This window comes from Amblyraja radiata, chromosome 1, assembly GCF_010909765.2.
Source record: "Amblyraja radiata isolate CabotCenter1 chromosome 1, sAmbRad1.1.pri, whole genome shotgun sequence".
Classification (NCBI taxonomy): domain Eukaryota; kingdom Metazoa; phylum Chordata; class Chondrichthyes; order Rajiformes; family Rajidae; genus Amblyraja; species Amblyraja radiata.
Genome location: NC_045956.1, coordinates 148,340,891 through 148,485,069, shown reverse-complemented (window position 1 = coordinate 148,485,069; position 144,179 = coordinate 148,340,891). Strand labels below are relative to the sequence as shown.

Sequence of the window (144,179 nt, the reverse complement as noted above, 5' to 3'; positions counted from 1 at the left end):
CTCGCCCTATCGAAGATACCCTCTAAGCCAGGCAGAATTTGAAATTTGCCTTTCAGCCAACAAATCCTCATTGAACCAACACCACATTTGCGGAAGTTTTGGTGATCCACTTCCTTCCTCTTTCAGGAATCTTGCTATTTGCAAATACTTGCCCACTCAGCAAGTGTTACTTCACAGCAACCAATCCAATGTAAATTGTTTTAACAAGATCAAGAAATGTGATAAACTGAAATTCTATTAACACAGCAATCCATTTATTTCTAACATTTGCACTTACCAGCCCCCCCCCCCCCCCCAAAGGAAGTACACTTACTCACCAACAAAGTCTTCTTTTAATGATGCTTTTAATTGATAATTTCTCTATGAGCTTTAAATAAAATACATTTTAAATGGTTTGCTTAATAATAGTGTTGGATACCAAACAAAACCAAATCATCTGCATTTTTGAAGAATCACACTGTAACGAAAGGTTCTTTGCACAAAATCAGTTAGTCAGTGCGGAGGTTAACCATGGCCTTTTTCCAATTTGGTTTCTTAACAACTTACCAAGAAAAATAATCAGCTGCAAAGCAAGGAGTTTCCTCATATTTTTATTTTCACCACCAGAGTGCATCAAATTAAGAACTGTAATATCAACTGATTCAATGCCATATTGTTTATTTTTCAACAATGCTCCTGGCAGTTTATCACTGAATTGCTGTGGAAAAATGTTCAATGGACTATCCAAATCTGCGCTATTAAAGAATAACTTAACAAACTCATGTTACCAATTGCCTCTCTTCAATCAGGAAATTAAAAAAAATAAGAATGTTTCTGCTTTTGAGCATAGAAATCTGTAAAACTCACAAAACCAATAAAATACTGGTGGGAAATTCAAATTAATAATCAATATTGATCTAAATTGATTAGAATTATGCCACTTTAATCTATAAATGAAAAATGTTAGTAAGCTCAAAATATTTATTTCTAAATGTTTAAAGACATTTTCTATCGTACAAACTGTGGCCCTTGCCACAAGAGTATGCAGTAACCTATTCATTAATAGGTTACTTTGATTTACTACGCTGATGACTAGGTTAGCTTTCCTCATTTTTCACTGTGTTATTGAGGTAACTATACAATTTAATTCTCCCTCTGGAGGTAGTGAGTCTCAGGAAATCTTGTATCCAGTCGTTGGCAGTGTGGTGGTGAGAGTGTGACAAACCCTTCTTCTTAGATTTATGTGAAAATCCTAAGTAAGCTGGAAGAAACACTTCTCTAAACAATGCCATGCCAAATTGCAATGGTGTCAGACTCAAAGACTCTTAGTTTCAAATGTACAAAATCCGCAATTAATAAAAACTTCAGAAATTCTGGATATCAGTGCAGTTGATTAATAGCCTAGGATTAGGCCAGGATAGACCACAGCGCTTTGGAAACAGTAGCATAGATAAATCAAGTTAATTGATACCAAATTTGGATTTAAAAATGTTACATATTGTGGGAAGAAAGAAAATCTGAGGGGGAAATAAGAGGCTAATTCCTGAAAAGGTCAAGAAAAGTACAACATATTCAGTGTAAAATGATGTAAAAAGCATCTTTGATGCAGACCCAAAGCTTCAAAGGAACGTAAGCAATATTCATTAGTAAAATAATCTTGATAACCTCAACAAAATAGAAAATGAGTTGCCATGGAGAAAAGATATAAAAGAAACATTGTATGACTGACTGCAAGAAGACATACTATACATAGAGTATTAATGAGCTGCCCCTTTTATAATCATCAATAGATCTACAGAAGCAAGCATTTGATAAACCCCTTAGTGATGAAGCAGCACTTGCAAGGCAGAGGTTAAATATATTATAGTACACTCACCTTCAATTAAGCCGAACCTTTCAGGAACTATACTCACTGTTATTTAATATAGATTGTCAAGACCAGAATGCAATGCATACATAATGTACATAATGTTTCACCTTTTTCCCCAGGGTGGAAATGTCCAACATTAGGGAGCAAAGCTATATGGTGAGAGGTGGAAAGCTGCATGGAGATATGCGGGGCAAGTTGTTTTTTACACAGAGAGTAGTGGGTGTCTGGAATGCATTGCCAGGGAGTGGTGGTGGAGGCAGATATGATAGTGCCGGTCTAGGCATGATTTTAGATAACCATATGGAAGTGCAGGGAATCGAGCGTTATAGATCATGTAAAGGCAGATGAGATCAGTTTAACTTGGCACCATGTTTGGTACAAACATTGTGGGCTAAAAGGCCCTTTCCTGTGTCAAGTCAAGTCAAGTTTATTCGTCACATACACATACGAGATGTGCAGTGAAATGAAAAGTGGCAATGCTCGCAGACTTTGTGCAAAAAGACAAACAAACTATAAACACAATCATAAACACACACATATTCTTTTACATATTAAATATTGGAAGGAAAAACGTTCTGTAAAGTTAGTCCCTGGTGAGATAGGAGTTTACAGTCCGAATGGCCTCTGGGAAGAAACTAATTCTCAACCTCTCCGTTCTTACAGCATGGCAATGGAGGCGTTTGCCTGACCGTAGCAGCTGGAACAGTCCGTTGCATGGGTGGAAGGGGTCTCCCATGATTTTATTGGCCCTGGAGTTGCACCTCCTGATGTATAGTTCCTGCAGGGGGGTGAGTGAAGTTCCCATAGTGCGTTCGGCTGAACGCACTACTCTCTGCAGAGCCTTCTTGTCCTGGGCAGAGCAATTCCCAAACCAGATGGTAATATTTCCGGACAAGATGCTTTCTACAGCCACTGAGTAGAAGCACTGGAGGATCCTCGGAGACACCCTGAATTTCCTCAATTGCCTGAGGTGGTAAAGGCGCTGCCTTGCCTTACTCACGAGTGCTGCGGCGTGTGATGTCCATGTCATATCCTCAGAGATGTGGACTCCTAGATATTTACTGTACTGTTCTATGTTCTACGCTCTGTGTTCTATGACGTCTGCCTGAATTACATGTGTAATTGATGCCTAAGATTTAAGTCAATTTATAAATTTATAGTTACACTGTTTTTATTGGTCTACCATTTGTGAGTGGCCTGATGGCACAATGGCTTCATGCAACATTGCATTTTGCAATGGAATAGTTGTTTGTGGATCTATACAAATGGTTCTCAGAATTTTCAGTTTATAATTGCACTTAGGTCACTGAAGAAATGATAAGTTGAGTCAAGATAGTTCCCTGCTGGCAACAATGTTGCATCCCTATCTTTGGTTCCTAATAATTACACACGGAGAGTTGTGAGTCTGTGGAATTCTCTGCCTCAGAGGGCAGTGGAGGCCGGTTCTCTGGATACTTTCAAGAGAGAGCTTGATAGGGCTCTTAAAGATAGCGGAGTCAGGGGATATGGGGAGAAGGCAGGGATGGGGTACTGATTGTGGGTGATCAGCCATGATCACATTGAATGGCGGTGCTGGCTCGAAGGGCCGAAAGGCCTACTCCTGCGCCTATTTTCTATTGCCTATGGTCAGTTAGTTAGTTAGCTCTATTAATAAGATCAATCACTATTTTTGCCACGATATGGTGAGAACAACAGAGTTACCAAAGGAGAAGGCATCAGAGATTGAAAATATTTACATTTCTTATTTTTCCAAACCATTAATAGTTTGCGCAGTATGATCATATCAAAGGTAACATTGAAAAAAATGTCTGGTAAGAAGTACCAATTGATAAAACTTCTTATTTAAAATTGGCTAATTATAAGCTAAGTTATGAGGCAATCTTTTAGAGAGCATTTAACTGATTTCTGCCCTGTGATGGAGACAGCGAGATCAAGAAAAGGGGAGAGAGGTATGGCAGGATGGGTTAGTGATAAAGTTGTCATTGTAGTGGGGAAAGAGTTGAAGAATGGTGCTAGAGTAGGTTTGGAACAAGCATAGTTTGACATAACTAACACAAAGGCAGGCATAGCTGGGGCCTACGTGAGTGCCCACGGCTACACCCTCAACTTGAAGAAAGTCAGGGGAGTCTACATCCAATTAATGTGGAATTCTTTGCCACTGAAGGCTGTGGAGGCCAAGTCAACAGATATTTTTAAGGCAGAGATAGATAGATCTCTAGCAGGGAGAGAAAGATCTGCCATGATTGAATGGCGGAGTAGATGTGATGGGTGGATTGGCCTAATTCTGCTCCTATCACTTATAAACATGAGTCAAAAGGTAAGTTGTTGGGGGTGAGGATCAGTTTGGCCGGGCGGAGGAGAGTGTTAGTAGAGGGAAATTGATTGGGTCTCTGTTTAAGGACGAACGGAGGACCTCGAGACCTTTCTGATGGGTGTAAAGGGACAGAACATCCATGGTAAAGATGGGGCCTACAAATTGAAAGTTATTGAAGATTTGACAGGCATGTGAGGCATCTTGGATGTAGGTGGGGACTGGACAAGGGGGGAATAGGATGGCATCAAGGTGTTTGGAGATGAGGTATATGGTATTTTGTATATTTGGAAGTTAGTGATAAAGTTAATGAAATTGATCAAGGTGTTGAGTATAAGAATCAGGATTCATGATGCAGCTTTATAGGACTTTGTTTAGGCGGCATTTGGAGTATTGTGTGAATTTTTGGTTGCCCCATTACAGGAACGATGTGGAAGCTTTGAAAAGGGTGAAGAGGAGATTTAACAGAATGATATCTGGATTAGGAAGTATCATTCTGTTGCGAGAGGTTGAACAGACTTGGATAATTTCTCTGGAATACCGGAGATTGGGGAGGAACCTGGTAGAAGTATATAAAGTGATATCTAGTTAGGGTGATAGTCCAAAATATTTTACCATAGCAGGAGATACTAGAGGTCATAACTTTAATGTGAGTGGGGCAATGTTTAAAGGAGATGGGCATGGGAAGTTATTTTACACAAATAGCGGTGAGTGCCCAGAAGGATAGGTTCTTTATTGTCATTATAATGGCCGGTTCTCACGGTGCGACCTGACGCAAGATGTCACAAGAGTGAAGTGGTCGTGGTCCAGCACGAGTTCCGCACGATATAACGGGGGGTAGATAAAGAGTTCCCACGGTACTCGGCAATTCTGTCATTTGTGCGAGTGACTTGTCAGTCTCCCGATCTTTCCCGTTAATCGTGAATGAACATCGTGGACTGTAGTGTAGTTAATCACGTGGCACAAATGATGTCACTTTTTTTCACACACTATATAAATATCCTCCGTTCGTAGAATTGGCTCATTTGCAGACATGCCTATACAAAGTTGGTTCGAGTACAGGCTGGTTGTTATTTTCATTGACGCGCTGTATGCATTAGCGCAACATGTGCATCGAAAACGCTTGCGTGAAGGCAGAAGGGTGAGATTAATTAAAAAGAGAATTAAGAGGAAGTCTCACTGGGTTAAGCCCATGTTTCAACGGAGACCTCAATTTGGACAATATGAGCAACTGCTTAATGTGCTGTGCGAAGAGGATAAAGGTGCATTCAAAAACTTTGTCAGAATTTCACCCGAGCTCTTTAATGAGTTAAATAATAATTTGGGACCTCTGCTGAAGAAGACTGACACTGTAATGAGAAAGGCACTGGAACCAGGGTTGCGCATAGCAATCACCCTCCGCTACTTGGCCTCAGGCGATTCTTATAAAAGTCTGTCTTACAACTTTCTTGTCGCCACCAACAGCATCTGTGGTATTGTCCGAGAAACCTGTGAGGCGATCATCCAATTTTATTCAGCTGAAGTGATGGAATGCCCCAGTACACCAGATGCGTGGAAGAGAATTGCACTGGGGTTTGAAAACAGGTGGAACTTTGCTCACACATGTGGGGCTTTGGATGGCAGGCATGTGGTAATTCGTAAACCACCCGGAGGTGGCTCAAATTATTTCAATTACAAGAAATTCCACTCAATTGTACTCATGGCGGTGGTTGATTATAACTACAACTTCCTGTATGTGGATGTGGGCACACCTGGAAGTGTTGGTGATGGCCGGATTTGGAAAGAAACCTGGCTTGGAAAGAAAATGGAAGGTGGAACAGCAGGCATGCCTGATCCAGAACCTCTGTCAGGAGAAGACAGCCCGGACATCCCATATGCGATGGTTGCTGATGAAGCCTTTGCACTACGGCCCTGGATTATGAAGCCATATCCACAGAGGAATCTAACTAGGGAACAGAGGATCTTTAATTACAGGCTGTCAAGGGCCAGGAGGGTAGTAGAAAATTATTTTGGCATCTTGGCAAACAGATTTAGATGCTTGCTCAAGACAATGGAGCAGAGGCCCAAGAATGTGGAGAGTATAGTATATGCAGCATGTGTTCTGCACAACCTGATCCGAATGAGAGGTGCAGCTGCTGGATCAGCAACATCCATCCAGGACGGTGACATAGTGGACAGTGACACAGGGGAAGTAACACTAGGTGCTTGGAGAAGTGGTGCGAACAAGTTGAAAATGGTCTCACTGCAGCGTTTGAAAGGTAACTCGGGCACATCCAGTGTGAAAGAGCAAAGAGACCATCTCTGCACTTACTACAATTCACAATTGGGGAGTGTGCCGTGGCAGGACAGCTATATTGATGGGTAGCCGACCACAGGAACACTACTGCATGTTATAAGCTGACTTCCTAGTGTTGTCCTCTGAAAAGTGCTTCCTATAAGATGTTCGTCCGCAAAACCTGCCGTTTAGAACATTGCATTGTCCCTTTAAATGCCTGAGTTCACGCTTGTAGCGGAGGTTGATGGATATAATGTGTTTTAAATAATCTCGCGTGCCTCATTTGTTGTATTTCGTGTTTGCGAGGCCCTTTTACAGACAAATGTTTTGTGTGATGCATATCCTCTCGATATGTTACAGAATTCGTCTTCTTATATTGTCAAATAGGAATAAAGACTTTGTATCACATTTACCGTGCTGATTGTCTTATTTCATTTTCTACCAAGAGGTGAAGAACACGTTTAAATAGCTGAACATTTCAGGGTCCTGCACACTCAAAAATGTAAATGAGTGAAAATGTGATTATATCACCTCCATTAAGGTATTTTGTGTTTCAGCATGAGAGGGATTATAACATTAGAGACATTCATCTTGTAGTGATGTATTAATGACGATTTGCAGACATCAAGCTGATAGTAAAAAATAAATTTATTTAGCTGTGAGGTAAACAAGCAATGACAATCAAAATGCTGAGGTAAAAGCTTTATCACACTTCAGGATATAATAAAATGTGGAGCCACCAACATGAGCATCACATCAACACTCACATGAGCACCCGGGATACTCCGCAGCCTTCGTCTCCAGCAGGTTGCGCTTTCTCTCCCTATTTCTATAATCCTCTCTGGATTTGTCATAGAGAATCTCATTGCATTGGTACCACTCCACCAGTTCCCCCTCTTGTTCCCTGTTGAAGTTATATGGCCTTACCTTCTGCCATCTTCCCTTTATGTTATCGTCTGCTGAGGCTATTGGGGAGGCAACAGCTACTGGGGAGGCAATCTCAAATCCACCTTGATCACCCTCTCCCTGCTCCAAGGAGCCCACAGGCAGTGGTATCTCTGGCATCTCCTCTTGCCTCTCCACCTGTCTCTCTTGCTGAGTCTCCTCCTCATTTACCTGCATGGCTAAAAACTTTCTGACTTTCTTTGACCCCTTTCTTTGCGCTTTTCTGAGAGGCATCTCTGCAAGTCTTACTGTGAAAAAGATTCTCAAACAATGACAATTAGGTGGGACGTCCTCGATGGACACATGGTCCATTGGCGATATTGAGACCACCTTTTTTACTCACCTTATGTCCCCTCTGTCAAGCTTCCGGGTTTACCGTTCGCAGGAGTTCCCACGGTACCCGCAAGAGTCAATTACGGATATCGCACGGATATCGCACTGGCATCTGCGTTCATACAATGTTGCAACGCTGCTCAAGTCACTCTTGGAGAAATTCAAAAATGTTTGTATTTTCTCCCGACCTTACAAAGTTACACGACTACCTGCCGTTAGCGCCACGGAGGTCCTCGGTGGTCCACGAATGCCATACTGCTATCGCAGAAGGTACCCACGATGTTAAACTCTTGTTAAGTCTTGCTTCAGGTCGCACCGTGAGAAAGCCCTTTAACATGCAAACATGTACAACAATATTAAAAATGCCAACCAGTCAGTGCACCATTCACACATTATCTAAAAGCTAACGATACGTAAAAGAGAATATCTGAAATAAACAACTAAAATAAATAACATGAAAAAACAAGCATAAACACACAACCATACATTCTTCTGTCGATTACACAATCCCTTTGGTATGTAGCGCACCTGCGCTCATTTGGTGGCTACATTAAGTGTAGTTATTGCTGTGGGATAAAAACTGTTTTTGAGTCTGTTTGTCCTTGTCCTCATTGATCTGTACCGTCTGCCTGACGGCAACAGTTCAAACAGGGAGTGTCCGGGATGGGAAATGTCCTTTATAATGTTCTGGGATTTCTTGAGACAGCGGGAACTGTGTAAGTCCTCCAAGGTGAGGAGAGGGCAGCCGACAATCCTCTGGGCATTGTCAATGGCCCTCTGGAGCGCTTTCCTCTGAGCCGCTGTGCAGCTGGTGTACCACATGCATACACAGTATGTTAGGATGCTCTCTATGGAGCACCGATAAAAGGACAGCAGCAGTCTCTGAGTGATGTTGTTCTTCCTGAGCACCCTCAGGAAGTGCAGTCTCTGCTGGACCTTTTTCAGCAGCGCAGAGGTGTTCACGCTCCATGTCAGGTCCTCCTCAATATGGATTCCCAGGAAGCGGAAATCCGCCACCCTCTCCACACAGTCCCCTCTGATGATTAATGGTGTAATGTCCGTTTTCTTCTTCCTGTAGTCTATTATGAGCTCCTTGGTCTTTAAGGTGTTGAGGAGCAGGTTATTTTCTCCACACCACACTGCCAGCTGTTCCACCTCATCCCTGTAGGCGTACTCATCCCCCCAGAGATGAGCCCCACCACCGTGGTGTCATCCGCGAATTTGACAATGGTGTTGCTGTGGTGGGCGGGGGTGCAGTCATGTGTGTAGATGGTGTAGAGCTGGGGGCTCAGCATGCAGCCCTGTGGAGAGCCGGTACTGAGGCTGAGGGCCGTGGATGTGTGATGGCCCACTCTGACTCTCTGGCTACGACCCGACAGGAAGCTATTTATCCACATGCAGGTGGAGTGTGGAAGTCCCAAGTCCCCCAGTTTGTCCACCAGTTTGTGGGGAAGGATGGTGTTAAAAGCAGAGCTGTAGTCCACAAAGAGCATCCGCACGTAGCTCCCCCGCTGCTCCAGGTGGGACAGTGCAGCATGGAGGGCTGTGGCTACAGCGTCCTCTGTAGATCTATTCGCTCTGTACACAAACTGGTGGGGGTCAAAGCTTCGGGGCAGGAGTGATGTGATGTGACCCCGGACCAGTTTTTCAAAACACTCCATCACTACTGGTGTGAGTGCGACTGGCCGGTAATCGTTGAGGCTGGAGATGTGGGTTTTTTTGGGCAAGGGGACTATGGTTGCGGACTTCAGACAGGGTGGAACAGTGGACTGGGCCAGAGACTGGTTAAAAATCCTCGTTCAGACTCCAGCCAGCTGGTCTGCGCAGTCCTTCAGCACGCGTCCAGAGACGCCGTCGGGTCCAGTAGCCTTCCTTGGATTGATGGCCCGCAGCGTGCGCCTCACCTCATGCTCCTCTATCTTGAGGGTTAGGCTGCTGTGGACCATGTGGTGTGATGTGGCTGTCTCTGGTGGCTCCACTTCAAAGCGAGCAAAGAAGAGGTTCAGCTCCTCTGCCAACGAGGCGTCACCTTCAGCAGCTCCAAGGTTGGTCTTGTAGTTGGTGAGATACTGGATCCCCTGCCACACCTGCCTGCTGTTATTATTGTCCAGGTGGTCCTCTATCCTCCTCCTGTAGTCTGATTTGGCCTCTCTGATGCCTCACTTCAGGCTAGATCGGGCCGTGCTGTATAAATCCCTATCGCCAGACCTAAAAGTGGTGTTCCTCTCTTTTAACAGCCGCTGGACCTCCCGGGTCATCCAGGGCTTCTGGTTGGGGTAGACCCGGATGCGTTTGTCCACTGTGACCGTGTCCATGCAGTTTTTAATGTAACATAGTACACTGTCTGTGAACACCTCCAGGTCCTGGTGTTCAAACACATCCCAGTTGGTCCTGTCGAAGCAGTCCTGCAGCTGCTGAGATGCACCATCAGGCAAAGTTGTGATGGTCTTTGTGATGGTAGGAGCAGTTTTCCTGAGGGGGGCATATACAGGAAACTAAAAGCAGGGACATATGGTCCGACTGACCCAGGTGTGGTAGTGGTCTAGCCCTGTAGCCCAGCTTGATGTTGGAGTAGACCTTGTCCAGTGTGTTAGCTCCTCTTGTAGCCCATTTAACATGCTGGTAGAATTTGGGGAGCATTTTCTTCAAGTCCGCGTGATTAAAGTCCCCTGCTATGATGTGAACACCGTCAGGATATATGATCTGTTGACTGCTAGTGCTACCATACAAATGTCCGATAGCCTAGTTAGCATTAGCATCCGGTGGTATGTACACAGCAGTTATCATGACAACAGTAAACTCCCTAGGGAGATAAATGGGCCTGCATTTAACATGCACATACTCCAGGTCCGGGGAGCAGTGACTGTCCACAATCACTGTGTTAGTACACCAGGTGTTGTTCACGTACACAGAGCCCTCCTCCTCTTCTCTTACCGGAGTCTCTTGTCCTATCATGACGCTGTGCGGTGTAACCTGCTAGCTCGATAGCAGAGTCCGGAATGAATGAATGAAGCCAGGTCTCCGTGATCAACAGAATGCGGCTGTCCTTCACGGCGTTGTTAGCTGCAGTCTGAACACAAGCAGATATGTGCAGGCAGATAAGAATTGATCTTGGCATCATGTTTGGCAGAGACATTGTGGGCTGAAGGGCCTGTTCATCTGCTGTACTGTTCTATGTCTTGTATTCCATTGCAGGAATTTGCCAGATACATATTTAAAAATGGAAGATGTTTAAGATTGTTGGCGATTGGTAAGAGAAGAGATAAATTTCCGGTGGCGCCATGGAGCAGTAAGAGGCGCTCCGCTCCGAAAAATGCGTTAAAACGCATTAAAATACCTGGAAAGAAAAACGGACTGACTGAAAAATACTTACCGGCAGATGCCTGACGTCGCGTAAGTGACGTCATCAGAAATTGACGTAAACCGACTGGATACCAGTATTTTTAAATGAGTAAACGGATTCTGCTGACTCGACCTCAGACCAGACAAAGAACCCGACTGCAGGTTCTTCAAGAGCAAGAAAAAGTAACTTCTGAGGAATCTGAGGGAGAATCTGAGGAAGAAGGGCTTATTTCTACCATGGAAGAACAAATACAAGAACCAGAACAATCTTTAAGACGGGCTATGGCAAAAGACTTTGGAGATATTCTGACTGATAAGCTGGGAAAGCTAGAAACAAGACTCGATGTCTGGAATAAAGAAATTAGCGGAAAAATTGACATTCTACAAGTTCGCATTGAAGAGGTAAACACCGTTTTGAAAGGAGAAATCAAACGGGTTGAAGGAGATCTTAGCAAAAAGTTGGAGCCCATTCTCCTCACTACAAAAAAAACAAAACAACGCTATCAGAGAACTCGAAGCTACTAGTACAGACATCTCTGACACAACGTAAAGACTGAAGGAAGATCTAGACCGTGTTTCTGGGCAACTGGCCAGAATGACCGACAAATGCCTAGATTTTGAAGCCTGGTCCAGACGCCAAAACTTAAGAATTGTTGGAGTGAAGGAAGGGAAGGAAAGTGGAAAAGACTCTCGGGTCTTCACTGCCAACTTACTTCAACAGGTATTTAATCTGCCTGAGAGACCTAAAATTGATCAAGCACATCGAGTCCAGAGAGCCCGATCAGGAGTTGGAGCCCCACCAAGACAAATTATTCTTAAACTACACGACATATCAGTTCTTGAAGATATCATGAAGAAAGTGACAACCGCAGGAACCCTGATGTTTGAAGGAGAAAATATAAAATTCTTTAAAGATTATCCAGCAGAGGTGGTCAAGAAGCGACCTCTCTTCACCAAGACATGTCTTATTCTCAGAGACATTCCAGGCCTGAGATATGGAATAATGTATCCTGCCAAATTAAGGGTCACATACGAAGGATCAGAACGTTTTTTTATCGATCCAGAAGATGCATTTAAATATGCGCAAGAGTTAAAAAATGACCTAAAGGGATAGGTAGACTGACATAGCTCTGTTCGATTAGCAGGGCTATGCCCAACTGAACTTTCACTGAACCTGTTTGCTAAATTGTGTGTTTAACGTACACCTTTTATATGTATTTATAAGGGGTAGAATGATATAATGTTTTTTCATATAAAAATATATGAAAACCTGCAAATAAGATGGCCGACAGGTTCACAGGCGTTCAAGTCTAGACATACTTATTAGAGATAGATTGGAATGTAAACTGGTAGATTGCTCAAGGTCCCCGTGTTTATGAGGAGAATGTTCAAGATCTTTGAATTACGCAGCATTGAAAACAATTTAAACGTATGGTAACGATATAACACACTAACAAATTATATAAATAAAGCTATTATTATCGCATAAAATACTAACAAACATACTAAACCATTTATTTTAACCTAATACCTAATACTAATCCGTTTATTTTAATCTAATACCTAATAGTTGCGAGATTTATGAATTCTAGGCAACGGTCAATGTATTGGTTTATATTTAAAATATGTTTAATATCTATCCGATGGGCGGGGGGGTTTGGAATTTCCAGCAACTACCAGGTCAGACGAGAGGGAATATGTGATGGCGGTTTGAGAGGGGAGGAGAGAGAGCGAGAGAGAGCGAGAGAGAGAGAGAGAGAGAGAGAGAGAGAGAGAGAGGGCTCTTGTTCGGCCGGTGAGACTACTGGAGATTCCAATTAACCCGTTCAAGCCTGACGGTTTTCAACCGGTTATGTATTTAACATACGAATATCAATAAGCAAGATTTTTGTTAATTTAAATAGGGTATTTAAATAGTAAATACCCACTTAGACCAAGCTATAAGAAATGTAACCCTCTTAGAGGAAATTATTTACAGTCTTTGTTCTGTTTATTTTCTGTTTACTGTTTAGTCCGGTTTTTATTTTTTGTAATATTACTTTGTAAGGGGCGGAGTTAATTACAATTAACATCCACGGAAGCTCACTCAAAATTTCCCATCAGGGGGTGGACACGTACAGTATATTTAAATGCTGTTTTTTTTGTATTATTTACATTATTTAGCACTTTTTTCGCTTTTTCTTCATGGCACTTTTTCTTGTGATATACCAGCAGGGTTTTGAAATTGGGATCACCCACCCAACATCCAGAAGGTTGATTTATTGTGTTGCCCCATCTGAAACAAGGAAATCCATGTAAGCTATAATGCAAGACGACCCTCTGAAGAAAACTTGGAGAAATTACTTTCTGTAGCTGGAATAATTGGGGGCGTTAACGAGCCAATTAAAAGGGGTAAGGTAAGGTTCTTGCCCAAATAAAATCAACTAATGCTGATATAATATTTTTACAGGAGACGCACCTCAAAGATCAAGCTCATATCAGGCTGAAGGCCAACTGGATTGGTCAAAATATCACTCCTCTTTTCTCTCCAAAACCAGAGGTACTGCAATTATAATCCATAAGGGTATACCATTTAAACATAAAACCACCATAGCAGGCAAAGATGGTAGGTATGTCATAGTATCTGGGGAGATGTATTCCACCCCACTTACTATGGTGAACGTCTACGCTCCCAACTTTGATAACCCACAATTTTTAAACAAAATTTTTAATATAATTTCAGATTCCACCCAGCAAAACCTGATAATCGGGGGAGATTTCAACTGTGTTCTGGATCAATACTTGGATAAATCCTCACAACAAAAGAGATATAACACAAAATCAAAATCCAGCGAACTTCTAAATACGTATATAAAAAATACAAATATAACAGACATATGGAGGATTGCAAACCCATCTGGAAGAGAATACTCCTTTTATTCATCCGTACATAAAACGTATACACGTATTGACTATTTTTTGGTGGACACAAAATTAATATATTTCACAACTAATCCCAAATACCATCATAATACTATTTCCGATAATTCCCTGCTAACCTTCTCCCTAAAACTAGAAGGAATGTACAATAAAAAATTGTTCTGGAGGTTTAATCCCCAAATACTAACCAACCCAGATTGCTGTATATATTTAAAACAACAGATGGAATTCTTTTTTGAGACCAACGATACTCCAGGTATTTCGCCCTCGTTATTATGGGAATCTTTTAAGGCTTTTATTAGAGGTTCTATCATTTCATATCAAGCATATCAAAATAAAAAGAATAGGATGGAACAATTGCAACTAGAAGAACAGATCAGACAGCTGGACTCAGAAAATGCGACAGATCCTTCTATATAAGATAGCAGTATTAATAAGCAGCATAATAAGATAGCAGTATTAAAATTCAAACTAAAATCAAATTCTGTCTGCAAGAGTTATCAGATTATTTCAAATTACTAAACAGGAAAATTTTGAATTCGGCGACAAACCGCACAAATTTCTAGCACGACAGTTGAGAAAAGTGGAAAAGGACCATACTATTCAAAAAATCAGATCAGGTAAAGGTGAACTGTTTACACTTCCAAAAGACATTAACGAAAGATTTGCCCAATTCTATCAAATTTTATATACATCCAAAACATCAACAGAAATGAGAAAAATTACAAACTTTCTTGATAACTGTAATCTTCCGACACTTAATGTGGTGGAACGAGATGAATTAGGAGCACAGATTTCAATTAAAGAAATAGAAGAGACTATCAATTAATTGAAGAACGGCAAAACACCAGGACCAGATGGGTTTAGTAATGAATTTTATAAAAGATTTTACGAGGTAATCTCCCCGCGTTTACATAACCTTTATATACACGCATTTAAAGAACAGACGCTACCACAAACCTTAGCCGAATCAACTATTACACTTATACCCAAAAAAGATAAAGATCTGGAAGATCCGGGATCATACAGAGCAATTGCCCTGAATGTTTCAGAAAATATTAGCTGAAACTCTGGCAAGAAGAATGTAATCTTCCAGATGAAGGAGGTTTTTAGCGACATCTTTAACCTCTCTCTTTCAGCATGCACTGTCCATAAATGCTTCAAGACTGCTACCATCGTGCCTGTTCCCAAAAAAACATCTATCACCAGCTTGAATGACTACCAACCTGTTGCTCTCACTTCAACTGTGATGAAGTGCTTTGAGAGGCTGGTCCTGGCCCACATTAAATACTCACTCCCACCCACCCTGGATCAGCATCGGTTTGCATATAGAGCTAATAGGTCAACAGAGGACGCCTTCAACATAGGTCTACATTCTGCACTGTCTCAGCTGGAGCGCCCTGGCTCATATGCGAGGATGTTGTTTGTAGATTTTAGTTCTGCATTTAATACCATCATCCCCAGCAGAATGCTGGACAAACTGTCTGACCTGGGTGTTAATGCCAACACATGCAGATGGATTAAGGATTTCTTAACAGATCATCCACAGACTGTCAGGATGGGGTCCAATCACTCCCCAGTCCTGACGCTCAGCTCTGGAGCGCCACAAGGTTGTGTGCTGAGTCCTATCTTATACACAATATATCCTCATGCCTGCACACCAATACACAGTACAAACCGGATCATCAAGTTTGCAGATGACACAACTGTGGTGGGGCTGATAAATAACAACGACGAGTCTGCCTACAGAGATGAAGTCCAAAAACTGACTGTCTGGTGCACTAAAATAACCTGGTACTCAACCAAATGAAAACAAAAGAACTGGTTATTGACTTCAGGAGGAGGAGAGAGGAACCTGCTCCTCTCTACAAAGGAGACATGGTGGAGAGAGTCACTGACTTTAAGTTCCTGGGAATTTACATCTCCCAGGACCTCAAATGGACAATGAACGCCGTCACTATCGTGAAGAAGTCACAGCAGCGGCTGTATTTCCTTAGGTCTCTGCGGAGAGCAAACGTTTCACAGCCGCTGCTGCTGTCCTTCTACCAGTGCGCAGTGGAAAGTATCCTCTCCTATGGCATCCTGGTGTGGTTTACTAGCTGCACTGTGGCTGAGAGGTGGGCGCTGCAGAGAGTTATTAAAACTGCACAGAGCATCACAAACGCTCAACTGCCCTCCCTGGATGCCATTTACAGGGCCCGATGCTTGCGCCGGGCCACAAACATCAAGTAGGACACATCCCACCCTGCCAACCACCTTTTCACTCTGCTGCCATCTGGGAGGCGATGCAGGTCTCTGAAGGCTCGGACTAAAAAATAGTCTGAAGGCTGTAGACTAAAAAATAGTTTCTACCCATGTGCGATAAAAGAACTTAACTCTAACAGAGAACACTGGGGGAAGCACAATATAATTTGGGGTGCAAGATAATGCGCAATATTCTTTTTAAATGTTTTTAATATCTATTTATTATTTTCGTGTTTTGTTCTTTTAAAAAAAAAATTATCCTGTGTCTTTTATGTACACACCGAAGGAGTTGCAATGGAATTTTGTTGCACAGATGTTTGTGCAATGAAAATAAACGTATTCTATTCTAAGTAAATACATTAATAAATTAATACACTCTGATCAAACTGGGTTTATACCTAAGAGACACTCGTTTAATAATTCGAGATGCCTGTTTAATATAATGTACTCACATAGAACGATAAAAGAAGACTTATCAATTATTTCATTAGACACAGAAAAAGCATTTGACCAAGTAGCATGGAAATATCTTTTTACAGTATTGCAAAAATTCCAGTTGGGAATTTTTTTTATTTCATAGATAAAACTGCTATATGACAAGCCGACTGCCAGAATACTGACTAACCATATACTCTCTCCTAAATGTAAGTTATCCAGGGGCAATAGACAGGGATGTGCATTATCACACCTGTTATTTGCCCTTGCGATTGAACATTTGGCGGAAAGTATAAGAGCACATCCGAATATTCACGGCTACAACACAAAATACTCAAATAATAAAATATCATTATATGCAGATGATGTATTACTCTATATCACCAATTCCCGAGTTAGTATTCCAAGTATATTAAATCTTATAGAGGAATTTGGTTCCTTTTCAGGATATAGAATAAATTGGAACAAAAGTGAAATTATGTCAATAAAACCTCAAGAGCGGACACACCTCCTAAAATTCCCTTTCAGAATTGCTACGGAAAAATGTAAATATCTTGGAGTTCACGTAACCAGAAAATACACTTCTCTATTTCAAGCAAACTTTCCTCCTTTAGTTACCAAACTAAATGCCCTTATTCAATTTTAGAAAACACTTCCGATGTCTCTCATACGCAGAATAAATGCCATAAAGATGATCTTCCTCCCACAAATCCTGTACTTATTTCAATCAATACCGATTTACCATCCTAATTTTTTTGTTTTTTTAAACTTGACTCTCTGATCACAAACTTTATTTGGGATTATGAAACACATAGAATCCATAAACGGCATCTATGTAAACCCAAAGAAATTGGTGGATTGGCTCTCCCCAATTTTTTATACTATTATTGGGCAACGAATATTAAAAATGTAATCTATTGGTTGGACAACACATGCCAACAGGTAAAATGGTTAATAATGGAGAGAGTGGATTGCTCACCTTTTAATATAGGCGCGATTCTTCTCTTTCCAATCAATTTGAAGAAAACACTATATGAGAAAAATCCGATCATCCACAGTACATTACGAATCTGGAGACAAGTGAAGTCAACCCTTAAACTGAGAAATGTATCTCTTCTCTCACCAATTGCCACCAATCCTTCGTTCAAGCCATCTATTTTAGACAAAACGTTCACACATTGGGAAAGATTAGGAATTTAAAAATTCAGAGATTTTTATGAGATTGGAACTCTTCTCTCATTTCAAGAATTACAGTCAAATAATCATCTGAACGGTAGTCAATATTTTAGATACCTTCAAATTCGAGACGATCTGAAATCATATACCCAAAACTATCAATCTTTGTTGCCAGACACACTAGACGAATGTATGAATAGAAACTCGGAGTCAAACAAGTTAATATCATATTGTAGTGGCCTGGTCAAGGTCAGGAAAAGGCCAGATGCCAGGCGGGTTCAAACAGTAGTCTTTAATCCCAACAGCGAGAGTACACCACACACACACACCTCGAGAGCACTAAACCCAGGGTCGTCTGGAAACCCCGAGGCAGACCAACGCCCCTGTCCCTCAATTGGCGAGGGGGATGATCCAAGGAGTGGCCTACCCCCCAGGGACCGCCACAGGACCCCCCCCCCCCCCAAGTACCATAGGCACGAAACGGACAGGAGGGCGTACATCGCGGCCAGCCCGGGTGCACACAATGCCCGGCCCCGGAACAGGCGACTGATCAACAGGTCTGTATAACACTCTTTTACATATGGAAATCCCATCGTCAGAGGTAATTAGAAGAGCTTGGGAAGATGAACTTGGCCTAAAAATTTTAAAAGACAGGTGGGAGGAAAACTATTTATATATACACAATTGTTCGATCAATGTTAGGCATTCGTTAATTCAATTTAAAATACTGCACAGACTCTACTATTCAAAGTCTAAACTGAATAAGATCTTTCCAAATGTATCTCCTATTTGTGATAAATGTATTCTTCAGGAAGCAACTATAACCCATTCCCTTGTCTCTTGTATAAAGTTACATAATTTCTGGAGAGGAATTTTTGAAATTTTTTCAAAAGCACTGAAAATAAAATTGGATCCCGACACGGAACTGATCACTAGGTACGTCTGAAGCCTGTTCTGAGCTATCACTATTTCTAAGACGTTTCCTTAATTATGGCCTGATAACGGCGAAAATACTAATACTTAAATTTTGGAAACATACATCTGTCCCTACTCTTAAAATGTGGATTATAAAGATGTCCGAGACGCTACATCTTGAAGATATTAGACTTGTCTTGGCAGAAAAACCAGATCATTTTTCGAAGACATGGACACCATTCATTGATTTATTACAAGGATAGTATGGCACAACACAACTTTTGATTTAAATCTAATTACGGGTTGGGTGAGGTGGGTGGGGAGGGATGTGAGGCAGGTATATCACCACATTTTTCTTTCTTTCTCTTTTTGTCCTTTTATTTTTTTTCCTATTCCTCTCTTCTTTTTTTCATTTATTCACTCTTTGGCTACACTTGGTTGTCTAGGGGTTCTATCTTTGCACATCTCACTTTTTCTCTTTCTTGCCTTTTCTCCTTTCTTTTCCACCAACTAAAGCTAAAAAGTTAAAATTGAAGCTGTGCAATAACTGTATAATTTTATATGCCGTTGGTTCTATTTTTGTATATTTGCTTCTAATAAATAAAAATATATATTTTTAATTTTTTTTAAAGATGTTTAAAGGCAAAATCCACATATTTTGCTATTTTATGCAGTAAATTATTGTGATTTCTACAATCACCCAAAACCACAGGACTCAACAATTACAACAGGCAAACCAAATCTTATTATTTTTGTCAATCCATGTCAATATAAATATATTATAAATTAAAGACAGCAATGTAGAAAGAATGTTGTACAGACAGTGGAACATCAACCACTGAGATGGAATTAATTATAGGTCAATTAAGGTTTTGTAATAATTATCTTCAATTAGTTTGATAATGATTACAGGGTCTATTTTAGCTTAAACATGAATAATTATACAATTTTAATTAAATCAACTGATCTTGCTATAATTGGGGAGGCGGGAGGAGTGACAGATGAGGGAGGCATGAAATAAATTGTCACTCTTTGGAAACCAATGGTGTGCAGCTGCAGTTGAATATATTACCTCTGGGATTATCTTTATTGTATCACATTTGTCCTAGAGAAAGATTTTCAGTTTGCTTGCTGGCTAAAGATGCCTATCTCTCACTAGTTTTACAGGGTAATTGTAACACCTCTGCCACAGGGCAATGTTTTTCCAATGCTGCCTGTTTTACGTCTTTATGATGCGGACGAGTGCACATGCACATTGACCCAGGCAATAAGTAAATCTCGCCTTTTTACTATTATATTCCTTAAAGCCAAGAAAGCGTTAAACACAGAATCACAAAATCATACAGCACAGACTTCATTCCTTGGAGTGCAGGAGGCTGAGGAAGTAATGTTATAGAGGTGTATAAAAATCATGAGGGGAATAGATAGGGTGAAAGCACAGAATCTTTTACCGAGGGCAGGGGATCAAGACCAGAGGACGTAGGTTTAAAGTGAGAGGGAAAAGATTTAATATGAACCCGAGAGGCATATTTTTTACTCATGGAAGGAAGCAGAGTGTGATGGTGGAAGGTTGCTTCTCGGACTGGAGGCCTGTGTCTAGTGGTGTGCCTCAGGGTTCGGTGCTGGGCCTGTTACTGTTTGTCATCTACATCAATGATTTGGATGAGAACATACACAGCAAGGTTATCAAGTTTGCTGATGATACAAACATGGGTGGTTTTGCAGATAGTGAAGATTGTTGCAAAAAATTGCAGCAGGATCTTGATCGATTGGCCAGGTGGGCTGAGGAATGGTTGATGGGATTTAATATAGAGAAATGTGTGGTGTTGCATTTTGGGAAGTCTAAAGGGCCTGTCCCACTTAGGCTATTTTTAGGCGACTGCCGGCGACTGTCATAGTCATTGCTGGTTGCCGAAAAAACGGCGATTGGACCTCCCATCGACATAAAATTTGAAATAGAATCATTACTTTAACAACAAAAATAAACGAAGTAGGTTGTCACACCGGAGACAACCTACGTCACCTGGCGATAACCTATGTTAACTTGTTGAAAACTAAGACAGCACCCACATCAGGAGAAGTCAAGCTACGCTCATTGGCATCAAACCCACTGTTGAAAATCCAGCGGCGAGTAGAAAGACGCTACGACTCTTTGGGCGACTGAGGAGATTACTCACGACCATACAGGCGACACCCCGGCAACCATGTGGCAACAGCCTACTTGCCTGTTGTCGCCTAAAAAATAGCCAAAGTGGGACAGGCCCTTAACATGGGTAGGGCCTACACTGTGAATGGTAGGCCTCTGGGAAGTGTTGAAGAGCAGAGGGATCTAGGAGTGCAGGTGCATGGATCCTAGAAGGTGGAGTCGCAGGCAGATAGGGTGGTCAAAAAGGCCTATGGCACATTGGCCTTCATCAGTCAGAGTATTGAGTAATAGAAATTGGGAGGTCATGTTGCAGTTGTATAAGATGTTGGTGAAGCTGCATTTAAATTCTTGGCACCATGTTTCAGAAAAGATGTTGTCAAGCTGGAAAGGGTACAAAGAAGATTTAGAAGGATGTTGCAAGGGCTAGAGGGTCTGAGCTATAGGAAGAGGTTGATTAGGCTAGGACTGTTCCTTGGAGCACGGGAGGATGAGTGATCTTGTTGAGGTATATAAAATTATGATAGGAATAGATCGGGTACATGTACAGAGTCTCTTGCCCAGAGTTGGTGAATCGAGGACCAGAGGACATAGGTTTAAGGTGAAGGGGAAAAGATTTAATAGGAATCTGAGGAGTAACTTTTTCACATAAAAGGTGGTGGGTGTATGGAACAAGCTGCCAGAAGAGGTAGTTGAGGCAGGGACTATCCAACCTGACTACAGGCCTGTTGCACTGACCTCTGTAGCCATGAAGACCCTTGAAAGACGTGCAGGCCAAGCTGAAAAATATCACAAACCCCCTGCTGGACCCTCTGCAGTTTGCATACCGGGCCAATAGATCAGTGGATGATGCAGTCAATCTAGGCCTGCACTACATCCTCCAGCACCTAGACCGCCAGGGGACCTATGTAAGGATCCTGTTTGTTGATTTTAGCTCTGTATTCAACACCATTGTGTCAGAGCTACTACACTCCAAACTCTCCAAGTTGACTTTGCCTGAACCCTTCTGTCAGTGAATCACCAACTTCCTGGCACACAGGAAACAGCATGTGAGGCTGGGAAAGCACATCTCGAACCCACAAACCCTTAGCATAGGAGCACCGCAAGTCTGCGTACTCTCTCCTCTCCTCTACTCTCTCTGCACCAACGACTGCACCTTCACTGACTCCTCTGTCAAGCTTCTCAAGTTTGCGGACGACACAACCCTGATTGGACTAATCCAGGATGGGATGGAATCTGCCTACAGACAGGAAGTGATACAGATGGCATCCTGGTGCCATCGCAACAATCTGGAGCTCAATGCTCTTAAGACAGTGGAATTGATTGTAGACTTTAGGAGAGCTCCCTCTCCCCTCACCCCACTCACCATCAACAACACCACATCACATCTGTGGAGTATTTTAAGTTCCTTGGAACCATCATCACCAAGGTCCTGAAATGGGGGGCCACCATCGACTCCACAGTCAAAAAGGCCCAACAGAGGATGTACTTCTTGCGGCAGCTGAGGAAGCACAATCTGCCACAGGCAATGATGGTCCAATTCTACAAGGCCATCATAGAGTCTGTCCGCACCTTCTCCATCATGCTCTGTTTAGGCTCAGCCACCAGGCACGACATTCGGAGGCTGCAGCGAATTGGCCGATCAGCTGAGAAGGTTGTTGGCTGCAACCTCCCCCCCCCCATTGACGAACTGCACACTGCAAGGGCCAGGAAGCGAGCTGGTAAGATTATTTCTGACCCCTCTCACCCTGACCACAAACTCTTTGAAGCACTTCCCTCTGGAAGGCGACTCCGGACTGCCAAAGCCACTATAGCCAGACATACAAACAGTTCTTTTTCACGAGGAGTAGCTCTACTCAACAACCAAGTCTGTAGCCTCCTTTTGTTCTGGTGTTATATTTTATTCACATATTTTAACTATAATATTTTATTATTAATGTGTCATGTTTTATGAGTCATTCTGAATTGTTACTGTAAGTCGTGTTGCTACTTGCGAGCTGAGCACCAAGTCAAATTCCTTGTATGTGTACATACTTGGCCAATAAACGTATTCATTCATTCACATTTAAGAAACATTTAGATATGGGCCAAACACAGGCAGGTGGAACTAGTGTAGCTGGGACACGTTGGCTGGTCTGGGCAAGTCGGGCCGAAGGGCCTGTTTCCACACTGTATCACTCTATGATTCTACATGGAATGAGCTGTCACAGGAGTTACGAAAGACACAAAATGCTGGAGTAACTTAGCAAGTCAGGCAGCATTCCTGGAGAACACGGATAGGTAAGCTTTCTACAGACAACTCCCAGAGTTATTTGAGGCAAAGCTATAATAACTTTTAAAAGACATTTGGACATGTACATGGATAAGAAAGGTTTAAAGGGATATGGGCCAAATGTGTGCAGGTGAGACTGGCGTAGATGAAGCATCTTTATTGGCATGAGCAAGTTGGGCCCAAAAGCCTATTTTAATGCTATATGACTATTTGTGATACTGTGGCTCCTTTTGAGCGAAGCAAATAATTGCCCCTCTCCTTTGTTCTTTCCCCATAAATATCCAATTATTTTCCCTTCTCCAATTCTACAAGGCCATCATAGAGTCCAGAAGTGGCAGCGCTGTTAACAGCTGCGGCTCGCCTGTAGTCCGTCTGTCTTTACTTTTTTCTGTTGTTTTTTTTGTCTTGTTTTGGTTAAGTTTTAGTTTGTTGGGTTGTGTTAGAGGGGGTGAAACATGTTCTCTGTCTCTTCCTTCGGAGGAATGCGACTTTTTCGTGTCGTATCCCCCTTCTCTGCCTCCGTCTGCTCTGAGGCCTAATGGCGGAGCTGGCGGCCTCCAACCTGCGACCAACCCCGAGGCTCCGGAGGCAGAGCCAGCCAGGACTTACCAACGAGAGGCTGGCTGTCTTTGGGGCTAAGGCAGCGGTGGCCCGACTTGCTGGTGCGGCGTTCTGGCTTTCGGCGGCGGCCTAGAGCTGATGCTACGGGGCTCGGAGCTGAGACTGCGGGACCCGGAGCTGGGGCGGCGGCCCGGAGCGGAGACTGCGGGACCTGGAACGGCGACTGCGGGACCCGGAGCTGGGGCGGCGGCCCGGAGTGGAGACTGCGGAACCAGGAGCTGGGGCGGCGGCCCGGAGCGGAGACTGCGGGACCTGGAGCTGGGGCGGCTGATGCTGTGGTGGGCAGTCTCGGAGCGCAGACGGCGTTCTGGCTTTCGGCGGCGGCGACATCACCACGGAGGTCCGTTGGACTGGAGGGCGGCATCTTCGGCCTGGATCGATCGCCTCAGCGCAGAGGGAGAACAAGAAGGGAAGAGACGGAGACTAAGACTTTGCCTCCATCACAGTGAGGATGTGCTTGGTGAACTCACTGTGGTGGATGTTTAATTTGTGTTTATTGTATGTTTTGTTATTATTGATTCTGTGTATGACTGCAGGCAACATAATTTCGTTCAGACCGAAAGGTCTGAATGACAATAAAGGATCTATCTATCTATTCAAATACAAATGGTATATATTCAATTCTCTTTTGAAAGTTGTTTTTTGAACCTGTTTTCCCCACCCCTTCATGCTGTAGATATTAAAACTACAACTGTTTGATATTTAGCTCAAAGTTATCATTCCTATATCTGAATAGCAGTTTTTGAGCAAGTGGGAATCATGCTCACAGAAGTGCATTAGAGAACTTTGCAAGGTCTTGCTTGAAATGCTGGACTGATGCAAGAGTAAGTGAATTTCTAATTAAGTTGACGTGTACAAGGCAAATGGAGCTGCTTCCAAGAAAATGTTGTTTTAAATATAGATACGTGGTTTCTTGCAAAAAATAAAGATCTGCAGATGCTGGACATCTGAAAAGAAAATGCAAGGAATGCTGTACTCAGATTTATGTTAGCATGGTAACAAGTCCTTCAGCACAATTTGTTCATGCTGACCAAGTGGCAATTCTGGGCTAATCAAATTTGCTTGCAATTGGCCAATATCCCTCTAAACCCTTTCTACCCATTTATCTGCCAAATGGCTGTTGAAAATTGTAATCGGAAGTGGTTCTACAGCTTCCTCCAGCAGCTCACTCCAGATTCGGTATTCACCAAGGAGAAGGATATTGAATTATGTGAGGTTTCACACAGAGAGTGGTGAATCTCTGGAATTCATATGAAGAAAGACTGGATAGACTCGGCTTGTACACCCCGACGGAAAACATCCTCAGCGGCCTGGACATCCAGATCAGCCACCTCCCACCGGAGTCCGCGGCTCCCGAAGTCCACAGGCCGAGCCAGGCGGAGTCGCAGGGCTCCGCGATGTTGGTCAGCTCCGCCCGCGATGGGAGCTCCGCGAACCACAGCTCCGCGATGTCGGTGCAACAGACATGGTGTGTTTCTGGCACAAGCCATAATTGGGAGAAGATACTGCTGTGCCCCAGCACTCTGGGGCTCCAAACGGCGATCCCCGGTAAGGCATCGCCCGCCCCGCGATGTATCCAACGCTGCACCGCTGCTGCTGGAGCTCTGGTCGGTCCCGACAGGAAAGGCTTCGCCAATCCAGAAGGTAGGCTACTGGGGGGGGGGGGGGGGGGGGGGGGGGGGGGCGAGCACGCGACTCGAATAATAGTCGCGTCCTCTCCAGGAAGCGACTGAAGGACGGTATCCCCCTTACCGTACCCTCTTCCCCCACATAAAGACATTAAAAAACCCACTGAAAATGCTCTTCAACATAACAAACAAAACAAAAAGATACCGGACTGAAGGCGGAGGCAGCTAGAAACAGCGCCACCGGATGTCCATGCCATTAAGAGATTTAAGTCCCTTTCAGTCCTGCTTTGGTATGGAATAAAATAAATGAACAATGGACAATAAGTATTCCTGGGATGGCAGGACTTTCATATGAAGAAAGACTGGATAGACTCGGCTTGTACACGCTAGAATTTAGAAGATTGAGGGGGGATCTTATAGAAACTTACAAAATTCTTAAGGGGTTGGACAGGCTAGATGCAGGAAGATTATTCCCGATGTTGGGGAAGTCCAGAACTAGTGGTCACAGTTTAAGGATAAGGGGCAAGTCTTTTAGGACCGAGATGAGAAAATCATTTTTTACACTGAGAGTGGTGAATCTGTGGAATTCTCTGCCACAGAAGGTAGTTGAGGCCAGTTCATTGTCTATATTTAAGAGGGAGTTAGATGTGGCCCTTGTGGCTAAAGGGATCAGGGGGTATGGAGAGAAGGCAGGTACAGGATACTGAGTTGGATGATCAGTCATGATTATATTGAATGGTGGTGCAGGCTCAAAGGGCCGAATGACCTACTCCTGCACCTATTTTCCATGTGTTTTATGTAAGGGAAACAAGTAGAGTAGCTATGGAGACTATGAGATTCAAAGAAGAAGTACTGACACTGAAAAATATAAAAGTGGATGTCTCCAGGACCTGACAGGATATTCCCTAGGACATTGAGGGAAGTTAGTGTGAAAATAGCAGGGGCTATGACAGGAATATTTCAAATGTCATTAGAAACGGGAATGGTGTCGGAGGATTGGCGTACTGCGCATGTTGTTTCATTGTTTAAAAAGGGTTCTAAGAGTAAACCTAGCAATTATAGACCTGGTAGTTTGGCGTCAGTGGTGGGCAAATTAATGGAATGGATACTTAGAGATAATACATATAAGCATCTGGATAAACAGGGTCTGATTAGCAACAGTCAACATGGATTTGTGCCTGGAAGGTCATGTTTGACTAATCTTCTTGAATTTTTTGAAGTGGTTACTAGGGAAATTGATGAAGGTAAAGCGGTGGATGTTGTCTATATGGACTTCAGTAAGGTCTTTGACAAGGTTCCACATGGAAGGTTTGTTAAGAAGGTTCAATTGTTGGGTATTAATGGTGGAGTAGCAAGATGGATTCAACAGTGGCTGAATGGAAGATGCCAGAGAGTAATGGTGGATGGCTGTTTGTCAGGTTGGACGCCAGTGACTAGTGGGGTGCCTCAGGGATCTGTGTTGGGTCCACTGTTGTTTGTCATATACATCAATGATCTGGATGATGGTGTGGTAAATTGGATTAGTAAGTATGCAGATGATACTAAGATAGGTGGTGTTGTGGATAATGAAGTAGATTTTCAAAGTCTACAGAGAGATTTAGGCCATTTGGAAGAGTGGGCTGAAAGATGGCAGATGGAGTTTAATGCTGATAAGTGTGAGGTGCTACATCTTGGCAGGACAAATCAAAATAGGACGTACATGGTAAATGGTAGCGAATTGAGGAATGCAGTTGAACAGAGGGATCTAGGAATAACTGTGCATAGTTCCCTGAAGGTGGAATCTCATGTAGATAGGGTGGTAAAGAAAGCTTTTGGTGTGCTGGCCTTTATAAATCAGAGCATTGAGTATAGAAGTTGGGATGTAATGTTAAAATTGTACAAGGCATTGGTGAGGCCAATTCTGGAGTATGGTGTGCAGTTTTGGTCGCCAAATCCTAGGAAGGATGTCAACAAAATAGAGAGAGTACAGAGATTTACTAGAATGTTGCCTGGGTTTCAGCAACTAAGTTACAGAGAAAGGTTGAACAAGTTAGGTCTTTAATCTTTGGAGCACAGAAGGTTAAGGGGGGACTTGATAGAGGTCATTAAAATTATGAGAGGGATAGACAGAATTGACGTGGATAAGCTTTTTCCATTGGGAGTAGGGAAGATTCAAACAAGAGTGGGACATGATTTGAGAATTAAGGGACAGAAGTTTAGTGGTAACATGAGGGGGAACTTCTTTACTCAGAGAGTGGTAGCTGTGTGGAATGAGCTTCCAGTGGAAGTGGTGGAGGCAGGTTCGATTTTATAATTTAGAAATAAATTGGATAGGTATATGGACGGGAAATGAATGGAGGGTTATGGTCTGAGTGCAGGTAGATGGGACTAGGAAGTAAGTAAGTAAACTTTATTTATATAGCGCATTTTAAGCCAATTTGCATTGACCCCAAAGCGCTTTACATAATTTAAATAATAATAAGTTCCAGAGAAGAATAAGTGTTCGGCGCGGACTTGATGGGCCGAGATGGCCTGTTTCCGTGCTGTATTGTTATATGGTTATATGGACTAGCGTCTGACTGAAAACGCTGGCCCCAAGGTCCCTCTTAAATCCCTCCCTTCTTATTTTAAGACAATGTCCTCAAGTATTTTGCCTCTACATTTGCTTCTGGGATTAATTAATTAATTCCATAAATTCCTTAGAGATAGACAGGGAATATCTCCCCTTTCCCCAAATCTATAAAGTTGAGGAAATGTATTAATTCCAGGATATGGAAGATCACAGACAAACTAGCTCAAGATGCTTGAACTAACCAGTTGTCAATTCCTCCCTCTGTTTTCCTTTTGGGAAAGGGAAGGTCTGGAATGGAGGTCACATGCAGCTATTTATTTAAAAAAATACAAATATTGATGGCGAGAATGGCCTTAACTCATATTTGTTAAGCTGCCAAACTGAACAGGAGGGAAATTCTTTAACTTGGCAGCCCGTAATACATGTGAATGGACATGCTGTTCCTGCTCTGTGAACATAAATCCCATATTTCACCCTTTCATTAATAAAGCCCCACAAAACCGCGTACACCACAGCTGAATGATGTCCAATCATTTAACTTAAAATGAGCTTTCCAAATCAGTGATTTGGTTACCACAAGTAAACTTCAAGAAGCCAGTAATGACAGCAAGGTTCACTGATCCATTACTGCATTTTCTTGCATTCCAGATGAATGAATCTTCATCTTTCATAAATATGCCATTGCTACCTTCACCTCACGGGCTGGGAAGCTGAATCACAACTTGCCCCCACACTTTCCAAGTCACATGAAGTTGATGTGGATCCACGGACTATTGCAGATGACAAACTGATAGGAAACAATGTTTTTATTCAGAAAATTAAGAATTGAATACAGTGCAGCTGGAACACACACAATATGTAACTTATTTTTTAGGGGTCAGTATTTAAAGAGTTGGTACATTATGAAAATATGAGCTTCCCAATGCTCACTGCTTGCCAAACACTGCTGCCAACTCATCCCATTATTATCTCCAGCAAGCTTGCCCCAAGGCAGCAGTAAACATGACCACAACAAAATCAGTGTTGAAGGTCTCCAGGGGTCTTCAGTCTGAAGAAGGGTTTCGGTCCGAAACGTTGCCTATTTCCTTCGCTCCATAGATGTTGGGAATGCAGGCACCCACTAAGTTTCTCCAGCACTTTTGTCTACCTTCCAGAGAGGCAAGGTCTTTTCAAACAGCATATCAGAGATAACGTAAAATTCCTTAACTATCTGTGCCCACAGAACATCCACAACTTTTACACTCCCCTAAGTCTGCTGCAATTTGCACTTGTGAAGGGACGCATGGCTTCATTAACAGGAAACACCAGCACTGCTTTGTTGGGAATGATCAGGAGATCCAGGAGATAATTAATCACAAATGCAAGGCAATCTTGGATTGGAAACTCCATCACACATCTGCAATTAGTCCCCTTGTTTGTTTCTCTATTACCTTGACTTTTGGGATGTTCTTTTGCAACTAATATTAATGTAAAACCAACATTAACTCCCCTCCCCATTCTGACTTTTCTGTCCTGAGCCTCCTCCTCTGTCAGAGTGAGGCCGCACACAAATTGAAGTAACAGCACCTCATATTTCACGGGCATCTTACAACCCAGTGGTATGAATACTGATTCCTCAATTTCAAATAACGCCTGCATTCCCTGCCACCCCCCCCTTATCTCCCCCACCTTTCCCCTAGTCGTCCCACTAGATCCATTGTTTTCATCCATGTATCGCTCTCCTTAGCACATCTTCCCCAGCCAACAATGGACCCCTCTTCCTGAAATCATCTGTTTCCTGTCCTGATTTGTTCTGGCTTTTTCTCGCCTCCAGTCCCCCCACCCCTCCCAATCCCACCCCCACTATCTTTCAGTCTGAAGAAGGGTCTCAACCTGAAATGTCACCTATTCCTTTTCTCCAGAGATGCTGCTTGATCCAGCATTTTGCCTCTATCTGCTGTTCCTTCCTACACTTAATATAAAACAAGGCTATTCATGTCTAGTTGAATCTCAATATGAACACTAACTCGAATGCAGAGGAAACAAGAACAGCCATGCTCAAAGAGGCATTGCAACATACTCTTCACTTACAAGGAAGTCTCCCCAAACATGCATCCATTGGGATGCACTACATAAGTGCCAGTGCGTTAAACTTCTGAAATGTAGTGCATTGTTTTCACCATCTCAGCTTTAATTTCACACCTCCCCACAGTATGTCAACACAATGCTTTCTAAAAAACAATTGATTGACGCTTGTTACTTTTTGTTTTTTGCCTTGACCTTCATTCTTACTGTGAAAGTGATTCTGATACTGGCTCAGCTTATCTTGCAATTCTGCTCAAATATTTCACATGTACCAAGGCACAGAAAAGCTTTGTGGTGTGCTATCCAGTCAGCGAAAAGACTGTGCATGATTACAAACAGGCTGTCCACCATGTGCAGATATAGGATAAAGGGTATAATTGTTAGTGCAAGATAAAGTCCGGTAAGGTCCGATTAAAGATAGTTCAAGGCATCCATTGAGGTGGGTGGAAGGTCAGGACCACTTTATTTGGTTTAGTTGTCTGATAATAGCTGGGAAGAAACTGTCCCTGAATGTGTATCTAAATATTTTCCCACCTTTGATATTAGTCAGCTTCGTGATGTAGGTCGGCTCATTGCTGCTTCACCATTGCAGCAACTGGGTTCAATCCTCAACACCGATGCTGTCTTTGTGAAGTGTGCACATCTTTCCTGTTACTATTGTACATGAGTTTCCTCCACATGCTTCTGTTACATCCCACATCCAAAAAAATTGTTGGTTAGTAACTTAATTGATTATTCTGAATTGTCTATTGTCAGGTGGGTGTTAGGAGAATCACGGGAGAGTTAAACATAAATGGGGAATGAGGGATGCTAGCAAAGATTCAATAGGTCAAATGGCTTCCTATATGGATGAAGATATTTCCAGCAAAACACAATTTTTGGTTTAATATCTTTCTTAGATATTATTCCACCACATGCACTGTTTTTGCACTTCTGGTTAGATGCTAAATGCATTTCGTTGTCTCTGTACTTGTACTCTGCACAATGACAACAAAGTTGAATCTAATCCAATATAATAGAACTGGCTATGGAATACAAGTCTTTGAAATTAACTCTTGTTCAAGCTTCTTTCACATGATCTTTTGTTATCAGGGAACAGACTGACAGACGATATGTGTAGGAAAGAACTGCAGATGCTGGTTTAAATTGAAGGTAGACACAAAATGCTGGAGTAACTCAGCGGGACAGGCAGCATTTCTGGAGAGAAGGAATGGGTGACGTTTCGGGTCGAGACCCTTCTTCAGACTGATGTCAGGGGAGTGGGCGGGACAGAGATAGAATGTAGTCGGAGACAGTAAGACTAGTGGGAGAACTGGGAAGGGGGAGGGGATGGAGAGAGCGAGAAAGAAAGCAAGGGCTATTCTCTATATGAAGTTAGAGAAGTCAATGGTCATACCATTGGGGCGTAAGCTACCCAAGCGAAATATGAGGTGTTGTTCCTCCAATTTGCGCTGGGCCTCACTCTGACAATGGAGGCAGCCCAGGATAAACGTTACATTGCTACAAGGATCCAAAGTGCAAATAAAGAAATTTGGAACAAAGTTTACTTGGAAATAAGCCAATAGAAAAAGTTCGTGAAATTTAATGTTTTATTTTGATGCTTATCCATAAAAAGTTCCCAAAAATTGTATTGCCATAATCAATTTAAACATCAAAATATGAGGTTGCATGGTTTTTAAGAATTAATCCATTCATTCATGAGGTCTGTTCATTATTCTGTCTGCTTCTGCTTGTAGTGAACTTCAGGTAGATTCCGCAGTCGTTCAGCAGCCTGCAGGTTAAAGGATAATTTAGTTACAGCAACTAACTGATGAATGAATGCAACAATTTAATTAAAGTACAATTCAGGCTTTGACAGGAGTGCAATGCAAATATTACTGCCACCATCTCCAATGGTGAACCAATATAGATTTTGTCAGAAAGGCTAACCAATCTGACACTGCAACCTTTTCAAATCAACAACTTCACAAAGTAGCCGTTCATGTAGATAAGAATAGAAGAGGCCATGTGCAGCATTTGCTAGGTTAACACAACATGTGATTTTAAATCTATCGGACTGTGGCAAAGGGAAATACAGATGAGCTCTATTAATAATTTTGTAATTTAGTTTGAGAGACATAGCATGGAAACAGGCCCTTTGGCCCACTGAGTCCATGCCGACCATCCATCACCTATTCACATTAGTTCTGTTATCTCACTTTTTCATCCAATCCCTACACATTAGGAGCAATTGACTCTGCCCCCCCTGCACATCTTTGGGGGGGAAGGGAGGGGGGGGGGGGGGGAGACTGGGGACCAGAGGGGGAGCTGGAGCGGCAGGAGAAAATCATGTGGTCACAGGGAGAATGTGAAAACTCCATACAGTTGGCACCGAAGGTCATGATCAAACGCGGGTCTCTGGCACTGAGGCAGCAGCTCCTTCTAACCTTCTGCCTCTACTTCAACCGCAAAGGTCCAAAATTATCTGCTAAATTTGATCGATTTGCATTTGGGCTTAAGGGTTGGCATTAATCTTTACAGTTTACTCTATTAATTAAATTAATTTAAAATGAAATACTCTGCAGGTCAGGCCATATCTGGGGCAAGTAAAATAGTGTTAACATTTCAGATGCTTCCTGACCTGCTGAGTATTTCTGGCATTTTTCATTTCTATTTCAGCTTTTCAGCATCTACATTTTATTTTGCTTTTACAAAGTCACTTCTTTCAATTTCATTAAAATTCCTTTAACATTTGTACAAAAAAAATCCTATTTATGGTTTCATAGCTCCGACTAACTATCAATTTAATTCCAGATGCTCGTCCTCACCTGTTCGGGTGTCAGATCTCTTTGGGCCTGAGCGAGCAACTCGTAGCCCACCATGAATTTTCTAATTGTTGCAGAGCGTAACAATGGTGGGTAGTAGTGTGCATGAAGCTGCCAATGACGGTTGTCATCAAGCAATGACTGCCCCGTGGGGGCTCCTGTTAAGACACAATTATTGTGTTATAATACAACAATGGCAATCATAGAATTGTAAGTAAGCATATTGGTATAAGTAACCATTTTGACTTAAGGCAACAGTTGTAGTGCCCCACGATTGGCAAGGCTAGTGACTTGAGAGGAATAAAAATAAAATACAGTTTCGCCGCCAATTATCTGGTACCCTTGGTTCCAGAGCTTTTCTGGATTATCCGTTTTGCCAGACCAACAGATATGATGGCCTCTGTGAGGAATCCAACGGTACCAGATGGCCTGCCTAGGCACCGAGATACCAGAACAAATCTCTGAAACTGGACCGGAGTTTCAGAGCATTGACCAGAGGGAGCAAATTCAATCTACCGATTGTCCGCGGAAATCGGCTACGAGAACATATCTGCCAGCTTTGGCCAGGCAAGAGCTCCAGAGGCCCGGCCGGAAGGGGCAAATTCGATCTGCCCACAGGCCACGGAAATTATCTATGAGAGTGGATCTGCTGGCTTCGGCTGGGCTGGAATTACAGAGCCCTGGCTGCAGGCAGCAAAGTAGACCTGCTGATCGGCCATAGACATCCTAATGAGGTTGTGATCAGGCACCATAACCAACCTAGGTGCCACATTTTCAGGGGGACTTCCTGCAGGGGATTTCAAGTGCGCTATCAAGTACGATTTTGTCTGGATTGAAGGAGATGCCAGACCATCAGTTGTCGGAAAATCGGCAGTGGACCTGTATTGTTTTTCTGACACTCTTGAAACTTTCTATTTCTAGTAATACAAATGCAGTTAATTTCGTAGTTGCAAATGTGTAAACAATTGAGGGATAGAATATTTTAAATATTTCACTGACTACCTGGAATTGTATGAAGATTGGTTAAATACAATTCACACCATAACCTTAGCCCACGTCCTTCTGCCTTAGTTCCAATTTCAGAAGACTACCCTGAATCACTTCAATACTCTGAACCACCAAGAAATGGACTGAATGTAATTATTAAATAACTTAAACATTTTATGCTGTGTGTACAAGCAGAGTGTATTCTTTTAAATTGGTAAAGTATACAAGTTCTCAGTGACAGAAAATATTCTAACATATGACAATCTGTTTGTTCTTGCACTATAAACCAAGCAATTCAACTCTACGTTCTCAGATAGAAGTACACACACACTAAGGATCTGGTCAACACCATTTATTGCCCATGAGATTGTGGTGGTAAACAAAAGGACAGGTGATACATTTCCACACGACTTGGAGGGGAACCTAGTGGTGTTGGAGTTCACATGCACCTGTTGTCCTTGCAATTCTTAACATGGAACATGGGACAATACAGCACAAGATCAGGCACATCGGCCAACAGATCTGTGCCAAACATGATGCCAAGACCATCACTTATCGACCTACATACAACTCTTTTCCCTCCATCCCTTGCATATCCATATCCCTATCTAAAAATCTTAAATACTGCTGCTGTGTCTGCGTCACCACCGCCCCCAGGCAAAAAACACCACTTTAAAACTATGCCCTTTAGACAATAGACAATAGGTGCAGGAGGAGGCCATTCGGCCCTTCGAGCCAGCTCCACCATTCACTGTGATCATGGCTGATCATCCACAATCAGTACCCCGTTCCTGCCTTCTCCCCATATCCCCTGACTCCGCTATCTTTATCTAACTCTCTCTTGAAGGCATCCAGAGAATCGGCCTCCACTGCCTTCTGAGGCAGAGAATTCCACAGATTCACAACCCTCTGTGTGAAAAGTTTTTTCCTCATCTCCGTTCTAATGGCTTATCCCTTATTCTTTAAATTGTGGCCCCTGGTTCTGGACTCCCCGCAACATTGGAAACACGTTTCCTGCCTCCAGCAGGAAACATTTAGTATTTCATTTTATTTCTCGGAGGTAGAGATTGCGGATTTGGGGACCGGTGTCGGAAGAGCCTTAGTGAGTAACTATAATGGTGGTCGAGGGCATGAATCTTAAGGGGGTGGAAGTTGTTGATGGAGTGCTAGTGAAGACTGCTTTGTTTTTATGGCATGCGGATTCTTCATCGTTATTGTTTATCCCTCAAAACCTGGCACAATATCCAATGTCTGTGATCCTTCAGGATTCAACCAGCTCAGTGCTTTTTGGATCCAATTACAGCTGATATCCCATATACATAATATTGTGCAATATGTGCATCACAGATTTAGAAATGTGGCAGTATTTCTAACGAGACATCTTGCCCATCTCACTTGATGCATGTAAATAGATTTATTTATTGAAATCATATTCTATGTCGCTCTTCCAGGGAGATGCTAACTGCATTTCGTTGTCTTTGTACTGTACACTGACAATGACAATTAAAGTTGAATCTGAATTTGAATCTTGAGGTGAACATTTCACCATTTTGCCAGTGTTATTTTCTGGGAAGTGGGCAACTGTGCAGTGCAAACAAGGAATGAAGTAATCTGCTCCTATTTTAACCGTATTCATACTCCAGTTTTGTCAAGAGCAGGGTGTTAAGATTGAAGGGTTATTATAACATTATAGTCCAGAAAAAAAAATGTTTAGACTAATTCACGTTAGCCCTGGTGGAATTTAATAGCCATTGGCCAAATTAACTGATGAACCTTATGATAAATTATAAGAAGAAATGCTTATTTAAACATTCAGCTCATTGATCTACAAAGCCAATTGTATTAATTGAAGCCGTTAATATATTTTTTCACTTAATGACCATGTAATCCATTTTCAATTCTGACTTGAAGCGCATTTCCTAAATTAACCCTCAGATATTAAATAGTTGCCATGTATCACCAGCCAACTCCAACAGAAAGAAAGAATGCAGTCCTAGCACTACCATCTGCAAAATTCAAAACATTTTAATTAGAATGTAGAATGATACAGTAGGCCCTTTGGCCCACAATGTCAGTGCCAAACATGATGTCAAGATAAATTACCTGGCGGGGGCACCAAGAACAGTGGGGGGACATGGGCGGGGGGGGGGGGGGGAGAAGGGGGGCCGCCTGCTGCGGCAGGCAGAAGACAGGACTGTCCGGTGAACTTTTGTAACTTTGTCGGCACCAGGAATGTGGCGACACTTGTGTACTGCCTAGATGAAGTCTGCTATATGATTGTATATGCAAAACAAATAACTTCACTGTACCTAGGTACATGTGACAATAAAGTATCATTGAATCGTAGAACTAATTGCATCTGCCTGCACACAATCCATGTCCCTCCATTCCCTGCATATCCACATCACTCTCCAAAAGCCTCGTATCTGCCTTCACCATTACACTTCTCCATGTCTCTCCCGATGTCCAAGCCCCAGGCGGGCGATGATAAGTCCCACGGCCATTTTAGGCCGTGCCGGGCGATTTACGGCCCCGCTCCCGGTCTAAAAGTCTCGAAGTTGTAGCCCCCGGCGGGCGCTGGAATGTCCCACGGCCATGAAGCCATGCCGGGCGATGTATGACCCCGCTCCGGGTCGTTCCAACCCCGCGACACGGGCTGGAGAAGTCGCGTTGCGGGAGCTCCGGGAAGCGGTCTCTCTCTCCCACCGGACCCGCGAGCTCCCGATGTCCCAGTCCACTGGACCTGCGGCTGCGTTGCTGGAGCCTCCGTGCCCCAGGAGTCGAGTTGCAGCAGCGAGTCACCACCGCTCCCCACGCTCCGAGGCCGGCCAGCCCCACGATGGTGAGTAGTCCGCAGCTCCGCAGTCTCCCGAGCCCCCGGGTCGTTCAGGCTGGAGACCGCTCCACGGTGCTAGGCCCCAACGACAACGGAGACCCGACAGGGGTGTTCCAGCCACCAATTACACTCTGTGTGTAAAACACTTGCCCCTTGCATCCCCTCTAGTCTTTGACATGTCCACCCTGGGGAAAAAGATTCTGACTGTCTGAAATAGGAAATCTTAGTTAATGACTGGAAAACAACTCTAAATTAATAATATTACAGCTAAAGCTTGCTCTATTCCAGTAATTCCCCCCCATTCTCCTCCCATGCTGTCGTGTAACTTTAGATCTGGATATTGAGATTCTCTTCTTATCTAGTACAAATCAGACATATCAATTCACTTATGAGATAGTCCGGAAGATGGTTTGCCTTTGATTAGAAAATAGACATCTTTAAACATTCTTGGATCACAGATTTAATCAGCTAATGTAGTACTTAAGGCATCTGCTTCAGCACAAATAGTAGCATGATTGTAGTCTGCTCTCGCACATTGTTGATGTCAAAAATTCATTTAACTTTACCATGCCATCCCATAGAGTAGGGAAAAGAGACTTCAAATAGATTGTCATATTTTGTCAGGAGTCTTTTCATAATCGAAGCGAGGCCTAGAATGTAGAAGCAAATAAAATAAAATTATTTCGGGCAATACAGTCCTTGTTGAACCGTTTGAACATACACTACACCGGCTCCAAATCAGGTAACATATCATTTTACAAAAATGTAAATCATTCTAAAATCCCTCATTGTGTCACCTCTTCCTCCAAAATTCCAGAATCACACCATACCTATGAGTTTAATTACTTTATGAATGGCCCTTTTGCCTTCACCGTGCAAGTCCCAAGGTCTGATTTTTTCCCCCTTAAATCACCCCATCTTACTAATTTCAAAATATACTTTAACAACCTTGAAAAAAAATCCACAGATGCTGGAATGTAGAGCAACTGTCTGCCTGTAAAACTCAGCAGATTGTGTAGCATCTGTGGGTGGAAAGCAACGGTTGACCATTCGAATCAAAACCCTGCAACAGGACCAATAACCATCACTTTTGTCATGAATTTTCTTGTGGGGCTTTATTAAATTTCATTTGATAACATTTCTGTGGAACATTTTGGAATGTTTCAAGACACCAAAGCTGCTATTTAAATGCAACTTCTTGTTTTGGTAAAATAGAAAAAAATCCATGTTATAATAATCTTTGATGGTAATATTAACTTAAAATATATTCACTCTTTTTTATAAATAATATTTACAAAAGATACAGAATTGTATTTAATGAATTGATGTTTCTTGCTCCTCGTTTTACAGACAAATGGTAAATTATCTGTGCTTTTGTTTTCCATATTTCCAACTTCTACTTATTCAATCCAAATACACTTGGGCTGAAAACGTCACAAGAATTTAACATGCTTTAAATTCTCTCCGCTCTTGCGTGGGAAATTCATATTTAACGGTGGTGATATTTTATAAGTGTCACACTCAATGAAATAAGTTTTCTTACTTTCCCTTTCTTCATCAGACAAGTCTTGTAAACGAAGGACGTGTCTTTTTGGAAGAAGTAAAGTTTGAAAAGGCCAAGTTGCCCAATGTGGCACGATGACCAACCACTCTTCGTTTTCAACCACTATTCGTTCCTTCAAAAACAAAAAGCTATTAAATACTGTTGCTTGAATTCAAAGTATGTAATTATATTTGGGCCTGCAATAGCCTTTCATGGTATAACAACTTTCACTAGGGACATTATAGTGGTAGAATTATATCCATGCGAGTTATCCAAGGTTCACAGTTTATTGCCATTCCATTGACCCCATATCATATAACCATATAACAATTACAGCACGGAAACAGGCCATCTCGAGCCTTCTAGTCCGTGCCGAACACGTATGCTCCCCTAGTCCCATATACCTGCGCTCAGACCATAACCCTCCATTCCTTTCCCGTCCATATAACTATCCAATTTATTTTTAAATGATAAAAACGAACCTGCCTCCACCACCTTCCCTGGAAGCTCATTCCACACAGCCACCACTCTCCGAGTAAAGATGTTCCTCCCTCATGTTACCCCTCCCTTAATTCTCAAGCCATGTCCTCTTGTTTGAATCTTCCCTACTCTCTGTGGGAAAAGCTTATCCACGTCAACTCTGTCTATCCCTCTCATCATTTTAAAGACCTCTATCAAGTCCCCCCTTAACCTTCTGCGCTCCAAAGAATAAAGCCCTAACTTGTTCAACCTAGTTAGGTTTAGTCTGCTTAGTTGTCGAGATTTTACAGTAGTAATGAAGACAACTAACCAGGTGTTTGCCACTGTTACTCATTCAAATTGATGGCAACCTTAGAAGTTTACTGCGTCTGAGTTCAAGTACTGGATTTATTGTGAGGAATTTGATGTCAATAGAGTCATTCAGCATGGAAACAGGCCATTTGACTCAACCTGCCCATGCCCACTAAGATGCTGGAAGCTGCATTTTGATATGAAAACCAATGTGGGATTCAATGAGGGAGCAGGCACTGTGGTCTAATGGCCTTGTGGTCATGGATGCAACCCAGCTTGGTATTCTGCACTCGGTCCAAGGAGGATTTTTATGCAGCTGGAAATAATTTTACTGGAAGAAAACAACAGCAAAAGGTAGGAGACTTTAAATAGATTCAACTTAAAAAAACTCTTCCATGGTATGGATTTCCACCAACTGCTCCAGTTTCCGCCGTACCCCAAACACGTGGGGCTCTGTAAGTTAAGTGGCCACTGCACATTTCCCCCATGTCTGGGTGAATGGTGCAATTTGGGGCAAGGTGATCTTCTTCTTGCGTATGACGTTCACAGCCTAAAGTTGTAGGACAACTTGTTCTATGTGATTTTATTTGATTGTGCACGCCAGGTTGATTGCATTAGTCAAAACAGGCAGACCACGTGAAGGTTGCAATAACCCACCCCACTGAGGTGATCAATTGTAGGAAACATAGAAAATAGGTGCAGGATGAGGCTATTCGGCCCTTTGAGCCCACACCGCCATTCATTGTGAGCATGGCTGATCATCCACAATCAGTAACCCGTGCCTGTCTTCTCCCCATACCCCTTAATTCCACTAGCCCCAAAAGCTCTATCCAGCTCTTTTAAATGCATCCAGTGAATTGGCCTGTGAATCAGTGAATTCTGTGGCAGAGAATTCCACAGATTCACAACTCTGGATGAAAAAGTTTTTCCTCATTTCAATTCTAAATGGTCTCCCCATTAATCTCAAACTGTGGCCCCTGTTTCTGGATCCCCCCAACATAGGGAACATATTTCCTGCATCTAGCTTGTCCAGTCCTTTTATAATTGTATATGTTTCTATAAGATATCCCCTCATCCTTCTAAAGTCCAGTGAATACAAGCCCAGTCTTTCCTCATATGACAGTCCTCATTGGAAGAATCAGATTAAAATTGGATTTGTTAAATTAGTGGTTGACGATCAGTACAGAGTTATGGGCCAAAGGGATTGTTTCTGCACTGTATCCCTCCATGACAGGAACAAAGTCACCACTGGTGATGTAATTTAGCTGTTGATCAGTTGATGCAGCTGGATAAAATGTAGGAAGGAAAGAATTAGCAGAACTTTACTTAAATTGCAAGTAATTTGGCACCAAATTTCACAAGTCACTCTGAAGTATTGAAATTGATCAGTTGACAGGGTCCAAACTCAACTAATTCAAGGGAACATAGTTGGCTTTGCTGAAGTAGCATTTGTGAGAAATGCAGTGATTTTAAATACCTAACGGATGAAGAGCACTAACTCATACTCAGAGAAAAAAGAAACTGCAGATGCTAGAATCTTCAGATAAAAAACAAAGTGCTAGAGGAATGCAGCAAGCCAGGCAGCATCTGTGCAGGGAAATGGACAGACATCTTTGAGACAGGACTCTTCTTCAGACTCTGACTTCCTTCAATATTTGAGTCTTTTAACTTACACTTGAATGCAATATATATGCTTTAAATTGGATTGGAGCGTTTTTGAAAGGGGGGAGGCTGTGCGATCACTGATCACTGGCCTTGGGGGTACCCGGTGAGGGAGTGGAGCAACCAAGTGGGGAGAGGGTGTGGAGGAAGGGTGTCCACCCTCCCAGGGTAGGAACGTTTTGAAATTTGATGTATTAAAATCATGTTTTCGTGCACTGTAGAAGTATGATTTCAATGTTTTTTGTATGAAGTATTTTTAAGAGGTAACTTTTTAAGGGGTAACTTTATCCACACAAAGGGTGATGGGTGTATGGAACAAGCTGCCAGAGGAGGTAGTTAAGGCAGGGACCATCCCAACATTTAAGAAAAAATTAGACTGATACATGGATAGGACAGGTTTGGAGGTATGGACCAAAAGCAGGTGGCGTAGCTGGGACATGTTGGCGGGTGTGGGCAAGTTGCACCGAAGGGCCTGTTTTCACACTGTATCACTCTATGACTACATTATACCTCCACCATGTATGAATGCTTCAAAATCAAGTGATCGAGTTTTATTGCCATATACTCAAGCATAGAAACATAGAAAATAGGTGCAGGAGTAGGTCATCGGCCATTCGAGCCAGCCATTCAATATGATCATGACTATTCATCTAAAATCAGTACCTCTTTCCTGTTTTGTCCCCATATCCCTTGATGTCGTTAGCCCCAAGAACTAAATGTAACTCTCTCTTGAAAACATCCAGTGAATTGGCCTGCACTGCCTTCTGTGGCAGAGGATTCCACAGATTCACAACTCTCTGCGTGAAGAAAGTTTGTTCTCATCTCAGTCCTAACTGGCCCCCCCTTTATTCTTAAACTGTGACACATGGTTCTGAACGCCCCCAACGTCGAGAACATTTTTCCTGCAGTTACAGTAAGTGAAAATCTAGCAGGCAAGCAGGATGCTTTCTCCAACCACCCCCATTTGAAGCCCACTATCTTCCACAGTTTCTACCCAGTCCAGCAGCCACTGGTTGTCCTCCAGGATGCACCGAGCCGCAGCCTGATCCATGCCGGTCACCTGGGCGAATTCGGCACAGAGACTTTCACGGCAGCGGCGCAACGCTTCGACACCTCCGACGGCCAGGGACTCTTGCACTGAGGCTGCTCCATGGCCGGAGCTGCAGTGAGCGACTCGCCAGCCCGGCAAACACTCGCCAGCGTCCACATCTGTCCCCGCCGCTGCTTCTGCTTCCAACACCCATGCAGTTGATATGAGTTTATCATATGCAGTTGATATGAGTTTTGAAATTTTCGTTGATCACAGAATTTCTCACAACAGAGCGAGAGAAATTTGTGATCAGCGTGAGAATTTGGTGAAATGCGTGATTCTCACGCTCAATGCATGGGAGTTGGCAACCCTGCCTCTCTATCCCCCTCTCCCCCCTCTCTCTTCCATCTCTCTCTTCCACCTCACTCGCCCCCTCTCTCCCCCCCCTCTCCCCCTCCCTCCCTTCTTTCCCCTAACTCTCTCTCCCCTCTCTTTCTCCTAACTCTCTCTCCCCTCTTTCCCCCAACTCTCTCCCCTCACTCTCTCCCCCTCTCTTTCCCCCCTCTCTCTCCCTCCCTCTTTCTTCTCTCTCCCCTTCTTCCCCCCTCCCTCCCCCCCCTCTCTCTCTCCCTCTCTAGTACACTCTCCCCTCTCTCTCTCCTCTCACCTCTCTCTTCCCCCCCTCTCTCTCATCTCTCTCCTCCATTTCTCCCTCCCACCTCACTCTTCCCCTGGCTCTCTCCCCTCTCTCTTTCTCCTCTGTCTCTCTCCTCTTTCTCTTTGCCCCCCCCCCATCTCTCTCTTTCCCCCTCTCTCCCTCTCTTTTACCACCCCTCTCTCATCCCCCTCTCTCTCCCATTTTCCCCTCCCTCTCCACCCCCTCTCTCTTCCCTCTCACCCCTCTCTCTCTCTTTCCCTCTCCCACCTCACTCTCCCCTACCTCTCTCTCCCTCTTCTCTCTCTCCATTCACGCTCCCTCTGTCTCTCCCCTCTTTCTCCTCTCCCCCCCCACTGTCTCCCTGTCTCCTTCCCCTCTCCACCTCCCTTCGAGAGTATGTCCCTTCGGCACAGAGACTCTCGTGGCAGCGGCAGCGGTGCAACGCCTCCGACGTCCCCGACGGCCCGGGACACTCGCACTGTCCGGAGTGCTCCATGGCCAGAGCTGCAGCGAGCGACACGCCAGCGCCGCAAACACTCGACAGCGCCACAAACACTCGACAGTCCCGGCTCCCCGCATCTGTTCCCGCCGCTGGTTCTGCTCCCATCCCTCCCTCAGCCCCGGTGCTCCAACACCCGCGGACCATGCAGTTTATCCGAGTTTTGACATTTTTGTTGATCACAAAATTTCTCACCACAGAGCGTGATAAATTTCTGATCAGCGTGAGGGCGTGAGAGTTTGCTTGATGGCGTGAGTCTCATGCTCAAAGCGTGAGTTGGCAGCCCTGCTAAATATCACATTATACCCAATTCATCTTTTCCATTGCAGCCAAATTTCAGCCCAAGAGCCAGAATTCAATTGTGCAGAAAGTTCCAATTAAATATTCAATGCAGAGAAATAACCATTCCCTAGAAACAGATTCAATCCCCTCCCTAGCTATAAGCTACATCATGCCTCAGATCAAATGACCTGGAAAGACTGTCAGCATTCCAAACAGGAAGAGGAGAGCAACCAGGTCTCCAGCATCAGATCCCATCTCCACAATACCCCAAGGACCTTTTGATGGCTTGTGGCTGTCAAAATAATTTAAACTTTTTACGTGTCTGATTAGAATCGTAGAATCATACAGCATGGCAATAGGCCCTTCCCCCAAACTTACCTCTGCCGACCAAGATGCCCCATCCACACTAGTCCCACCTGCCCATATCCTTCTAAACATTTCTTATCCATGTACCTGTCCAAATAGCTTTTAAATGGTGTTATAGTCGTTATCAAACAGATTTAAACAATTACTACAACATTAATAACAATTATAACATGTACATTTTCCTAAGATATTCACTACACAAATAAATTAATTAACAGGTAATGGTAAAATAGAGAAAAAGCAGATATGCTTGCATTATCTTTTTACTCAAGGTCAAGAAAGCCTGATCTAATGAATAAGACTAAGCATCTGGCCTCCCAGTTACTGTCATACGGAGACACAAGAGACTGCAGATGCCAGAATCCAGAGCAAAAAAAACAAACTGATGGAAGAACTCAGCAACATCTGGGAAGGCAAAGGGATAATTAAACCCCCCCCCCCCCCCCCCCCCCCCCCCCGGACCAGGACCATAATGCAGGGTCTCGACCCCAAACAGTGGTGATTTGCAAAAAAAAAAAAAAGGACAGGTCAAGAGTGAAAGGTTGGGTACACTAATATTTGAACTGCTGCTTGCCTAGCTTCCGAGTTTAATACAAATGTCCATCATTTTGAGACAAGCTGACTTGAGAAGCAGAAAATCGCTGGTGGTGCATTTTCCGAACTGCTAGCCAGAGTTGTGCACAGTTCAACCCACTGAGATAGAGATGAGACAGTTCATAAATTCTGCTTTATCTGGCGGTCACGGTGGTGCAGCGGTAGAGTTGCTGCCTTACAGCGAATGCAGCATCGGAGACCTGGTTCGATCCAGACTACGGGTGCTGTCTGTACGGTGTTTGTACGTTCTCCCCGTGTCCTGCTTGGGTTTTCTCCGAGATCTTCGTTTCCTCCCACACTCCAAAGACGTACATGTTTGTAGGTTAATTGGCTAGGTAAATGTAAAAATTGTCCCTAGTGGGTATAGGATAATGTTAATGTGCAGGGATCACTGGTCAGCATGGACCCGGTGGGCCGAAGGGCCTGTTTCCGCACTGTATCTCTGAACTGAACTAAACTGATGCTCAGCTGAGCTTACCAATCGACACTCACTCCATCTTTAGTATGACCTAATTGAGCCACTAATATTACTTGTCTATGCCTGTGCCCAAGTCCACCTGCTACAAAACAGTCTTTTTTTTAATTTTTTTTAAATTATTTTTATTAGAAGTACGGTAAATTACAATAACACACAACACATATATCTTAATACATTTTTTGTACCGCTTCATTTTTTTTTAAGCTTTATGAAAAAGATAGAAGTAAGGAAAGTAAAGAAGGTGCGCAAGAGTCGTGAAGTGCAAGAGAGTGTTGGGAAAAGAAAGCCCTTAGAAAAGAAGTTAGAGAAGGAAGTGAAGTAAGAAAGTAGACCCTAGAAAAGAAAGAAAAAGAAAGTAAGGACAATCGCTCTATTATAACATTAAACTCCGCAGAAAGACTACCAACCAAGTCTGTTTTTGTTGTTTTACCTCCCATTGCCAGGTCCTGATACCATTTATTTATTTATTTATTTTTAAAATTACTGTTGCACCTCATGCTTGTAATAGGTCCATAAACGTAGACCACGTCTTTTGGAATTGGTTTGCTTTACCTGCTAAGAGGAATCTCATCTCTTCCAGATGTAATGTTTCAAACATATTTGATGTCCACATTTTTATTGTTGGTGTGGGCGCATTTTTCCAGAATTTAAGTATGAGATTTTTTCCCATTATTAGCCCGTAATTGAGTAAATTCTTCTGATACACGTTTAATTCAGGGATACCTTCCGATATCCCAAAAATGATCCATTCTGGTTTTGGTACCAGTTTTATTTTCATTAATTTTGAAAAAATATCAAATATTCCATGCCAGAATTTTGGGATTTTTGTACAAAAAACAAAAGAATGCGCTATGGTAGCTTCTTGACACAGACATTTATCACAGATTGGTGAAACATTAGGAAAGATTTTATTTAATTTAGTCTACAAAACATAGTCATCCATACTTTTAACACCTCCCAAAAATTCAACTTCCCCAACAATCGTCTGGCTAAATTCCACATAATTTGAAAGATCTATTGTCCTAATCAAAAACAGCACCATACCTTTATTATGTGACAATAAAGTATCATTAAAAGACCTTTCATACATCACGTTTAGTGCTCATGAACCAAAATTTATTTTCAGAACCAAAAAGTGTAAAATGTCCATCCTTCCATCACCTTTTCATATTTTTTCTGACCTTCAACAAGGCATAGAAAATGTCATATCCCCAAAATAGTATCTGCCATGTCCATTACCTCTCCATCAAAGGCACAACTTGAGCGGTTGAATGTCTATGATTCCCCCTAATCCAGGGACCATTCTGGTAAACTTCTTCTGCAACCTTTCCAAAGCCTCCGCAAGCTTCCTGCAATGGCGTGACTGCACACAATACTCCAAATAAATTAAGTTTACAACAAATGCCAATAGACGGTTTGCACTTTTGATCCCATATCTTTCCAAGTTCCTTGATTTTGAGCTTTGGGAACCACAGTCAATGACTTTGTTTGAAATAGTACAACTTTCCCCATTTTAATGATATTGACTCATCGATTTGCTTCAAGCACGATCATAAAGGTGCCTATTTGCATCCTCCTAGTCTTCTTAAGGATGATTAACTATTTATTTCCTTCTCATTATTATTATTTAATTGACAAATCTTCAAACTAAATTATTTTCAATGGCTTCCCTGATAAGTGGTAAGCATTTGGTGGAGATTTATTGTGACATCTCTAAAACTTGTAATTTAATACATTAGCTCTTTGAACCATCCTTAAAATCAGCAGACTGAGTTACTGCACAATTCAGATGTACAATTCGAGGAGAGGTTTGCAGTTGGTAAAAGTAAGAAAAATTCACATGGTCTTTATTCGGTTATGCCTGCTTTGCCAGTGGAAGGATATAATCCTCCCTGTCTATATCCGATGAGCCAGCACCTAGGGTTACGAAGACTAAACGTAAATGAACCTTCCTGAAAATGAATCCATCGACAGCAACTGACCCAGTTGGAGTCCATAAATCTAAACAGTAGGAAATACTTGTATCTGGGATCGACAACACAGGCAGTCTTCAAACTGCTTGTTCCAAACTAGATTGAATGCTGGATTTCAGGAAAATCATTTTTTCTTTTACAAAACCCCGTGGAAATCATTAAATTTAACCAATTATAGGACAAAAGCACATGTAATGGTGCATGCACCAAGAGATTTAAAGAGCCAATATATTAGAATGGGATTGAGAGGGAAAGATAGATCAGCCATGATTCATTGGTATCATGGTATCATCATCCGAGGACGTACACACCATTGAGGATAAATGGGGATACTGTGGATAGGGTGAGCTGTTTTAAATATCTGGGAGTCCACATCTCTGAGGATATGACATGGACATCACACGCCGCAGCACTCGTGAGTAAGGCAAGGCAGCGCCTTTACCACCTCAGGCAATTGAGGAAATTCAGGGTGTCTCCGAGGATCCTCCAGTGCTTCTACGCAGCGGCTGTGGAAAGCATCTTGTCCGGGAACATTACCATCTGGTTTGGGAATTGCACTGCCCAGGACAAGAAGGCTCTACAGAGAGTAGTGCGTTCGGCCGAACTTCACTCACCCCCCTGCAGGAACTATACATCAGGAGGTGCAACTCCAGAGCCAATAAAATCATGGGAGACCCATTCCACCCCTGCAACGGACTGTTCCAGCTGCTACAGTCAGGCAAACGCCTCCGTTGCCATGCTGTGAGAACGGAGAGGTTGAGAAGGAGTTTCTTCCCAGAGGCCATTCGGACTGTAAACTCCTATCTCACCAGGGACTAACTTTACTGAATGTTTTTCCTTCCAATATTTAATATGTAAAAGAATATGTGCGTGTTTATGATTGTGTTTATAGTTTGTTTGGTTGTTTGTTTGTTTGTCTTTTTGCACAAAGTCCGCGAACATTGGCACTTTTCATTTCACTGCACATCTCGTATGTGTATGTGACGAATAAACTTGACTTGACTTGGTAGAGTGGACTTGATGGGACAAATAGCCTAATTCTGTTCCTGTGACATATAAATGGATTTATACAATAGTGGCATTTAAGAGCGGTGGCACAGTGCTGCAGCAGTATAGTTGCTGCATCACAGTGCCAGAGATTCGTGTTCCATTCTGCACTGCAGGTGCCGACTGTACGGAGTTTGCATGTTCTTCCTGTGACCACGTGGGTTTTCTCTGGATGCTTCGGTTTCCTCCCACACTCCAAATCCATACAATAGGTTAATTGGCTTTGGTAAAAATTGTAAATTGTCCCCAGTGTGTAGAACATTGCTTTTATATGGGGGTGGTCACTGGTCAGCATGGACTCAGTGGGCCGAAGGACTCGTTTCCATGCTGTATCTCTGAAGTCTAGTAAAGAGGCTTTTGGGCAGGCATGTGGATATGCAGGGATTATGGATAATATACAGGCAGATAAGCGCATTATGCTCAGCACAGACAATGTGGGCAGAAGAGCTTGGTCTAGTGCTATACTGTTCGATTTATGTTCTATGTTAATTTGGTATTGTCCAGCATCTTAGGGTCAAACAGGTTGCAAGTTCCAACTGGTGACACAAGAAACTGCAAGTGCTGGAATCTTGCTTAGAACATAAAGTGCAGGGGCAACTCAAGACAGGGCAGGCAGCATCGCTGGAGGACACAGACAGAAATTGAATAGGGAACAGAGATGGCATCTGACCTGCTGAGTACCAAACCAGCACTTGGCATTCTATGCAAGTTCTAACTAGTAATGGCTTTTATTTATTTTCTCCATGTACATTTGTTGGTGGCTTCTGACAGGTTAAAGACCACCACGCTACTCATTGAAATAGAATACAACTTCTGCTCACAAGATGAACTTTGCTCTTTGTTAGTGTTGAGCAAGGTGGGGGATACCCAGAGTAAACAATCAATAAATTCTGAAGCTTACAATGGCCCACCAAGGCTTAGTATACCATGTAATGTACCATGTAATTACTTTGGTCTTTGACTTTCCAAATAACCAGATTCAGTTGGTTTGTCCAACCTTTCAACAAGGCAGTGTCATACTACCTGTTTTCAGCATTACCTCACCACTCAAATCAGAAAATCACTTCACTACCCAAATATCCTTAAGCTATCTCAGAAATACTGCCAAAAGAATCAAAATAGAAAATGCTAGAAATGCAAATTTGGTCCATCAGCATCAATCATTATCTGCACTTAACAAATTATTTTTATGTCAAATTACATTAAAGTGATTTACACATTTAATTACTTATCGAAATATGATTGGCATTAAGCCAACTGAAGCTTTACCTTATGGTTCACAACCAAAACCCCTCCGGTTATTGAACAAACTGATTTTCACAGTTTCAGCAAGAAATATAATTTACAAATTGCCTGTAATTCAGTGTACTAAATGAAATCTGTATCCTCACACTATTCTATATAAATACTTGTTAAATGTTTTTAAAAAAACTTCTGTCTGAAGAAGGGTCCTGACCGAAACATCAACTGTCCATTCACTCCTCAGCTGCTGCCTGAGCAGGTGTGTTCATCCAGCACTTCGGACACAAGAAACTGGGGTTGAGAGATGAGTGTATGTAGGAAGGCAAAAGATCAGGGTGACTGAGGGGAGGGAGGGGGAGAGACTGGGAGATGGTGGGAATACACCAGGGCGGGAATGGGATCATGATGGAAAGGATAGAGGGGATAAAGGAAGTATTACTTGAAGTTGGGGAATTAAATGTGAATACTGTTAGGTTGTATGTAAACTACCCAAGCAGAATGAGGTGCTGTTTCTCCAGTTTGTGTGTGGTCTCACTCGAACGGTCAGTCAGGGAATGTGAAGGGACGTTAAAATGATTCGGAACCAGAAGACCCAGTGGGCCTCAGCGAACAGACTGGCAATGTTGAGCGTAACAGTCGCCTGGTCCATGCTTGGACTCAATGTAAAGGAGGAGGCCACAACGGGAGAACCAAACTCAGTCAACAATGTTTGGAAAGGTACCATGAACCTCGATCTCACATAGAAAGGCTGCTGGGGTCCGGGATGGAAACGAGAGGGGAGGTGCAAGGACAGGACAACTACATCTCCTGCAGCTGTAGAGGAAAGAACCTGGGGAGAGTATTTTTTTCCCTTAAGAAATGTAGAGCTCATTTCTTAATTGGACAATGGTCTTCTCTCCAAAGCAACTGGCATGATTGTCATGTATTCATCACACCCACTTTAAAAGCAGAAATAAAATAACACCTCAATGTAGTTTGTTCATTGTAATAGCACGATTCATACGCATGGGTGAAGAAACAAAGAAAACCTTGGATTTGTTCACACATCTACGACTGAAAGAAGGTAAAGGCATACATTCTATCAGCAAATCTTTTGAATATTTAGTTTCCAATACAAAAGTGTTCTTGTATTTCAGCAGCAAAGTCAAACAGCGAGTAAGGTTACAATGTAGCCAATTACAGAAGTAACCCGTCTGTTCCAATTAGTTAGCAATTTCTGACTGAGCGCAGAACCATAATAGGCCAGCACTTCGGGAACTAAATCTGGACTTCATATCACAGATTAAAGTGCACACCATAATTAGTGTGTAAATCATCCAGCAATTTATAGCAAGAAAGTGATACCCCATCCTAAATTACTGGACAATTTGCATTGCTTTAACCCCGCGCAAATGGGTGATCATCATAAACCTTCCCATAAGTTTCAACATATAGAGTCTTCTGCATATTGATTATTCATTAATGGACATGGAAGAAGTACAGGTGCTGAACAAAGTAGGGATCCTGTCAACCTCTCAATCAATTTTTATCTTAGCTCCAAATTTAGTTAGGGGACAATATGAATGTGTACACACAGATTTACCAGTGCACAAAATGACTGGCCAGGAATCTTTAACAGGAAATTAGCGAGTGCCTGAGTACATTTATGGAGCGACACCTTGCATAAGTGAGAGGTTATTAAAATACTGTCCGATGCATTGTGAAACTATGCAAAAAAATTCAGGTTATATGCATGTAATGTTGTGAACACATGTAATTTACGCCTAATTTTTCATGTAGAAGCAAGGAATTGCAAATGCTGGTTTACAAAAAAAAGGTACCAGACCCACTGAGTTACTCCAGCACTTTGTGTCCTAATTTTCCTTGATTAATTGCACAAACCCCTAATTAATGTCTGGCTATAGCCACACCATCACAACATGACCTTGGGTGACAGGTTTATAAATTTCATGAACCGAGTTGAGAATTACCCACATGTTCGAAAAAGGGAACTAATTTCTTGATTTTTTTTAAAGCTTGAAACCGGCAATGGGTCTCAGACCAAATGTTTACTGTTTCTCTTTTCACCTATGCTGCTTGACCCGAGTGTTTTAAGCAAGACCTATTTTTAGTTTGATTGATTAGGTGCATGGGATACATCGTTTGAACATAAACCTTTATTTTTCCCAGCTGTATCATCCTTTGAACAGTAATAGTTGGGTGAAATAAATTGTCTGAATCTATTTGAATGGCAGATATCTAGGAGCAGTATACACTTCCAGAAGATCATTCAAAAACTAATATCTTCACACAATTCAATCTTCTTTAATAAATTGTAACCCTGCTCCGTGCTCAACACTGCAGCTGAAATTCTGAAGAGTATTTTAATATGAAATAAAATGTCCCGTGGTTGAAATATGTGACTTTGGTTTCCTGCAATCAACTGAGAATGTGATGGTAAATGAATCTAAAGTATTCTTCATGCATTTTTCATTCTGTCCATTAAAACTGGGCCCCTGCCGTGAACAACATGCAGCAAGTCTCTATCGTGTTATCATAACTATGTTATTTCTACTGTGAAAATTGAGCTAAATGAGTGGATCAGATGACCACATTACGTTGTTGCTAGCTTGTTCAGAGAGAAAACCATTATCCAATTATAGAAGTGATCAGTCCATTCTAATTAGTGGTTCATTTCTGATTGAACACAGGATAGTATGCAGCCAGCATTTCGGGTGCTAAATAATGACCACGTCTGTTAATAGCTAGTTTATGTTGGGAAAAAAAGTTAGAAGCAAGTTAATTAAGTTATAAATGTGGTGATAGTATAGCAGCAGTTTCTCTCTTTCAAAGAAAATATTGATTTGTACTGATCCGAGATTCGCATAGGCTTAAAGCAGCATTAAAGTTAGCATCACCCAGAGGTGGGGAAGCAAAGAAAAATACAGCATTGCCTTAGAATCTCCAAATGCATTGCATCAATGGTGACGGATAGCCGAAAGAGTATGTTTAATAAGGAACTGCAGATGTTGGAAAAATCGAAAGTAGACAAAAAATGCTGGAGAAACTCAGCGGGCGAGTGTAGACAAAAAATGCTGGAGAAACTCAGCGGGCGAGTGTAGACAAAAAATGCTGGAGAAACTCAGCGGGTGAAAGTAGACAAAAAATGCTGGAGAAACTCAGCGGGTGAAAGTGTATTGTAGCTTTCACAGAATAGGATGTGGAAACTGGGCCCATGCAATATAGGGGTATCCTCTAGTACCCATTTATTTTGCAAGAATACCCAAGAAAAAACCACTCACCCAGTAATTCAATTTGGGTTTTTTTGGTGTCAACTAAACGATTTTTATAAATTTAAAAAAACAGTGGAAATAGAAAGAGGTGTAAATCAAAAGCCCAGTTCAGAAGATTACATCATCTCCTGTTTGGTCTGGACAAACATATGCAGTGCAGTAACATGCCTGCAAAGACTAATGACAAACAATACAACAATTTACAAGCATCGTTAAATCACCAGACACTGAAAGTTAACATGCAGGTACAGCAGGCAGTGAAGAAAGCTAATGGCATGTTGGCCTTCAGAACAAGAGGATTTGAGTAAAGAAATCCTTCTGCAGTTGTACAGGGCCCTGGTGAGACCACATCTGGAGTATTGTACTCAGTTTTGGTCTCCTAATTTGAGAAAGGACATTCTTGCAATTGAGGCAGTGCAGCATAGGTTCACGAGGTTATTCCCCAAGATGGCCGGACTGTCATATGAGGAAAGATTGGAAAGACTGGGCTTGCATTCACTGGAATTTAGAACGATGAGAGGGGATCTTATAGAAACATATAACATTATAAAAGAACTGGACAAGCTAGATGCAGGAAAAATGTTCCCAATGTTAGGGGAGTCCAGAACCAGGGACCACCGTCTAAGAAATAGAGGGAAGCCATTTAAAACTGAGATGAGAAAAAAACTTTACCCAGAGAGTTGTGAATTTGTGGAATTCTCTGCCACAGAAGGCAGCAGAGGCCAATTCACTGAATGAATTTAAAAGTGAGTTAGATAGAGCTCAAGGGGCTAGTGGAATCAATGGACATGGTGAGAAGGCAAGCACAGATTACTGATTGTGGATGATCAGCCATGATCACAATGATTGGCGCTACTGGCTCGAAGGGCTAAATGGCCTACTCCTGCACCTACCCTATTTTCTATGTTTCTACAACATAATGGTTTAATAAGCGATGGAAGCTGCCATTTTACCAGAGCTTTTGACTCGTTCTCTCAATGTTGTTACAATGTAGGATCCTTTGGACTTAACATGAAGGGAAAGCACATACAAAGTCACTTCTAAAGACAAATGCGATTCATAGGTAGAATCCAATTGAGCAGCAAACCTTTTTTTGAGACTCTAACTTTGCATATTCCACTAGCATCGGCACTCCGTGGCTGCTGTAATAGTCTCGTTGTGTCCGATCAGCTATTCTTGGTTCATTTGGAAGATAATTACTAGCCCACACCTAAATCAGGATAAAAAGGAGAGAAAAAAAAAAAATCACCCTTGAGAAAAATTAACACAAATTAAACAAGAAACTTCATAGTAGAGTTGTTAGTTTTACACCTCAGAAGGTAGACATTTGGTTCACTGTTTCTGCATGGAACAGTAAGAGACCCTGTAGCCCAGTGCCATTTTCCTGCGTTTGGCCCAAGGCATTGCACCTTACCACTCTCATACCCATTCTAGCAGCTTTTTAAAAAAAATGAGGGCTTTTGCCTCTGCCAGTCTTTCAGGCATTGCGATCCAGATCTCACTATCCTCAGGGCAAAAAAAGATTTCCTCAATTCCCTTATAATCCTTCTACCAATTGCTTTAAATCTATGCCCTTGATTATTAACCTCTCTGTAACTGAATAGGTTCGTTTGTAGTGAGGAGATTTGAAAACCTAATATAACTAAGGAGAATTATTGGCAACATCTTGATCGTAAATAAAAGTCTACTACTGGAAAGCAGCTACGTTTTTCCATTCAGGTACTTGAACAGGAGTCAAACACTGAATTGAAAGAAGCACTGAACAGCAATTGTAATAATCTGAAGTTATACTGCAAACATGTTCAGACATAGAAACAAGGAACTGCACATGTTGGTTTACACAAGAGTATGAAATATGGGCGGCATGGTGGTGACCCAAAACGTCACCTACCCATGTTATCCAGAGATGCTTCCCAACCCACCAAGTTACTCCAGCACTTTGTGTCTAAACATGTTCAGACTCTGGCTCATGAAGGGGATGTTACTTTGTGGGAGTCATCACAATCTGATTTGGTCAGAGCTCAATAATTTACTGTCTCGCTCTTGCCAACTAGTTATAGTGGCTGAGAAGGACCAAGTGGTTATTTTGGGGAAATGGCATCAGCGACCAGCTGAACATCCTGCTCCATGGTCAACATCACTTTCTGAGCAATTGTTTAATTCCACTCACTAACATCAGAAAATATCCTGTTTTCTCTCCTTATGATGGGGAAAACTGCCTAAGTGGACGGCACCATGGCACAGCTGGTAGAGCTGCTCCCTCACAGTGCCAGAAACCAATGTTCAATACTGATCTCTGGTGCTGTCTGTGCAGACACAGCATACTTTCCTCTGACTGCATGGGTTTTCTCTGGGTGCTCCCGTTTCTTCCCACATCCCCAAAGACGTACAGACTTGTAGTATAATTGGCCTTTGGATGAGGATGTAATATAACATAGAACTAGTGTGAGCAGGTGAGCGATGGTCAGCATGGATTCAGTGGGCCGAAGGGTCTATATCCATGCTGTATCTCTACACTAAATTCTGGAAAGTTAGAGATGGGATGGAAAGATTGATGACTTAAGCATTTTTTTTAAAAGATAAATTAAAATGGCAAGGGATATCTTTTTTTTTTTTTTTTAATTAGCATGATTAGAATGTGCCTTTAAAGAAATTTATTTATAGGAAATCAAAATCTTTTAGTAAATTTTTCCATTTCATATCTTCTTCCATTATTACGATTGTGAATAGGTTCCTTTGATAAATTCAGTGCCTGTTCTGTACCTCCTATTCTCGGAAACTTAACACTAACCCAAAGAAAGTTACACGTGGAACTGCTAAATTAAATTAGAGTCTTTGAAGTAAGTAATTTCCCATGTATGATGATATCCAGGTGCACTTGAAGGCTGTGTTGACATGAAGACATCCAGGTGCATCACACATACATGCAAACAGAAAGGGTCTGGATCTTATTTCAGAAGACAGAATGCATGTCACTTCACATTCCAGCAATCAAGTTACCTGAGCAGAAATAGCCAAATTATTTATGTTCCTTGTGTGGAAAGAACAAGCACACTATTGCAGTGAAAGATGAGCCTGTATATTAGGAAGCTTTAGATAAGACACAAAATGCTGGAGTAACGCAGTGGGACAGGCAGCATCTCTGGATAGAAGGAATGGTGATGTTTCAGGTCAAGACCCTTCTTCAGATCTTATTTTGTTTTCTGTTCATGTGCGTAGAACATAGAACAGTACACCATAAGAACAGCCCCTTTGGCCCACAATGTCAGAGCCAAAAACGATGCCAAGACCATCGCTTACCTACTACACATAATCCATATGGCTATCCAAAAGCCTTGCAAATGCTACTGTCGCGTCTGCCACCACCACCACCCCCAGCAGCATATTCCTGGCACTCATCACCATCGAAGTAAAAAAAAAAAATGTTAAAGCTAAACCCTCCATCCTCCTAAACCTTGCATGCACTTCCTTGTTCCTTTTCACCAAATTTACCATCAATTTGGTCATCCAATGTTCCTTTACTTTGCTATACTTTATCTGTCGTCCTTACTGGTCCTGAACTTTGCTCAGCTGGCCTTTAAACTACTCCCACATGTCAGATGTGGACTTACTCAAAGACAATTGCACCCAGTGTATCCTCCCAAACTCCTTTTGTATAATGTTTTCCAAAAAAAAACGTGAAAGCATTATTTTCACCCTGCCAACAGTAACGTAGTTGACAGTGTGAAAAGTAAACACTAAGTTTCCTGTATTAATGTTAACAGAGTTGGCTTTATGGACTAGTCCAAAAACCAATCTAGACAGTACGTGTGTCAGAGGTTATGGGGAGTAGGCAGGAGAATGGGGTTAGGAGGGAGAGATAGATCAGCCATAATTGAATGGCAGAGTAGACTTGATGGTTCGAATGACCTAATTCTACTCCTATTCCTTATGACTTTATGAGCCATCCTAAAAAAAAACTCTTCATTTTAAAAAAGTGACCAGCAGAGTGTTCCTGCCGCTCAGCTGGCATTGAAGAATTTGAAGGAGTTTAGTCTATTTAGACAAGACTGAATTCCCTCCAATGAAACACTGTTAAATCATCTTTTGCACATGCTACAAACATTTGTTCCTTTGTCCTCTTTTTCAACCCGTCAACAACTGAAGCAGATTTATGCAGCTTCAGCATCCCATATACTCCCACCTCGGTAACACTACCCATCTTCACTTTACCTCAGCCCATTAAAAGCTGAACCCATCATACTTGTACTTGCTAACTAGAGCATCGATTACTCAATGTTCCTATTGCTTCTCATTGTCCTCTGCTGTCTGTCTGTTTTGATCAATTTATTGCATTTCCGCTTTACTAGTCTGCAGTACCCAAGAATAGAAACTCAACTCCCTGGAACACCTCATATCAGTATTCAGCTACAACGACATGGGAATTCCAAAAGAAATTGGGGTGCACATTTGTATTCACAAATGTGGGGGAATTTCCAAAGAGGTGTCTTTTGCAGCAAACAATTAATAGAAAGCTCACAGACTCCCTCTGGTGTTTGAACCAACTACTGCATGTTATAAGTAAAAAGACATTAACACCATCAGCATTATTTAAAACAAACAAATTCTAAAACTATTGGAAGTGTCACAATTATTCTCTATTCTTTGTTATTACAACATTAAAATGTCATGCAAACAAATTTTGAGAGCAAATAAAATGATATTCCAATGCAAATTGCTGTCATATTTAATCAAAAAAAAGTTTAGGAATAAACGGTATACAAGTTATTTTCTTTTATTTCTTTGAATTGCTGTGAATACTTCTGGCAAATAATTTGAAATGGTCAAATTACTTTAAAGTTACTTTGCTTAGTTATTTTGCTCCCATGTTGTAACAAATGCTTTGCTTCATGTGTAAAGGTTCAACTAAATATGGCCATGGGGAAATATAGGCACAAGTTTCAGCTGCGTTTCATGTTATTTTAATTACAATATCTTGGTCATTCTACTAGTTAATACTTTTATAAAAAAAAGGGCATTTGTTTTTATTAAAAAGTCATTTACTTTGAATAATAACTTACTGAAGTATTCCCTTGTATGCCCATCAACAATGGGCCTATACTGCCATCTGGTGTTAAATCAATGAACTACAAGGGGTATTAGTTTAGTGAAAATGTTAATGTTATGGGCATAATGGTAGAGCTACTGCATTACAGCAACAGAGACCTAGGTTTGATTCTGACTACAGTGCTCGGCTGTACGGAGTTTTATACGTTCTCCCTGTGACCAGCATGTGTTTTTTATGAGGTCTTCTGTTTCCTCACACACTCCAAAGGCTTGTAGATTAATTGGCTTGATTTAAATGTAAAATTATCCCTAAAATGTGTAGGTTAGTGTTTATGTGCGGGGATCGCTCATCGGTGCGGACTTGGTGGGCCAAAGTGCCTGTTTCTGCACTGTATCTCTAAACTAAATTATTGTGTGAAGACCACTAACGTGAAGATTGCGGCAGCTCGAGGAGAAAGTCCATCACCTCACCTTCTCAATATCCACCTCAATATCCAAAGCATAGAGAAAAACCCAAACTGCTGCAGGTTTGCAATGTTTGGGTAAATTTATTCCAATTCCACCTCTGAATTCCAACAAAAATAATTTCTCTACTTTTGAAAGAAAAGCAGATTTCAGTTCAAATTTCCCATACTGAAATGGAACGGTTAATGTGTTTTTCTTCCAATAACATTCATTAGATGAGCATTAGCTCACTTCATGCTTATAACGTACGGTACCCATCACAATTTGCCTCCTTCACAAAGTCATTTTGTGCAATATTCTTACCTGGCAGTGTGGATGTGGGTTTGAACATCCCATCATAGCACCTTTATTTTCAAAAATCTGAAATGATAGAATAAACCAACTGTGTAAAAAAAAAAAACTCCAACAATAAACTATCGGCAAATTGTATCGGCAATGAATAGAAACATTCCCTTTTAGCTGGATTACACTTCAAAGAATTCACATTCAGTTTCAAAAACTGGGAGTAGAAGGACATTTGCAAATGTTTTTACTGTTTCTAATACCTGACCTGATGTGTGTATCAATGTCATGAATATTATCAAGATTATAAAATCATAAAGAATAGAATAGTAGAATAGAATAGTTTCTTTATTGTCATTGTAACATGAACCATGTACAACGAAATTGTAAAATGTCAGCCAGTCAGTGCACCATTCAAACATTTCTAAAAGCTAACGATACATACAAGGTAAAATATTTAAAAAGATAAACAACTAAAATAAATATCATAAAAATAGCACGCATAAACACCCAGCCCTACATCCTTCTGTCGATTTCATGTATGTATGTATCGCCCCTGCGTTCCTTGGCGGCTACATTTAGTGCCTTTATAGCAGTGGGGTAAAAACTGTTTTTAAGTCTGTTTGTCCTTGTCCTTGTAGATCTGTACCGTCTGCCTGACGGTAACAGTTCAAACAGGGAGTGTCCGGGGTGGGAAATGTCCTTTATAATACTCTGGGATTTTTTGATGCAGCGGGAACTGTGTAAGTCCTCCAAGGTAAGGAGAGGGCAGAGATATGGTGAATATCCACAGAATATCTTTTCCCCAGAATAGGGGGTATAAAACTAGAAGCCATGGGTTTAAGGTGAGAGGGGAAAGATTTAAAGGGGACTCAAGCAACATTTTTTTTTCCACACAGAGGGTGTGCATAATTGGAGGCTGTGCCAGAGGAAGTGGTGAAGGTGGGTACAAAATGGAATGTTTCCAAGACATTTTAATGGGTATGTGGATAGAAAGCACTTGGACAGGTACAGGAAAGGTTTGGAGGGACATGGCCATGCGCAGGCAAATGTGACTTGCTTAGTCGACATTGATGAGTTGGACCAGAGGGCCTGTTTCCATGCTGTATACCTCTTGGAATCTATGTCCATCTGCATCACAAACTCAGAAGATGAAAAGCCTCAACACAAAGACGTCGCCGAATTATAGCTCTCCATAGATCCTGTATATCCAGCTTATATAATAAAAAAATGTTTATCAACACTTTAAAACTTCCTGGTGTTTTACTCAATTTGATAATGTCTTCAATTCTGGAAACAGTAAACACTTTAAAAAAAAAGCAGCATTTTTAATGTACAAACTGCCTCAAGTGCTTCAAATGAGTATTAGTGGGGTTTAGTTTAGAGATACAGCGCAGTAACAGACCCTTCGGCCCAACGAGTCTGCATCGACCAGCAACCTGTACACTGGTTCTATGCTACAGACTAGGAACAATTTACAGAAGCCAATTAGTGCAATGTGGGAGGAAACCGAAGCACCCGGAGAAAAGCCACGCCGTCACAGGGAGAATGTACAAACTCCGCACAGACAGCACCTGTAGTCATGATCAATCCCCAGGTGTCTAGCGCTGTAAGGCAGCAACTCTACGGTGGCACCTATTGTTTAACTACATGTTACATTGAGCGGTATAAAGAGATACAATCGAACTTTGTCAGATAATGGACAAACATTAAATTAAAGAGGTTTCAAAGATGCATCTTAATGGAAATAATGACCTTAGTAAAGGATTTCCTGAGCCTAGATGTGCAAGTATTCTGCTTCTTAATGCAAATCAGGGATTAGGAATTGGCAATTTGGAGGAAAGTTGATAGGAATACAGCTTAAACTTTACTTAAGAGATAAACAAATGGCTTTCAACTTTTGTTACCTGCACCCATTGATACACTGGTCCCAGTTCTTTCATGAGTTCCACCCATTTATCAATCACGGTTGTAATTTCTGAAATGGACATCAATGGCAAGGTGATGTCAGAGTGAGGATGGAAGCACATGACTTTGCTGAAAGAAAATATAAAATAAGACAATTTAAAAATCTCATAAGATGTTAATTACAAAAGATAGACACAAAAAGCTGGAGTAACTCAGCGGGACAGGCAGCATCTCTGGAGAGAAGGAATGGGTGCCGTTTCGGGTCCAGACCCTTCTTCCAACCCGAAACGTCACCCATTCCTTCTCCCCAGAGATGCTGCCTGTCTCGCTGAGTTGCTCCAACTTTGTGTCTATCTTCGGTTTAAACCAGCATCTGCAGTTCCTTCCTACATTATTAATTACAAATTTGTTATTGCAATCATTTATTAATGCACCAAAAGGTGGACACTGCCAGCTGTACAGTTTTAATCAAAACAATTCAAGGACATTGCTACAATAAGCAAGAAAACCAAAAGGCAAAGGCACCATCTTAAGTTTACTGCACAGATATTTTCCAACAGGAATCAATGGAAAGAACTGAAATATTTCATCCAAATTACCACAAGCTTGATTCTTCACAATTGAATTATTCTGAAAAATTACTAACTGTGATTCCAATCCTATTACAAGAATCACCATCAAGCATTAGCAAATCTCTAATTTGTAGATTGGGAACAATGGGTGCCACAAAACCTACATGCAATGCCCAACTGACATGGCTGCTACCAAAATTGATTCACATATATGAACACTTTGGACCTTGTAAGAAAGGCGAGCCCAATGAGCAAGGACAAGCTCATCAGTTGTACTATGAAGAGAGTGACAGCTAATTTCTTGGAGGTTAATTGGTTGTTTGTAGTGAAGCTCTTAAAATGAGCAAAGTTGAAGACTGGTGATGGTCTTACTTGCTGCAAACATAGTTCCCAACTGCTTATTTTGTGAAACTAATGCAAGATCTGAAAGTTCAAGTCAGGGATGCAAAGGAAGTTCTTTGCAGTCTTAAATAAAGATATCAACATTTTATTTAATACAGCAGGACAAGAAATTGCAGAGAGTAGTAAATACAGCTAGTCCATTACACAAACCAGACTCCCCATCATTGACTTTTTACACCATTTACACTTTGCACTGCATCAGAAAGCAGCCAACATAATCAAAGACTTGTCCCACCCATGTCATTCTTTCTTCTCCCTGCTCCTGTTGGGCAGAAAGTACAGAAGCTTGAAAGCCTTGCACCACCAGACACAGGAACAGCTTCTTTCTCTCCGTTATATGTCTGTGTTTGGGCGGCGCGACAGACGTTGCAGCGGCCTCTGCAGTCCGTCTGTCTTTTTTTAATTTTTGTCCCGTTGAATGTATAGTTTGTTGTGGTTTTTATATTGATTTTAGCTGTGTATATGTGGGCGGGGGGGGAAACTTTTAATCTCTTCCATGTACGGGTGACTCGACCTTTTCCCTGTCGGGTCTCCGTTATCATTGGGGACTAGCACCGTGGAGCGGCCTCCAACTGGAGCGGGGCCTTACATCGCCTGCTGCGGGATTTGCCATCGCCCGCCGGGGACTCCAACATTAAGACCCGGAGCGGGGCCTGACATCGCCCGGCGCGGCCTTAATGGCCGCAGGAATTACCATCGCCCACCGGGGGCTTTAACATCGGGAGAAGAATGGAACACAGGGGAGAGACAAGACTTTGCCTTCCATCACAGTGAGGAGGAGATTCACTGTGATGGATGTTTGTATAAATTGTGTTGGTTGTGTCTTGGTTCTTTCCTTGTTGTATGACTGCAGAAACGAAATTTCATTTGAGGTTCAAATGACAATAGATAATTGTATTGTATTCTATTGTATTGATATCAGGCTTCTGAACAGGTATTTCCAAAAGTAGGGGCATGGTCCAATTTACCTCAACCCCTTTGCAAACACTGGGCGTTATCAATGGAACTGGTGCACTACAATGCTGAGGAGTATATTCTGCACTCCGTATCATCTCCTAAACTCCAATTATTGTACTCACGACTGACGTGCTTGTATTTATGTATAGTATTATACGATTGGATTAGTCCTGCCTTCCCATTGACCTCATTGGTGACCTTCGAGCTATCTTGAATTGGTCTCCATCTTACAATAAAAGTTGTGCCCTTTATCCTTTCACTGTGGACGGCTTGACTGTAATCGTGTATAGTTTTTTCGATGGTGGGATAGCACCCAACAAAAAGCTTTTCATTGTACCAAGGTAAATGTGATAATAATAAAATTAAACCTAAAAAACGTTTCCTGCATAAACATTCCACTAAAAATGCCAATGGAGAATGATAGGCACATTTTTGGTCTTAAACTTCTAAACCCAGAAATTCCTTGGAAATTCTGAAACAATCCCAATTAAACATTATACTAATTGAAACATTGCACACTTAAGTTGTTCTACTTAAGTTTAAATTACAACATTCATCTTGCCCATTCAACTAGTTATTACTTTTAGAAAAAGGGACATTTATTATTTTAATAAAAAGGGCGTTTATATTAAAGAATAACTTATTGGAGTTTTCTTCTGGTATGCCCATCAACAATGGGTCCATACTGCCACCTGGTGTTTAATCTACGAACTACAACATATTACTTTAGTGAAAATGTTAATAATGATCCAGATTCCTGCATGCAAGTCACAAAGCTGCTATTGGCACTTGGTAATATTTGTCACAAATACAATCCAACCCTCGTCCCTGCAAGATGGCCAAGGCTGATGTGCGAACATAGAACACAGAAATACACAAGAGGATAGAAGGCCCTTTGGCCCATGTCTGCGCCGAAAATGATGCCAAGAAAAACTAATCTCATCTGCTTGCAAATTCCATATTTTAATGTTATCTGATCTATTTGGAGAGCATGTAAAGCAAATCTTTTCACTGTACCTTGATACAGTGACAATAATAAACTTAAAGCCATACTCATGAAGCACACTGATATTTCATTCAGGTGCCACATTAAAATCATGTAATTGTTCTAATCTTTTTCATTGACTGGGTTAGGGGACAGGGGTTGAACTGCAAGAGGAAAGGGAGCTGGAATAGAGTGATTACTGGGGGAGACTCTACAGGTTACTGCACTTCTGGAGTGATAGAATCATCCAGCACAGAAAGAGATCCTCAGCACCGCATGCCTCTGGAAATTGGGAAGAAACCCATGCAGTCACAGGGAGAGCATGCAAACTCCACATAGACAGCACTGGAGGCCAGACTAGAATGTGAACGGCCGGGGATATGAGGCAGCAGCTCTATTTGTCGCTCCTACCTCTTAAAAAAAAGGAAATCGAGTTAATAAAGTAGAGTTCTTTAAAATAATGTAGAGATTGGCTAAAATAATCAGATATTGCTTCTTGTGAAGAGGTCATAACCAGGTCACCAATAAATCTATTAAGAAATCTTTGGTAAAGGTTTGTTATTCAGAAAGTAAAACTCACTGCCATATGAAACAGCACAGGAGCATGCAAGAGAAAATTAGCATGAGGGAGGATGGAATAGAAGGCTAGATTCTTGACAGATTCTTGATTCAGGTTATGGGTAGAAGGCAGGAGAATGGGGTTGAGAGGGAAATATAGGTCAGCCATGATTGAATGGAGTAGACTTTATGGGCCAAAAGCCTAATTCTGCTCCTATAAGTAATTAACGTGATAGGTTCATAGATGAAGTGAAGAGAGTGTATAGGGTGATTTCACGAAAGGTCACTGGAGCGTAAATCCCCACTCACGTGACCGAAAATTTTAACTGGGGGACAAGCGTCACTTCCGGTACATGTTAGCGGATGGGAAAACACGCACTTTCACACCCGTTAAAAACATAGAAAACGGCCCGTTTTTGAGCTGCAATTAAGTGAGCCGGTCGGGGTGACCGTGAGGAACAGCTACCTAAATTTACAGTAAAAAAAAAAGATTGAAACTAAGGTAAATACAAGAGGGAGCTGAAGGGGCAAAAAAGGCGGAAGTTGATTACGGACATTTTTCGTGGAGATTTAAAGATCCAAAATATCGGGAATTATCGCGTTTGCTCGCTGCATTTCATCAAAAGTGGCATTATTGACTTTGTTATCTTTATTCATTTGTTAGATGAAAAGTATTAAAAGTTAGAAATCCGTCAGTAAAATTGCAAAATCGCCCATGGTTCTCGGGTGGGTTTTAACATGCAAAATGAAAACGCTTCTGAAGCTCCATTTACCATTTAAATAATCGTAAACTCTCAATGCGTTTGGAAATCAATTTTACTCAGATGCAAGCTAAGGAATGGGATAATTCTCAGCTGTTGGGAAATATATTCTGGCAAATAATAAAATCTCCTGATTTTGTCCAACAGCTGAGAATTAGCCCATTCCTTAGCTTGCATCTGAGTAAAATTGATTTACAAACGCATTGATAGTTTACGATTATTTAAATGGTAAATGGAGCTTCAGAAGCGTTTTCATTTTGCATGTTAAAACCCACCCGAGAACCATGGGCGATTTTGCAATTTTACTGACGGATTTCTAACTTTTAATACTTTTCATCTAACAAATGAATAAAGATAACAAAGTCAATAATGCCACTTTTGATGAAATGCAGCGAGCAAACGCGATAATTCCCGATATTTTGGATCTTTAAATCTCCACGAAAAATGTCCGTAATCAACTTCCGCCTTTTTTGCCCCTTCAGCTCCCTCTTGTATTTACCTTAGTTTCTATCTTTTTTTTTTACTGTAAATTTAGGTAGCTGTTCCTCACGGTCACCCCGACTGGCTCAATTGCAGCTCAAAAACGGGCCGTTTTCGATGTTTTTAACGGGTGTGAAAGTGCGTGTTTTCCCCATCCACTAACATGTACCGGAAGTGACGCTTGCCCCCCAGTTAAAATTTTCGGTCACGTGAGTGGGGATTTACGCTCCAGTGACCTTTCGTGAAATCACCCTATAAAAAGATTAATGTGAAGCTTCAGCACTGGCATAGATCAAATATGGGATCTGCAACAGACCGGATCCACCAAGATGCAGGACAGAATGCCACAGGAGATCCTTCTTACCTGTGGTTGCACAACTTGCCCATACAAACCAATCTGCTCCATCTATGCTAATCGCACCTGCACGTGTTTGACCCATACTTCTCTAAACCTTTCCTGTCCTTGTACCTGACCAAATGTATTTTAAATGTTGTTATAGTACCTGCCTCAACTACCTCCTCTGGCAGCTTGTTCCTCTGTGTCCCTTAGATTCTTATAAAGTTTTCCCCCTCTCGTGTTAAACCTATGTACTCTGGTTCTTGATTCTTATTTTACGGCCATTAGCCCATAATGTCGGTGCCGAAAATGATGCCATTATGGGAAAGAAGCAAATCCTAAATGAGCGCTAAATTAATGGTATGAATATTAACCTTCAGTATAGTAAGACCAATAATGTTCTACAATTAAAGTGACAAAATAGTTTAAAATGTGGATTATTCTCTCAAATGTAATCAGTCAGATCCTCGTCCACATGATGTACCGAGGGAACCTTGTGTTCTTCTTTGCAGTCAAATTATGTTTCATGCATTTATTGTTGTATGTAATTAAAACCTATTGTCACTACCAGAACACAGATGTTACAGTAGATTCAAGATAAAACCGCTTTGCAGATTCAAGGCATGCCCAATTTCTAACTATTCACCAAATAAATATTTACCAAATTCCTTTGGCAGCTTTTGCTTGAAACAGTGGATGTTCACCAATACCTGAGGGTTTAAAAGGAATAGTATTTCAAAAATAGAATCCAAGGGAAGCAATTTTACTTCTTAGTTAGATCACTTTTTTAAATGTTACTTTTCCACCGGGTGGCGCCGTCAGCGATGGCAGCCTCGCCAACAGTCTGTCTGTCTTTTTGTCTATTTTGTTATTTTTAGTGTGTTTTAAAAAGTATGTGTTAATGTTCTCTGGTTTGTTTTATGTGGGGGCCTGGGGGAAGGGGTCACGGGGAAACTTTTTTCAATCTCTTACCTTGTCGGAGATGTAATTGTTTTCCGGATCGTATCTCCGGCCGTTCTGCAGCCTAACATCATGGAGCTGGTGTTCTTGCTTGAGACTGACTTTTAGCCCCATCACGGGGCCATGGACTTATCATCGGAGCCTGCGATCCCTTGCCTGGGATCGACGATCCAACCGCGGCCTGCATATGTCAACATCGAGGAGCTTGCAGTCTCGGGTAGAGGCTGATGTCAGGAAGCTCCAAGCCAAATGAGGTTCGACTAGCCCCGACCTGGGGTCCGATTGCCCGGTGCGGGGGAGCTGATCCACCCGATGCGGTAGCTTGATTGCCCCGATGCGGAGGGCTGGACCGCCGACTGCGGGAGCAAAGATCGCCCCGACAACGGAAGAGCAAAGAAATGAAGAAAATATAATTTTTTTTACCCTCCATCACAGTGATGAATGTGGTGGAGTCGCTGTGGTGGACGTTCATGTTAAAACATTATGTGGGTGTCTTGTTGGTCTTTATTGGTATGACTGTATGGCAAATGAAATTCCTCTTATGTTGCAAAACATACTTGACTAATAAAGTACAATTATGATATAATTATTATTATGATTATAACAAATCAGAAGGAGGAGGAGCCATCTTGGGGAATGGCTGCTAACCAGCAGCCGTCCGTTTAATTCACTTTTTTCTTTGTAGTTTTAGTGAGTCCTGTGCTTTGTTTGTTGGAGAAATAGACTTTTAATTGTGGAGGGAAGGGGGTAATTATATTTCTAGGTCCCTACCTGGTCGGTGAGGCAGCTTTTTCTCCGGCTGCCCCGTCGACCCGTCCTCGCGGCCTACCAGCGGGCGTGGAGCACCTCGGCTTCGGTGGCGGCACAGCGCTGGAGCGCTATCGCGCACCGGGTCGCCGCGCTGGATCGACGAGCTGGAGCTCCGGTGAGCTGTGACCGCCGAGTTCATCACCTCCGGGCTGCGGGTCTACGGAGCGGGCGGCGCCGACTTCATCATCGGGAGCCTGGGAGCTCCAAACCGGCGCGGCTTTGTCGGCTTCGGAAGCCGCGGTCTCCAGTTAGGAAGCGGCTGTTCCAGGTGGCCCAGCCGCTGTGAGGACTCTCCCGACGCCGGGGCAACACCACCCGGCCAGAACGGCCAGGAACATCGGGCCTCCGTAGAGGCAATAGCAGAGGCCTCAATAGGCCTGACTTTGGGAGAACTGGGGATGGGGACTGGACATTGTGCCTTCCCCTACAGTGGGGGGATGATTTTTTGTGTGTAAGTGAATATTTTAGTTTGTGTCCCAGATGGCTGTCGGAAGGGAGAGTGGACGCTGGCGCAGTTTAGCTGCCGCTGCTCTCTCTTCATATTGTGTTTTTTGATTTTATTTTGTCTTTGGATCGAATTCTGTCTTTAATTTGTATATTGGTGATGCCTTTATTATTTATTTTATTCCGATTATGTTTTTTTACTCTTGTTAATTTCTGTAAGGTGTCCTTGAGACTTTTGAAAGGCGCCCACAAATAAAATGTATTATTATTATTATTATTATTATTATTATTAATAATTGTTCCTTCTTTTTAGTGCATTTGTTCAAAATAGATTGTTTGCAGGAGGATAACAAATCTTGAATTACATGTTAACTTGGAAGTGTACATTCTAACTCAACTACACAACTACTTGATCAAACAAAATGTACATTCACACAACTGTATCAATCCAAACTAGTTGGTTGTTACGGTATAAATGAGGCATCATTCTGAGACACTAGGAACCAAACACCTGCACAATCTTATGTCAAACGTCAAAATATTAGCATTGATTTCCCACATTTGAAACAATATATTCAAACAAAAAAATTCATAACTCAAATTAATATTGAAATCCAAGTGAAAAATTGGCCAAATCTTTCAGCAAAGTTTCGTGCAATATTTAAATCTTGTTATGCTTTTGGCACTGGTTATAGACTAATGTTGTGTTTTATCATTTTAATGTTTCAATGTTTCATCATAGTCTAGGTGAAGAAATGTCTTCTTAATGTTCTGACTGACAGAGCCCTTATTTAGTGGCAGCAATCACTATCTTTGGACACCACAAGGAGAAACATTAACTCCCCATCGCACCTGTCACCCCCCACCCTCCTCTTCTGAGTGCTCCACCTGAACTTGCATCTATTTCTCACCTCACTCTTGCCTCCCTTCCACCTACATTCCTTCCTCTAGCTTCACAATACACAACTCAATCATTGTGTTCACATCTTCTGGCTTTGGCCTTTGTCTTAACAAATAACCTTCCTCACCTGAGAGTCTATTACCCGCCAAACTTTTTTCCTACCCCTCATATCTTCCAGCTTTCTTCCCCGCACCCAACCCTCTCTACAATCTGAAGAAGGCCCATGACCCGAAACATCACCTGTCCATGTTCTCCTGAGATGCTGTCTGACCCACTGAGCTACTCCAGACTTTTGTCTTCCCAAACCTTGTTCACTGCCTCTACCTTTTTAAACGTGTGTTAGATTCTATCCACATCTTTCCTACTTTATCTTCTTTGCCAGTTACTTTCAAAATCTCTGCAAATCCATTTCTAGTAGTTATTCATCTCCTTGCCTAGAGCCATGGAGGTCACAGAGTGATACAGTGTGGAAACAGGCCCTTCAGCCCAACTTGCCCACACCGGCCAACATATCCCAGCTATACTAGTCCCACCTACCTGCATTTGGTCCATATTCCTCCAAACCTGCCCCATCCATGTACCTGTCTGTTTCTAAAATGTCAACTACCTCCTCTGGCAGCTTGTTCCATACACCCACCATCCTTTGTGTGAAGAAGTTATGCCTCAGATTCCTATTAAATCTTTTCACCTTAAACCTATGTCCTCCGGTCCTCGATTCACCTACGGGCAAGAGGCTCTGTGCATCTACCCGATCTATTCCGCTCATTATTTTATACACCTCTATAAGGTCACCCCTCATCCTCCAGCGCTCCAAGGAATAGAGTCCCAGACAACTCAACCTCTCCATATAGCTAGTCCTGGCAACATCCTCATAAATCTTCTCTGTACCTTTTCCATCTTGACAACATTTTTCCTATAACATGGTGCCCAGAACTGAACATGATACTCTAAATGTGCGTGTCTGATAACTCTCCATTCATCAGATTTCCCAGACAGTCACCCCCACTTCCAGACACCACCTGTTCAGTATTCCTTTTATTCAGCTTTGGCTCTGTGGTACCAACCTTGCTTTCAGTCGTGAAGTCATAGAGCACTTAATCTAGGCCAACATGCTGGCGCCGCATTTTATATTCTACCAATTGGTTGTTAATTAATAGCCCACCTACTCCTTCAACAAGCGAGTTCGGTATTCCGAAAAACACAAGGAATCATGGGACTTGTCAAAGGTCATTCGCGATAAACATTCTCAGCAGCTGTGCTGCTGCATGAATACAGACCTGCGTTTCATCCAGTCAGGATTGTACCCGGGTTAACCGACACCACTGGACTGACGGGACACCGGCCCATTGCAGTAACGGCCCAGGCTTACAGCTAGCGCGGAGAAGAAGCGCTAACGCCACTGCTCTGGGCCGGTCAGTCCAGGGCTGTCGGTTAACCCAGCAGGATCAGCCATGATCACATTGAATGGCGGTGCTGGCTAGAGGGGCTGAATGGCCTACTCCTGCACCTATTGTCTATTGTCAGGCAGAGTTGAGCTGGAGTTAGCGCTTCTTCTCCGCACAGGCTGTAAGCCTGGGCCAGCACTGTTCCGGGCCGGTGTCCCGTCAGTCCAGGGTCACCCTGGACATCTCCAGCCATCCCCGGACAGGGATGGGACACTCAGGAGGGGACGGGGATAGTCCAGTAGCAATTCAACAGCGCTTTTCAGTGCCAGAGACCCGGGTTTGATCCTGATTACAGATGAAATGCAGGTCTGTATACCTGCACCAGCATACTGAACTCTCTAATTGAATGTAAATAAATACAGCAAAACCCTTGTTATAACAGACCATGCTCCTTTATTGCAGCTTGCCCACTATAACCAACTAAGGTATTACCGAGAAATAGAATATCATTGCACGTAGAAAGAAAGAACTGCAGGTGCTGGTTAATACACAAAATGAAACAACCTGCCAGAATAACTCAGTAGGTCAGGCAGTATCTCTGGAGAATATGGATAGGAAACGATTCAGGCAGAGACCCTTCTTTAGACTCTCGGTCGGGAATCCAAGTGAGTTGACAACCCCAGCTGGATGGTGGCCGGGGGAGAGCGAGGATTGGTGGAGTCATTGGTCAATGATAGCGGGGCGGCCAGGGTGCAGGCAAGGGTCGGCAGTGGTGGCAGCAGGCACGGCCTGAAAGTGGCTGAGGAAGCTGTGTGGGCCGGCAGTGGTTGGTATGGCCTGGAAGTAGCTGTGGAGGCAACGCAGGGCAGCATCGACAGCCTGGTCTGGTGGCGAAGAAAGGCAGGTGGAGGCCAGCAGCAGCTTTGGTGGACCCAGCCTGTGGGTTGAGGTTGGTAGGTCCAGCCTTGTAATGGCCGGGGAGGAGGTGCGAGCTGGGGGTGATGTCGGCAAACTGGCCAGGTGGAAAAAGTCGGTAGGTCGGACCAGGAAGCCGAGGGGGAAGACGGTGCGGGCCTGGGGTACTGTCTGTATCCCGGCCTGGCGCTGAAGGTTACCAAATTTGGCCTGGAAGTGGCTGGGGAGGCGATGTGGGTCGAGGCTGACATCGGCAGCCCGACCTGGTAGTGAAGGTCGATAGGACCCGTCTGGAAGCAGCTCAGGTGGTAGTAGGGGCCAGCGGCTGCTTCTGTGATCCCAGCCTCGGAGACACTGGGAAGGTGGTGAACGTTGGCGCTGTGTCGCCCGGCACCACTGAGGGTATCAACCTCTTGGAGGTCGGCTGAGCAGCGCGATCCATCGATGAGTCTCGACCCGAAACATCACCTGCCCATGAGATGCTGCCTGACCTGCAGAGTTATTCCAGCACTTTGGGTCCTTCATCATTACACAAATGTTGTTTGAAGCAATAACTTGTCCATTTCAATCACGTGGTCCACCCTGTTTTGACTAATGCAATCAACCCGACGTACACAAACAATCGACAACTTTAGGCTGTACTCGCCATACGCAAGAAGAAGCCCATTTCAATGACCCCCTGCGGTGTAACTAGCAGCCTGTGTTCTTAATCAGAATCAGAATCACACTTTATTCGCTAAGTATGTTTTGCAACATACGAGGAATTTCATTGGCCAGGTCAGTCATACAATTAAAAGTACCAGATCAGTCAAAAACACATTTTAACATGAACATCCCCACAGTGACTCCTACACATTCCTCACTGTGATGGAAGGCGAGATAAAGTTCAAGTCCTTCCCTTAGTTCTTCCTCGGTCGTGGGCCTCGAGCCTCCCTTGATGGGAAGATCTTGACTCCCATAGCCAGCGGCGTTCGGGCCCTCCACGTCGAGGCGATCAGTTCCCACATCGGGGGGGATGTCAGCTCCCTCGTGCCGGGCGATCGAACCTCGCGTCGGGGCTGGTTGAACCTTCCGCGACATTGGAGCTTCCCGACTAGCCTCTCCCGACTGCGAGCTTGATCGTATTATCCACGATATCCGCGGTGGGAGCGATCCCAGGCAAGGAATCAGCTCCCATGTTAAGTCCGCACACGCGATAGGGCTCAAAGTCAGTCCGAGGAGGTTTCCAGCTCTATCGATGGAAGGCCGCAGAGCGCCCGTAGAATGTGATCTGAAAATTTATCACATCTCCGGCAAGGTAACAACTTGAAAAAAAGTTTCCCCCGATCCCCTCCCACCACATAAAACAAACCGAAGAATATTAAAACAAACTTTTAACACACTAAAAATAACAAAAAGAATGAAAAAACTAACAGACTGCCGGAAGGGCAGCCATCGCCCCGGCGCCCCTGGTGGTCTTAAAGAAACAGTTGTGTCCGATTACTGTGGGGCACTCCGTCCGCTAAAACCAAAATCCAAGGTCTGTAAAAACAAGGTTTACCATATTTAGATCCTAACCAATGCTTGAGAATGAATTGAATTAATATGTGGTTTTGTAATCTGTATGCAAGTTGACTGCCGAACTTTCTCTAAAGCACTACATTTCAGAGAGTGGAAAAATAATGGACATTATTCAAATGTAAACGCCTTCTTTCTTTAAGTCTCTTCCTTTCCTGGAGCTAAAGCCAGATTTGAAGCTCTGAAGAACAGAACTCATCCATTATTGATCCTTAAAGACTGAGGTTGTCAAGATAAACCATTAAGATAATAATCTTGGAGGAAGCTAGAAACTAGTATCCAATGATTGAACTGGGATGTCTGAATTATCCTCTGGTCACTTTCACTTTGAACACGAAGCTGCAATTCCTGACTGCACTGGTACTCGGGGAACTACTTCAAAGGATGGAGAACAGAGCTGTGAGAGTGAGTGACTAGGATTAGGAAATAGGGCAGCAGCTAAAACAAGTCTGTAGCTGTACATGTGTCCTGGGGATTGGCATGTTTCCTCAGCTACCACCAGGCTGACATTAGAAAGCTGAAATTATGGCTGTAGTGAGACATATGGAGCTTAATTAATAATGCAACAGAGAGAAAAAAAATTAGTCGAATAATAAAAAGGAAACACAGAAAGAGTTTAGACAGGCTTTGTTCATGAATGAGAATATTGGATAACACAATATTCAAAGTACCTGGGTCTGGAGCATCTGGTTGAAGACTCGGGAAGTCATTATCAAAAACATACGTGCTGTCATACACAGGGTTCACCTTTGCAAAATGAAACAAGAAACAGTGTACAGATGTTCCAGGACAGGCATCTTTCAAATAATCAACTTTGTAACAAACTTATTTTAATAGATCAAATGCAAAATAACCTCCTGCTATGATTTAATACTGTGATATCCACATGCAATACAAAAGGCAATTAAGGCAGAGGTAGATAGATTCTTGATTAGTACAGGTGTCAGTGGGTCTGGGGAGAAGGCAGGTGAATGAGATTAGGAGGGAGAGATAGATCAGCCACAATTGAATGACGTACACTTGATGGGCCGAATGGCCTAATTCTGCTTCTGTCACTTATGACCTTAATATATAAGGTTATGGAATCAGGGAGATTTCTATAACTGCAAAACATTAAGTAGGTGCTAAATATTTGTAATACTATCAAAACAAATTACAACAAAAGTACTAATTTCTCAGCTACAGAAACCTTCAGACTGCAGAATGGTCCCAACCTAAAACATCACCACTCCAGAGATGCTACCTGACCCAATGAATTACTCCAGTATATTATGTCTATCTTTGGTGTAAACCAGCATCTGCAATTCCTTTTTATTACCTATACAATACATGCAACATTTCAATCATTTGTGATGTTTGTTGTGCAATGATCTCTCACTCTCTCCACTACACAACTTTATCCAAACTGTTAGCAGCAGAAAATTAATAGGTTTATATGGTCAGATGGAAAGATTTCTATATTATGCATATAATCAGGAAAAGTTTGATGCATACGAGACCTACTATCTATAGTATTTTTCAGAAGCAGGTTTTATTATATGCCAAATTTCGCCAAATGTTATCGAGAATTTTTTTTATTTTGTTGCAATGATTCAAAGATTAATTCTCTGATGTCTCTTCGACAAGGGCATCTGTAAACCTATTCCATCAAGCTGGCAAACAATGCCACTTCTACCAGCCTAGCTTGAGGAAGTCTCTGCCTAACTACAATCAATACATCACCTTCAACATCATAAGTCCCAACACACTCCACCTCTGCCCTACCACCATCGGATAAGCCCCACCTCTACTGCCTCATCCCTCGCACACATTTCAGAAAATTCTACCTGTTGTCTGAACGTCTTCCTACGCAAGGCAGAGACTGAACTGTGCAGCATCAGTGAAGAGGACTACAAAGAGTTGGTGAGGAGAGGCAGAGGTGAAGTAAGGGGGCTGTTTCTATTCAATGTTCAAGGATTTATCAGTGGACTTGAACATACTGCAGGAAGCCTCACAGGTTAGGCGACTTTTTTTAAATGCATCTACTTCAACCATAATAACATGTATCCATATTTCAGCTTTGTTGACTCATACCTCAAAGTTTTTAATTCAGAGAATATTGGAAATATTGTTCTTCCAGCATACTGTAAGGATATTTTAGCTACACTCAAGTAAAATCAGTATCACGTGCAAACACCAGAAACTGCAGTTTTACTAATGCTACAGATCTGTCTACTGAGCAGCAGCACTACATTACAGCCAACGAAGCTACTACATCACTGATCAACCTTTACAGGAACTACTACAGATTCCGTGTGGTTTAGTCTACCTACTGTGGCTATTTCATGAACTTTTTTTTTTTAAACTGCACCTGTATCTGCATCACACTTGGCATTAGGATATTTTAAGAATTAGCTTCAATTAGCCAAAATCTAGTTCATCTACATACCAATGACATTTCTTCCATGAGAGTCTCTACTATCCATCTGTTCTCTTGCCCAAAGCAATTTCTGCATGCACTGATTGGACAGTCTCAAATGGTACCATGTCATGTCATTACAATAGCAGGTTTTAACACCAGACAACTGACTTAATTGTATGAAAGAAATAACTGAACTACCTTCTATATTCTGCTCAATGCTCTTATTTCCTCCCACATCCCAATGCATGAAGGTTTCTGGATTAATTGGCTTCTATAAATTTGCCACTAATGTGTAGGGACTGGAGAAAGAGGGATCACAGGGAACTAGTATGAATGGGTGATCGATGGTTTGCATGAAGGCCCTGTTTCCATGCTGTATCTCTAAATTACAGAATAGTGAAAGGCTTGCAGTGGATGTGGAGAGGATGTTTCCATTAGTGGGAGAGTCTAGAACTCAAAGTCATAGCCATGATTGAATGGCAGGGTATTGATGGGCCGAATGGTCTAATTTACTCATATTCCTTGTGACCTTATGAACTAAATAGATCTGTGTTCATTAATTGTAGACGGGTAGAATTAGTTGTCAAAGACCAATCTTTTCAACATTCCACAACTAGAACCTCAATATGTTAAAACTGTTCCGTATTTATGTTCAAATTAAAGACGTTTGTCATTACCAGTTTAATGATTTGTGTGTTTGTCACTGCAAATCTATGCATTACCTCTCCATTTGACCTTGTTGCTCCAGGACATAGAGGATTGGATGGATCGTGACGTGCAATGTTCACCTCTGCCGGTTTCTCAACCTGCCCGCTCCAAGGACGTTTCATCCGGTGTGCAGAGACCAGAACCCACTCGTCACGGAGAGGGTTGTAGCGGATATGCTGGTGTTCTGGTTTTAAACAAAAATTAAAATAGTTGTAAGAACAGCAGCAACTGAACTCAATTTATACCCATCTCCTCTGAAATGCTGACAATACAAAACGTAATGGTTGTCAACAAAAAAAAATTGATCCAAATATTCTCATCATTTTGTGGTAAATTTCTAAATGATGAATTCACTTCTTGCTCTCCAGATTCTTCATTTCCGTTTCACCCCAAGTGTTCTAACTTTACTTATTTCTCATGCTGCGCATGAGGTCTTAAGACACTTGGAAACAATAATCTATTGTTTGAATCATAATTGTATTATCTGAACTTTTCAACCTCTGAACCAAAACTCGCGACTTTTTATTTTAAACTTTCATTTCCAAAATTAATTTTAGCATTAGCATAAATTAAATTTACCTACAAACTTTTTTAGAGCTTTAATGGTGTACTTATTCCTCCGATCTTCCTTTCAGGAGCATAACTTAAAGCAGCAGTGTGATAGGAGATTTTCATTGGAACAAGGACAATTTGACAACATAATCATAATAATAATAATAATAATAATAATAATATCTTTTATTGTCATTGCACATAAGCGCAACGAGATTTGGTATGCAGCTTCCATCCGATGTCATAACATAAATAACTAATAAGATTTAGATTTAGATACCCCGAGAACATGGATTGTAACAAGAACAGTAAAATAGTCAAGACAGTTCAAACAGACTAAAGTGCAGATGTGTCTGTGCGACGTGACCATCCGAGGGAGACAGTCCAGGGGGGGTGGAGGGAACTCAGCAGGGCCGGTTCAGAGCCGCTATAGCTCTGGGAATGAAGCTGTTCCTGAGTCTGGAGGTTCGGGCGTAGAAGGCCTTGTAACGTCTGCCGGAGGAAAGTAGTTTGAACAGTCTGTTACAAGGGTGTGGGGAGTCTTTATGGATGCTGACGGCCTTCCTGAGGCACCGTGTGTGGTAGATGCCCTCCAAGGCTGGTAGCTGTGTCCCAATAATCTTCTGCGCACTGTGGACGACACGCTGAAGAGCTCTCCTCTCCGCCTCCGTGCAGCTGAGATACCACACAGAGATGTAATATGCAGTAGAAGGTTGTCAGCAGCTGTTGGGGCAGACCAGTATTCTGTGGCCTTAGAGATTTAGAACAAGAATTAAATTTTTGATGCATTTGTTAACTAAAATCTGGTTCTAATTCAGATGCGTTAATTGAAAAGGAAATCAGCAGATGTGTCCAGTAATGTATTTTAAATGTTGTCGTAGCCTATTCCATATACCCACCACCCTTTGTATGAAAACATTGTCCCTCAGGTTCCTGTTAAATTTTTCCACTCTTACCTTAAACCTATACCCTCTAGTTTTTGATTTTCCTACCCTGGAAAACAGACTACATGCATTCATCTTACCTATTCCCCTCATGATCTTACACACATCAATAAGATCTCCCCTCTTCCACCTGCATTCCAAGGAAAAGTCCTAGCCTGCTGAAGCTCTTGCCCACGAGATCTGGCAACATCCTCGTAAATCTTTTCTGCAGCTGCTGGGGGTGACAATGTAAAGCAGCTGTTCTTAAACTATGGCATGTGCCACCAGGCAAATAAAGCTTCTGCAAGGTTTTTCTCCGGGAAACGAGGCCAAAGGTCTCTTGTGGCATGGCACTGGGTGATGCGGAGAAGCACAAGTGACAATCAGGGACAGGCATCATTCCAGAAGGGAGCAAGTGTCAAAAGGAACAAAATGTTGAATGTTCCTGGCAGAACAGTGAAGCAGCCCAGATTCGTCCAAAAGGCACTGAAGCTGTTCTGCTTTAAAAAAAAATTGAGACCCAAGGCATCACATGCACTCCCTGTCCTTAAATGTCCTTGAAATGAGTGGCTTACTGGCGTTGACTGAGTTTTATCATATTGGGAAGTCCAGGAGAGGGTCTCGAGTAAGTTTCCAATAATGATCACAGGAATGAGTAGGTTAACATATGATAAGCGTTTGTCGGCACTGGGCCTGTACTCACTGGAGTTTAGAAGAATGAGGGGGGGGACCTCGTTGAAACATACAGAATAGTGAGAGGCTTGGATAGAGTAGATGTGGAGAGGTTGTTTCCACTGGTGGGAGAATCTAGGACTAGAAGTCAAAGCCTCAGAATTAAAGGACGTTCTTTTAGGAAGGAGACAAGATGGAATTTCTTTAGACAGAGGGTGGTGAATGTGGAATCATAGCCACAGAAGGCTGTGGAGGTCAGGTGAGTGGATATATTTAAGGCAGAGATAGTTTATTGATTAGTACAAGTGTCAGTATTATGGGGAGAAGGCAGGAGAATGGGGTTATAAGGGAGATAGATCAGCCATGATTGAATGGCAGAGTAGACTTGATTGTCTGAATGGCCTAATTCTGCTTCTATAACTTATGAACTTAGAAGTCATTTACAGGTAGCTCTGTTAATAACGTGATAGTTGCATTCCTAAGAAACGCCATGTTACAGAAAAGCATGTTGTAAAGCCTATTGTGTCGATGCGGGATAGGGCGAGGGGCTAGCAAGATTCAGACTCATAATAACTTTTTTGTTTACTGAGGATTTTCAAAAATAAAATGGCCTTTTCAATCGTGGTAAGTTTATTATTGTTATTTCAAGCTATTAAATACTAAAGGCTGTATGTTACAATGTTTTAGTTGCACAAGTATCAATGGAAGTGAATTCTTGTCAATTTCTATAGCCTCTCAGTTATAGTAGCAACAGTGTTCTTAAGGGGCAATGGTATCCAAATACTGAAGGGGGGGAGGGGGGGGAGAAGAGTTAATTTTTGCTCTTTTACTGTTGAAATCAAATTCTGCTTTATTTTGCCAATTTCCAAAGTAGCCTTTAACTGTGTCAGAAGGAACTGTAGATACTGGTTTACACAAAAGATAGATACAAAGTGCTGGAGTAACTCAGCAGGTCAGACAGCACCTCTGATGAAAAGGAATATGTGACATTTCGGGTCTAGACCCTTCTTCAGATCAAGGACCTTTACCTGGTTCTCCAGTTCCCAATTTGAATTACATTATAACGAGTTCAGCCCACTTAATGTAAATAGTATTTCCTAATTCATCACTTACTTCATATCCAATTTGTGTTATGAAAACTCACGTTATGGTAGAACTACCTGTATAGGAAGAGCAGGTAAGAAAGACTGAAGGGCATAAGGGGTAGGCCATTTAGAACTGAGATGAGGAAAAACTATTTCATATGTAGAGTTGTAAATTTGTGGAATTCTCTGCCTGTGGAGGCCGAATCACTGGATGCATTTAAAAGAGAGTTAGATAGAGCTCACGGGGCTAGCGGAATCAAGGGGTATGGGGAGAAGGCAGGAACTGGGTCCTGATTGTGGATGATCAGCCATGATCAAAATTGAATGGCGGAGCTGGCTCGAAGGGCCGAATGGCCTACTCCTGCACCGATTAGTGGGCAAAATTAGAGCACATGGTTTTGGGGGTAGAATGCTGACATGGATTTTTTTTTTTAATTGGTTGGTAGACAGGAAACAAAAGGTAGGAATTAACGGGTCCCTTTCAGAATGGCAGGCAGTGACTGCAGGGGTACCTCAAGGCTCGGTGCTGGGACCGCAGCTATTTACAATATATATTAATGATTTGGATGAAGGGATTAAAAGTAACATTAGCAAATTTGCAGATAACACAAAGCTGGGTGGCAGTGTGAACTATGAGGAGGATGTAATGAGGATGCAGGGTGACTTGGACAGGTTGAGTGAGTGGGCAGATGCATGGCAGATGCAGTTTAATGTGGATAATTGTGAGGTTATCCACTTTGGTGACAAAAACAGGAAGGCAGATTATTATCTAAATGGTGTCAAGTTGGTAAAAGGGTAAGTACAACGGGATTGAGTGGTCCTCCTGCAGTTGTACAGGGCCCTAGTGAGACCACACCTGGAGTATTGTGTGCAGTTTTGGTCTACAAACTTCAGGAAGGACATTCTTGCGATTGAGGGAGTGCAACATAGGTCCACGAGGTTAATTCCCAGGATGGCGGGACTGTCATATATTGATAGATTGGAATGGCTGGGCTTGTATACTCTGGAATTTAGAAGGATGAGGGGGCATCTTATTGACACATATAAGATTATTAAGTGTTTGGACACGCTAGAGGCAGGAAATATGTTCCCAACGTTGGGGGAGTCCAGAACCCGGGGCCCTAGTTTAAGAATAAGTGGTAAGCCATTTAGAATGGAGATGAGGAGAAACTTTTTCACACAGAGAGTTGTAAGTGTGTGGAATTCTCTGCCTCATGGATGCTGGTTCACTGGATGCTTTCAAGAGAGAGTTAAATAGTGCTCTTATGGATAACGGAGTTATGGGATATGGAGAGGAGGCAGGAACGGGGTATTAATTATGGATGATAAGCCATGATCTCATTGAATGACACTGCTGGCTCGAAGGCCCGAATGGCCTACTCCTGCACCTATTGTCTATGTATCTATGTACAAGAGAAACAGATGAGTTTTAAAATACAGTAGAAACAAGGAACTGCAGTTGGTGGTTTACACAAAAGGACACAAACGGCTGGAGTAACTCAGGGGCTTAGGCAGCATCTCTGGAGAACATGGATAGGTAATGTTTTGGGTCAGGACCCTTCAGATTAAATATAGTTCCTTTATTTTAAATTCCAGATGAAAGACAGAAGCAAGGATTTGAGAAAGCTGGGGTAAAGGGGAAGGGGAAGAATGGTGGCACTGGGGAATGGAGGAAGACTGTGAAGGGAGAAGGAATGAAAGAGGGAGGAAGATTAGAGAAGAGGACAGATGATAGCGATGGTGAAGCAGTATGGACAAGGACATGCAAGTAGGCTCTGAAGGCCTCTGCATGTAGGAACACCCACACTAACACCCTGCAGCAGAAATGTATAGCCCTAAAGGCCCAGCTCCAGTCTTTTCCACATTTATTATGTTCAGTTAGTCATAGTCACACAATATGGAAACAGGCCGTTCAGCCGAACGTTCCCATGCCAAGCATACTGCCCCATCTACACAAGTCCCACCTGCCCACATTTGTCCCATATCTCGCTAAACTTTCCCTGTCCATGTACCTGTCCAAATTTCTTTAAAATGCTTTTATAGTATCTGCCTCAACTACCTTTTTGGCAGCTTATTCAATATATGTTATTCTATATACACATATATTATTCCATATGTGTGAAAAGGTTGCCCAACAGATTTCTAATAAATGTTTCCCCAGTTATTTCCATTTTGGTATAATAGATCACCAGAAGGAGAAAAATAAAAAATAATCACAGCCAGACATGTAATAGGTGTAGAGAGGAGTATGCCATTGTATTTTGGCAGTGGGTGGGGATGGGACATTATTGGCATTCCTGAACCAAACTGAGTAACACGATTGCATACAACAGTCTTGCAAAATCTTCCCGCAGAGGAATCCATTGCAAAGATTTACATACACATAGTAAAATTCTTGTCATTACAATCATGATGACCAACATTATCCATGGCTTAGTTTTCCCTTTTAAAAGAAAATATTAATGCAAACTGACTTTTTTTTTTTAAAGCAAGCAAACAACAAAATGCAAAATGTAATTAATTTAGAGTCAACTACTTTTGAATTTTAACCAGTTAGCCTTCTTGTTAAGTGAATGAAAAGATGAGTTACATGTATTGGGTAAGGTGAACACAAATTCTGTAAATTGTTTCAATCGATTCAAATGTTCGGTACTTTAAATACTATCCACCACTTAGATTAGAGATACAATAAAACAAGTGTAATTCTGCACAAATCCTGGTCGCATACTAACTACCACACCAATCTTGATGTTTAAATTGATTGATAGAAAACTATATTAATCTCTTCTGAAGTGGAAACATTTCCTGCCTGTACATTTGGAAATAATGTATCCTTTATACTTACTTAAAATATTATTTTGCTGACTTGCTATTTTGTGACATTAAACATGTGTATCAAAAATATCAGTGTTTAGCTCGGTTTTTGCAAGGTTACGTGGAAATGCAAGTGCGCTTGTGAAAAGGATAAAAGGAACAGGGTACATGCTCAAATAAGATAATCCCAAATTCGGTGCCTCATATTCCATAGAATGGCATTTCTTTGTCCGCCTCAGCACTGAAATGTGATGAGAAACGTGAAGGTCCTGCATGGTCTTGGTCGATGCGAAAAGTTAAATCACATACATTTCAGTCAAAGTATTCCAAGCTTTGATGCTATAGAACGAATAAGTGATGAATGCACGTTGCTAATGTCCAACGACAAAACGTGGAGTCTCTTTACTTTAAATTTTAACAACCATTGCACATTTATCTTCCACAAATCTTCCTTCTTTGCCATTTTAGTTCCTGCTTAGCACGAATTCAACCCCTTTTAATTTACACTTCCTTCCCAGCCCTTGCATTATCGCATAATATGGAAGTCTCGCCAAACCATATTATTGATTTCGATCCTAAATTCCCCCTCGCTTCAACGTTAAATTTGCACTTGTAGCAATTTGTTATAAAAGGACGGCGTAGACGATCAGTGGAAGATTATGGACCAATCAACAGAAACAAACTCCCACAAGAATGGAAGTGGGTTGAAAACACCATTGAACACAAGACAAGCAAACGTCACATGTCTCATCATTAATCAGATCGACTTCCACATCTATAGCAAAAAAATAGCGATTATTTGTGTAAAATTACCACTGGGGTTGAAAGTCGCTTTTGCAGTGACCCGCGGGTCCATGCCAGAGTTGCATTCACTCCCTTCCATTAGTTGTCTCCCACTGCTCTCCAGGGTCAGTTCCCCTGCAAGGTTAAAGACAATGCACAGCTGAGGGGGGAGAGGCGTGTACAGCTTGACCCCTGTACTTAAAAATAACTTGCCCTTAAAATGCAAATAACGCCAATGATCATGTTTTTAAAAGCATTGCATCAAACTAGTCTCCGGTGTGCGCTGTTTCGCCTCTTTAAATTCACTTTGCAGGATTTACAGGCCAACCATAACTTAACCCGAGAACACAAGTAAATGTTCCTGACTTCGCCGTCGTTTCATCCAGTTTTCACGTTCCGAGATCATTGTGATATAGTAGTCTGGAACAACAATAAACTAATATAATGCTGCCCTTGATAATTAGGGAAAGCATAACACGAAAGGATAACTTTTTGTACCCCCAAAATATACTTTATTTATAATATATATTGTAAGATGTCTTTATCTACAAAATATCCAGTTCAGTTTAGTTTATTGTCACGTGTACCGAGGTACAGTGACCAGCCAGCGGAAAGACAATACATGATTACAATCAAACCATTCATAGTATACAGATACATGATAAAGGAATAACATTTAGTGCAAGGTAAAGCCAGTAAAGTCCGATCAAAGATAGTCCGAGGGTCCCCAATGAGGTAGATAGTAGTTCAGGACTGCTCTCCATTTGCAGTAGGGTGTTTCATCAGTTGCCTGATAACAGCTGGGTAGAAACTGTCCCTGAATCTGGAAATGTGCGTTTTCATACTTCTATACCTTTTGTCTGATGGGAGAGGAAAGAAGTGGGAGAGGCCAGGTTGCAACTGTGGTCCAAAGATCTTATAGCAGAGCTCCGCTCCGCTATAGTTCCGCTATAGGATCTATGCTGTGGTCTATTCAAAATATCCTTAACAATGTGTGAACATCACTCATGTTTCCTCAAAAGTCGAATCAATTAGGTATTTCTTGGCAACAGGACCCCAGAGCGTGGTTCTTCCCCACGGAGCTTCTGCAAGGTCTGCACTGAGCTTCAATATGTTTCTCAGTGTGTATTCCTGCACCTTGGTATTTGCCATGTCCTTGAACTTGAAGACCAATTTTCAGGAAGACCAAAGTGTGCCTTCCATTTAGTTCCACATCTTCTATCATCAGAGGATGTCTGTGGTTCCATACTTTCTTCGCACACACAGTCCAGAAAGAGTTGGACAACCAACACATTCATGCCACAGCCATCTCTAGGGCAACATGTGTTGCCATTGAGACAATGGTGTGCCTGAAAGTTCTGATAGGAAAGGCACAAGTCCACCACCCAATCCATCATGACAATGGGGCCTTGGTGCTTGTTTGTGAGCTCTGGTCATGGCATTCTGCCCCAACCAGCCTCCCAGCTACCCTTGAGCCACTGCAGTTTGCTTACAATTGTAACAAGCCCACAGCAGAGGCCATTTCCCTAAACTCATCTCTGGAACACCTCGACAACAAGGGCTCCTATGTTAGACTCTTATTTTTTGACTATAGCACTGCCGTCAACAACATAATCCCATCCAAACTCATCTCCAATCCAAGGAATCAGCTCCCCCCCCCTCCCCCCAACCCTCCTCTGCCGTGGATCCCTGACTTTCTGACCCACAGACCACAGTGTGGATAGGTGACAACACCTGCTTCACAATAATTCTCAAAACACTGCTGCCCCACAAGGATGCATTCTCAATCCACTACTATATTCAAGATAGACACAGAAAATTGGCGTTAACACTTGACTGCCTTCATTTTGTAGCCAATTATAATATGGAAGTTTTGTCACAATCTGCAGTATCCATGTTGGTGCCTCCCGGTCGATCCAGAATTCCCTCCTGGCATCCTTAATAGCTCTGTGAAGTTCATAGAGAGATTTCTCGTACCTCTCGTGGTCAAGTCGAGTCAAGAGTGAAGAGCAGACCTCGCAGTTTATCCACAGTTTCCATTTGGTGAACACACGTCTCCTCATGGACTCCCTCTGCTGGCCTTCTACCCTCTCTGGACCTTTTTATTTCTAACTGCTTGACTTCTCCACTCCCCTTACCCACTCCAATCTCACCGTCTTTGAATGCACATCTTCGGTTTAAACCAGCATCTGCAGTTCCTTTTTACACACCTCCTCATACCTACTCCTTGGCCATGACCCCACACGCGATCATCAGGCCATTATCTCCCAAACTGTTTCTGATCTCATCACCACTGGCGATCTCCTCTCCACAGCCTCCAACCTTATCGTTCCCCAGCCCCACACTGCCCGCTTCTATCTCCTACCCAAAATCCACAAACAGGACTGCCCTTACAGATCCATTGTTTCTGTCTGCTCTTACCACACATAACTCATCCCCAAATACCTTAATTCAATCTTATCTCCCCTTGTCCAGTCCAGAACTACATCCAAGACACCTTCTTCAACAACTTTCAATTCCAAGGTCCCCGACCTCATCTTTACCATAGACGTTCGGTCCCATTAAACGTCCATCCCCCACCAGGAAGGTCTCAAGGCCCTCTGGTTCTTCTTTGAACAGCGACCCAATAAATTTCCCACTATTAACACTCTCCTCCACCTGGCGGAACTTGTCCCTCACCCTCAACAACTTATCTTATGACTCTTCTCACTTTCATCATTAAAGATGTAGCCATAGGCAGACGCATGGGCCCCACCTATGCCTGCCTTTTCCCAGTTATGTCGAACAGTCCTTGTTCGAAACATATACTAACACCATTCGCCAATTCTTGCTCTGCTAGATCGATAACTGCATTGTGGCTGCCTCTTGCACTCGTGTAGATATCGTTGATTTCATTAACTTTACCACTAACTTTCACACTACCCTCAAATTAATTTAGACTATCTCTGACACCTCTCTCCCCTTTCTTGATCTCTCTGTCTCCATCACAGGCGACTGACTATTGACTGATGTCTACTCAAACCTACCGACTTCCACAATTATCTGGACCACACTTCCTCCCACTGTGTCTCTTGAAAAGATGCTATCCCCTATTCTCAATTTCACCATCTCCACCACGTCTGCTCCCAAGATGAGGTTTTCCATTCTAGGATATCTGAGATGTCCTCTTTCTTTAATAAATGTGGTTTCCCCTCTGGTGTCATGGATGGATTCCTCACCTGCATTTCCTTTGTGTCCCATAGTTCTGCTCTCGTGCCCCCTCCCCCCAGACAGAACAATGTTAGAGTTTGCCTGGTCCTCACCTTTCACCTCACCAGCGTCTGCTTCCAACACATCGTCCTCCAACATTTCCGTCAACTCCAACATGATACCACCACCAGTCACATCTTCCCATCCCAACCCCCTCCCCACTCATCCCCTCACATAAACCACCCCTTCCTCAGGTACTTTCCTGTGCCCACAGGAAATGTAACACCTGTCCCTATACGTCCTCTCTCACCTACATTCAGGGGCCCCATCAGTCCTTCATCGGCTCTCCCAGTTGTTAACCATTTTAAATCCTCTTCCCATTCCCATACTGACCTTTCCATCCTGGACCTCCTCCATGCCAGAGTGAGGCTGGAAGAACATCACCTCATAGATTATGGACCAGTCCACTGACTCAAAGCAGCCATGATGGATCTCACCTGTTTCCTTAGACCAGCACTGAATGACTTTCTGTACCAGATTCTCCCACTTTAGTTTCTGCTTGTAAGCAGGAAGTAGAAGTACAACCTGGTGATCAGGTTTACCAAAGTGCGTTCGGGGGATGGAGCAGCAGGTATCTTTGATGGTTCTATAGTAGTGGTCGAGGATGTTTGGGCCTCTGATTAGGAAGAGGCATGCTGATAGCATTTTGGTAGCTCCCTCTTCAGATTGGCCTCATTGAAGTCTCTGAATATATTATGAACAAGGCCTTAGGGTATTTTGTTTCAAGGCTATTGTTGATGGTGTGCAGTTCCTCAAGCACAAGCTGGCATCAGCCTGGGGTTGGATGTAGAATGTTGGCAGGATAGCCAAAGTGAATTGGTGCGGCAGGTAGGAATGACATCATTTCACCTTAAGTTATTAGAAGTCCAGAGAGCAGGAGCCAGCCCGGATCATCACGCCCGAACACCATACAGCGTTAATTAGAAAGCAGACCCATCCACCCTTGACAGTCACTAAGGAACCAATGCATCTTAATCTTCGGGATAAGCCCGCCATGATGGACATTGTCAAATGCCTTAGTAAAGTCCTTGAGAACAATATCCACTGACCTAGAATCCTCAATCACCTTTGTCACTTCCTCAAATAACTAAGTTTGTAAGATATAACCTGCCCCACCTAAATCTATGCTTTACGTGCCTAATTTACCCATTCTCTTCCATATGAGAGTATATCCTATCCCCCAGGATCCTTTCTAATAGGTTTCCTGCCATTAATGTGAGACTCACCAGCCTATAATTTCTTATATTGTCCCTATTTCCCTTCTTCTAAAGCAACAACATTGGCTACTCACTCTCTTGCTCTGCCAGGATCTTGCCTGTGGCTGGAGAGGATACAAAGATTTTAGTCAAGGCCCTAACAACCTCCTTTAGCTATAGTGTAGATTAGAGATAAAGCACAGAAGCAGGCCCTTCAGCTCAGCGAGTCCGCACCGACCAGCGATCCCCGCACATTAACACCATCCTACACACGAGGGACAATTTACATTTATACCAAGTCAATTAACCTATAAACCTGTACATCTTTGTAGTGTGGAAGGACACTGAGGATCTTGGAAAAACCCCATGCAGTTCATGGGCACAATGTACAAACTACGTACAGACAGCACCCGAAGCCTGGATCAAACCCAGGTTTCTGTTGAGGTCAGGTAGCAACTCTACCACAGCGCCACTGTGCCACCACCTCTCTCGCCTCGGTCGATAACCTGGGATAGATCCCATCAGGTGCTGGGGACATCCACCTTAAGGCTATTCAACAGGCTCAACACCTTTTTGTGGATCACAAATTTCCCATGCATATCACTGATCTCACTATCCTCCACATCCTTCTCCTTGAAGGCACTCCTCGAAGGAGCTCATATTTTCTTTCTTGTACTAAAAATGCTACTCTACCATTTTTCAATGATTTTTATTGTTTCTCCTATTTCTTCACTTGTAATCTGAGCTCCTAATTCCTCTTGTTCTGAGAGGTCACGTTTTGGAAGATTAAAGTTTTGGAAGACTAAAAATGCTACTCTACCTCCTTTCCCATTTTGCCTGTCTTTCCTGTATGTTGAGTACCCCTGGATGGTCACCCAGCAACCATGTAACCATTACAGCAATCATATTAATCTATTTCCATTTACTTGTGAAGTTCATTTTTGTGAACAAATTGGACATTGATATATATTGTCTTCATTATCTTTGTCATTTTTAATTAATTTTGTACTATGACCCTGTTTGTTCTTCACCACTGACCTCTGGGGGAGTCCAGAACCAGAGGCCACAGTTTAAGAATTAGGGGTAAATCATTTAGAACGGAGATGAGGAAACACGTTTTCACACAGAGAGTTGTGAGTATGTGGAATTCTCTGCCTCAGAAGGTGGTGGAGTGCTGTTATCTGGATACTTTCAAGAGAGAGCTAGATAGGGCTCTTAAAGATATCTCCTGAGGGAGAAAGTCCAAGGCTGTATAGATACTGAGAATTTGGCATTGTGGTGAGGAAGGAGGGTCTACTTGGGAGATATAGAGATGGTGACTGGAATTTAAATTGAATAAGAGGCTGCAGTGAGATCTAGTCTCCCCACTGCATTCCTCCAGCAGTTTGTTTTTTGATCTCTCATCTATATCAATAACATTTTATCAGTCCGTCTTAACACAGGCTTCCTGACCTGCTGAGTATTTCCAAAATTCTTTAATGATATTTTTAAGATTCCCGCCAACTGCTGTTGCTTTGCTTTTCAATTTAAATCATTGATATACTCCATAAACACCTTTAGTAGATGATTGGTTGACATGAGAGATGTTTAGCCATAACACAAGCTAATGAAGTTTAAGTTTAAGATAAAGCCATTATTGCTAGCAAATTTACAGATGACACAAAGCTGGGTGGCAGTGTGAACTGCAAAGCGGATGCTACAAGGTTGCAGGGTGACTTGGACAGGTTGAGTGAGTGGGCAGATGCGTGGCAGATGCAGTATAAAGGACATAAATGTGAGGTTATCCACGTTGGTGGCAAGAACAAGGAGGCAGATTATTAACTCAATGGTGTCAGATTAGGAAAAGGGAAGTGCAACAAGACCTGGGTGACCTTGAATACCAGTCACTGAAATTAAACATGCTGGTGCAGCAGGCAGTAAAGAAAGCTAATGGCATGTTGGTCTTCATAACGAGAGGATTTGAATAGAAGAGTAAAGAGGTCCTTCTGCAGTTGTACAGGGCCTTGGTGAGACCACTACTGGAGTAATGTATGCAGTTTTGGTCTCCTAATTTGAGGAAGGACATCCTTGATATTCAGGGAGTGCAGCGTAGGTTCACGACGTTAATCCCCGGGATGGCAGGACTGTCATATGAGGAAAGATTGGAAAGACTGGGCTTGTATTCACTGGAATTTAGAAGGATGAGAGGATATCTTATGGAAACATATTAAAATTATAAAAGGACTGGACAAGCTTGATGCAGGAAAAACGTTCCCACTGTTAGGGGAGTCCAGAACCAGGGGCCACAGTCGAAGAATAAAGGGAAGGCCATTTAAAACTGAGATGAGAAAAAAAAATTGTCACCCAGAGAGTTGTGAATTTGTGGAATTCTCTGCCACAGAAGGCAGTGGAGGCCAATTCACTAGATTAATTTAAATTAGTTAGATAGAGCTCTTGGGGCTAGCGGAATCAAGGGGAATGGGGAGAAGGGAGGCACGGGTTAGATTGTGGATGATCAGCCATGATCACAATGAATGGCGGTGCTGGCTCGAAGGGCTGAATGGCCTCCTCCTACATCTATTTTCTATGTTAGACAAAAGATCACTGCAGAAAAGAATGGGCAGTGGATGATCTCACTGATTATTAACATTATTTTTTTTTTTCACCTGAAGGGTTATTTGCAGTTAGTTCTCATTGTTCTTTCTTATTATTCAGTTGCTGAATTGTTGACCATCATGTTCTTGAAGCCACCCGCACAAACCTATTTCCATTTAGAACGGAGATGAGAAAACACTTTTTCACACAGAGAGTTGTGAGTCTGTGGAATTCTCTGCCTCAGAGGGTGGTGGAGGCCGGTTCTCTGGATACTTTTAAGAGAGAGCTAGATAGGGCTCTTAAAGATAGCGGAGTCAGGGATATGGGGAGAAGGCAGGAACGGGGTACTGATTGTGCTGTGCTGTCTGACTCTATGCTCAGGTGGTGATGCTGCTGCTTAACCATATAACCATATAACAATTACAGCACGGAAACAGGCCATCTCGACCCTTCTAGTCCGTGCCGAACACGTATTCTCCCCTAGTCCCATATACCTGCGCTCAGACCATAACCCTCCATTCCTTTCCCGTCCATATAACTATCCAATTTATTTTTAAATGATAAAAACGAACCTGCCTCCACCACCTTCCCTGGAAGCTCATTCCACACAGCCACCACTCTCTGAGTAAAGAAGTTCCCCCTCATGTTACCCCTAAACTTCTGTCCCTTAATTCTCAAGTCATGTCCCCTTGCAAGGTTTTACATAGAAACACATAGAAACATAGAAAATAGTTGCAGGAGGAGGCCATTTGGCACTTCGAGCCGGCACCACCATTCATTGTGATCATGGCTGATCATCCCCAATCAGTAACCCTTGGCTGCTTTCTCCCCATATCCCTTGATTCCACTAGCCCAAAGAGCTCTATCTAACTCTCTTTTAAATTCATCCAGTGGATTGACCTCCACTGCTTTCTGTGGCAGGGAATTGCACAAATTAATTCATGGTTTTCATTGTAGCTGTACATCATTGTGCTGGTTGGTGCATGTGACTGACAATAAACTCCACCTGGGTCAATGCACCGCAGCCTTAGTTGGCCTGCACTCGCCCCGCCCCTCCTCCCCCTCGCCCCTCCCCCTCTCCGCCCCTCCGGCCTGGGCGGGGACACAGTACGTCACTGCCGGGACGCCGCTCTGATTGGTGGCTGCATCGGCGGCCGGGGAGCTCGGATAGGCGGAACGAGCTGCCACTCAGGCATGGGGGGCGGGGTTTGCCGGCGTTCTGGGGGCGCACCGCTAAAGCTCGCTCGCCGGGTGAGCGCCGCCAGGTCCTAACGCCCGGTGTCGCTGACTGTTCCCCGCGGTGCGGCGAGACGAGGTGGCAGCAGGGTGGTCATGAAGCGCGCGCTGTTCGGGGCCGTTGTCCTGGCGACCGTGGTCGGGTTGGCGTTCTGGACGGTCCGCGCGTGGACGGGCAACAAGCAGCACGTGTTCGACGGGCAGCAGCTGGCGCGCCTGGCGCGGCAATACGCAGGTGGGTGCAGGCTGCAGGCTGCAGGCCGCAACGCTGCCGAAAACAGTGGCCGAATTAATGCTGCAGGGGGGTGAGGGAATCGCATACGTATGCATGTGCACACGCGTATGCATCACATAGGGAGATAGGAGAAAAAAAGCAGGAACGGAGCACTGATTCTGGATGGTCGACTAGGCTTGTATTCGCTGGAATTTAGAAGAATGAGGGGGTCTTATCAGTTCAATTCAATTCAACTTTAATGTCATTGCACAAATACAAGTATGGGTACAACAAAATGCAGTTTAGCGCCAGTCCGTAGTAATAGTGCAATATAGAAATAATAAAACAGAATAAGCAAACAATGTGGACGGAGAGACTGGAGAAATCTATCGGCGGGACTCTGAGTTCAGCAATGTGATAGTGTTGTTGTAGAAGCTGTTCCTCATCCTACTAGTGCGAGACCTGAGGCTCCTGTACTGCCTGCCTGATGGGAGGAGGGCAAACAGTCCATGGTTGGGGTGGGAGGGGTCTTTGATGATCTTCCCGGCCCGTCTCAGACACCGTTTTCGGTGGAGGGCATCCATGGCAGGGAGCGGGGCACCGATGATGTACTGAGCGGTTTTCACCACCCGTTGTAGTGCCTTCCTGTCTGCTATGGTGCAACTGCTGTACCATACCGTGAAGCAGGTGGTCAGGATGCTTTCGATGGTACAGTGGTAAAAGTTGGTCAGGATCTGGGGGGACAGGTGAGCTTTCTTGAGCCTCCTCAGGAAGTAAAGGCGCTGCTGCGCCTTTTTGATCAGCTTGGAGGTGTTGAGGGACCAGGACAGATCCTCCGAGATGTGTATCCCGAGGAATTTGTAGTTGGAGATGTGCTCCACCTCAGTCCCGTTTATATGGATGGGGGTATGTCTGCCCCCTCTGATCTTCCTGAAGTCAACAATAATTTCCTTCTTGAAGTTGAGGACGAGGTTATTGTTGGCGCACCAGGTTGTCAGGTGCTTATAGAAACTTATAAAAGGACTGGACAAGCTAGATGCAGGGAAAATGTTTCCAATGTTGGGGGAGTCCAGAACCAAGGGTCACGGTTTAAGAATAAGGGGGAGACCATTTAGTACTGAGATGAGGAAAAACTTTTTCACCCAGAGAGTAGTGAATCTGTGGAATTCCCTGACACAGAATGCAGTGGAGGCCAATTCACTGGATGTTTTCAAGAGAGAGTTAGATTTAGCCCTTGGGGCTAAGAGAATCAAGGGATATGGGGGGAAAAGTGGAAACGGGGTACTGATTTTGGATGATCAGCCATGTTCATATTGAATGGTGGTGCTGGCTTGAAGGGCTGAATGGCCTACTGCTGCCCCTACAGGTACACCCTCTTGGAAGCTGTCGAGATGAATGACACCTCCAGTCTGAATGGCGGTCAGGTCTTACTATCAAATCCTGGCACTGTGGCTCAACTGGAGAGACCTACGTTTGATAATGCCGTAGTGGTAGGTTTCTCAATAGTGAGAGGTATTGACAGGAGATTCTGTGGCAACGAGCGAGACTTGAGGATGGTGTGTTGCCTCCCTGGTGCCAGCGCCCAAGACGTTTTGGACCGATTGCTGGGCATCCTTGTGGTAGTGCATGTGGGCACAGACGACGTCAGGAAGAAGAGGAAGGAGGATCTGCAGCGTGAGTTTAGAGATTTAGGAAGAAAGCTGAAAAGCAGGGCTTCTAGGGTGGTTATCTCTAGTTTGCTTCCAGTACCTCGTGCTGGTGAGGGCAGGAACAGGGAGATAGGGGATCTAAATGTGTGGCCTAGGGGCTGGTTCAAGGGGCAGAGATTTAGATTTATAGACCACTGGGATTACTTCTGGGGTAGGGGAGACCTGTACAAAATGGATGGGTTGCACCTTAACTGGAGGGGGACATAGTGCTTCCGCACCTCAACATTTATTTTCCTGAAATAGAATTCCAAATTACCTGGAATTTTATGGTATTTCTCAGCCCGGTAAGCCTTCCCCAACTGTGCATGTGTGACAGCCGCCCCAACTGCACACACACGCGCGAATACCGGGCCCTCTACGCATGCCCGTCCCAACCGCGTCACCGGCGCCATTTTCAATTGTGACGCGGCTGACGGGCCTCCCCCAACTACCCGTCAGCCGCGTCGTAAATATACTTTTTTTCTGCAAATCATCCTGCGGGCCCGATTGGACCCTTTGGCACCACCCCGCTGCTGCCCAGTGGGCCCGGATTTCGCTTGTGAGCAGTTGGGGCAGCAGTTGCGCATGTGCAGTTTGGGAAGGCTTAACAGGCCAGGAAATTTCCAGAGGTTATTTAATTTCCCGAAAATTACCCGAATTTACTCCACAACTGTACCAGTGCACTTGGTTGGTACAGTAGTGCACACCGCTGTTTTTTTTATTCAGCAAGAAATTGCAGCAAATTGTGACAAGTGACAGCCTGCACCAACACACAAACCAACCTCTCTTCCATTGACATCATTTATACCTCACACTGTATCAGCAAGACCATCAGAATAATCAGGGACGCGCCGTATCCTGGCACTCCCTCTTCTCCCTTCTCCCATCCGGCAAAAGATATAGAAGTGTGAAAACGCACACCTCCAGATTCAGTCGAATGTGTAGGAAGGATCTGCAGATGCTGGTTTAAACTGAAGATAGACATAAAATGCTGGAGTAACTCAGTGGGACAGGCAGCATTTCTGGAAAGAAGAATGGGTGAAGGTTTGGGTCTAGATCCTTCTTCGGAAGGGTCGAGACTCAACGTCGCCCATTCCTTCTCTCCAGAGATGCTGCCTGTCCCTCTTGAGTTACTCCCAACATTTTGTGTCTTCCTCCAGATTCAGTGTCAGTTTTGTCCCAGCTGTTATGCCACTGAACCATCCTACCAACAACTAAAGAGCAGCCTTGAAGTATCTACTTTGTTGGTGACCTCCGGACTATCTTTGATTGGACTTTATCTTGCACTAAACATGATTCCCTTATGTATCTGTACACTGTAAATGGCTTGATTTTAATCACGTATTTGTCTTTCTGCTGACTGGTTCGCACGCAGCAAAAGCTTTTCAATGTACCTCTGTATGCGGACAATAAACTGAACTGAATTGGGAGATAAGTGAGGTGAGAATGGCTAAGATTTTGCACATCATCAAACTGCAGTTCTGGTGCATGGTGAAATCTGGAAACCGCCATGCACTAGAACTGATGTGCAAAATCTGTCTTTGGTTGGTATAGGGTTTTAAATGTTTCCGTTAAATGTAGTTCATATTTTTGAAATATAGGCAGTGCTGATTTGCAAAAAGGCTGTTTATCTTAGGCTACGCGGTCACATTGTAGTTTAAATTATCAAATGTTCTATTTTTATGAGGACTTCAGTAAATGCTGTAAATAGAGTCATAAAGTAATACAGCAATAATACAGTCTCTTTGGCCCAACTCTCCCATGCTACCAAGTTGTCTTCATTAGCAATTCCCATTTGGCCTATATCCGTCTGAGCCATTTGTATTTGATCCAGTCCCAAAGCCTTCTTGAAGTTGCAATTGTATGTAACTCTACCATTTCTTCTGGCAGTATGTACCATAAGACTACCACCCTTTGCATGGAAAAACCTGCCCCCTGCCTCTTCCCCTTACCCTCCCACCCAGGGCCTCATTTTAAACATTCCCTTCTCACCTTAAACCACTGCTAAACATGTAAGGCAAAATCTTCTGGAGATAAAAAAATAATGTTTTGGTTCTGTGAATTTAGAAAAAAATTGCAGTATTTTGTTAACACTATAAAACAATATCATATGTAGCCTGTATAGATCAGTAAGTTGTACAATGGCTAAACTGTTCAGGCACAAGGTACTTTTGTCTGAATGAGAGGGTATTGGCTTTGAGAAGTTGGACAAACTTGGATTGTTTTCTCCACAGCATAAGAGACCTGTTGGAAATACATAAAATTATAAAGGTAGGCAGTCGGAACCTTTATTCCTCCAGGGTGGAGATGTCAAAGACTAGAGGGCATAGCTTACAGGTTGAAGGGGCTAAGTTTAAAGAAGATGTACAGGGCACGTTTTTTTTTACACAGAATGGTGGCTGCCTGGAAAGCACGGCCAAGGGAGGCAGATACAATAGTGGCATTGAGGAGGCACATGGGTAAGCAAGGAATGGAGGATTTTGAATCATGTGCAGGGAGACGAGATTAGTTTAGTTTGACATCATGTTGGCACATACGTTGTGGGTCGAAGGGCCATTCCTGTGCGGTACTTTTCTGCTATGTTCTAAGTTCATGTCTGAAGAAGAGTTCCGTCTCGATACATCAACTTTCCATATCTGTCACAGATGCTGGGCGACCTGCTGATTTACTCCAGCAGTTACTCTAATTTTATATGGTGGTATTTAAGCAGTTAGCTATTAAGGTTCTTTCGATGTCAGAGCTAGTCAGTTTTATACTTAACAAAAATATATCAATGCTGTTTCAAGATTTGAATGTTACAAGGCAAAAATAGTCACTGCATTTGGAGAGTCAAGAGTGTTTTATTGTCATATGTCCTGAAATAGAACAGTGAAATTCTAACTTGCAGCAGCACAATAGTAGTCTGTAAACATCTAAAAACAACATAAAAACGGTGATGTATTGCCTCCAGCAGCTCTGATCAGAATATAAATTCTGCTTGTGTTTAAATGCAAGTCTCTGTGCAGTTGGTTAATGCGTTATCTAATCTGGAATTGTGTTCATGTCTAAGATGAAGGTACTGTAAATCATCATCCCCAGCAGGAGAGTCCATCTTTCTATAATTTCCACAGTGCCTCTTGCCTACAGTTTCATGCTAAACACATAAGAGCTTCAATGCCAGGATTGTTGGTCTGTGAGTAGACATTAAAACATTGGTCTCCTTGTCCTGACAATGGATTTGGTGCTTCCAAACAACATAACATATTGGGAGCCTAACAACCGTAAATCCACCATTTTGGCTTTTATATTCTGTACTTGGATTAAAACAAATTCTGATTATTTCAGCTGCTTTACCATCGTGGTCTTGCACAATTGGACTCCAATCCTTTTGCTCATCCAAAGCACAGACTTTCATTCAGAACAAAGTAATTTTGAATGTTATCACATTTTCTGTTATTGAATTCTGCCGTAACAATGTCCTGTTCCAATTTATTTTGAGCCTAATTGGCTGGACATGACTCCTATCTAGCAAACATCCACTGGTTTCAACAAAGCCTCTTTTGGGTCTGTCTTGAAATGGTTTCTTTCTGCAGCGTGGAAACGCCCTTCGGCCCACCGAGTCCGCACCAACCAGCGATCCCCACACGTGGACACAAACCGATACACACTAGGGACAGTTTACACTTCTACCAAGTATACAAACCCAAGCCAGTTAACCTACAAACCTGTACATCTTTGGAGTGTGGGAGAAAACCGAAGATCTCGGAGAAAACACAGGCAGTCACGGGGAGAACGTACAAACTCTGTGCAGACAGCACCCGGAGTCGGGATCAAACCTGGATCTCTGGAGCTGTAAGGCAGCAGCTCTACCGCTGCACCACTGTGTCACCCAGGCATATTGTCGGTCATTATAAAGCAATCTCATTACTTGAACTACAATGGTTCAAGAAAATAGCTCACTTCTCCCATCCATGAATATGCTGCTGCCTTGCCCTCTTCCCTCTGTTCTTGCTACTGAAAACATTCTGAGATTCTGATGTCAACTGTTGCAATCTTTTCAATGTTTTTTTTGTCTCCAGGTGATCTGTATTGTACACCAATTGTCAATATAAAATTTAAAGAATTTGGCCAAACAAACACGGGTAGTTGAATTTGGAAAGGAAATGTGGCATGGGGGAAGTGTTGAGGAATCAAATAGATCAGATTGCTGTCGGAAGGTTGTGCGGCCTTGGTTGTCTTCTGTGCTATATTCATTGATTTTAAATAGTAATTTTGGGTTTTCCATTTCAGTAATTTACCTGCATACCACCGTATCTTAGGTGGGATCAAAGAAAGAGCGTTCCCGTCGCGGCCCTGTTTCCACCAATCTTTCCACCACCAAGCACAAGAAGCAACAAGACAGACACCATTGTATGCAGATGCCGAGAAGTGTGTTCAGCTCTGGCTGAGCAACTTCTAATCTTGTGTTTGGACTCGATAAGAAGACCGCACCTTGGGCAACCTCCAGGGGTTGACGGTGATGCCTCCAGTCTGTTGACTGTCTGATAAGTTGTTTTTGATGCCTGCAGAATACCTGTAGGCATCAGGTGGTGCCTGATAAGGTGTGTCATTGGGTAGCTGTCACTGTTTGTGCTTATCCTCTGCATGTCCCTGTTGTGAAAACTCAAGATGCCTCTTGGGGTACTCCGTGCCAAATTGACCAATCACATACTAATGATTCCCTTAAATTAAAGATGAATATTTCCCCTCTTCTGGCAATCTCTTGTTGTTATGGGTTAGTTGAATAATTCAGCAACATAACAGGTCTACGGAGTTGATTCAGGCTCTGCAATAGGTATCAGCATTGTGGAGGACAATGAAGTTGAGTTGCCTCGCTAATGGAGTTTTTCAATCATTTCATATTTATATGCTATTAAAAGTACAAGACAGACTTGTCTGTGATCTTCGGAGCTACGCCAAACGGTACACAATAGCGCGAAAATCTTTTGCAGAATCTTACTCAGCTTTTTCCTATGGTCGCTCGTATCAAGTTTCCTCACATTTTATGATATATTTCACGTTATTGATATTTCAAGGTTTAAAAAAGCCAACGTTAACAAGATTTTTACTGTTAAAATCCTTCCTGCCTGGTTCCAACAAACTTTGATACAAAGTTGCAATACAGAAACACTGCTACCAACTTTTCACCAGAATGGGATATCACAGTCCTCCACCTGACATTTGCAACAATGTTGCCATCATAGAACACTTACTCCAGCTCCTGGCAGGACGGGAGGGGGAGGGTGAATTGGTATTGCAATTAGGGAAGTGAATTGCAATTCTTTTGCAATTCACTTCCCTATTGCAATTCAGTCCAGTGCTGGGGGAGGCAGGGGAGTTCTGGAATCTTACGTTCAGCAATAGGTTGAGTTGGGGGACCATGCCTCCTGTGGGGGCGACGGGTTAGTGGTGTAATATTGTGTTTGGGAACGGGTTGCATTGGGGGACCAGGCCTCCCATGTGACAGGGACCCAACGGGTCCCATTTGGTCTATATCATATCTATATTACTAAAAGTCTGATCTTGACCGCTTTTGGCTCGCTGTGGTGTGATTTCTGAGAGAACGCCGCCACCTACGGCCGTCATTTTTGGCCACCTCGCTCAGAGCCCCGCTCTGCCTTCCGGGATCGGAGGATTTTTCCCATCGATCAAAAATCGGAGGGATATTAATGTTTAAAAAAAATTTACATTCTCTCTGCTGCCCCTGCTGGTGGGAGGGGGGAGGGAATATAAAACCCGGAAGTGTTGTGCCTCAGTCTTTGCAAGATGGAGGAAGACAGAGGGTCATGTCTCTCTGAGCTGTGAATAACACGGAACACATATCTACTCAACTGTGAGTGCCCTTAATGTGGTTCTAAAATGCTTGCAAAAAGTGTCTATTGGTTCTAAAATGCTTGCAAAAAGTGTCTCTATTGGTTCTAAAATGGTTGCAAAAGGTGTCTATTGGTTCTAAAATGGTTGCAGAAATTGTCTCTTTTGGCACTAAAATGCTAGCAAAAAGTGTATTTTTGATACTAAAATGCTTGCTAAAAGTGTGTTTTGGTTCAAAAATGTTTGTAAAAAGTTTGTATCGGTTCTAAAATGGTTGCAAAAAGTGTATTGGTTCTAAAATGCTTGCAAAAAGGTGTGTGTGTGTGTGTGTTCGCGTTCGTGTGTGTGTGTTCTCCCTTTCTGCTCCTTTCCCCCCCCCCCCCCTCCCTCTTTGCCCCCTCCCACACCTTTTCTGTCCCCCCCCTGTAGATTGTTTCACATGCAATATCCAATCAGAGTAATGTACTATCACTACCTCCATCTTACTGTACACTTTATATTAACACCCATCTCCTATATTACGTAGTTACACTGGTGGTAGAGATGAACTAATAACGTATTGTACTGCACCAACATGACTAATGATTAAAGATTATTTAAACACCAGACTGTGTCTGTACAGTAGTTTACATGGTGTGAGAAGTGGGATGTTTGCAGGCAGGCTGCGCCTAACCTGTATTGCGAGGCATCACAGGTGATAGTGACTGGCAGCTTGAGGTCGAAATACGTCAAGGTAGGCGCTGGCTAGCTGGAGCTTTAATGAGTCAAACACTTGTTGGTGTTGCTGGTACCAGGTCCAGGCATGTCCTTGTGATTGAGTTGTCTCAGTGGTGAGATAAGTCCGCTGAGGTTGGGTATGAACTTCCCCAGATAGTTAACCATACCTAGGAAACGCTGAAGGCGGGATCATTGTCAAGGGTGTGATTCCCTCATCCCTGCAAGATGAATACTACAAAGATGTCCACAACGGCCACACAGGTACCGAGGCCACGCTTGCCCGTGCACAAAGCATGTTTTACTGGCCAGGAATGTCCAAATACATACGTGAGAAAACGGCATCCTGCTCCACTTGCAACCACTTGGCACCCCACCAACAGAAACAGCCTCTCCTACAACAACCCGCTCCAGCACTACCTGGGACGTCCCTCGCTGTGGACATTTTCGAATGGCATGGTAAACACTACCTAGTCTTAGTCGATTCCTACTCCAATTGGTTTGAATTTGATCTGTTGCCTACCATCACGTGGTTAAACAAAAGCTTCCGAGACATTTTTCTGTATTCGGTGTACCAGTTGGACTGCAAACTGACCACGGAAGGCAGTTCACCAGCCAGGCATTTCGACACTTTGCCAGACGATGGAACTTTCAGCATGTTACCAGCAGCCCGGAATACCCTCAATCCAACGGCTGAGCGTGCTGTCAGGAGCACAAAACAGCTAGTTCGCATCTTGCCAAATCCGACGTCTACCTGGATCTGTTAAACCTGAGAAACATTTCCAGGGATGGTGTTCTAGGCTCTCCCGCCCAGCGACTGATGTCTCGCACGACACGGCCACAGCTCCCCGTTGCCCAGCCACAGCTGAAGCCACAGGTGCTCAAACCTGCTGCGGTCCAGAAGCGCATTCAGGAGAAACATGATGTCCAGAAGCGCTCCTATGACAAGTTGAGTAAACCACTTAAACCGTTACTGCAAGGTCAAGTGGTTCGCCTGCAGACTGCAGTTGGACATACCCGACTGGGTTTCGTTGAGGGGCCAGCCAAGGAACCTCGTTCCTACCTTGTCAACGTCGATGGTGCTCTGTACTGGCACAGCCGTCAACATCTTCTGCCCGTGAATGAACCGCGACCAGCTCCTCCCGGTCCCCATGCACCGCCGTTGGTTTTCCAAACTCCTGCTGCTGTTGTTCGTCCCTGACCCCAGCATGCACTCTCCGCGTCGTTCGGTTCCTTCGTCCCCCAATGCCCCTAGTCCTGCATGCTTGCCCCGCCGTTCCTCTCCAGGATCCCCGGCTGCGTTCTCTTTCTCGGGTTCCCCACCACCCAGCCCTACTAACTTTTCCGGAAGGGGAAGGGTTTGTCCGTACACATTCGGGTCGGGTTAGCAGACCGCCTGACAGGTACGGCGAGTATGTTTAACCGCATGTGTTTTAACATCTGTTTAACAACTCTTTTCTCTACGGGGAAGGATGTAGATTGGTTATTGCATGTGAACCAATCAGAGTAATGTACTACCACTAACTCCACCTTACTGTACACTTTATATTAACACCCATCTCATTGTCATAACACCTCTCTCTTTACTCAGAGAGTGGTGGCTGTGTGGAATGAGCTTCCAGGGAAGGTGGTGGAGGCAGGTTTGTTTTTATCATTTAAAAATAAATTGGATAGTTATATGGACGGGAAAGGAATGGAGGGTTATGGTCTGAGCGCAGGTATATGGGACTAGGGGAGAATACGTGTTCGGCACGGACTAGAAGGGTCGAGATGGCCTGTTTCCGTGCTGTAATTGTTATATGGTTATATGGTTATATTGTATTGTACTGCACCACCATGATTGATGATTTAAACACCAGACTGTGTCTTTACAGCTGTTTACATCCCCCCCCGTCCATGCCCTCTCTCCCTGCCTCTTTAGCCGCACCTGCGAGTTGGACGCTATGCGTGAGTGGACAGGGCGGGAGGATGGGGTAAAAGGAGCGAATGCATAATATTAATATAATATCAAGGAGGGTGGTTAGTGTGTGTGTGGGGGGGGGTGATTAGTGTGTGTGTGTGTGGGGTAGTTAGTGTGTGTGATGCCGCAGGGCGACCCTCCCCCCCCCGCCCCCCCCCCCCCCCCCCGCAACTGCACGTTGAGGGGACGGGACACAACGGGTCCCACTTGGTCTAGTATATTATTAAAAGTCTCGTCTTGTTTCTATCTATATTTGTGTGTATGTGATTGAGATTGTATGATTTTATCTATAGCAAAGCGGTACACGATAGCGCTACATTTTTTGCAGAACCACCCTGCCCCTGTCAATCATCTTCAATTCCTCAAAAAACTTAAATGTTAAATAACCAATTGTATTACCTTTAACTGCTAACCATGCTACTGCATGATAAACTTGCAAAACCAAGCAAAGTAAAAGTAAAATTAATAGAAACGAGTGTATCTAATTATTGAACTCTACCTAGAGTGATGATTAAAGCTTTAATGAGCAGTGTGAACGGTTATGTTGCATGCACTTTGCTGGTTTAAGTATGCTGCAATGCCTCTGGATATCCTCATTGCAAAGTGTATTCATAATTTAGAGTGACAATATATAATGTCAGTGAAATTTTGCAGAGTTGTGCATAGTAACTAGAAGTGATTTAATATATTTGCCTAAATGAAATGTATTTCTCAGTGATATAAAATGGTGCTGTATTTCAGGTCTCAATCATGAACAGGCATTTACAAAGATTGTGGTTGAATTAAGGAAGATGTATCCTGGCCACATACTTCCAGATGAGGACCTCCAGTGGATCTTCGTGAATGCGGGAGGCTGGATGGGTTCGATTTGTGTTTTGCATGCATCCTTAACTGAATATGTGCTGCTCTTCGGAACAGCTTTGGACACTGGAGGACACTCGGGTATATTAATTGTTCCATTGAATTATATTTGGAAACGTCTTAAAGGTTTACATCATGTCAACTATACAGTAATGAGAAATCAATATTGGGTTTATAGTGTGTCCTTCTGTTGTGAATTATTCAATTACACAGAAAGTGACCTTTATATTAACAATAAAACTAATTGGAAAATCTTGAACTAGAGTGAAATAAAAGCTGCAAGAGATAAATAGGTGTGCATATATTCTGAGAATTCAGAAATTTCAAATATTCTATTGCTATAAAGTTCAAACCACGGGAATAGCTATAAAGTTCAAACCACGAGGAATAGTCACTTTTCAAAGTCACCAATGACATTCTTTGTAGCATTGACTATCAAACTGTCTACTATTGTCCTCTGGCCCATCAGCAAATTCCAACATGCCTGTCCGTCACCCAAATGCTTCTTCCCATGAGTCCCTGTCATCGTTGTTCTCATGTGTCCACTCTATTTCCCTTGTTTGGTTGCAAGCTTCACTTATCTTTCCTATCAGATTGATTCATCTACAGCCATTTACTATATCACCTTCCAGTATCTGTTGCTATTTCAATCCTTCCTTCCCTCCCTGACCTGAATCTACCATTCAACCTCTCCTCATCCGGATCCATGTATTGCTTGCCAGCTCTTTAGTTTAGCTTAGAAATACAGCACGGAAACGGGCTCTTCAGCCTACCAAGTCCGCGCCGACCAGCGATCCCTGCATATTAACACAAACCTACACACACTGGGGATAATTTACATTTGTACCAAGCCAGTTAAAGACGAACCTGTACGTCTTTGGAGTGTGGGAGGAAACTGAAGATATTGGAGAAAACCCACGTACAAATTCCGTATAGACAGCACCTGTAGTCAGGATCAAACCCGGATTTCTGGCGCTGTAAGGCAGCAACTGTACCGCTGCGCCATCGTGCCGCCTCTTGTCCCATTCTTCCCTCTCTTTTTAGCCCAGATGAAAGATCCAGACTTGAAACATCGACTTTCCTTCCATGGAATTTGATCATGGAGTTCCTCGAGCAGGTTTTTTTTGTTTTTGTTTTTTTTGTTTTTGTTTTTTTTGTTCTTGTTGATCCAGAATCCATCATCTACAGTCTATTGTGTTTCCATCAAATCTCCAGTGAAACAGCTGGTGGTTAAATCCATTCTAATTCCACTGCACTGGAATTAATCCCGTTGGAAGCCCATTTCTAAATACTTAAGCAAAAATACAAGTGTGGATGTTGGAAATCTAAAGTAAACACAAAAACGGCTGGAAATACTTAGCTGATATGTGGAGAAAGAAATGGCTTAATGTTTTGAATTGATAACTTTTCCAGTGTGGAAAAAACACTATATACCCAGGAAGGTCTTCATGTTTCCTCTTAATAAAGGTCAGGTCGGGGGGAGATCCTCCCGCGACGGGTACCATGTAATCCCGTGCTACCTGCTCCATGGTCGGATAGTCGGCGACTAAACCGTCTCCATCACCTGCTTTTTCAGGTGAGGAGGGGGCTGTGGACCCCCAGCAGGACCAAAAACAAGACCTGTCAAAGGGCGGATGAGCTCCTAGTGAGCCAACGGCCAACCACACTTCAGTAGAAGTTGCGATCACTGTCGTACATAACATTGTAAGGCACCATGCCTGTTGATGTTTTCAACGATGATGATCTTAATAAAGGTGCAGTCTTTTATTCAGAAATGCTAACAGAATTACATTTCCTCAAAGCAATTCCATGAGGCACCAATCTGAATCTGTTTTTAAATTCAGTTTAACAGCTCGTATAAAAAAAAATTGCTATTCTTAAATTATAGACGAACTCTTAGAGTTTGATTAGCCATTATTGTCTGTCAGTGAATCTGTTCTAAAGTCGTAAGATTCGCTACAGTATTCCCATTGTACTTGAGCACAGGAAACTTCTCAATTTCATATGAAAGATATTTAAAATTTTGCATATTTTTCTTATTTGAAAGTGGATTGAGCTTGCTATTTGTTACAAGAAGATTTGGGAATAATGGATGTATTTAAATTATTATGATTTGACATTCTAGGTCGCTATTGGGCTGAAGTGTCTGATACAGTTATTTCAGGGACTTTTCAACAATGGAAAGAAGGGACAACAAAAAGTGAAATATATTACCCAGGTTAGTTTCTGTACGAAGTGTTTTGAGATGTGGTTAAGCATGGAATCCCACCATTCTATATTCGTTACAATTGACAGTGTTAAATGTTACAGAAGTGGGTCATTTTGTGCATGTTTCTGTATCTTGATAAAGCTGGCCGATGAGTAATCACCCTTGATTCTCCTACTAAAGAGCTACAACAAGCTAATTTCAGTATTCCTTTTAAGTACAATTCCTTTAGAAATTCATGTTGAAATCTTCTTCCACTGTTCTTTTCAGTTAGCCCATTTCTATACTTCCCGTATTATGTATTATGTCTAAACACATTCCATCTCCCCCCCCCCCCCCATCTCATTTTCTTTTACCACTTTTATCTCTTTGTCCAGGTCATCTAACTTTTTATGATGCAGCATGAATATAATAAAATGGTGCTTCACATGACTAAAGTAGACTTGATGGGCAGAATGGCCTAATTCCACTCCTATCACTTATGACCTTATGAAAGAACTAAACTCTACTTATGCGTTATAATTTATTTCCACAGGTGACACAATAGTCCATTCTGTTGGTGAGGCTGCGTCTGTTCGCTGGAGTGGGGGTACTTGGATGGTTGAATATGGCCGAGGCTTTATTCCATCCATGTTGGGGTTTGCACTGTCCGATACGATCTTCAGCACGCAGGATTTTCTTACTCTCTATTATACAATATCCGTCTACGTAAAAGCACTCACTCTGGAAGCCAATACATACCTCGCTGGAGCTGGCTTCTTTTGAAGCTTGTTGGAGACTTTTTGTAATTTTAAACTTTATAAATGTCTGTATGATGTCAGTTTACATTACCTAATGGGGTTGAAAATTGTATCCATGCCCATCAGTCCTGGAAACTTTTTACATTACTTTTGTATAATACAACAATTTTTTTCAAAATTTCAACTCTTTTTCATTACCAGGGATCATCCCATCATATACTATTTAAAAAGTCAATCAAGTCTTAAGATTGTTTTTGCATAATATCATTTTTAGGACAGAATCACTTTAAACGTTAATGTTTGGCTAAATCTTTTGGAATCATTTTGGAAAGTAAATTGAGATGGTAGGACTCTCAGCATGATTTTGAAACCTCATCAGATGACCATATTTTAAGCATGTTATTGCTTTAATCTGAACCTGATGGTTAATGACTCTCCTTTTAAATCTCTAAATCCTATCTATTAGTAAGATTTGCACACATTTATTACCAATCTGTTTGTAAATGGACTTTAGTTATTTAATTTTGTATGCTTGAAACAAATAGATCTTGTACAAATTCACAGTTATGTTCAGCATTTCTCCTGATCCTATTTAAAAGTCCAATTTTCGATGCACTTTTGTCGACCAAACTGGTGTGATCGTTTGAGCTGAGTAGCATAACATGAAATTGTTTCAATATAAACCATTAACTACTCTTTATCTGTGATAATATTTTATTGCAGGGCAGCTGGAAGTATTTTGTAGAATTTCAGGAACGTTTTTTTTCCATTCATTTTGGTTCTGGCAGTCAATGGCACCTCATATTCATAATCTAATGTTCACTGGGTGAACACCACTGTCTTGAGCAAGGTTGCTGATGTTTGCAGCTGAGTTGCTGTTTTGAGTCAACTGGCCATTTATGGACAGCTGGTGTGATTTAGAAATAATTGAAGCTGTTCAGCACACTTGCCTTGCCTTTTGCTGCTACTTGCCACGGACAGTCAGGCTACTTGCACAGCTATGTTCCCGCCCAGGTGGAAGAATCTGCTCCTTGTATTTTCTCACTTAATACTGTTGTAATATGAAAGCTGTAAACGTTCAGAAAAGGTGAATTAGAAATGGAAAATGTTGGAAGCATTTGGCAACTGAGTAAGCTTTTATGGAAAGAGAACTGGTTAATATTTCAAATCAAAAACACTTCATCAAAAATGTTCCTATAAGGAGCCTTTAGCCTGAAATGTGTTCCACAGATGCTTCATGTCTCACTGGGTGTTTCCAACATTTTCTTTTAATTTCAGATTTGATTTTTCATTTTACAGGAAATGTCCAGCTTTGGCCATGGTGCTAATTGATCTGATTTGTGTTATTTAAAATTATTGCTAGTTGTTTTCCCTGGATTTAGTTCTGCCAGCTGTGAAGGAAAATGATGGAAATGCTATTGATTATGTAGAGGAATTACATCTGTTAATCTGCCTTCAATTGAGGATATCTAGCAGTAAGAACAATAATAATTATTTTTCCACAGCCTGTCTTGGATATACACAGGTTTTGCAAACTGCAAATTCTTGTCTTGCCATGTGACATGTTCCCTGCATAAACTTGAATTATTTGAGGAGATTCGTGACATTTTGCCGTCCATTTCTTGTTTCTCCCAAATTATCTAAGACCTTCTGCTTTAAATTGATACTGGCAGTGTTGTTTTGAGGAGGTTGGAGAATGTGAATGCCATTTTTTAAATTACACCTGGATTTGAAATCTAAATATTTTTTTGTTTAATTACATCCACTTGTATTGTACATCTGCCTCATCACATCGTCTTGGTTATATTTGAAAGTTTACATAGATAAAATTGAAATGGAGAATCACAGATTTCCCAAATATGAATTTTATTTCTGTTTGCTTTAATGTTTTTGTTGCTAAAACGCTTTGCTTCAAGAGCTGGTCTTTTTTTACTGAATAAATAGTACATGAAATGTTGTGTTTTCCTTTAATCTTTAAAGGAAATATTAAAGAGAACAGCCTTTTTCGGTACAATATATGCATAAAAGCAGTAGTTAGCCATATTGTTAGTGAGTTCCATTTAAAACATTTTGCAGTTTTCTAGTCCACAATACAGGTTTGAATTATAAAACCAAAAGATTTGCTCAAAACAATCTATCAATATGTTTAAGTTAATTAAAGCAAACACATTTTTGATCCTTATTGTGTTATTGTGACCAATAAATTTGCCATTGTTCAATAGATAGCTGGAACAATTTGTTTCAAGAATAGAGCAACAAGTTGTCTTAAAATAGTTATTACCACAATGCCTAGTTTTTCGCTGCAGTTGGTTCATTTCTAATTTTGCTTTTGCGTATATCTTAATTGCTCTGTTGACAACATGTTTTCAATTTGAAGTTGGGCAGATTTATTGTTGTCTGTTCACACAGCAAACTCGCATTTTCACGTCGAGGAATACTGCAGTAGAAAAAAACTTTCCACGTCCAACTGTTAACATAATTGAATGTATGGACTCTGTTTGCCTTACTTGACTGACCCAGGGAGGAATCATTAGCTGGGCAGCTGTTAGGATTTGGTCTGGAGGTGATTGCAAATGAAATCTGTGGCAGTCTCCAACGATCAGGGAAGTGCTGAGAGGGAGGATTAACAAATAGTTGCAGAGATGACAAAGTGCTATCATTTCCCCTTCCACTAAATCATTGGTGCATGTTAAAATTTGTGTGCAGAATTGTACATTTTTTTTAACTGCAAGCAAAATTTAAATTGTGCAAGAAAAAAAGTGCATATGAGGATCCCAGAAAATAATGATTATTCTAAAGCAGCCAATCATTTTATATTTATTTGAGCAAGTATCATTGCAATTGTTTCATCAACTGGAAATCAATGTTCTCTTCACAATGAATATTTTTTTGGAACATATTGCATTTATTGTAATGGGGCTGTAGATTTCCCCTCATTGAATCTTCAGGTTTTTGTGACTTAATCCCTTCAAGGACTATCTATTTGTGCATTTGAATTTGGACTGAAATGTGGAAGAATCACCTCTGCAGCAAAGATGGATGTCATTTTTAGTAAATTAAACCTTCAGGAATTCAGCAAATTCTATAAATGGAAAACCAATTGTCTTGCATTTAGTACTTCTCTTTTTAATAAATCTGTCTTTCAAAGTTAAATTGGGAACCGAAATGGTTGCATAACCTAATTTGAACAAGCTAGAATCCAATACATGGTCATTCCTGAATTTAATCCACACCCCAATAATTTTGTTCTAAATTCTCCATGTGGGAGCTTTATTGTGAAAGAGTGGGTGCAGGAGTGAAATACTTGAATGGCAAATGACTGACTTTTTAAACTTTCTGTTGATTCATTGGTAATGTCCATAAATAAACAAGCAATGTACTTGAATAATATTGGCTCTAACTTGAAGCTTTTAAAGTGCTGTCTGTAAAAGAAAGTAATGTTGTGCTGAAAAATACTTTGTGATTGATCATGGGAATTTCACCAAGAGCCTTATTAAAATATAATTAGAGTATATCCTAGTCTATTTGAAAATGTCAGATATTAGCAAACTAATTTGCCTAAATATATATCTATTGTCTTGAAAAATGAAAGTGTATGTATTTTGTGGGATAAGCATTGAAAATAAAATTTCTGCTTTAATAAATAGTTCATTCCACATCTTTAATGTATTTTTCAACTAAAGTGATGGTAAACAAGGACACTCCTTGTGAAATAAAAGAATTTATTGTCTCTTTGATCCTGAGTCGTAGTATTAATACAACCACCACCTAGATAGCTCAGCTGACCCCAGTGCTGTTTTCATTTTAATGGGCATTTGACTACTTTTAAGATTACTGATGATCAATTAGTACCACCATCCACATATAACAATGCTGTGAAATTCTCTGCTAAAACGACCTGGTTGTTGGATCAATTTAATAATAATGGATCAAATTGGACACTGAAATAACCAATTTGAACAAGCTGGAATCCAATACATTGACATCCCCCCCCCCCTTCCGCTACTTTCCTCCCCGTGGCTTCACAATCTGCAACACTTCAAACATGTTTTACACATTTAGTTCTTATCTCTGGACTTTGTTCTGGCCAAATCTAGACACAAAAAGTTTGAGTAACCCAGTGGGTCAGGCAGCATCTCTGGAGAAAAGAATGGGTGACGTTTTGGGTTGAGACCCTTCCTCGGACTGAGTCAGGGGAAAGAGAAACGAGAGCTACAAAGAAAGATACAGAACAAATGAATGAACGATATGCAAAAAAGCAACTATGATCAAGGTGAGGTGGAATGCTGGAGCCCACAATGGCACATTGTTGGCTGTGGGGTAGGTGATAACGAGCTAGACAGTGAAACTCAACAGGATGACAATTAAATTAGAATGACGACAAGGGTGGGGAAGGGACGGAGAAAGAGGAGATGCAAGTGTTACTTTAAGTTAGAGAAATCAATATTCATACTGTTGGGTTATAAGCTGCAAGTGAAATATGAGGTGCTGTTCCTCCAATTTGTGTTTGGTCTCATCTGCCTGTCAGTCCGAAGAAGGGTCTTGACCAGAAGTGTCACATATCCTTGTTCTCTAACGCACCTTGTGAGTGTTTAAGGAGGCGGGCGTCAGAATGGCATAAGCCTGCACTTCCATGACGATTCGTTGATATGCTAGAGATGATTATCGGTGAATGATTAATCATTATTGGTAATGATTAAGCTAATTCAGGTTGAAACTTTGAAAAACAGGCTGATAATTGTAGGGAGGTTGCACGGCAGTCTGGCCTCGACCTGTCACCTGTACTGTTGCCACGCAACACCAACTGGAGTACACGCGATGAACTGCAGGTAAGCCCTTACCATTGTTTCCAGCGTAGCAGGCCCATTAAAAAACGGCAAAATGGTCAATTTTTGTGCTGTAAATAATTATGGAATCTGGGTAAGCATGAGAGACATTTATCCTACTTCAGAATTCCAAAGGCGAGGAGAAATGGTGGTAGAGAGAAGCGGCAGCTGAAGGGACAACAACAGCTAAAGTGGTTGGTGAACAATGGCCGTGCATATATAAAGATTGAAAATATTGGCAATTATCGCATTTGCTCACTGCATTTCACCAACAGTAAGGCATTATTTGTGTTTTTTCTTGATTCCTTTGGTATCTAAAAAAGTTTAAGAAGTGATAAATCTGGCTGTAAAATTTTAACATCGCCCATGGTTCTCAAGTGGGTTTTTACATACAAAAGGAAAACACTTCTGAAGCAAAATTTATCATTTTTTTAAAAATCGCAAACCATACGTGGGTTTTGAATTACATTTTACTCAGATGCAAGCCAAGGAATGGCATAATTGTTAGCTGTTAATTGGACATAATCAACCTCAGCAAATTGACAATATCTTTGAAAGGGATTGGATGTTGAAGCTGTCAGGACATTTTATTATTTGCCAAAATATACATCTCAATAGCACAATGATCGAAAACTTACTTTTCCATATACCACTCGTAAGTCTCGAGTTTTTATTTTTTAATGATGAATTTAGCTTCAGCAGCGTTTTACTTTTGTATGTAAAAACCCACTTCAGAACCATGGGCGATTTTAAATTTTACAGCCAGATTTATCTTCTGAAACTTTTTAGATACCAAAGGAATCAAGAAAAAACACAAATAATGCCTTACTGTGATGAAATGCAGTGAGCAAATGCGATAATTCCCAATATTTTCAATCTTGATATCTGCATGCTCAATGTCCGCCAACCACTTTAGCTGTTGTTGTCCCTTCCGCTCTCGCTTCTCTCTACCATTATTTCTCCTCACTTTTGGAATTCTGATGTAGGATAAATGTCTCTCACGCTTACCCCGATTTCCACAATTATTTACAGCGCATAAAATGACAATTTCGGCGTATTTTAACAGGTAAGAAAGTACACGTTTCGTGTATTAACAGTCTATGCTGGAAGCTGCCATGTACTCCACATGGATTGAGCTGCTCCGTGTGTCATGCCCTTTGACCCGATGATGCCCCCTATTGGATAAGGTTTTTAAGTGGATATGTAACTATGGAGCGTTACCAGGGTTGGATGCAAAACAGCAATGATACATTTGACTTGTAGAATAGCTGTGAGGAGATATAGCTTTATCGTATCACCATCTTTGCATGAAGAATATATTGCTTATACCGATCTTATCAACACCAAAAATGCAACTTATTCAGTCAACTTTCAAGGGGAAAATTCGAGAGAGGACTCCTGAAGCATTTGAACAGCCATGGCTGTGATGCTCGCAGTTACAGTCATTTACTCCTTGCTCACTTGTAGGAGATACAAAGACAAAGTTGTTCTTTTCTTACGTAATCCATTGAGTGCAGGCAACATCATATGATCAGCCATAATCATATTGAATGGCGGTGCTGACTCGAAGGGCCGAATGGCCTACTCCTGCACCTAATATCCCTTACTGAAGAAAGGAAGATTTGCTGCCTGATCCTCCAGCACATTGTGTCTTGACCAAGATTCCAGCACCTGCAGTTTCTTGTGTCAGCTATTACTTTCTAATTAAGTAGTTATAATAAATCATGTGCTTGCATGGTTTTGCAAAGTCGGCTAGATAATCTGACGATTGGGAAAATGAAAGCGTCACCTCCGATTTACTCTGCGGTTTAAAGAGTTTTCAGCTCCTGTCTGTCACCATTTTTCGTCCTCTATTTCACAATCGGATTTCTGGTTGGTTTACTTTATCGTCAATCAAATAACATACTGGGTCTTTCCTAAAACGAAAAAAAAGCCACTTCCGCATTAAAGCGTGAAAGGATTGATTTTTTTCCGTTCTAAGTAAGGGAACGTGCGAATGTTATGTGCATGTTGGTTGTAGAGGGAGCTGAAGGATGGAGGAATGTGTTGATGGGGCCGGAGTGGAAGCGGGGAAGTGCAGCGAGCATGGCAAGAAGCTGGTGTACTTCTGCAAGGAGGAGAAACTGAGAGTTTGCAGCAAATGTGCGATTGTGGGATCGCACCAAGGACACCGTGTGGTCCCAGTAGAAGAGGCGCTGAGTGAACTGAAGGTAAGTCTGAAGAAGGGTCTAGACCCGAAACGTCACCCATTCCTCTCTAGAGATGCTGCCTGTCCCGCTCAGTTACTCCAGCTTTTTTGTGTCTATCTTCTGAAGCTAAAGTCCTTGTGCACAGTGCGCCTGTGTTCATATTACGTTTCAAATCTTGGCAACGTTGGCAAGTACTTCACATTCAAAGATGAAATAATGAATTGGCGGTAAAAGTACGAATGAGGTGACAACAGCAAAGAATTCTGACCTGATTTTCTCACACAGTCTGACAGTACGGAAACAGGCCCTTCGGCCCAACTTGCCCATGCCGACCAATATGTCCCATCTACACTAGTCCCACCTGCCCATGTTTGGCCCATATCCCTCTAAACCTTTCCTATCCATGAACATGTTCAAATGTCTTTGAAATGTTGTTACAGTATTTGCCTCAACTACCTCTGGCAGCTCTTTCCATATACCCAACCATAAATCTCACTGAGAAAGGTGCCCCTCAACTTTCTATTTTTGACGGTACTTCCTGGAGTTTGGAAGGATGAGGGGACTCCTCATTGAAACTTACCAAATAGCGACAGGCTTGGATAGAGTGGATGTGGAGGATGTTTCCACTAGTGGGAGAGTCTAGGACGAGAGGTCATAGCCTCAGAATTAAAGGACGTTCATTTAGGAAGCAGATGAGGAGAAATGTATTAGTCAGAGGGTGGTGAATCTGTGGAATTCTTTGCCACAAAAGCCTATGGAGGCTGTCAATGGATATGTTTAAGGCAGAAATAAGGGCCTGTCCCACTGACGCGACGTTTCAGCGACTGTCTTCGACCTTCAAGCTCGAGAGCACTCACCTGGAAAACCTCGACCGTCAGCGATGAAACCGCGAGCTGGATCGACTGACCACGCACACGCACACACACACACACACACACACACACACACACACACACACACACTGCAAAGGTGGGTGCCAGGGATAGCAGGGGAGCGCTGTCTGAAATTCACACCCGCGATGAACAGAAAGGTAAAAGACGGCTGCACAGTGTACAGTAAGTCCTTTAGAGGGGGGGGGGGAGAGAAGGGGAGAGAAGGTGAGGAGAAGGGGGGGGGAGAAGGAGTGGAGACACGTTTAAGAAGCCAAACAACTTATAAAGTTTAGCGGGCATTTTACCCACCGGTCGGTTTTCCTTGGTCCTGAAAACTCCAATGAGCCGATTAAAATGCACGGTCAGCAAAGGAGATTGCCTACGGCTGCCTTCGATTGCCTGTCACTACATAGCGACCCACTCCACTGCACTACGAATTAAAAAGAACCACGTTGACCAATTTTTATTCGCGGAAAATTTTTCATCATACTGAAACATTTTCCTCGACCAAACTGAGGCCACGCGTATGAGGGAACTTCCCTCGAGCTTGAATGAGAGTTCCAGCGACCTCATAGGACCTCCTGGGACCACGTGTCGACCATGCTGCGAGTTTGAGTTGAGGGCAAACTCTTCTAAGCTCGCTGATTAGGTCGCCGCAGTGGGACAGCCCCTTTAGATATATTCTCGATTAGTATGGGTGTCAGGGGTTATGGGGAGAAGGCAGGAAATGGTGTTCGGAGTGAAAGACAGATCAGCCATAATTGAACTGGAGGTCACAGTTTTCAGACTCCTATACTTTCTTCCTGACGGCAGGAATGAAATAAGAGTGTGCAAAGGTGGTGTGAGTCCTTTACAATTCTCAGCATTGTCGTGCACCAGTTCCATGGACAAAGTCCAAAGTCCACAATGAGGTAGAGGTGAATTAAGCAGTACTCTAGCTGATGGAAGGACTGTTCAGAAGCCTAATAATAGAGGGGAAGAAGATGTTCCATAGTCTGGTGGTTCGCGCTTTCAATCTTCTGTACCTTTTTCCAGTATGGAGCAGGGAGAAGAAGAATGGCTGGAGTGGGATAAGTCTTTGATAATGATGACTGGTTTTCCATGGCAGTGTGAAGTTTAGATGGAGTCCATGGTGAAAAGTCTGGTCTGTGTGATAGACTGGGGCGGGTAGTGTTGGGCGGAGCTGTTCCCAAACCAAGTTATGATGCAACCGCACAGTATGCTTTATATGGTGCATCTGTAGAAGTTTGTAAGTGTCAATGGCGACATGGCGAGTTTCCTCAGTCTCCTGAGGAAGTGGAGGCATTAGTTGCCTTCTTGGCTGTCACATCGTGTTGTTGCTTCACAACAGATAGTTGGTAATATTAATGCCAAGGAACCTGAAGCTCTCAAATATTTCCACTTCGGTACCTTTCATGTTGATTGGGGCATGTAAATTATCTATCTCATTCCTGAATTATGACTCTTCTTGATACGGCCCCACCACAGTGGTGTCATCTGCAAACTTGTAGATGGAGTTAAAGCCAAATCTGACTACTTTGATGAGTGTACAGTGGGTATAGTAAGGGACTGAGAACACATCCTTGTGAAGCGGTGTTGAGAATTATTGAGGAGGAGTTGTTGTCACCTTTTTTCACTGATTGTGGTCTGTGGGTCAGAAAGTCTCCCTGCACTCTGCATAACCATATGCCTTTCCAAACGACTCTTAAATACCACTATTATAATTCCCTCTACAACTACCCTGGCAGCTTGTTTTAGGCACCAGTCACCCTCCGTATAAAAACATTATCCCATACATCTCCTTTAAACTATTTCCCCTCTCGCCTTAAAACCATGCCTTCTAGTCCTTAACATTTGTACCTTGTGGGGCAAAGGTTCAGAGTGCCTACCCTATCTAGCCTTTCATAAATTTATATACGTCAATCAGATCTCAACACAACTTCTATTGCTCCAGAGAAAACAATCCAAGTTTGTCCTACCCCATTCTTACAGCTAACACTCCTTTATCTAGATAGCATTTTGGTAAACCTCTTCTGCATCTGGTCCAAAGCCTCCACATCGTCCTGTAATGGGGTGACCAGAACTGCACGTAATATTCCAAATGTGGCCTAACCAAAGTCATATCGAGCTGCATTGTAACTTCCTGACTCTTCTATTCAATGCCCCAACCAGTGAAGGAAAGCAGACCATGCACCTTCTTTGCCATGAATTGTCTACCTTCTCCTTACATTTGACTTCCCAAAGTGCACACCTCCCACTGGCTTTTAATGATGGTATCCTTGCAAAAAATCTCATGTAGTTCTCACAGAGAACTTAAGACGAAAAATTAAATTATCATCTCTTGCCATCTGGAAAGGCTGCTCAGGGATGCCGGAAATGTGACAACCTTCAACTCAGTAGCACATTATGAGGTTCATATATGCTTAAAAGAAGGCCTCAACAACATTTAGATGTGGGCTTGTAATTTGAAAATTAGACAATAGACAATAGGTGCAGGAGTAGGCCATTTGGCCCTTCGAGCCAGCACCGCCATTCAATGTGATCATGGCTTATCATCCCCAATCAGTACCCCGTTCCTGCCTTCTCCCCATATCCCCTGACTCCGCTATCTTTAAAAGCCCTATCTAGCTCGCTCTTGAAAGCATCCAGAGAACCTGCCTCCACCGCCCTCTGGGGCAGAGAATTCCACAGACTCACAACTCTCTGTGGCATATGACTACGGTGCTCCGGTGGCTGGGACGGTGTTCTGGCGGCGGTGGCCTGAGTCCGGGGTTCGGCCGCGGGCCAGCGGCTGCATCAGCAGGACTGGTGGGCGGCAGCTTCGACCACCCCGGGCCGCGGTGTTTGAGCCGCGGGACAATTGTAACATCGCCCGGGGGTATCGCCTCAGCGCAGAGGGAGAAGAGGAGGGAAGAGACTGCAGACCTAAGACTTTTGCCTCCATCACAGTGAGGAGATGCTGGGTGGACTCACTGTGGTGGATGTTAATATGTGTTTATTGTTGTTTTTTATTGTATTGTATTGTATGTATGACTGCTTCAATTTCGTTCAGACTTCGGTCTGAATGACAATAAAGGCTATCTAATCTAATCTAATCTAATCTGAAAAAGTGTTTCCTCATCTCCGTTCTAAATGGCTTACTCCTTATTCTTAAACTGTGGCCCCTGGTTCTGGTCTCCCCCCAACATCGGGAACATGTTTCCTGCCTCTAGCGTGTCGAAACTCGTAACAATCTTATATATTTCAATAAGATCCCCTCTTATCCTTCTAAACTCCAGAGTGTACAAGCCCAGCCGCTCCATTCTCTCAGCAGTCAAACTGAGCCTGGTTTTAACCATATAACCATATAACAATTACAGCACGGAAACAGGCCATCTCGGCCCTACAAGTCCGTGCCGAACAATTATTTCACCCTCCTGCACTCATACCATAACCCTCCATTCCCTTCTCATCCATATGCCTATCCAATTTGTTTTTAAATGATACCATCGAACCTGCCTCCACCACTTCCACTGGAAGCTCATTCCACACCGCTACCACTCTCTGAGTAAAGAAGTTCCCCCTCATGTTACCCCTAAACTTCTGTCCCTTAATTCTGAAGTCATGTCCTCTTGTTTGAATCTTCCCTATTCTCAAAGGGAAAAGCTTGTCCGCATCAACTCTGTCTATCCCTCTCATTATTTTAAAGACCTCTATCAAGTCCCCCCTTAACCTTCTGCGCTCCAGAGAATAAAGACCTAACTTATTCAACCTTTCTCTGTAACTTAGTTGTTGAAACCCAGGCAACATTCTAGTAAATCTCCTCTGTACTCTCTCTATTTTGTTGACATCCTTCCTATAATTGGGCGACCAAAATTGTACACCATACTCCAGATTTGGTCTCACCAATGCCTTGTACAATTTTAACATTACATCCCAGCTTCTATACTCAATGCTCTGATTTATAAAGGCTAGCATACCAAAAGCTTTCTTTACCACCCTATCTATATGAGATTCCACCTTCAAGGAACTATGCACGGTTATTCCCAGATCCCTCTGTTCAACTGTATTCTTCAATTCCCTACCATTTACCATGTACGTCCTATTTTGATTTGTCCTGCCAAGGTGTAGCACCTCACATTTATCAGCATTAAACTCCATCTGCCATCTTTCAGCCCATTCTTCCAAATGGCCTAAATCACTCTGTAGACTTTGGAAATCCTCTTCATTATCCACAACACCCCCTACCTTGGTATCATCTGCATACTTACTAATCCAATTTACTACACCTTCATCCAGATCATTGATGTACATGACAAACAACAAAGGACCCAACACTGATCCCTGAGGCACCCCACTAGTCACCTGCCTCTAACCCGACAAACAGCCATCCACCATTACCCTCTGGCGTCTCCCATTCAGCCACTGTTGAATCCATCTTGCTACTCCTGCATTTATACCCAACAGTTGAACCTTCTTAACCAACCTTCCATGAGGAACCTTGTCAAAGGCCTTACTAAAGTCCATATAGACAACATCCACTGCTTTACCCTCGTCAATTTCCCAAGTAACCTCTTCAAAAAATTCAAGAAGATTAGTCAAACATGACCTTCCAGGCACAAATCCATGTTGACTGTTCCTAATCAGACCCTGTTTATCCAGATGCTTATATATATTATCTCGAAGTATCTTTTCCATTAATTTGCCCACCACTGAAGTCAAACTAACAGGTCTATAATTGCTAGGTTTACTCTTAGAACCCTTTTTAAACAATGGAACAACATGCGCAGTACGCCAATCCTCGGGGGCTATTCCCGTTTCTAATGACATTTGAAATATTTCTGTCATAGCCCCGGCTATTTTTACACTAACTTCCCTCAATGTCCTAGGGAATATCCTGTTAGGACCTGGAGACTTATCCACTTTTATATTTTTCAAAAGTGTCAGTGCTTCTTTTACTTTGAAACTTATAGTATCCATAGCTACTCTACTAGTTTCCCTTACCTCACATAATTCAATATCCTTCTCCTTGGTGAATACCGAAGAAAAGAAATTGTTCAATATCTCCCCCATCTCTTTTGGCTCTGCAGATAGCTGTCCACTCTGTCTCTCCAATGGACCAATTATATCCCTCGTTATCCTTTTGCTATTAATATAGCTGTAGAAACCCTTTGGATTTACTTTCACCTTACTTGCCAAAGCAACCTCATATCTTCTTTTAGCTTTTCTAATTTCTTTCTTAAGATTCTTTTTACATTCCTTATACTCCTCAAGCACCACATTTACTTCATGCTGCCTATAATTATTGTAGATCTCCCTCTTTTTCCGAACAAGATGTCCAATTTCCCTTGAAAACCAGGGCTCTTTCCAATTTTTACTGTTTCCTTTCAACCGAACAGGAACATAAAGGTTCTGTACTCTTAAAATTTCCCCTTTAATGTCCTCCATTTCTCTTCTACATCCTTCCCTTAAAACAAAATGTCCCAGTTCACTCCTTTTAAATCATTTCGCATCTCATCAAAGTTAGCCTTTCTCCAATCAAAAATCTCAACCCTAGGTCCAGTTCTGACCCTCTCCATAATTATATTGAAACTAATGGTATTGTGATCACTGGACCCTAAGTGCTCCCCAACGCATACCTCCGCCACCTGTCCCGTCTCATTTCCTAACAGGAGGTCCAGCACTGCCCCTCCTCTAGTAGGTACCTCTATGTATTGCTGCAAAAAACTATCCTGCACACATTTTACAAACTCCAAACCATCCAGCCCATTTACAGAATGTGTTTCCCAGTCTATGTGTGGAAAGTTGAAATCTCCCACAATCACTACCTTGTGCTTACTACTAATATCTGCTATCTCCTTACATATTTGCTCTTCCAATTCTCGATCCCCATTTGGCGGTCTATAATACACCCCTATAAGTGTTGCTACATCTTTCCCACTTCTCAGTTCCACCCAAATAGCCTCCCTAGATGAGCCCTCCAATCTATCCTGCCAAAGCACTGCTGTAATATCTTCCCTGACAAGCAATGCAACACCTCCACCTCTTGCCCCTCCAATTCTATCACACCTGAAGCAACGAAATCCTGGAATATTTAGTTTCCAATCACAGCCCTCCTGCAACCATGTTTCACTGATCGCCACAACATCATACTTCCAGGTGTCTATCCAGACTCTAAGCTCATCCACCTTTCTTACAATGCTCCTAGCATTAAAATATGCACATTTAAGAAACCCCCCGCCTCTAATTCTCTGTTTATTTCCTCTAGCATTAAAATATGCACATTTAAGAAACCCCCCGCCTCTTATTCTCTGTTTATTTCCTTTTTCTACTTTCTCCTCTTGTGTCCGAGTGCTTCCCTTTTCTGCTTCCTGCCTCCCAATCTGTCTACTAGCTTTCTCTATTTGAGTCACTCGCCCCAACCATTCTAGTTTAAAGTATCCCCAGTAGCCTTTGCAAATTTCCCCGCCAGGATATTGGTCCCCCTCGGGTTCAAGTGCAACCCATCCTTTCTGTACAGGTCCTACCTTCCCCAAAAGAAGTCCCAATGATCCAGAAACTTGAATCCCTGCCCTCTGCACCAGTCTTTCAGCCACGCATTTATCCTCCACCTCGCTCCATTCCTACTCTCACTGTCGCGTGGCACAGGCAGTAATCCTGAGATTGTTACCTTTTTGGTCCTTTTCCTTAACTCTCCTCCCAACTCCCTAAATCCTCCCTTCAGGACCGCTTCCCTTTATTCACGTACTGTCTGATACGTTCAAGGTATTTAATGGTGGCGCTCGCCCTTCCCAGCAAAAAATCAATTTAATTATTTTTTGGTTAATAATCAAACAGGACTTGCTATCTGCACGCTCCAAGGACTTGGAATCCAAGAGTTTGGAGCAGAGTTTAAGACTGGAGGAGATTGACCGAAATGTGACAACAGCCAAGGTGAGGAGTTTTGTGGGAATAGTCTCTCTCACACCTGAGTACATAATCCAAGTCGTCCAACCTTCACATTGACCCCAGTGAATGAGTGGTAACATGAATGTTTGATTGTGGGAAATATGCTACAGTTAAATTTCTAATTTTTTGATAATAGTCACCCTGAACAATTATTAAGAACTAGAATTTAGCTGAACTGGCTCCACTTTCCCATTACAGCTGCTCCTTCGACCTACGATGGGGTTTATAGAAACATAGAAAATAGGTGCAGGAGTAGGCCATTCGGCCCTTCGAGCCTGCACCGCCATTCAATATAATCATGGCTGATCATCCAACTCAGTATCCTGTACCTGCCTTCTCTCCATACCCTCTGATCCCTTTAGCCACAAGGGCCACATCTAACTCCCTCTTAAATATAGCCAATGAACTGGCCTCAACTACCTTCTGCGGGAGAGAATTCCAGAGATTCACCACTCTCTGTGTGAAAAAGGTTTTCCTCATCTCGGTCCTAAAAGATTTCCCCCTTATCCTTAAACTGTGACCCCTTGTTCTGGACTTCCCCAACATCGGGAACAATCTTCCTGCATCTAGCCTGCCCAACCCCTTAAGAAATTTGTAAGTTTCTAGAAGATCCCCCCTCAATCTTCTAAATTCTAGCGAGTACAAACCGAGTCTATCCAGTCTTTCTTCATATGAAAGTCCTGACATCCCAAGAATCAGTCTGGTGAACCTTCTCTGTACTCCCTCTATGGCAAGAATGTCTTTCCTCAGATTAGGAGACCAAAACTGTGCGCAATACTCCAGGTGTGGTCTCACCAAGACCCTGTACAACTGCAGTAGAACCTCCCTGCTCCTATACTCAAATCCTTTTGCTATGAATGCTAACATACCATTCGCCTTCTTCACTGCCTGCTGCACCTGCATGCCTACTTTTAATGACTGGTGTACCATGACACCCAGGTCTCGCTGCATCTCCCCTTTCCTAGTCGGCCACCATTAGATAATAGTCTGCTTTCCTGTTTTTGCCACCAAAGTGGATAACCTCACATTTATCCACATTATACTGCATCTGCCAAGCATTTGCCCACTCACCCAGCCTATCCAAGTCACCTTGCAGTCTCCAAGCATCCTCCTCACAGCTAACACTGCCCCCCAGCTTAGTGTCATCCGCAAACTTGGAGATATTGCCTTCAATTCCCTCATCCAGATCATTAATATATATTGTAAATAGCTGGGGTCCCAGCACTGAGCCTTGCGGTACCCCACTAGTCACTGCCTGCCATTGTGAAAAGGACCCGTTTACTCCTACTCTTTGCTTCCTGTTTGCCAGCCAGTTCTCTATCCACATCAATACTGAACCCCCAATGCCGTGTGCTTTAAGTTTGTATACTAATCTCTTATGTGGGACCTTGTCGAAAGCCTTCTGAAAGTCCAGATATAACATATCCACTGGTTCTCCCTTATCCACTCTACTAGTTACATCCTCGAAAAATTCTATAAGATTCGTCAGACATGATTTAACTTTCATAAATCCATGCTGACTTTGTCCAATGATTTCACCACTTTCCAAATGTGCTGCTATCACATCTTTAATAACTGATTCTAGCATTTTCCCCACTACCGACGTTAGACTAACTGGTCTGTAATTCCCCGTTTTCTCTCTCCCTCCCTTTTTAAAAAGTGGTGTTACGTTTGTTGAGTAAATCACACATACTCACAGATCTGGTATAACACTATTTATTGAGTAACGTTTACAACACACTACAGCATGTTACTCCTACCATGCAGCAGTACTGACTGGCAGCACATGTCGGGTCGCGATAATATGAATGGTGTGGTGGTAGGCGGAGCTTATAATAATAAAGCACTACATTGGTTAGTAAGTAAAGTAACCAATCTACATCTTTCCTTGTAAGAATAAAAAGTGAAACACATCTACAATAAAGTGATATATATGTATAAGCACGTTACTAGGTGCTGACTGATTAATAATGTAACATAGAAACATAGAAATTAGGTGCAGGAGTAGGCCATTCGGCCCTTCGAGCCTGCACCGCCATTCAATATGATCATGGCTGATCATCCAACTCAGTATCCCGTACCTGCCTTCTCTCCATACCCTCTGATCCCCTTAGCCACAAGGGCCATATCTAACTCCCTCTTAAATATAGCCAATGAACTGGCCTCGACTACCCTCTGTGGCAGAGAGTTCCAGAGATTCACCACTCTGTGTGTGAAAAAAGTTCTTCTCATCTCGGTTTTAAAGGATTTCCCCCTTATCCTTAAGCTGTGACCCCTTGTCCTGGACTTCCCCAACATCGGGAGCAATCTTCCTGCATCTAGCCTGTCCAACCCCTTAAGAATGTTGTAAGTTTCTATAAGATCCCCTCTCAATCTCCTAAATTCTGGAGAGTATAAACCAAGTCTATCCAGTCTTTCTTCATAAGACAGTCCTGACATCCCAGGAATCAGTCTGGTGAACCTTCTCTGCACTCCCTCTATGGCAATAATGTCCTTCCTCAGATTTGGAGACCAAAACTGTACGCAATACTCCAGGTGTGGTCTCACCAAGACCATGTACAACTGCAGTAGAACCTCCCTGCTCCTATACTCAAATCCTTTTGCTATGAAAGCTAACATACCATTCGCTTTCTTCACTGCCTGCTGCACCTGCATGCCCACTTTCAATGACTGGTGTACCATGACACCCAGGTCTCGCTGCATCTCCCCTTTTCCTAGTCGGACACCATTTAGATAATAGTCTGCTTTCCTGTTTTTGCCACCAAAATGGATAACCTCACATTTATCCACATTATACTGCATCTGCCAAACATTTGCCCACTCACCCAGCCTATCCAAGTCACCTTGCAGTCTCCTAGCATCCTCCTCACAGCTAACACTGCCCCCCAGCTTAGTGCATCCGCAAACTTGGAGATATTGCCTTCAATTCCCTCATCCAGATCATTAATATATATTGTAAATAGCTGGGGTCCCAGCACTGAGCCTTGCGGTACCCCACTAGTCACTGCCTGCCATTGTGAAAAGGACCCGTTTACTCCTACTCTTTGCTTCCTGTTTGCCAGCCAGTTCTCTATCCACATCAATACTGAACCCCCAATGCCGTGTGCTTTAAGTTTGTATACTAATCTCTTATGTGGGACCTTGTCGAAAGCCTTCTGGAAGTCCAGATACACCACATCCACTGGTTCTCCCCTATCCACGCTACTAGTTACATCCTCGAAAAATTCTATAAGATTCGTCAGACATGATTTACCTTTTGTAAATCCATGCTGACTTTGTCCAATGATTTCACCACTTTCCAAATGTGCTGCTATCCCATCTTTAATAACTGACTCTAGCAGTTTCCCCACTACCGATGTTAGACTAACTGGTCTGTAATTCCCCGTTTTCTCTCTCCCTCCCTTCTTAAAAAGTGGGGTTACGTTTGCTACCCGCCAATCCTCAGGAACTACTCCAGAATCTAAAGAGTTTTGAAAGATTATTACTAATGCATCCACTATTTCTGGAGCTACTTCCTTAAGTACTCTGGGATGCAGCCTATCTGGCCCTGGGGATTTATCGGCCTTTAATCCATTCAATTTACCCAACACCACTTCCCGGCTAACCTGGATTTCACTCAATTCCTCCAACTCCTTTGACCCGCGGTCCCCTGCTATTTCCGGCAGATTATTTATGTCTTCCTTAGTGAAGACGGAACCAAAGTAGTTATTCAATTGGTCCGCCATATCCTTGTTCCCCATGATCAACTACCTGTTTCTGACTGCAAGGGACCTACATTTGTTTTAACTAATCTCTTTCTTTTCACATATCTATAAAAACTTTTGCAGTCTGTTTTTATGTTCCCTGCCAGTTTTCTTTCATAATCTATTTTTCCTTTCCTAATTAAGCCCTTTGTCCTCCTCTGCTGGTCTCTGAATTTCTCCCAGTCCTCCGGTATGCTGCTTTTTCTGGCTAATTTGTACGCATCATCCTTCGCTTTGATACTATCCCTGATTTTCCTTGTTATCCACGGATGCACTACCTTCCCTGATTTATTCTTTTGCCAAACTGGGATGAACAATTTTTGTAGTTCATCCATGCAGTCTTTAAATGTCTTCCATTGCATATCCACCGTCAACCCTTTTAGATCTTGGCCAATTCACGTCTCATACCCTCAAAGTTACCTTTCTTTAAGTTCAGAACCATTGTTTCTGAATTAACAATGTCACTCTCCATCCTAATGAAGAACTCAACCATATTATGGTCACTCTTGCCCAAGGGGGCACGTACAACAAGACTGCTAACTAACCCTTCCTCATTACTCAATACCTAGTCTAAAATAGCCTGCTCTCTCGTTGGTTCCTCTACATGTTGATTTAGATAACTATCCCGCATACATTCCAAGAAATCCTCTTCCTCAGCACCCCTGCCAATTTGATTCACCCAATCTATATGTAGATTGAAGTCACCCATTATAACGGTTTTGCCTTTGTCGCACGCATTTCTAATTTCCTGTTTGATACCATCTCCAACTTCACTACTACTGTTAGGTGGCCTGTACACAACACCCACCAGCGTTTTCTGCCCCTTAGTGTTTCGCAGCTGTACCCATATCGATTCCACATCCTCCAAACTAATGTCCTTCCTTTCCATTGCGATAATCTCCTCTCTAATCAGCAACGCTGCCCCACCTCCTTTTCCTTTCTCTCTATCCCTCCTGAATATTGAATATCCCTGGATGTTCAGCTCCCAGCCTTGGTCACCCTGGAGCCATGTCTCCGTGATCCCAACTATATCATAGTCATTAATAGCTATCTGCACATTCAACTCATCCACCTTATTACGATGCATTGAGACACAAAGCCTTCAGGCTTGTTTTTACAACACTCTTACCCCTTATACAATTATGTTGAAAAGTGGCCCTTTCTGATTTTTGGCCTGGTTTTGTCTGCCTGCCACTTTTACTTTTCACCTTGCTACCTATTGCTTCTACCCTCATTTTACACCCCTCTGTCTCTACGCTCACACATTTAAGAAACCCTTTCCCTTTAACTCCATCCTCCACTATCCCATTCGACACCCCAACCCCCTTATTCAGTTTAAAACCACCCGTGTAGCAGTGGAAAACCTGCCTGCCAGAATGCTGGTCCCACACCTGTTAAGATGCAATCCGTCCCTTTTGTACAGTTCCCCCTTACCCCAAAACAGATCCCAGTGATCTAAGAATCTAAATCCCTGCCCCGTGCACCAGTTCCTCAGCCACACATTCAGGTCCCGTATCTCCCTGTTCCTGCTCTCGCCAGCACGAGGAACTGGAAGCAAACCGGAGATAACAACCCTGGAGGTCCTGCTTTTCAGCATTTTTCCGAGCTCTCTAAAGTCACGCTGCAGAATATTCATCCCCTTCTTTCCGACATCGTTTGTGCCGACATGCACTACCACTTCCGGATGTTTACCTTCGCCCTTGAGGATTTTCTGCACTCTGTCCGTGACATCCTGGATCCTGGCACCAGGAAGGCAGCACACCATCCTCGCATCCCGTCTGTTGCCGCAGAAACCCCTGTCTGTACCTCTCACAATGGAGTCTCCCACTACAATGGCGTTGCCTGCCTTAGGCCTTTTTGGTTTGGACTCAACAGCCCTATTCGCATCGCAAGCCAGTCCGTCGCCCAGTGTAAACACCTCTTCTGTCCCGACAGCTTCTAAGTGGGTGAACCTGTTCACAAGAGGTACAACACCCGGGGACGTTGGCATTCCATGCTTCCCTCCCGTTCTCACTGTCTCCCACCTTCTCTCTTCCAGTACCTTAGGTGTAACAATCGTACTGTAGGACTTGTCGAGGAACAACTCCGTTTCTCGGACGAACCGGAGGTCATCCACTTGCTTCTCCAGTTCCCCAACACGGCCCTTCAGGAGCTCTACCTGGATGCACTTCTCGCATTTGTAGCAGCCAGAGGCACTAGCGGTGTCCTTGACCTCCCACATACTGCAAGCATCGCACTGAATCAGCTTGCCTGACATTTCCTTCTTTCGTCTCCTCTCCGAAGACTCTCGAGCCAAAGACTCACACTTTTCTCACAGGGCACTTCGCTCACTCACTGCCGCTCGCTAAGAGCAGTCTTGCTTAAATTGACTGATAAATTGCCTGATTTACCAATTTACAAACCAAATTCCTCAGTTCCCAGCACTGACCCACTTGGGCTAGAGCCAATCTGTCGTATCTCTTGCAAACTCCTGCTGCTGTTGCTCCCAAATCTACAGCAATTCTGAGTCAAGTCTGCCTGTCCTTGGCCTTTACTTTAACTGTTTTCACTTCTCTCCTCCCACTTGGGCTAGAGCCAATCAGTCGTATCTCTTGCTAAAATCCTGCTGCTGTTGCTCCCAAAGCTACAGCAGTTCTGAGTCAAGTCTGCCTGTCCTTGGCCTTTACTTTAACTGTTTTCACTTCTCTCCTCCCACTTGGGCTAGAGCCAATCAGTCGTATCTCTTGCTAAACTCCTGCTGCTGTTGCTCCCAAAACTACAGCAGTTCTAACCAAAATGCTAATAGCGCATACAGGAAAGTACAGGTGGTTCAAACAAAGTCCCCGTATTTAAGGGGTGGCCATCAAACCGGTCCCACGCGCGTACGGTACAGATCCGCATCATCTCCCTTCACCGGCGAGAAAGCTGGGGTCCCGTGCGGCGGGAGCACTGGTGACCCGGGGTACAAACACGGCGAGCGGGGCACCGAGCGCGGTGGTGAGGGAATGGAGACACAACCAATGGTTGGTCTGCAGCTGCAGGAAGAGAAAGTCCGTCAATAGATGGGTAGATCGGACGCGTCGCATCAGGATACGAGACAGCAGGACGTGGTTCCTTCACAGGAAGAAGATGTTGACGGTTGCGTCTGTAGATCCCTCCGTCTGAACTCACCAGGTATGAGCGCGGCTCTTTTGCGGGACTGTGGATGAAACCCAAATGGCCATAGCCCTTGTTGGTTTGAAAGCGAACGACTTGGCCACTGGAGAGAGGATTAAGTGGTTTACTGGACATTTTGGGTATCGCGTTTCAGTTGGAGTTGTTTCTGGACGGCAAGAGGTGAACGAACCTGTGGTTGCAGTAATTGTTGGGGCACAGGCAGTGCAGCACAGGTCTGTCGGGAGATCAGGTGTTGGCCAGGAGCTCCCAGTATTGGGTCACGGGCGATGTTTCTCAGGTTGAGCAGGTCCAGGTAGACATCGGATTTAGCAAGGTGTGAGCGCTCCATCAATTGCTTGGCGCTCCAGACAGCATGTTCTGCAAGTCCGTTTGATTGTGGGAATTCTGGAATGCTGGTGACATGGTGAAATTCCCATCGTTGACCGAAGTTTTTAAAGGACTGACTAGTGAGCTGACTGCCGTTATCTGACAAGAGGCATGCGGGGGCACCGTGTACGGCTAAATGGCGCGCCAGCTTTTGGATTACTGCAGCGGATGTTGGGCTTTGGAGCAGGTCGACTTCGAACCAGCCCGAATACGAGTCAACGAGAACCAGATACTGTTTGCCATGCCACTCAAATATGTCAGTAGCAAGCGTGGTCCAAGGCAGAGGGGGAAGAGGATGTGAGAGCAGGGGCTGCTTCTGTTGGTGTGGCATCAGACTTGCAGACGGCGCAGATTTGAAGTTTCTCGCACACGAATTCGGTCATTCCGGGCCAGAAAATCATGCTCTTTGCTCGGACTGTGGACGGCATTAAAATATTTGTCCCGTAGGGCAGTTTGGATGACTGCTTTGTGACCCTTGATTATGACACCGTTCTGCAGCACCAGTTCATCGTGGACCAGGTAGTATGGGCGAATAGGAAGTGGGGCGCAATATTGTTTATCCGGCCAGCCACGCCGGATGACTGACGACAGTAGCTGTAAAGTTGTATCCTCAGCCGTATGCTCTGCCAGGTCGATCAGGCATTCTGTAGGTACGTACGGCACCATCATTACTGTGAACTGGTCATTTTTAGACGGCTGTTGTTCGCAGGTTGTTCATGGGGCTCTTGATAGCGTGTCGTTGCAGGCGAGCAGGAGCAGCATGAATGGTTTTGTTCAGAATGGTGACCAACATTTGGTGATCTGTGTCAACAACCCCGGACTTCCCAAAAATAAAGTCCTTGAAGTCCTTGAATTTTGTGCAGGCAAAAACCACGGCTAGGAATTCCTTTTCAATCTGGGCGTATCGTTGTTCAGTCTCACACAGGGTACGGGAGGCGTAAGCAATAGGTCTGCAGTCTCCTTCAGCGGCAGTCTGTAGGCAAGCAGCTCCGAGTCCATATTGGGAGGCATCACACGTGAGTATCACTGGTAGGTTTAAATCCATATAAGCGAGGGTAGGGGAACTGGACAATTGTAATTTAAGATTTCAAAAGCCCTCTGGTGTTGTGGGCACCAAGACCATGCAGTGTCCTTGTGAGGGGGGCAGATATTTCGCTGAGGTTGTTCCCCAAGTAGTTAACCATTCTCAGGAATCTCTGCAAGCTTGTCATGTCAGTGGGAACTGGCATCTCGTTGATGGCAATGGTCTTGGAGTGGTCAGGTCTGAGGCCGTAAGTGGTGAATACGTGTCCAACATACTGGACCTCCTTGATGCTTGAGGTGGATGTCTTTCGCATGGTCCAGTATTTTTTTTAAATTGGCATCATGTTCAGCCATGTTGCGTCCAGCAACGAGAATGTCATCAACAATGATGGCACAAGGATACCCCAGCAAATAATTGTTCCATTGTACGCTGGAATACTTCGCTAGCAGAGTTGACGCCAAAGGGCATCCTCAGAAATTTGTGACTGCCAAAGGGGGTGCCGAATGTGGTGAGTTTGGATGAGTCAGGATCCAGTGGGATCTGCCAGAATGAGCTTTTGGCATCCAGAACAAAAAACACAGAGGCACTGCCCAGCTGAGCAGCAACTTCCTCCACCGTGCACATCGGGTAGTGCGGGCGTTTGATCGCTGTGTTCAGGTCTCTGGGGTTGATACAAATTCGGATTCCTTCCTTGTTTTCTTTGTTGCGACCACCATGGTGGAAACCCTGTCGGATGGGTTGGTAACCGTGGCAATGACACCCAGGGACACCATCCGCTGAAGCTCATTGTGTACAGTGTCACGCATAGCATGTGGAATGCGGTGTGCTGCTCGTACTACAGGTAAGACTTTTGTAGCGGTGACGATGTTGTATTTGATGGGTAGCTTCCCAAGCTTATCGTCGAAAAGTTCCTTGTACTGGACATGGGCAGGAGATATTTCATGGACAGCAGCCCCAAAAGTTACCTGTCCTAGGTTCTGGCATGCGTTAATGCCAAGCAACCCCGGTGTCGATCTTTGCAACAGTAATCATATTGTTGACACAAAGTGAGACTTCAGGGTGGGGTTGCTTGTTAGTGGAATCATCCAGGGAGTGTATGTTATGACTGTTATCTTCATGCTCGGGGAGAGTAACCAGAGGAGGCGCTGGTAGCTCTTGGTACTCGATGTCAGAATCTTCATGTTTAACATGTGCACAGGCTGCCTTGTAGCTGGTTTTGGGCAAAGATATTAGTACGGTCCAGTTAGTGCGAAGGTCACACAGTTGTCTGAATTCGGTGAGCAGAACATCGGGATCATCAATATGTTCATCAGGTACCACGATCTGATTGTTGTGATCAATGATCTTAGAGCGGAGTAAGATGGTTCACTCCGCGAAAAAGCCGTAGCAGCTGATGGGTAAAATTCAGCGACATTCCCGTATCCGGCTTCTGTCAAGGCGGCATCATCTAGAAGCGGAGCTATAACGCAGGGTTCTTCGTAAATACAGCAGTTCCACACTTTAATTCTTTTAAAAAAATGTATTAGCGCTCTAACAATCGTAAAAAAGTCTGCGGTAATTAAAACTATCGGAATTACTTTGGAGGCACCTCTGCGATTCATCTCCTGTACATTTTACCCCCCCTGAATATTTTATCTGCGGTTTTAGACTGAGCTAATCTTGCAGAGGGTTGACGGGTTTTCCTTGCTAAGGGATTACCTGCGACCCTAACAACACCTCAAATCCTCTGTATGCTGGATGAGACATAACTCAGGGCAGTTCTTCGATCTTCACGGTGATGTACCTTAATGTCAAGGATAGACACGAAAAGCTGAAGTAACTCAGCGGGTCAGAAGAAGGGTCTCGACCCGAAACGTCGCCTGTTCCTTTTCTCCAGAGATGCTGTCTGACCCGCTGAGTTGCTCCAGCTTTTTGTGTCTATCTTCGGTTGAAACCAGCAACTGCAGTTCCTTCCTACACCTTAATGTCAATACGTTTCCGAATTTATTGAGTGCAATGATATCTATTAAATTTTTTTGTATCAAAGCTTCTCAGCGTGTGATTACCAAATTGCAGACAATTTTGCCAAATTTCTGGCTACCATCGTGTTGTGAACTTATGACTGTACTCTATACCTGTCCGATCCATGTACCTTTCTAAATGTTTCTTAAATGTTACGATAGTTAAGATAAGCAAAAAAGGTTGACGACCCCTGAAAAACCTAACCGTTGATCCTGTCCTGCCAGCCTTTGTGCTCATTGATATTTTATTCATAATATTAGGATTTTGTATAGAGTGAGAGGGAGATAGGTTGAATGAATGAATGAAAGAAAGAAAGAAAAAGGTTGCTCAACAAATAGTTAGAGATCACAAGAAAGAATGAAGAGAATTTATATATTTTATATATATATTATATATTTATGTACGTATATGTCACACACACATATATATATATATATATATATATATATATATATATATATATATATATATATATATATATATATGCATCATATATATATAATGAATACATATGTGTGTGTGTGTGTGTGTATATATATATATATATCTATCTATATTTAAAACTGTGTGTGTGTGTTTCTGCCTGTCTTGTGGGTGCCAGCCTTTGATTCGTTGCTACGCAAACACCACACGCAGAAACTCCGGGATTTTTTCCATTTCGGTAGAGATTTCACTTTTCATTCCAAGTATCCACTCCTGATTAAATGTCATCGTGTTTATGTACACATTTTTAATAAAATCCTTCTCCCCGCCCCCACTCACTCATTTTGTCGCCTCCTGCTGGCCAGCGACCATAACGGCTGCTGGCGCCCGCCTCTCGCCTCAAAGACGCCATTTAAAAACAGCCGAAAGAAGCCACCCCACGACCGCCAGCTGTCTCCCCCCTCTCTCTGTCTCTGCCCTCTCTGTCTCTGTCTCTGTCTCTGTCTCTGTCTCTGTCTCTGTCTCTGTCTCTGTCTCTGTCTCTCCCTCTCTCCCTCTCTCCCTCTCTCCCTCTCCCTCTCCCTCTCCCTCTTCCTCTCCGGACACTGCCGCCGCAGGCAAAGCCCGGTTCGACGACCGCCCGCTGCCTCGCTCAGCATCCTCAGGTCTATCCCCGCCTGTGGGCCCCCCCTCCAGTCCATGCCTGGTGGAAGGGCGATTATGGGGTAAAAGGAGCAAATTAATAATATTAATATATTAACAAGGGGGCCCGTGTGTGCGGGGGGGGGGGTCCGTGTGTGCGGGGGGGGGGGGTTGTTAGTGTGTGTGTGGGGGTGGTTAATGTGTGTGGACAACGGGTCTGCACTTGGTCTAATAAATATATTATATATATATATATTAGACCAAGTGCAGACCGGTTGGGTCTGTTCCCCCAACGTGCAGTATATCTGCACGTATATATATGGAACCAGTAATATATGTGTGTTTGTTATATAATTATATAATTATATGCATCTATATTACATTTATGTATGTATGTATCACACACACATATATATATAACAAATATATATGTGTTCATATATATTATATGTCTATATTATTAAAAGTCGACCACTTCCTGTTCTGTATATCGATTTTAGAAAAAACGCTGCGACTTACAGCTGAGATTTTTGGCTATCTTACTCGGAGTCCCCCTCCGCTGCGCAGGACAAGAGGATTTTTCTCATTGATGAAAAATAAAAGAGTTATTAGTGTTTAAAAAATGTTGAGATTCTCTCTCCTGAAGGCCAAGCCCCTTCTGGAGGGACTATAAAGCCCGGAAGTGTTGAGTGCCTCAGTCAGTCTCCGCAAGATGGGGGAGCGAGAGGGTCACGTCTCTCAGTCTGAGCTGTGAATAACACTGAACATATGTCTACTAAACTGTGAGTGTTTTTACTGACCGGTCAGTGCCCTTAATGTGGTTTGAAAATATGGTTTGGAAATGCTAAAGCTATGTTGCCTTTGGTTTGGAAATGCTAAAGCTGTGTTGCCTTTGGTTTGGAATTGCTAAAGCTGTGTTGCCTAATTAAAGTTGCCTTGCCTAATTAAAGTTGCCTTGCCTAATTAAAGTTGCCTTGCCTAATTAAAGTAGCCTTTTCTAATTAAAGTTGCCTTGCCTTCTATATAATTAAAAGTCTAATCTTAACCACTTCCTGGTTGCGCTTTATATTGATTTTAGAAAAAATGCTACCACGTACGGCTGTTTCCCATTGATGAAGAGTTATTAGTGTTTAAAAAATGTTGAGATTCTCTCTCCTGTCAATCACACCATGAAGGCCACGCCCCTTCTGGTGGGTTGGACTATAAAACCCAGAGATGTGGGCGTGGCTCAGTCTCTTCAAGATGGAGGAGGGAGAGGTCGCGACTCGCTGTCTTTAGTGGCCTTGCACCCTGCTTGAAATGGTATGAAACTGCACTTGAATTTGGTGGCCTTGCACCCTGCTTGAAGTGATAAGAAAATGCACTTGAATTTGGTGGCCTTGCACCCTGCTTGAAATGGAATTTCAAGGAATAGCCGTGAGTCAACTGCCAACCCACCAGCCGTAAGTGAGTGAGCTGACAGCACAACAGGCTTGAGTGACTGAGCTGCCAGCCCAAGAATGCATTCGGCCCACAATGTCTATACTAGCCCTCTGGAAACCAGTCCCTTCAGCTCACAACACCCATACTAGTGATCCAGAAAGCCTCCCCCCCCTACTGGCCAACAATATTGGAATTGGTGGAGAGGTGGAATATTGCGTTGGGGGACCAGCTCTCCCATGTGATGCTGGGACCCAATGGGTCCTACTTAGTCTAGTATATATATATAAATATAATTGCCTTTATGGGTGCATACAAGCAGTTGTGAACAATGGGATTAGATGAATTACAGAGTGCAAGTTTAATACAAAAATCAATTCAAAGACAGGACTTGAGCCATTTAAAAAAAAATTTTAAAAAACATTTAAAAACACACAAACTGTTCCCCTGCAACGCTGATTACTGCAAGTTTAATACAAAAATCAATTCAAACACAGGACATGAGCCATTTAAAAAAGAAAAATGTAAAAAACATTTAAAACATTTAAAAACACACAAATTGTTCCCCCGCAACGCTGATTACACTGCACGAGGCAAAATTGAAGTCGTCAAGTTTATTCGTCACATACACATACGAGATGTGCAGTGAAATGAAAGGTGGCAATGCTCGCGGACTTTGTGCAAAAAACAAACAAACAAACAAACTACAAACAGAATGGAACAGAATCACATATTCTTTTACATATTAAATATTGTGGGCGGAAGGAAAAAGGGAAAAAAAAACAGCAATTTTGAAAAGACACCACACAACAGTAGAATGGTTCAGTAAAGTTAGTCCCTGGTGAGGTAGGAGTTTACAGTCCTAATGGGCTCTGGGAAGAAACTCCTTCTCAACCTCTCCGTTCTCACAGCATGGCAACGGAGGTGTTTGCCTGACCGTAGCAGCTGGAACAGTCCGTTGCAGGGGTGGAAGGGGTCTCCCTTGGCTCTGGAGTTGCACCTCCTGATGTATAGTTCTTGCAGAGGGGCGAGTGAAGTTCCCATAGTGCGTTTGGCCGAACGCACTACTCTCTGCAGAGCCTTCTTGTCCTGGGCAGAGCAGTTCCCAAACCAGATTGTGATATTTCCGGACAAGATGCTTTCCATAGCTGCTGAGTAGAAGCACTGGAGGATCCTCGGAGACACTCTGAATTTCCTCAATTGCCTGAGGTGGTAAAGGTGCTGCCTTGCCTTACTCACGAGTGCTGCGGTGTGTGATATCCATGTTATATCCTCAGAGATGTGGATTCCCAGGTATTTAAAACAGCTCACCCTATCCACAGTATCCCCATTTATCCTCAATGGTGTGTACGTCCTCGGATGATGTGCCCTCCTAACGTCCACGATCAGCTCCTTATTTTTTTGATGTTCAAGAGGAGGCTGTTGTCCTGACACCAGAGTGCCAGATCAGCCACCTCCTCCCGGTAGGCCTTCTCATCGTTGTCTGAGATCAGGCCCATCACCACAGTGTCATCAGCAAACTTGATTATCGAGTTGGAGCCATCTGGGCCTGCAGCTTTCCTCGTGTTCACCCGTGTCAGAGCCCTCCTCACGTCATGCTCGGACAGCGAGAATGTGTGCACATTCCTCCCTTCAACTTCGGTAGCCAGCCCGCTGGCGGTATTGTCGATAGTCGGCAGACCTGGGGTGGTGTTGCCTGTCTCGACACGAGCGTAGAAGGAGTTCAGGTCATCAGCTAGGGAGGTGCCGGCACTTGCGGATGAGGGTGGGGTGCTCCGGTAGTTGGTTACAATCCGTAGCCCCTGCCACAGGCGTCAGGTGTCCTGCTGCTCCATCTGTGACTCCATCTTGTCCCTGTACCTCATTTTTGCGTCCTTCACCGCCCTTCGCAGTCGCCAGGCCCGAGTTGTAGGCAGCGGTGCGAGCATTCAAGGCAACACCAACGGACCTGTCTACCCAGGGTTTTTGATTCGGAAAGGTGCTTACCCTTACCGTGAGGACGATGTTGTCGGTTATTGTTGCGATGAAGTCCGTGACTGCTTCCGCGAACTCACTGACGTCACTGGAACTTGCTTCGAACATATTCTAGTCGACATCTATCAGTGCATATTGCAGCATGGCCTCTGACTGGTCGGACCACCGCTTGACGTCCCTCGTCTCTACCGCTTCCCGAACTATCCTCTGTTTATACTCCGGCAACAGGAAAATGGCAGCGTGGTCAGATTTTCCTAGGGGAGGGAGTGAAACGGCCTTGTAGCCCTTCCTGAACGGCGTGTAGCAGTGGTCCAAAGTTCTCTCCCCCCTGGTGGCACACGTGATGTGTTGGTAAAAGTTCGGCATGACCTTCTTGAGATTTGATTTATTAAAATCTCCAGCCACCACCATAGCCGCATCCGGGTTCTTGTTTTGATGTCGACATAGCTCATCGTGTAGGGCCGATAGTGCCATGTCAGTGTCCACCTGCGGTGGAATGTAGACGACTGTGATGATCACTGAGCCGAACCCCCGGGGAAGGTAGAATGGGCGGCATGAGATTGTCAGGTGCTCCAGATCCGGCGAGTAGGAACGGGAAAGCATCTTGATATTTCCAAGGTTGCACCAGTTGTTATTGGTCATGAAGCAGACTCCTCCACCCTTGGATTTCCCAGATGCTTCTGTTCTGTCAGCACGGTGGACAGTGAAGGACTCGGTTGGGCAGATTACCTGATCCGGAATCAGTGAGGTCAGCCATGTTTCGGTCAGGCAGAGGATGTTGCAGTTCCTTATGTCCCGCTGGAATCTGATCCTCGCCCTGAGGCTTGGGCTCTCAGCCTATTCCGAATCCCCCCCCGCTTACCTCAATGTTTTCTCCGGGTTTTCCTTGTAGTCGCGCTCCCATTGTTGTTGCAAAGGTTCAAAGGTTATTTTATTGGTCACATACACCTAGGTGTAGTGAAATGCTTCTTGCCAATGCAGCACATAAAGAAAGAATACAGACATAACAGTAATAAGTGATTTAAACATAAAAAACATCCCCCCACAATGGTTCCCATTATGAGGGAAGGCACAATGTCCAGTCCCCATCCCATGTCCACCCAAAGTCGGGCCTATTGAGGCCTCCACAGTTGCCTTTACGGAGGCCCGATGTTCCAGGCCGTTCTCTCCGGGTGATGGTGTTCTGGCGTTGGGAGAATCCTCTCAGCGGCATGGGAACCCTGGAATGGCCGCTTCCCTTACCGGAGACCGCGGCTTCCGTAGCCATCAAGGCCGCGCCGGATGGAGCTCCACCACTGGCGATCTCGTTGTGAGATCCCAGACTCCCGGTGAAAAGTTCAGCGCCGCTGCCCGCAGCCGGCCGCTCCATAGTCCCGCAGCTCCGCGATGTTCATCAGCGGTCTTCAGCTCACCGGAGCTCCAGCGCGGTGACCCGGGCAAGGCATCGCCTGCTCCGCTCTGCGATAGCGTTCCAGCGCTGTGCCGCTGCCGAAGCCGAAGTTCTGGGCGGTCCCCTCAGGAAACGCCGCTCCAGGCCCGCTGGTAGGCCGCGAGGATGGGTCGAAAGTGCAGCCCGGAGAAAAGCTGCCTCTCCGACCAGGTAGGGACCCTAGAAAAGTAGTTTCCCCCTTCCTCCCCCCCCACCCCCCACATAAAAAAGACTAGAGCTACAAAAACAAAACACTAAAACTCACTAAAAATAAAAAAAGAGTGAAAAACTAACAGCTGCAGGCTGGGCAGCCATACCGCACAGGACGGCGCCCCAACATTTTTCGCAGCAGCCTCTGTTGATCTCTGCTGGCCACGCTGGATCGGTAAGTACAGCGTTTAAAAAGTCTCCGTTTGCACTAGAATTTAGATTTAAGAGGGTTTCCCTGCCATACTTCGTTAGTACTAGGCAGTTAGAACTTAGAAATAAGTTAAAAAGGAACATGAAAGTTAACAATACGCACAGTTTTCGCGGAGCTGCCACAATGGCGACTGGACAGGGCCGCGCATTTTTTATATATTTTTTTGTCGGGTCGGGGTTACTGAAATAGCGGAAGTTACGCTCCGTTGCATACTACACATCAGTCCATTCGATTTTGCAGGAGTGGACCATCTTGCTCCGCTCTAAGATCTTTGGTTGTGATCCAGAACTGCAGGAGCAAAGTTGAAATGCTCTGCTCATTTGCTAGCTTCTGGGCCAGCGATGTTGAGAAGTATAGAGGCACGGTGTTCTGGTGGAACGTTACGATGAGCAGCATGGATGTAATGGTTGAAATCATGCTAGAAATCCCGCCAACGTTCAGCGGAATGAGTTGGCCATAGCAACACGAAGAAAGGGACAAAACGGGTGAAATAAAACACTGGTAATAAATTAATAACTGATATACTTAAACTCAGGGTGGGTCCACAATGTCTGACACCATGTTGAGTAGTTCACACATACTCACAGATCTGGTATAACAATATTTATTGAGTAACGTATACAACGCATGTTACTCCTACCACGCAGCAGTACTGATTGGCAGCACATGTCGGGTTGCGATAATATGAATGGTGTGGTAGTAGGCGGAGCTTATAATACATTGGTTAGTAAGTAATGTAACCAATCTAGAGGGTTACATTCCGATAAGCCCATCGTAAATCGAAAATATCGTCAGTCGAAAAAGCATTTAATACAATTTGATCACGTGACCGGAAGTGAGTTACGGCCTGCTGCCGTTGCCCAGCGTTTGCACCATCGTAAAGTCGAAATATCGTAAGTCGAAGCATCGTAAATCGGGGAGCATCTGTGTTGAGGAGCACTTGTATTAAATGTATTCTTCCTCTTGCCCCTAGCTTAGATCATCAGAAACTGGGGATGGAAACGTTGCCCTCTGGCCCTTTCAGACCAGCACCAGGCACATGTGGACAGTGAGAGATCAGGTCAATTGGCTCCCAACTGCTTGGATTGTGCTTTGTAAAGAGAGGTTCCAAACACACTGTTGTCTTTACTACTATTTATTGGTAATACACAAACGTTGCTGCCCTAGCTGTACGTGGTCTGTCACAGGAGCTGGAGAGAGATCAATGGGTGGGGAGGTTGCATTTATACTTCTGATATGGGGAGTGGTTAGTAGTGGTGAGGTCACTATGTTAAAGGCACATGCACATGGTAACCTGGTAATTTATCGATTCTTTCACCAGGAGGAGATTGAGACGCTCCAGCATCAGGTGGGAGATGATTTTGCTGCTTTGCGGAATTTCCTGGATGCGGAGGAGAAGGCTTTGATGGAGGAGATGGCCACTGAGGCACAGGGGACCTTGGAAGAGCTGGACAGATTGAAGTCGGAATGCTTGCAGAGGATGGGAAGCCTGAAGAGGCTGGCAGAGCCCTTGAACTCAACACTGCAGACTGACAATCTGAGAGAAATTCTGAAGGTGTGCAATGTCCTGGGCCTGACGACAGTCACCAGTTTCCTCTGCTCCCTTAATTCAATCATAAGCAAAAAAAAGAAGCACAATGTTTTAAGATCCTTTCTGCTGCTGTCGTTTTCTTTAGTGTCAGGCATTGCTTAGTTTTGTTTAGATTTGCAGCGTGGAAACAGACCTTTCGGCCCATTGAGTCCGCACCATCCAGCGATCCCCGCACACTAACATTATCCTACATACACTAGGGACAATTTACAATGTTACCAATCCAATTAACCTTCAAACCTGTACGTCTTTGGAGTGTGGGAGGAAACCGGAACATCTGGGTAAACCCACGCAGAACACAAGGAGAATGTACAAACATTGTACAGACAGCGCCCATAGTCAGGATCAGCCCTAGTCAGGTGAGAGGCGTCTGCTTACAGCTGTGAATTTACAGGCATTGGTTATTTGGTGCAGGAATAGACAGAGCATTAGAGACTGTGGAGAAATGGTTTCTCGAGTGCGGCAAACTAGACAGCATGAGTTACTGACACAGAGCATGTAGTAGGACTGTGGAGGAAATGTGCTCGCGGGCGGCACGGTGGCGCAGCTTTTGAGTTGCTGTCTTACAGCTGTTGTAGCGCCGGAGACCCGGGTTGGATCCAGACTACGGGTGCTGTCTGTGTGGAGTTTGTACGTTCTCCCCGTGACCTGCGTGAGTTTTCTCTGAGATCTTCGGTTTCTTCCCACACGCCAAAGGCGTACAGGTTTGATGGGTAATTGGCTTGGTATAAGTGTAAATCGGCCCTAGTATGTAGGATAATGTTAGCCTGTGGGGATCGCTGGTCGGTGCGGACTCAGTGGGCCGAAGGACCTGTATCCACGCTGTATCTCCAAACTAAAACTAAATCCAGTTAATAGAATACAAATTAAGTTTCATAAGGTGTTTGATAACATACCACACCCACAACAAGATTGTAGACTATGGAATGAAAGTGTCAGAAGGGAGAGAACATTGGCTACGTATCAGTATGATGAAGGTGTTTTTTAACTGAAGGCCTGTGTATAGTGGAGTCCCCAAGGGTTGATATAAATAGCACAGCTCTCTGAATGTGTAATAATTACTTGGACGCAGGTTCAGAGGGCACAAATATCAATTTTATTAAGCCCATATCTCGGGTGTTGGGCAATCAGTGTTACCTACAATTTGCTGAATGTAATGCAACATTTATTCCAGTTCCTTCATGTAGTTTAGTTAAGTTTATTATTGTCATATGTACCGAGGAACAGTGAAAAGCTTTTGTTTGCACGCTAACCAGTCAGAGAATGAATGTTTATGAATGAATGAATACGTTTATTGGCCAAGAATTCACATACAAGGAATTTGCCTTGGTGCTCCGCCCGCAAGTGACAACATGACATACAGTGACAGTTAGGAATGACACATAAAACATCAAACATTAATAATAAAACATTGAAGAAACAATAAGAAAACACTATATGAACAATATCAAGCTGTCCATAATGTACAGATAAATGATAAAGGGTACAGCATTTAATGCAAAGATACCACATTGAAGTCAGATAAAGTCAGATTAAAGATAGTTCAAAGGTCTCCAATGAGATAGATGGGAGGTCAGGATCAATTTTTCAAACTTCTGTATCTCCTGCCTGATAGGAGAGGGGAGTGACTGGGGTGAGATTGGTTCTGGATTATGCTGGTGGCCCTGGCGATGCAATGTGAAGCATTAATAATAATGCTAAATAACTTGATATATTGCCTAACTAAGAGTGTTGTGGAAGGGCTGTGGCCACATGGAGTTCTGTGATTCAAGGTGAAAACAGCCCCTGCCTCTGATCAATGAGAGATTTCTTTAGAGATTCTAGAGATACACTGCGAAAACAGGCCCTTCTGCCCTCCGAGTACAGGTCGACCAGAGATCACCCCATACACTAGCACTATCCCACATACTAGGAACAATTTAGAGAAATCAATTAACGTACAAACCTGTACGTCTTTGGTTTGTGGGAGGAAACCGGAACACCCAGAGAAAACCCACGCACGCAGGCAGACGGTACAAACTCCTTACGGACAGCACTGTAGTAACTGGCGCTGTAAGGCAGCAACTCTACCGCTGTGCCGCCCAGAGATAGGAAATAAAATAAATTTGGCCTAGCTGGAATTATCCTCAAGCATCGTTGAAACAACAGGAAGGTCTTATAGTCCCTCGCCAATGAGAAATTATTTTCATCAATTCGAAGCTAAATCTAAGTGCAGTTCTGATCCGTTGACACGTTACAAGATGCACTATATACACTATATGTGTAGGAAGGAACTGCAAGTGTTTAAACCAAAGATAGGCACAAAATGCTGGAGTAACTCAGCGGGACAGGCAGCATCTCTGGAGAGAAGGATATGGGTGCCGTTTCGGGTCGATACTCTTCTTCCGACATAGTATACACATTGCTATGTTTTTTCAATGTTTTTCCCATTAGTCAAGCAGTGTCATGCTGTGCTTTGGAGAGCTCCCAGTATTCATGTGGATGGGTTGACTGAAAAGGACTTGTCAGGGAGTGGTACATTCAGCAAACCTTTTAATATTTCATTCCAACTTCTCAAATAATTGTGTTTTCTTTCCTGTTTCAGGTGCTGAACACTACCTCTGATGGGTGAGAATAAAATATATCCTCTGAATTTAGTTGTCCTCTCAATCACTTTCTCAGATTTTGCATATTTTGTAGCTCTATCCATAATATGAGTCAAAGAGGGGTGCCTGAATACATTGTTAGAATTCTGGCCTACTGGCCTACTGGTATGCCCACCAGACTATGCAGACCAGACCAGCCCACCAGACTATGCAAATAAAATGGGGCAATAGGGTCTCAGCCCCATTTGGGGTTAGCAATGGTGTTAGACAAGGGGGAATTTTGTGCCCAGTCCTTTTTAATCTATATATTGATGCTATGCTCTGTCTAAACAATTGAAAGGCTGTAACACTGGGTGCGTGATTGGTAATATTTTAGTGAACCATATTATGTATGCAGATGATCTTGTGGTCTTTAGTCCATCTAGCGCTGGTCTCCAGCAGCTCCTTACTATATGTTCTGTGTATTGTGTGGAACATGACATTAAATATAATGCTAGTAAGAGTGCTGTTATGGTCTGTAGAACCAAAGAGGATAAATGCCTAAAATATCCTGTTTTTAAATTGTCTGACAACAATCTTAGTGTCTGTAATAAGATAAAATATCTAGGGTATATTATTACAGAACAAATGACAGATGATGAGGATATTTATAGGCAACGACGCATGCTGTATGTACAGGCAAATATCCTCTTGCGTAAATTTGGTGCGTGTGCAGATGTGGTGAAGATGTCGCTATTTAGAGCATACTGTACACCACTCTACACTGCGCACCTGTGGTCGAACTATTTAAAGACAAGTATGCAGAGACTAAAGGTGGCATATAACGATGCCATGAGAACACTGCTAAGGCAACCTAGATGGTGTAGTGCCAGTAATATGTTTGTGGCTGCAGGAGTCGGTACTTTAGAAGCTATCCTAAGACACCACATGTATAAATTCATTTGCAGGAAAAAATGACTCTAAAAATGTGCTTATTGTGGCCTTGACAAACATAAGGGTTAGCACTACACGCTACGAATCCCAGTTGTGGAGACACTGGTATCGTTGTCTCGTTGTAGGACATTGATCATCTTTTAATCTGGATTTTTAACTTCAGATTACAGGGGGAATCATGTTCATAAGTATTGTGGGTTTTTGTTAAATATAAATTATGATGTTTTTATGCGATATACCATGATTTTATATATATTTATGATATTTGATATGCAATGCATTTTTAATGTAATGTTGCCCCTTGTCTGGACCTTGAGTCCGTAATAAAGTTTATTATTATTATTATTATTATTATTAATATGTCTTCCCTTGTATATTTTTTTCTTTCTACTTGTCTATTTTCGTCTCCTTCTGAGTTTTCCCCTTTATCTCTCCCTCTCCCCCCTCTCCCCCCCCTCCCCCCTCTCCCCCCTCAAATGTTTGTCTTACAATACCATACTTTGATCCTGTTGACTTGAATATGACAGGCTGATCATCTCTTTACAGATCCGACTGTTGTGAAACCATGAATGACCCCATTGTCCGTTTTAAGGGTGAGAAATTTCATGGCCCGCTGCAGTACAGGGTTTGGAAGAAGATGTTTCAAGTAATTCAGACAGGTGACTGAATGGTTTTTAACCCCTCTTGTCCTTAGTGATCACCCTGAATCCTTTTGCTCACATAGGTTTTGTTGTTGCGATCTACAGATTGCGATGAAATAGCCTTTAAAACTCATGGTGCACGACAAATGAGAGCAAATTGAGGATAATTCGGGAAAGGAAAGTGCAAGAGGATAATGTTTTAATTTCACAACAGTTGGATTTGCACTCCCAACCCTCCATACCGAAGATTGGATAACATAAAGTCACAGGGGGAATCATGTTCATAAGTTATAGGAGCAGAAATAAGCCATTTGGCCCCTCAAATCTTCTCCGCCATTCAATCATGGCTGAAATATCTAACCTTCTCAACCCTTCTCCACGTTACCTTTTACACCATTTCTAATCAAGAACCTATCAATCTTCGCTTTAAAATCACAAAGACTTGGCCTCCACATCCGTCAGATTCCACAGATTCATTGCCATCTGGATAAAAAAAAATTCCTCCTCAACTTTTTAAAGATACATACTTTTATTCTGAGGCTGTGCCCTCAGGTCCTAGACTGTCCCACTAGTGGAAACATTCTCTCCATATGCACTCTATCCAGTCCTTTCATTATTCAGTAAGTTACATTGAGATCCCCCCCTCAATATTCTAAATTTCAGCGAGCTCAGGCACAGATCCATCAAATGTTCACCATGCCCATCATCCCCAGGATCATTCTTGTAAACCTCTGGACCCTCTCCAACACCAGCACATCCCTACTCAGATATGGGGCCCAAAACAGCTCACAGTACTCCACATGCAGTCTATGTCCTATGAAGCCTCAGCATAAAATGCCTGCTTTTGTAATCTCGTCCTCTCGAAATGAATTCTAGCATTGCATTTGCCTTCCTCACTACCGATTCAACTTACAAATTAACCGTTTGGGAATTCCCCACAAGCACTCCCAAGTCCCTTTGCACCTCTGATTTCTGAATCCTCCCTCGATTTAGAAAATAGTCTCTGAATTTATTCTTATTACCAAATTGCATGACTACACACCTTGCCGTATTCCATCTGCCACTTCTTTGCTCACTCTCCCAACCTGTCCAAGTGCTTCTGCAGACTCCCTGCCTCCTCTACAATACCTGCCTCTCCACCTATGTTTGTATAATTTTCAACCGTGGCCTCAACGCCACAGTCACCTCATTCTCCCCTTAAAATCTTTCGTTCTCATGATGAAAAGATCATGAAAAGAATCCTTGTAACATTGCACCATTTCAAATTCCAGTGGGTGAAATACACTCCTTTGAGCCACGCCTTTTTCAAAAATCCCAATGTTTGCTTTATGGTGGCAAGGAACTGCAGATGCTGGAATCTTGAGCAAAGCACAAAGTGCTGGTGTTGCTCAGCACCTTTGGAGGTGGAGGGATTGGATTGGTGATACTTTAGGTTGATTGAGGCCCTCCCTGATGTGATCTATGTTGTGTTTTGTTTCTTCAGTGGCTGAACCTTTCACCTTTGATCCTTTGACTGCTCATCCTCATCTTGAAGTCTCACCAAACCAGCGCTCCGTGACTCCACGTTGTGAAGCTTTGCCAGTTGCTTATGCAGATGGTCGATTCGACACCTCTCTGTGTGTCCTCGGCAATGAGCCGCTCTCTACGGGACAGCGCTACTGGGAAGTGAGCGTCAGAAACAGTGCCAAGTGGGATCTCGGCGTTGCCTACAGCTCTATACCTCGTCACGGGGACCTCATGTACAGGCCCAGCAGAGGTATCTGGTGCTTGACATTGCGAGAAGGCTGTATCTATGAAGCCTGTGATGAGCTTGACATTGAGCTGCATATCCAGCACAAGCCTAGTCGAATTGGTGTCTACGTGGACTACGAGGGCGGTGTGGTATTGTTTTTGGATGCTGAGACCATGCAAATGCTTCATGTTTTCCGAGCATCTTTCACAGAACAGCTTCTGCCTCTGTATAGCCCGTGCATCGTGGAGAAGTCCTCGAATGAACAGCGACTCACCATTTTCAAATTAATTTTGTAATGCCACTAAAGGCACTGTTTGTGCAGAGGGACTCGCTGCTCATTGTTGGAATGTATTGTCTAAATTTATAACTGGGAAGAGAATAAAGCTCAGTTTCAATTTTGTTCATTCTTGCTCATTTGTTAGTTCATTTCCCTCTTTATTAATACTGCAGTCATTACTATAATCATAATCATACTTTGTTAGCCAAGTATGTTTTGCAACATATGAGGAATTTGATTTGCCATACAGTCATACAATTTAAATAAAGCAACAAAACACACAAAATACATTTTAACATAAACATCCACCACAGTGACTTCAAATTCCTCACTGTGATGGAAGGCGAAAAAAAGTTCAAATCTCTTCCCTTTGTTCTCCTGTGTTCGGGGGCCTCGAACCTTCTGTTGACAGGGCGATCTTGACTCCCGTAGCCGGCGGTCGGATCCTCTGCGTCGGGGCGATCAAGCTCCTACATCAGTGGGATGTCAGCTTCCCCGCGCCGGGCGATCGACCCTGGGTCAGGGCTGGTCGAACCTTCTGCGTCGTTTGGAGCTTCCCCACAACGGTCTCTACCCGAGACCGCGGGCTCCTCGATGGTGAAATCCGCAGGCCATGGTTGGAGCGTGGATCCTTGGCAAGGGATCGGCTCCGATGATAAGTCCACATCCCCACAGTGGGGCTCAAATTCAGTCCCGAGCAAGGCCTTCAGCTCCATGATGTTAGGCCGCAGAGCGACCGGAGATACGATCTGGAAAACAATCATTTTTCTGGCAAGGTAAGAGATTGAAAAAAAAGTTTCCCCCGACCCCT

General features: G+C 43.2%; 3 protein-coding genes across 3 annotated transcripts; 2 read left to right on the top strand and 1 right to left on the bottom strand.

Annotated features, from left to right (window-relative positions):
- Positions 1–31,597: 31,597 nt before the first annotated feature.
- Positions 31,598–82,058, bottom strand: galt (galactose-1-phosphate uridylyltransferase). The gene is made up of 11 exons (XM_033032472.1): positions 81,761–82,058; positions 74,916–75,085; positions 72,464–72,539; positions 65,482–65,530; positions 59,768–59,897; positions 57,882–57,938; positions 53,155–53,277; positions 38,194–38,326; positions 37,217–37,300; positions 32,831–32,985; positions 31,598–31,794 (listed from the first exon to the last, which is right to left on the bottom strand). The coding sequence occupies exons 1-11, from the start codon at positions 81,828–81,830 to the stop codon at positions 31,735–31,737; spliced, it is 1,107 nt and encodes a 368-aa protein (XP_032888363.1). The 5' UTR covers positions 81,831–82,058; the 3' UTR covers positions 31,598–31,734.
- A 7,901-nt stretch (positions 82,059–89,959) lies between these two features.
- sigmar1 (sigma non-opioid intracellular receptor 1) lies at positions 89,960–107,934 on the top strand. The gene is made up of 4 exons (XM_033032458.1): positions 89,960–90,220; positions 101,132–101,332; positions 103,377–103,469; positions 103,993–107,934. Exons 1-4 carry the CDS (start codon positions 90,082–90,084, stop codon positions 104,220–104,222), a joined length of 663 nt encoding a protein of 220 aa, XP_032888349.1. The 5' UTR covers positions 89,960–90,081; the 3' UTR covers positions 104,223–107,934.
- Positions 107,935–110,944: 3,010 nt separating this feature from the next.
- LOC116980330 (zinc-binding protein A33-like) lies at positions 110,945–143,495 on the top strand. Its single transcript, XM_033032445.1, has 6 exons — positions 110,945–111,233; positions 118,901–118,996; positions 136,931–137,164; positions 139,785–139,807; positions 141,265–141,377; positions 142,843–143,495. The coding sequence occupies exons 1-6, from the start codon at positions 111,057–111,059 to the stop codon at positions 143,385–143,387; spliced, it is 1,188 nt and encodes a 395-aa protein (XP_032888336.1). The 5' UTR covers positions 110,945–111,056; the 3' UTR covers positions 143,388–143,495.
- Positions 143,496–144,179: the final 684 nt, after the last annotated feature.

Coding starts and splice junctions, on each gene's coding strand:
- galt (XM_033032472.1), bottom strand. CDS start 81,830: ATGGAAGGGAGTGAATGCAACTCTGGCATGGACCCGCGGGTCACTGCA. Junction 75,086..81,760: donor AGCGACTTTCAACCCCAGTG/GTAATTTTACAC, acceptor GTTTAAAACCAG/AACACCAGCATATCCGCTAC. Junction 65,531..72,463: donor ACCAGATGCTCCAGACCCAG/GTACTTTGAATA, acceptor TTAAACCCTCAG/GTATTGGTGAACATCCACTG.
- sigmar1 (XM_033032458.1), top strand. CDS start 90,082: ATGAAGCGCGCGCTGTTCGGGGCCGTTGTCCTGGCGACCGTGGTCGGG. Junction 101,333..103,376: donor GGACACTGGAGGACACTCGG/GTATATTAATTG, acceptor TTGACATTCTAG/GTCGCTATTGGGCTGAAGTG. Junction 103,470..103,992: donor AAGTGAAATATATTACCCAG/GTTAGTTTCTGT, acceptor TTATTTCCACAG/GTGACACAATAGTCCATTCT.
- LOC116980330 (XM_033032445.1), top strand. CDS start 111,057: ATGGAGGAATGTGTTGATGGGGCCGGAGTGGAAGCGGGGAAGTGCAGC. Junction 118,997..136,930: donor GAAATGTGACAACAGCCAAG/GTGAGGAGTTTT, acceptor TTCTTTCACCAG/GAGGAGATTGAGACGCTCCA. Junction 139,808..141,264: donor CTGAACACTACCTCTGATGG/GTGAGAATAAAA, acceptor ATCTCTTTACAG/ATCCGACTGTTGTGAAACCA.